Raw genomic sequence first — 141,900 nt, 5'->3', positions numbered from 1 at the left:
GAGATATAGTAAATACACCTTTTATTATTAGATGCTGAAACCCATCCGTGTGTATCAAGTCAGCACAAAGCTTTTATCCTACTCTCTGTAGTCCAGAGATTCCACTGCTGGAAAATAATAATTTTAAAAGGTAGATAGGTGATTATAACCTTAATATCTTTCCTTCAAAGGAGAAATCAGCTCTTCCCCCAAAAGAAGTCTTATCAACTCCAAAAAAAAAAACCAGCTAGTGAGGATTTCTTACACCTATCAGTCAGCATGTGAAAGAAAATGTGAATTATTCCTCTGAAAATGCACTTCTGTCTATATATAGTTTAGTCAATATTCATTTAGCTGTGTTTCTCTTCATTGCTCTTAATCTATTGCAGAGAAAAAGGGTTAGGAGAGAGAAAAGACTTTCAGAAAGACAGATACTCCCCACAACATACAGTAGGAGGAGGTCTGTGGGTGCTAGTTATTCTCTTGCCCCCACTCCTGAAAATGTCTGTCTTACCTTTCAAGCTCTTCAAAACATAAAATTTTCTTTCCTAGTGTGTTCTGAAAACACTTGACATCATTATATATACCATCATAAAAACCATCCATCATATACAGTTATTCCATGAATGTTGATTATTTCCTCTGACCAACCTGAAAAATTCTTCTAACTCCTTACACTTGTATCTGTCATCTTACATCTATTCATTTGTGTCTGACAAAGCTAAATGTGCTCTGCTCTTTTCATCTTTCCTTTAGCATCTTCTTGTAGTCTTTTATGTTCCTCCCTGCGCTCTCTTAGATGTGTCAACATTAGTGCTCACAGAAAAAGGGAAGACTTCAGGATGATCTAATAGATAGTTCTAAATCAGGAATTGGTTTGACAAAGTAACACAAGCTAGCCTGCACAGCCTGGCATACTGTGCCCAGTGAGGCAAATGGCAGAAATCATCTTAGGAGACAGCCAGGCAATTCTGTGTTGAGAGAAAATTGAAGGAGACAGTGACATATCAGAGAGTAAAGGGAAAGATAAGCTTAAGAGGGACAGACTCTTTGGAATAAGTTGGCTTTCCTTGTGTAAATAATTCTTAAACTTCTGCAAGACATCTAACTTCAGCAGCTGATGTTTTATGCTACACTGAGGCAAAAAAGTTTGCTAATAAAATCAAATATTATTTCATTTAAAAGGAGCACAGAGTTGTTTCAGGAGTTCAGGGCAGGTTAAATGTGACACATCTCAGATTGAGTATTTGAAAAACTAGCTTTTTTAGCCAGAGATTCTGCAGATTTAATGTGCTTGATAAATCACTGTCATTGCTACAATGGGACTGACATAACAGGTATAGCAATAGAAGCCCAAAGGAAACACAACATGGTGAAGATGAATGATATGAAACAATACCTTTAATGGAAAGCAACTTGGACAGAAATGCCTTGAGCTGCTATGTTTTTTATCACACTTTTTAAAATGCTGTATTGTTTCTGCAGTAATTTTGAAACTGGTATGTAGGTGTACATATATACTGTAAGAATTTAGAAATATAAGTGTATCTGATATATAGAGAATACATTATTGAAGGTGACTTTGTTTTGTTTGCCTGAAACAATGCAAAATATGTGAAAATAAAGTGCAAAAGGCTGGTTGAGTTTTAAGCCTTGTATAGATTTGGATATTTCTGCAACACCCATCAAACTTTAAGCACAATAATATAGAGCACAAGCAAAAGCTAGGAAGAATATTATGGTATGGATGAGTTTTTTCAAGCATTTTTGCATTTTAGCAAGTGACTGTATTTGTACTTGGACAAAGTTTGTTTACCAGAAAACCATCTGAGGCAGAATTTAGGGGAGGTATTTGCACCACTTTGAAAATTAAACTCCAAAACTAAAATCCTATAACCTTTTCCCAGACATTATTGTTTCTAGCAAAAAATAAGAAGCCACCTCGAATTTGCAAGTTATGAGTAATAATTTTCTCAGCACAGTTGGCATTGTACAGAACTTAGCATGTCAAACACAGAAAAACAATGATGCAGCCCCTGACAAAGAAGCAAAGGTATGTGATCACAAGGCCACCTTAGGAAGCATGGGGCAGGTGAGGGAAAGAACTGGCAGAGCAAAACTGAGAAAAACTCACTTGATAAGTGGGTTGAGATTAAAACAGTTCAATAAATGAAGGGAAGGCCAGAAAGAACCATAGTTATACAAGGGCAACCAGCTCCTCTCATAAGCAGACAAGTTCCCAGTCAGTCCCTGGACAGTATCCAGACTTGGAAAGTCTGCCCCACCACTTTTAACTATGAATATGATGTTACATGGCATGGAACAACCCTTTGGTCAGTTCAGGACAGCTGCTCTGTGTCCACACCCAGCCTCCTCCTTGTGGGGGGCAGAGTGAAAGACAGAGAAAGCCTTGACACTGTGCAAGTCCTGCTCAGCAGCAGTTCCAACATCCCTGTGTGAACACCAGCATTTTAGCCACAAATCAAAACCACAGGAGCACAGACACTGCTACAAAGAAAGCTAACTCCATCCCCACCAGACCAAGCCCAGTGAGTAAAAGCATTATGGAGTAAAACCTAATTTTAGTCTTTGTCCCTGCCTGTCAGGGAGTTGTTATGGGGTACGATCCTGCTGCCTTTTGAGTAAGAGCAAGTAGACCCTGGGTCACAGTAAAAGTAGAACTAGATATTTAATGTATTTTGGACAATCTAGGTACAATATTCAAGCCAAAGCTGATTAAATGCCCTTGAAGCTGAAAAAAGTATGAAAGTTAATTAAACTGAAAGGGTGGGATTTATGGAACATGGCTGGTGTGGTCTCCACGCTTCTCTAAAGTCTAGACTCAAGTCCAAGGATCTGAAATTTCTTTGTCAAGATAATGCTTCATTTTGGCAATTCTATTCAAAGCTGGAATGATTTTTTTATCTTCCATCACACTTAAACCTCTGCAATATTGATCAATATTGAAACAATAATAGATGAGATTGTCACATAGCCATTCACTAGACTATTTGTATAAATGAAAATATAAACTCTACCACTCCTAAAGTGGTAGTTCACACCAGCACTTACTCTACTCCCTTGGACTGAAAACAATTCAGGTGAAAACAAACAAATCAAATCCCTACCACTATTTAGTTTTACATGCATTTTCCTTTCACTAATGTTTCATCTATCATATATAACAAGACTCTAAAAAGTGGATGCTGTTTGCTTATACTTGAAATGTGCTAATATACTTGAAATATGCATGTAGACTTCATTCATGGTCAGCATTTATTGTCAGTTTCAGTTGTCCAAGCAGTAGTGCCTGAGTCATCCCCATCCAGTTTCTTATCTCCTTTCCTTCCAGCAATTCCTTTTTCTGAAGACTCTGAAGATCCTTGTCCTTATTCTCTTGTCAGGAGAGATAAATCAGACATTGTTTTAATTTTATTAAATATAAAATCTGTGGTTTTTGCCTTCTAACCTGTGTCAGCTGCACCACTTGAATTAAATTTACACCCTCAAATGGATAAAAGATTTTAAAAACCTCACTGCAGTTTTAAAAACTTTGTAAAGTTTGCACCACAGCAAGAAAATGAAAGTTGTAGTGTTTTCTTTTCTTTAAATGAATCAGAGAGGAGTGCAAATGGCAGGTAAACATTCTTATTGGTGTAATGTCACCAGAGTAATTTCTTTTGCAAGATGATGTCCTTCTGTGGCATTCTTCCCAACCACCTCCACCACCACTTTTTCAAGCGGTAATTAGATGCAATATATTCTTTCATAGCCCATACATCCCTTCCAAACTCAACACAAACCAGACTTAACAGTTAATACATATTCCATCCAAAACATCAAATATCATAAATGCTGGTGGCAGAACGAGCGTAAGTTTGGACCCAATACTTAGTGAGAAGTAGCAGCTTAAAAAACTGATAATATAATTTTGGTTTGTGGAGAAAAATTTCTCTGAATATGTTAGATTTGCTGAAAACATGTGCAGCCTAAACCCTGCAGAGGGTCTGTAACTTTGGTAAGCAGCACCAAACTGGGAAACAATTTTACCTAATGGAAATGTAAACAAAAAATAACTAATTGATCCAAGGGCATTCCCATGCCATTAAATATCAGGTCAAGTTTGTATGCAACAAACATCTACCCCAAACTCAAAATAAAACTAGATCTGCAGCAGAATTGCCTTCCTCAGTGCTAGGTACATATGTAGTCAGCCTGGGTTTTTTGTCACAACAGATGCATTGGATTAGTAATTTTCAATATTTATCACCAAAATAAATCAGAATTAACTGAAGAATATAGTTGGTTGCATTTACACTTAGTTATTGACATAATCACTGTCTCTCAAAATTCACAAGGCTGATGTACACAGGCAAATAGAAGTAACTATTTTTGCACAGTCATCTACTATATTTTTCTATGATTAAAATTCATAACAGAATTTGAACATCACACCCTATGCAGGATGCTTTTATATTTTATGTATGCAGCTATAATCATTGGCAATGTCAGTTGGCACTTGTCAGAAAAGCCATGCTCTTAGTAATAGCATTTCTGTCTTTTGGGAAGCTTTCTGATTTTTGTTTTCTTAGTTGAAGGGATATTTTTGGAACAGAAGATTAAAAGGAGCATAAAAATCCTGAACCATTAGTATAGTACAGCTTATACAATTCACAGGTACTATAATATTTTCCTTTTCCAGGAATTGCCAATTAGCAGAAACAGTTATCTCCTGTGAAACTTACTGATCATCTTCATTATGTTCTTCAAACAGGTAATGATCTTTTTTAAAAGATTAGGACCTGTATTTACTCATATAGGCTGTTACCCTAGGCAGAAACAGCCATGCTAAAGAAATGCTGATGGCATTCCTTATAGCAAGATAATGAAAGAAGTCAGACATTACTTGAAAAATATTAGGGCACAGTAGCTCTTTTAGTTTAAATGAGAACTGCAGAATGGCTGTCACTGTAAATACTGCTGTGACCTGGATAAACATTAAATAAATCACACAGTGCCATGCATGGCTCCAGATTTGCTCCAGCCTTTATCACAAAAAGTACTCTCATTTGTGCCTGCATGCTCTACTCATGACCAAGAACAGCTTTGCAAAATAGAATGTAAATAAAGGAAGGGCTAGAAATATGGGACTTACTAGAAAATTAAGTGGAAAAACCTGGTGATATATATGGGAGAATTATATTTCTGATGATATGCTCTTCTTTTCCTGTCCCTGTGTTCATTCTGGAGACAGGGATTTTTTTTGGTGTGCTGCCAGGAGCAGTACCAACCCAGCTCCAGTGGAGCAGACTGGCTCCAGAGCAGCACCACTCCCACTTGCAGAGTCCTGATGATCTGTGGTGTCTCATTCCCATCTTTGGCTCACTCCAAATCTGCATCCCTGTACTCACAAAGATGTGAATCCAAGGGAAGCAGAAAGACAGGAGCACTTATCTCTAGGTGTAGGATGTTACTTCTGTGGGGAAAGTATTTCTTAATGATTACTCCATGACAGAGTGGAAGTCACACAACACAGTGGAAGTCACAAACTTTTGCAAAGATACAGCCTTTATGAAAGGTGGTTTCTCCTTGTCTCCTGTCAACCCTTCAGCTCAGAAAGAACAAGGATGCCTCAGCTGTCAAGGTGGCAGGTTCTTTCTGCTATAAAGGAAGATGTTTTATGCCTTGGTCCTTCTGAACTAGGACTTAAAATATTTTGAAAGCTTGAATTGCGTCTCAGAAGATATTTCTTCTTTCAAGCAGATCACAAAAGGAAGCAGGAAAAAAGTACTTGGAAGCAATTTTTTTGGATGTCTGAAGAGATGAAAGAGCTGCATCCCAAGCAGACAACAGGATGCATTAGATGCTTTTCCCTTCTTGGGTCACATGCTGGCACAACAATCAGCACACATCATCTTGAGAAGTGATAAAATTTCGAATAAAACATCTCTCTCTGTACTTCTTGTTCTCTCCATACTCTCAGAAGGTAAATTACCCTTTAATTTTTTTCAATCTGGCCCACTGTTTGATTTCCCACCTCTCAGAGCTAGCTAGAGATTATCCAGGAACATTTCTAGCATGCCCACCACCTCCTGCTGACTCAATTGCATTGTTCCTTCCTAATGACATTTATCTATACAGAAACTGATACAGTATTGATTTAAAGGCATTTCCCCTGTTCTTTTTTCTAGCATGAAAAGCTCAACTTTTAAGGGAGCTTATTGACTAGACTATCCTTGAAGGTAGAAGGTCCTTCTTCCTGCACATTTCTACCTTTTTTACTTGCCTCTAGCTGTCTCTCTCCACCTTGACCCTGATATTAAACCAAAATGACTAAATGTGTGATGCAATTCATCAGATCACTGACATGATTTGTGTTTGCCGTACAAGCATGACATTCAGTCATGACAGTGGTCTTGGACTGGGATGATTTTAGAAAAGATGTTTGAAAATTTTGACCTATAGACGATAAAACTGCAGAACATTGGCACTGGTTTGGTTTGCTTTCCATTGTAAAACCCTTGTGGTATCTTAGATGCTGTTAAAATGATAGCACATCACCTCCCGGCTCTCCTCTTCTCTTAGGCCAGAGCATTTACTTTTCATATAAATAATAGAAATAAAAAATAAAATATAAATATAGATATAGATATATTTCATCATTACGTTAACTTTGGAATTTTTTATACTGCACAGCTTATAGAAAAGCATAAAATATTTCTATTATATTTGAAATCTTCTGTGTCTGCCCATATCCAGACACCAGCTATTCCTATTTAGTCTAAAAAAAAAAAAAAATCTAAAGAATTTTAAAAATATAAAAAATTCTTACCTCTCTTTCCCTTAAAAATGAATGTGAGCTGTATTTCAATGTGTGTGAGGGAACAAAGATTGACTGTCCCCTCAAGGCATTTGGTAAGATAAGAAATAACCTTAAGGCAATATTGCGACTTTTGCAACTATTGCTGTCTTGGAGATGTAGGGTAAGGAAGTCCATTCCTTCAGTTTTAACTGCCAGAGGCAATCTGCCCACAGAGGACAGAGCTTATGTTTCACATTTCTTGTCTTTCATGGATAATGCTAGAAGTAAGAATTTTTTGACACATTAAAGGAAATCTCATACAAATCTCAATAGATTCATAATTTGAAACTTTTTTTTAATACACAAGAATATTGAGACTTAAATACTGAGACATAAGGCTGTTTTCAAACAGAGGAGGATGTTACATAAAGGAGGATGCAGCGTGCTCAAATTCCACCACACCAACTGGGTTATGGGGAAAATGATGTGGACTCAGTAGTACCATGAGCTCTGCAGATGTAAAACTGCCATTAAGAAAAAGAGAAAGCCTTACCAAGTAGCTAACCTTTGGGAAATGTATAAAAAATTACTGTCTTACTAGGGAAGTATTTCAAGGTTAGATCCCACAGCACTCTCAAAGAAGGTCCTGCTGTAAGGCAATTATGAGCCTGGAACATGACCAAATCCTACACTGCACAGAGTCTACATGGAAATTAAAATAGCTGGAATAAAAAAATTGGGTTACTCTTATCATATTTATCTCAAAGATGAAGTGTCAAATACTTTGAAATATAAAAATACATTGGGACTGAAATAAAAATCTATAACTATAAAGTTCAAAAGTTCTTATTCTGCTAGCAAATGCATTCCAATACATCAGCATTTTCAGCTGAGCCCAAAATCATGAGGGAATTCACTGACAAGAATTATTCTCAGGGTTGAAAACACGAAGTAAGATTGCACCTAGAACACAACATTAACCATTACAGGCTCCCTGGGCATACTATGAATTTCTGAGACTGTGAGACACATTGAAAGTGAGGTGGCACTGAATTCCTTCTCTGCATCACTGTGACCCCTCTGCAGTGGGAAGCTGGCCCAGTGGTTTCAGAGAATGTGTAATAAAGGAGCATAACTCTCTCTACAGGGCCTATTAGTCACTTGCCACTAGTTTCCTGCTTGACAAACACAAGGCTGTGTAGTTTGGGTGTAGCCTGCTAATTACTTTTCTCCTTTACTCATTCTTCCAAGTCCTTAAACCCAAATGAGATTAAGTGGGTCAATAAATTCCCAAATATTCACTGAAGCAGGAAATGTAATCTCATGGAATCCTGATTGCTCTAGAGACTTCTAAAAAAGAGTGGATGCTGTGCATACCTGTTGGTACTCTAAGACACAAAGACAAGAGGGATTTGCTTGCATCTCACTCATCAGAATTTGTTCCTTGTTTTTTATTGCTGGTGTATAAATGTGACAACAGCATGAATTATTTCTGCAGACGCAGATAACCACTAGAATTTATATTCCAATAGATTCATATAATATTGCAGACAAGGCACAAAGTTCTAGTATTAGTTATGTCACAGCTTAATGAATTTGACATACAGCAAGCATCCTTTCAGGAGCACCAAAAAATTGTAAGTCTTAAAAATACTGGCTACCTGTTTTGTCATGATGAGAGGACCAATTATGCTGCAATTTAAACTACTTGAAGCACTTGATTAGGCAATGATGATTTCAAATACTGAGTTTAAGGATTTTCTGGATGAGAAAAGTGGTCCAAATTTGACTTAAGCTGTTGTCTGCTGGCTAAGTTTAGCTATGAAAAGAGGAAACTTAATAAGCTTATCTTACACTAAAATAGAATTTCAGCATAAAAACTGAGAGGGATATTGTTCAGTTAGTTTCTCATGAGAAGCATAATCAAGAAGTATGAGTCTCTGTACTCTTTCCAAAGGCACCTAAATTTGCATCATAGTTGTGTGCATATTTGTCCATATCTATACATGATTCAGGCATTTGTGTGACAGGTTGTCAGACTGGAATAAATTCACTCACATAATCCCAATAGAGTATTTTGCAACCCAGGACCACTAGGGATTAAAGAGTAGAAGTCTGTGCATGTGGAACTTCTGAATACCTGCAGCAATGAGGGACTGGCTACAGCAGTCTCCATTTCTGCAAGGAGTCTGTCTCCCTGACTAATTCATTCCCAGGATTTACACTGCACTTCCTGCTTCAGCAGCCCTCATCAAGTTACAAGAGCAAGTACACCCACTTCTGATTTTATTTTACTCTTTTTATCTCATCCATCTTTTAGTCATCTTTTTCAACTGGAATTATCTCTACAGCTATCTCGAGTCCCTTCCCTTCCCTTCCCTTCCCTTCCCTTCCCTTCCCTTCCCTTCCCTTCCCTTCCCTTCCCTTCCCTTCCCTTCCCTTCCCTTCCCTTCCCTTCCCTTCCCTTCCCTTCCCTTCCCTTCCCTTCCCTTCCCTTCCCTTCCCTTCCCTTCCCTTCCCTTCCCTTCCCTTCCCTTCCCTTCCCTTCCCTTCCCTTCCCTTCCCTTCCCTTCCCAAACCTTCCCAAACCTTCCCAAACCTTCCCAAACCTTCCCAAACCTTCCCAAACCTTCCCTTCCCTGATTTCCTCAATTTCACATAAATATAATTCAATGCATTTTGTTGACCTCAGGATACAACATAATAATATCTTAGTTTGTGCTAACAAAAAAGAAAGTCAAAACCATAATTGGATAAAAATTATCACACTGTCAGAATTTTGACATTTGGGGCACTATTTTCTGTCTGTTTGGTAATGCAAAGTGCTGCTTTCTCTTCACAGTGATAAATTTAAAATTATCTCATTTGCTACTGCCTGTTTGAACTTTTCATTTCTCACCTTTCATGTCAATCAGGGAATGTAGAAAGGGAAATAACTTCTTGGTGATTGGACACACATAGCTTTAATCATCTGTCAGCTGCTGTAAATCAGCAGAAAGAAGAGTCAAAGACTTAGTTCAAAAACTATAACCAAGGTGTTTAAAGCTAGCCAGATTTCTCTTATTGCTTGATATAATAAAAAAAAAAAAAAAAAAAAATGAAAGTAAAGTACACTGGATATCCAAAAATGAAATACGTAAGGGATCATTATAATGATCCTAGATGTAAAAGATTATCTCTAACCTAATGGTTAATTAGACTTTGGAGAACATCATATGTGCAGAAATCTGATTAAATGGAGAATATAAGAAATTATTTCCTGTACCTAGAGTGTTTGAAGGTAGATACCATCAGTCCCATAAGCTGGATTCTCACACTGGATACCCTCCCTGAGGCCACCTGAGACCACCCATTTCCATCTCCCTACCACCAGTCTAGCACAAGAATTAAGAAAAACAGCTTGAAAGAGATTAAACAGAAATAGTGTTTGAGATAGGTGAGGCTTTCTGGGTACTCACTGCTGTTAACTCCATAAATACATCTCTCTTCAAAACACAGTCAGGAAACCAGATGAAAGAGTGGTCACCTGCCATGCCTTGCTGCTGACATTTCCTGGCTGCTCTTGGATTTTGTCATCTTGCTTGCTCCATCCTGCCTGCCGAGCTCAGCCAGTGCTGGTGACAACAGGGTGAGTCAGGGGAGAAGTTTTTCTCTGTTGCCAACCTATTGACAGCAGTAGCTTATTTTATTTTGGCAGTTCCTTCCCTTCTCAAGGCCTTTTTTCTTGTCTTGTTTATGCAACATTTACTTCCTTTTCAGATTCTATAAATATTTGCTCATATAATTGTTTACATCAATTTTTGTGCCAAGTGTTTGCCAAGTTAGATTTGTTGCCTCTTTTTAATGTGTAAAATAACAGTGTCATTGTTAAAGGAATTCAAATCATTTTCCTAAGGGACCTATGATTTTTTAAAAGTTTTTCATTCATGCTAGGAAATGAATTTCAAGTCAAAAGGCAATTAAATGAATCCTGACAATGTAATTAATTTTTTTTCTTTGATGGGTAAATCCCAAGGAGTTTGATGAGAAGCACATGAAGAGAGTTCTGAATTGCAGCTCCATTCTCTTTACAGAATAAAAAGAATGCAAATTAAGAGCCAGATGCAGTCAGGAGCAAAACATCTCACAACATCATCAGAAGCGAAATTTATCTTCATTCTTCAGGTACATTCATAGCATTTCCCCCATTGCTTTACTGTTCCTCCATGGATCTGTGGAAATATTAGAACTGATTTCTCCTCTTGAGGCATTGACAGAAAGGAGATGCAATTCTGATAGCAGCAGTGATTGACAAAACACAAACACCATGGAATCATGGTAAAGATAGGGCCAAGTGCTCTTTTGTGTGCAAGTTCCCAAGGCCCCTTGCAAGTGATGCATGTAGACACTGTCTGTCAAGCAAGCACCCAGACTTTCAGAACCTAGCAGAGTTTAATAAGACAATGTAATGACTTCATGGGATGCAGACAAAGCAAAGCAGATGCAGTTTGGTCAGTCAGAATATTTACATGCTTAGAAAATAACAATCTACAAAGTTTTTATTTACTTTAAAAGGTTCAAAGGGTGAAATGACTGGCAGAATTTGGTTGAGGCTCATTGTATTTTTATTATTTCAGAGCAATCAGGAGGGCAAATTCCAGATCCCTGGAAGTTTATTGTAAACACCTAGTCACAAATATTTTCAAATACATCAAAATGTGCTCACACACCTCATGCTCTGATTTTTGTGGCACTCTGAGGAAAAAGGTAGAGCACTGCAGCTGTTTCCCCAGCAGCTGCATGCACTTACACACTGCATATCACCAATCCTGACTGAGTGCAACCACAATAGTAACAGGTAAAAAGAAATGTGAAACAAAACATTTTGTGTGGGGTGGGGTGGGGGGGATTGTAGTCAATGATGTTTCATTGCATTATTTGGGAAACAACACTTACCAAGGCAAAGTGGAGAAGTTGGTGCTGTGCAAACAGTGATCAGAAGGGAGAAAGGTCTAAAGGCAAAGACTCCTGGCAAAAGAGATCTACCACATCAATCTCTACCAAACAATGTGCAGATTATTACTTTACAAACATATTGTTAAGACAACAAACACACACATTATTCCATGTGCTAACAACATGTGAAGATATTTTTAGAATCAGATTTTATGAACCTTTAAACTCTTCAAGATTCTTTATGAAATGATCAGCAATTTTTCTCAAAGTTAACACAGAGAATGGAAGAAGGAAGATTATTCCCAATAATAATATACATTTTATAAATGTGTAGCTTAACTAAGCAAAAAAAGTTATCAACAAGCATTTAAGGAAACATTAAAAATATGTAAATAATCAAAATCTATTTACAATTTACACCTAATTTCCTTGAAATATGTACACAAATTGTAATTCTGTCTAGCAGTCAAATTTTGCAACTGTGATTTTTTTTCCATAAAATATTTTTGTGAAATTGCAAATGGTGGATAATTTTATCAATCTTTACAGCTTATTAGACACAGTTCAGTAACACTGGCACTGAATTCTGTAGACTTGATACAATTCTAAGATATTGATTAGACTCCAGCAGTTAATGACATTTAATATGGAGGGGGTTCCATTTTATTGGTTTATTCTATCTTGCTTATTTTATTTCACTTCATTTTACTTTATTGTCTTTTCAATTCTATTATTCTATTATATTCTTCTATTCTGTTTTATTCTATTGTATTTTCTGCTTTATTTTATTGATTTAGCTGATCAATAGTTCCAAGTAGGCTCACATTTTGGCATCTAAAACCTCCCATTTTCCTCGGCCATATTACATCTTACCAGTTAAATGGGCAAACCAAAACTGTGACTTGCACATTTCTCCAGGATAGGTGTTGCTACTTTTCATTCATATTCTGGATGTTCACAGAAAGAGCTAAAATCTTTCACTCCTTTAGACAACTTTAGGGCCTACCTTTCCTCAAGAATCAATGAAGTTTGTGGAATTCAATACAGGAAATGCAGCAAGGCTTTTTGTATGATTTGTTTATTTAAGATGAAATGTTTGGAGATCGGTAAACTGCTAAACAGAGAATTTACTATGCTTTCTGAGAGCAAGCCCCCCCATTCTGAGTAGACACACTTGGAGCTGTCTCCAGAGGCAGGAAGCACTGAAGGTAAGAAGGGCAGAGGTGGGGGAAGACATGGTCACTCCTCCAGAAGCCCTCCAGACAGAGGAGCTGTGACAGTGGTGTGCAAAAAAGGGTGTGCTCCAGGTACCCTCAGTGGTGATGTGCTCCCTCTTTCCCTTATCCCTCCGTGTGTCAGCTGGGCCTGGGGGGCTGCTCTTTGACCCCTGAGATGAGTCCAGATAATGGTGTCTATGCCTGGTGCAGGCCAGGAGGCACTGATGGGGAAAGGGAGTGGATGCCTAGTGGAGAGGCGATCCAGATTTGTGCTAAATCCCTGCAGGGACTCATCAAGGGCTTTGACAAGAGTTAGGGGATACCCACCTTGTGGTTCTGCCAAGAGCAATAGAACTGCAGGATGTCACTGACAGCTTCACACCTCTCAGAAAAATGAACTTGCATTATTTTTATTTATTTATAATTTTATTTTTATTCTCACAAGTTTTTCATTTCATTGTGATTAGAAAAAGGATGCAGGGGTTTAACATTTGGAGCTGCAAGGACAGTAATGTTCTTTAAAGTTGCTAGCATTTTCTCCTAATCACTTTCCCTGTTAGCATAAAGGGAAAGGAAGGAAATGGATTCAGCCACAGTGCTGCCCAATAGTGTAACTACATCTCTCATCCTGGCAGCTTGCACCAGTACAACATACTTCATGAACAGTTACTTTGATGGACTGTACCCCTGTGACATTGGACAAGAATAGTAATGGCAGGCAGTAAGTCCATCAAAAGGACTCACACTGAAAATGCTGCAGACCTTGTCAGAGGGTGACCTATTGTGACAGCATGACCATTAATTTTCCCTTTTGTAATTTTTTTCCTCTTCGTTAGCAGATTAGTCTTAATTAAACACTAGCTGTTAGATCAAAGACGGCTAGATCAAAGAAGGAAAAAGCCCAATATATTTATGCTAAAGTACTTGGCATGATATTTTCAGAAGAAGCATGTGAAAAGTGTTATCTGACCATACGCTCGTAGCCAGAGCCTGAGAAGTAGGGGCCTCATCTTTATAGCTAGAGTCCTGCAGATTATCTGTTTGGTTTTTTTTCAAGTCAAACACCCCTTCCAGGTTTTTTTTTCAATACAAACACCCCTTCCAGGACTGTCTCAGATAAAGGTATCCACTTATTGACAATCAACCTGGAAGTAGTGCCCAGCATCAACAATAAATACAAAACAATCTTGGCCACACTACAAATAAGCATTACTAGTTTAGGAAGCAAGTGAATTTGAAAATGATTAAGTGGAAATCTGCTCAAAGTTTTAAGAAGGATTTGACAAGAGAAGCAATTTTTCCTTTGAGCTTGTATTCAGCTTTGAATCTCACTAGAACAGAGTTTTCATTTCACAGGCAGTCACTCACTGCACACCCGAGCTTTAAAATTTAATGAATGCATCCTTTGCAGGAGATTCTGGCAATAGCTCAGATATATTAGTAAGTGCAATGATGTCAATCAAAAAAGGAAAAAAATAGTGCAAGCAGTATCTTTAATTATTATGTTCATATTGATAGTTTCAAAGCTTCTGTGTTCTGAATTCTGGAACTGTTCTCTACTTTGAACAAAATATAACCATAAAAAAAGGAAGCATATTAATTAATATAATATAATTAGTATAATTAGGAAGATAATATATCTATCTAATTATACAATAGTATATTAATGAATATACATATTTTAGGGAAAGTACTTTCTAATTAAAATAGCCAATGCTAATTTTAATTTAGCTACTCTAAAAGGTAGCCACTCTAAAAGTTCAGCTTCTGTTAGGGTTCCAATGAGCACTTATACTTGCACCACCAGGGCTTACAAGCATGCTGGGGGCAAGGCCAGGGGTAACCCATGAATAAAGTACAGCTAAAAGAGATGGGCTCGGCTGTTGGGAATAAAAGAGCAGGAGGAGGCGCCTAAAGCTTTGCAGAGAGCAAGGAAGCCTAAGAGAGGTGGGTGGTGTGGGTTCTATGAGCAAGTGTTGTGTGACAGAAGCTGTCCTCACTGTTGGAGAGGCTCTTCTGGAGGGCAGAGGTTGTCCCAGGCACAGCTGAGGCACTTCAGCCCAGTGGTGGGATGGTACTGGTACGTTGCCTTCTGAAAATTGTTGGTGTATGAACATGCATGTAAATGTTATAACTTTATCAAAGCCCTCCTTGCATATCCTGTTGACTCAGAGCTTTTTGTGTTATGCTGGGAGCCAACAAGCCAAAGGACAAGTCTCCTTCTCAGAATTGCTCTATAGGACATGCGAAGCCATTTCAAGTGCTGTGTCTATCTGAGATTCCTGAATTTCTTGACTAGAGATAGCTGAAATTGAGTAGTTTCTATTCTCCCCTTGAATAGGACAACAAAGGCCACACAGTATTTAAAGGCAGAGTTTTATGAAGGTACTCTATATAGAGCTGTGATGAAAATGGACCAACACATGAGCCATTTAACATAGAGTTATCTTTCCCACTGTATCCCTGCTCCAGATGATGATCCATTGATGATTTTCTTAGACCCCAGAACAATTATTTGTGCTCTCCTTGTACAGGATGAGCTCTAACATATCTGGGTGTTAGGTATGAAGCTTCTCTCTTCTGCTTCTTAAGAGTTCCTTGAATGTCAGTCTGTGCTGTAGATACCTGGCTCCCTTTGCCTCTCCTCAGCCTGCTGCCTGACACTGTGCCAGCAGAGGAGGTGCAGCACCCTTGGAGAGTGAGCCATGTCCTTCACTCCTGGCCTTGTGTCTGGCTGGGAGCAAAGCAACCTGCACCTTCCATCACAACACCTGTGAGATGCAACTACATGCAGCTGGAGGGGAAAATCAGTATACAGGTGCACTGGGGTTTTTCTGTTTTGGTTTTGATCAGCTGCATTTGTTTACATTCCAGTTACCTTTACCATCTTCTGGAGCTCACATCTGCTTGCAAATACTGGAAATTCATAACTTGTGATTACAATTGGAAATTTTCCATTTTTTAATATTTTATGTTACCTGATCTCTTTTCCTGTTATAGTCCTGTGTTGAAACTAATAACTGCTATGGAAAGTATTGGAGACATAACTTGTAAATACAAAGTTGCTTTATATTATGAGACTTGCAAGCTTGATTTAATTTCTTTATCAGAAGCACTATGTGCTCTTGTTCTTGCCATGACACTTTTTATCAGGACTTTGAAGATGATACTGATAATTAGCACAAATGTGTGCCTGCTGGTAGCCTGCATGAAGAACTCAGCCCAGCAGTCTCCTAAACTAAGCAAATTGGATACCAATCAATTATTCCTAAGTAGGAAGACAACTACTTTACATAAGAAAAGATTATTGTAAAATGAAATTGTTGCTTTTATAAGCCAGGATTATTCATTATTTTGTATCTCATAAAGCTGCAATCCTAATTACATAGAAGGCTGCATGTCAGATCCACAAGCCAAATTGCTCCTACGGTTGTTCTGATAAACTCAAATCACACACAGCATCCTCTCTGTAGAGAATTTGTGCTGATGAGCTCCTCCCAAATATTTCCTATCATCAGTACTATGTAAAAACTTAATTTTATGTTCTGCCTTGTAAAAATAGTGCAGTTGGGTTCTTTGGGCATGTTTTAGCACTGAGAACTGAATGCCAGCAGTTCCTTACATCTACATACATACAGAACAGCTTCCTTGTTTTACTTTGTAAATTAGGAGTAGACTTATCAGTTACTTACCTGAACACCTGATACTGTTGATTGCAACTAACCTGTAGAAGTTTAAATAAAGGATTTATTTAAACTGAATTCAGAATATCTGAATGCAAATAATATTTATGGGGAGAATAAAACCTAATTCCATTATTGCTTCATAATGAAAACATTGGTTTGGGAAGTAGGGCAAGTAGACTCCAGGAAAGCTTGCATAGATATACTTTTTATTTAATTGCAGCTAGCATGTGATAATTGAGAGCTGCTGTGTATTAAGAGTACATTTGGTACCTGTAATTTAAATAGTTAAAATAAATAATAAATAATTTAAATAAGTAATAAATCCACTGACATAACAATATTAAAAATCTAAATATTGAGCAGTACTCTTGCTTTTAAACTTCTGACATTCCTGGGAGTACTGCTGCTTGCCTTGCCCCACCTGAAAGCTGTGCTGCAAGCTAGTCTGTTTCAAGCCATTTCGTTATACATCTTCATTTATCTCTATTATCTTGCCTAGTTTTTTGTCTTTATTAATACATGACACACTAGAGCACCTTTCAATGCTGATTTATATTAGTGTCACAAAAATTGCAGCCTGCAAATAGGAAATTCCTTTCCTCAGGAGGATGATAAATATCTACTTAAGCCTGTAATGACATTAAATGTTAATGTTTTCCTGAAATGAATCAGACAGAAGAGGTGTTTAAAGGAAGTGTGACCCAGAAAGCACAACCAAGTGAAAACAAAGTCTCTTAATGCACTTCTTAAGGTATCTCCCAGTGTGAATGACACTTGAAAGTACCAAGCCACTTCAGAAAGAAAAGTGATGATACTTGTGCACTGCTGGCAGTAGAGAGTCTCTTGAAGGAACAGTAAATTTGGAGGGTTTTCTAATGTAACTAAGATTTAGCAAGAAAGGACAGCTGAAAGAAAGATCATTAGATTAGGGGATTTTAAGGATAGACAGGTTTAATATGGGATAGTGGACTCCTTGGCTTATTGTGCTATGTCTTGTAATACTAGGAACTTCTTTTAAAGACCTCTTAGTGATCAAAATGGGATTTTTCATTTTTTTGTGAAACTAAATTTTATAATAAACACTCTAGAGGCATTCAAAATGTCCCTGAATACATAGGAAAAAAGGTGTAGGTTACTTGTAGGTACATTATATTCACATTTCTTCTAGCAGGAGTCTCTGTGGGGACAGAGGTCTTAGGACCTTATGATATTTTGATATTTTAGCTATGTAGCCATTTAAGACTAATTTTCTTGGCCCTCTTAAAAATTGCCTCACCTGGCAACAGTTCAAAGCATGAAAAAACCCTGTTTCCAGATCTGTGGTGGCTAAATTTTTCAGTGTTACCTGTCTGCCTTAATTATACATTATAGTGGCTACGTTCACTGTCATAATGCACTGGCATGAATGCTTTCACTATTTTGATTCTGTGAACTAAAATGCAGTCTTCAGATTTGCTGTAATGTGTGTGCCTGTGATTTAGACACCGTTTTACCTTTTTTCTTTCCATTTTTTTCCTTTTTTTTGTTTTTTTTTTTTTTTTTTTGTGAAACCAGTCTGGGGAAGGAGCTACAGGCCCAGCAGCAAAATTTCCTTTGAGGAAATTTCAGTAAGATAGCTTGTGTAGGAGGGCTGGGCTAATGTTTTGACATATGAGATTACAGAAGGGATATAGGATGAAGTTGTACCATTACTATCAGTAATGTCTTAACTTGAGGTATTTAAAATGCTCATTAAAATTCCCAGAACTTATAAAAATTTCTAAATAACTGAGCGGTGAGGGTAGGGTTGAAATGAACCTCCAATGGCTTCAGGACAGAGGCAGCATTATAAAGCAATGAACTGTGACCTGCTCTCCCTGAATGAGAAGTGCTGGAGAAATGCTTACTCTGCTCTTTCTACATATTCTCTGTATTCAAGTTTTTGTTGCATTGTATGCTAATTGAACATCTTAGGTGCAAGTAATTGCATGTTTGCATGAAAAATACTGTTTGAAAACTTTTATTTTTGCCAAGTTGCATCTATTATTTTGTTGTGCTTTAAGCCTGTCCTCTAGAAACAAATAGACTGCTAACTGCAGGAAGGTCTCTGGACTGACGTGACTCTGTACAGCAGAGGCTGATTTTTAGCTTTGTTTTCTCTTGGAATTTTACAATATGCAAGCTGTGGTAAGGAAAGATCATTCTGCTTCAAAGTGCAGGGAGATTGGGCCAGCCCAGACCTCTTCTGAGAGCATCCCCTTAGAAGGAGAACTGCAGGGAAGCTGGTAAGGAAAAGAGGTTGCTTGGGTCAGGCAGTCATGGGATATGTGTGTAGGAGGAGAGGGAGCTTTGGCCTGGGGATGGCCACCTCCAAGTTAATGAAATTCTCTGAGAAGTCCCAGAACAATCCAGTTGAGCTCTGTGGCTCTCAAAAGAGGTGAGATAGAGATTCAAACGCCTGGAGAAAACAGGGCATCTGAACAGCAATTGCCTGATGAGGATTTTGAGTGCCATAATAGTGGGGTCATCCACCTGCTATGGCTCTATCCAGGATAGAGGTGGAGGAAAGAATTGGTTAAAAGCAGCTGAGGAAAGTGAGAAATTATAGAAAAGGAAAGGATAAATGTTGTTCAGCACAAGGTATGATTATTCCTAGCTTCAGATGCCTTGACTAGTGAAAGACTTTTTATTGGCACAGATAGATCCAAAGTCAGAATTGAGATTTATTAGATGTGCTGGTGGTAGATAGCCCTCTTGAGGGCAAAAACTGGCTACAACCTTCTTCGAATACTAACAATAACTTCCACTAGCTTTGACCAATGAAAATATTTTCAGATAAATAAAATTATTTATTTAGCTAAATAATTAGATAAATAAGTAAAAACTAAATATTTTCATTAGCAATGGAGTCATTTAGCAGAATGTTTACCTTCATGCTGCTAAATGACTCCATTTCTAATGAAAATACATACTATTACAAAACAAACTGAAACTGAACAGGACTCCATCAGCTTTTTAAACACATTGTAAAGCTTACTGTCCTTTATTCTTAAAACCAAAGAATGAAACTCCTGCACCAAGTGCTACTGGAGGGGAAACAAATACTTATGGTAGTGCGTGCTCTACAGCCTAGATAAACTCTTATTTTGCACTGTTTTTGCCTGAAGCACTGCTTGGTAATGACTTACCTTGAGGCTTTTTTTCTCTCTAGAGTAAGACTCCTGGAGCAAAAATGTAACTATTAGAAGATAAAACAAAGCTTTCCAACTTTGGAACTTCTAAGGCTTCTTCATTACTCTGTATACTTGTGATGCATGTTTAAAATGCAAGGCAGAAAGGTTAAATATAAACCAGGAAAATATTCCCTATTTCATTCAAGTACTTTTAGAGGGACCAGCACTGACTAATGTTATGAAAACTACTAATCTGAAAATATACAGACCTGTGTTAATGCAGAGTAAAAACATCCCTGGAAAATAGAGATTGATGCTTCTTTGGGCATCATACATTTACTGTGTTGCAAAAAGAAAGAAATTTGTGTTGTTTATTCATGTCATCTATCTGGTGTGTAGTGGTACAGCTAACTGGGGTAAATGGAGGACATAGAATATAAATTTTTTTGCATAGGTAACATAAAATTAAAAACAACTCCATAAAGCTCTCTTCCTCTGTCTCCATATGACAATGCCCAAGAAACTTTGACTTGAATTGCTTGACCTATCTTTACGGATGATGGGGATTCAGTTTGCCACATGACAGACAAGAAGCCCTGAACTTACATGCTACATACACTAAGAGCTATGCATCCATTGTTCAGAGAAAAACATAGTATTCCTATGGACTCAGCATAGGGGAATGTTTGCTCTTGGATTTGAGATGTTCTAATAGGAAGTCTTTTCACTAAGAACCCCTAATGAGGCATTCTTTTGTACATATGTGTGTGTGCATCTGGAAATGAAAGATATGGGAGTCAAAATCCTCTAGGACAGAAATATAGGGGAGTAAAAAACCTCAACAAGAGTATAAAATCTTCAGCTAACACTAAAGAATACATCTATATTACATTTTTCTCTTGTATATAGTTATTCAGTACTACCAAACATAGCAAAATCATACTCAATTGTTCATGTGTTACAAAGATTTGGAAAAATAACTCCCAGAGTTTCTAACTTGCTCAAAGGATATCTTAAATAATTTAACACTGAGGTCCTGAATTCGTGTGTGACTCTGCCTGAGGAGACTCCTGCAATCATGTAGAGGTCATTTCTAGGTCCTTAACAGGACACTGAACCTTGTTAATGTCACTTAACATCACTGTGGAGAGATTTATTTGGCTTTTTTGAAGAGTATCTGGAGTTAAATTTAATTCAAAAAAGAGTAGTGATTTATTTTTTTTTAATTTTCTTTGCAACTTCAATTGCAGGGTTCTGCTTTTATGAATCTCCTATACTTTGATCCTCAAGTAGAGATTTCTTTTATTAAAAGTTTTTAGGTGTCCACTGCTGCAAACATAACTAGTGACAATTGCCTTTAGGTTTTTTAGTCCCATACTCCTGCTCATATAGAATCTGTGTTCTTTTAAGAGACACTGCTTACTTATCTCCACCCATAACTTGACCTGCTCAGTCTTTGGGATGTATGGATCAGAACTACACACAGAACTCAACAGGAATCCACAGAGATTTTGTGCAGTTGTAATGTTGTCCCCTCTTGTTACCCAAACCCCTCTACTGAAGACACAAAACGTTTTCTCTTTGTCTGTCAGTGCACAGTAACAACTCTGCTAAAATTTGTTACGTTATGACTATGTCTTTTTCCTAAGTGTTAGCTGAACAAGGTATTATTTTTTTCTCTAGATGTATTCCCAAGTTTTTACCCACCAAAACATCCCAGTCTTACCCATCAAAGTTTTAGTGGACTTTTCTCCCTATCAGCACAGTACTGTGAGCTTATCTGTAACATAGGTTACACACTGCAAATGTATTTTCTACACATTACTGATCAAGATATATTCAAGTGGTCCCAGCACTAGTTTTCAGGAAGGTTGTATTTCTGACTTTACTGCCATAAAAAGTGACCATTAAGCCTTATCCTTCTCTTGGTATCTTAATTGGTTTTCAAGTCATAAGATGGACATCTCTTCCAATTCCATATTAGGTTCATTAATAAATCCTTACGAGGATTTTTATCCTTGTGCTTTTCAGACACTATTTTAGCCATCTACAAGCTTTGTGAACTTAAATTTCCCTTTATGCAAGTCCTACAGCTTTTTCAGATGACTATGTTTATCCTTGCTCTCAGTAACCTTACTCATTATTGCTAACTTGACTGTCCCATCAGGACTGGAAATTGTTCAGTGGTCTGTAGCTTACCTTTCCCTCTAGACTCTCCTTTCATAGGTGATAGCTGTGTTGGCCATCTGTCAGGCCTCTGACACAGAGGCAATCTGTAATGATAGGTGAAGGCACCTTGCTCAGCAGTTCTGCAATCTCACATGTGATTTCTTTCAGAGTTCTTTGATAAATACCATTTGGTCCCAAGATCTTACCAGCACCTAGCTTATCTATTTAAAACAATTATACAGAATGTGCCAGACCATGTTGACCTAAATCTTCTGGCCTAGCTGCTGCAGAGAATTTGGCTTCTCTGTCACAGTCCTTATCAATGGGTACCCCTTCTTACACCTTTGTCATCAACTCTCTGACTAGTTCCCTGCTTTAGGTGTATTTTAAGAAGCCTGTGCCACTATGATAAGCATCATTTTCAAATGATTTTTTTTGAACCTGTTGTTTTTACACTTGACCTGTGTGCTGGTGTGTTTTTTATTTCTTTTTGTATTGTGGCAAATACTTTATCTGTGCTTCTAATGAAGTATTAAACAGCCACCAGGCTGTTTGTAGGTGTCTCACTTTTTGCTTATTGTTTGTTGTTGTTTGAGGGGGGTAGGTTTGTTTGCATTATTAGCTGCCTTTATTTCTAATATACTAAAATTTATTTCAGATTTCACTTTGTCCTGCCTTGCAACAACATGTACCCTACTGCATTGTGGTTGTTACAGAGTAGCTATCCCATGAATACCTCTTACATAGTATGTTAAGCATCCCATGCACTACTGAAGCTGATGCTTTTGATTTGAGTACTATTTGAGATCTATTAGTTGTTCCAGCAGGCAGTCATGTGTCACTGGAATGCTTTACCTCATCATAAGCTGAAGTATTTAGTCTCATTAGCACAAAGTCTTAAGAGCTCTCACTCTTACCTCCTGTCTGAAACTTGCAGTTTTTCTTCTTTCACTTTCAAGTCACTTGTCATCTTGATCAGGTAGCACAATTCTAATTATTTTTTTATAATAGAACTTCCAACCATGGAGACTTACTGCTCTGCTTCTTGTTTTTCCTGTAAGATGTCCATGCTGTCGCACTCTATGTAATCTTCCCCATATAGCCCCACTTTGTCACCTGCAGATCCAGCTGTGCCATCCTTAAGTCATTAGCTTGATAACTGTCCTAGTGATTTATTTATTTTCCTACCAGGGCTTTGAAAGCTTGTTATACCAGGGCTGTTGTTCAATACCATACATCTTAATTTTTCCATCCCTTTCTCAAGCCTCTACCACTGACATTAAGATCTTGCAAATTCTGTCCTGGCTGCCTTGCACTGGCATGTGCCATCAACTGGAATCATGGGCCAAGCTTATCTGCCTTCCTGAATAACAGCTGAAGCATCTCTGAAAAGCCTGCAACCCCTTCACAGTCCACATCAGTCAGTGAACCAGGTGTTTTGAGTTTCAGATTTTACTCAGCTTCTAATTTAAATATTGCTCTACAACCTTCTAGTGTTTTCACTAGGGTAACGAGTAGGCCTTGCTCTGGTTTTGTGTAAGATATAAGCTGTCTTCCCTCTTTCTTTTTTTTTTTTTTTTCTTGTCCAAAAATGTTTCCCAGTTCTTAACATAACAGGATTTCTGGAGAAGATATAGGTAAAAACATAAGATGAAGTAAGTTTGTAAAGTCTAGTCAATCTTATCCTCATATTTAGAGGCATTTTTATATTATGAATGAAGCAATTCCTAATGCTACTGATAGTGAATTGGTACTTGAAAACGTTCCAGTTGCAAAACAGCCAGAAGGGAGGAAAAGAAGTAGGAGTGAGGTAGAGTATCTTGTGATGATGTTTCCTGAGCCACTGAGAATATGCTATGTAGGTGTATGCAAGAATTTATGAGTAATTCACATAATATGAGAGGTGAACTGCTAAGAAATGGCATTTTTAAATGGCATTAATAATTCCTATATAGGCTTTTCAGAGAGCTCAGTGGACACATAAAACTGGCAACTGCTGTAACCCCAGTTCCAATAGACTCACCTGTACTGTGTTACAAGCATCATTGAGGATAATACCTTCCTCCTGTTGCTACTTCAGAAAATAAGCATGTTTTAGCTTATAAAATATTGTTGCTCCCCACCCTCGCATTTTGTCACTGGAGACTCAGCTTAAAAGGATCAGAGTTCTGACTGCTGTAAGCCTTCTTGCCTTCAAGATTCCACAATGAATTCCATTATGAATTGCATCCTTTGGCATAAGAGAGAGTTGAACTTGTAATGTATGTATTCTACACACTGCTGAGTCAGGAAGAGAACTCCAAGATGAAAATGTGTAGAATAGAAATTTTATGTTAATGGCTCAGCATGTCAGAGGTGATCAGAGACTCTATACAAATACTGTTTTACAAAGCTAAGTGAGGGTAAGATGTAGTCATTAAATAATAGTTTCCAACAGCGTGTATCTCTTAATAGTAGCTAAAGCACTGATGTTATTTTGTTCAGTTCAAAAGCACATCTCAAAACAAACTTCAGGTAAAAAATCTCAGAAATACCCTTTGGATCCATGTAGTACAGTTAATAAGGAAGACTTGAACAGAAACTCATTATACTGGAATTTATTTAAATTCTTGAGCACACTATATTCATAACATTTTAGCACTTCCCAATGAGATATTTACTATATGTTTCTATAAATTATGCATTCATTGCATAAAACTGCATTCATTTCTCTATCACCATACTATATAAATTATCACAAAAACAGATGAACCAACAAAAGATTCTTGAATACATGTAACATTGGTAAGCTGAAAATAGCAGTTGTAGCTTATCTTCACGGTAAGCAGCTCTAAGTGAATCCCACTTGAATTCATTTAATTAAGAAGCTGAAAAGAAAGAAAACATGATTAAATGTTGAAAAATGCATATAAAACATAGCACCAAAATTATTTGAAAAGAATAATAAACAAGGACTTCAAAACATTAATTTGAAAAGTCATTTGACATTTGAGTAATAATCTCAAGTTTTTATATTCCATTTAGAAATTACTAAGCAAGCATGAAAGTTATCAAATAAAACATAAGTGATTGAAACTTAAATTTGCCTATTAAAAAAAAATTAAAAAGAAAAACGCTCTTCAAACATCTGTTCTCTTTAATCAAGTTCTGCATCTGCTCTTACTACTTGAAGTGAGAAATCTCTCCCAGGGGATGTTTCAGGTTTATTTAAAACCATCTTCTTTTACTGCTGAAGTGGCCCCAGAGATGGGAGAGTATAGAGCGATTAGCAAGGCTCTGTAGGGTTGCAGACTCTTAAAGCTTAGTATTTTAATAAATTAAGAAGTTGCCAATGATATTACTGTTTCTTTACACCTGGAAGGAAACTTTTAATTTCTAAAATGTAAATATATACATTGTGTGTCACACTTTTCTAAGTACTTTACCAAATCCCATAGAACTGGGAAGTGGGAACCTAGAGAGACAGAGACTTGTGCAAGGCTATGGACTAACTGTACGAACACTCAAGCAAGAAACTACTAAATGGAAGTACTGCCTCTAGCTTTGCCTGGTAGGTCTTTCAACTCCTAGATATGAAGTGTGCACTAGCATACATGTTGTAGTAATTTCACCAGTTTTTCCACTCATGGCATTAATCAATTAATCATTACAAAACATAAATACAAGTGCCACAAGCTTAAAGGACTGTATCAGTATAAAGATGTTCACTGCTGCAAAAAGCTGACAAGCTCGTTAGGCAAAACACACAAAGCAAGGCAAAACAGACGGCAGCTGTCTGGTGCTGGAGGGTGAAGGGATTAACGACAGGGAAAAGCTGGCAAGAACAACTTCATGGAGAGAAGAATTGCAGAGGGCAGAAGGGGGAAGTAAGGGAATGCTGAGCAGATGTAACTAAAAACACAACCCAGGTCTAGAACAGGTATGTAAGATACAGGAAAGGATGTGAGAGGAGAAGGGAGAGGACTAATAGTACTGAAAAAGTTTGGAGAGAAGAATGGGAAGGGCTGAAGATTTCTTAAGCCTAGCGTTGATAGGCTTAAGAGGTGTAAAAGACTCAACAATGTAACAGCAAAGAAATACAAATACAGCAGTTGGATCAACATGCTACTACCACAGCTATTGAACCTTACTTTCTGTCTATAAGGGAACTGCTCCTTTAGGAGCTAAGAGACATGATACAGAATAGAGATAAAAGAAACACTGAAAGTTCTAGAACAAGTTCAAGAAAGAAAAACCCTAGGGCTGAAACACATCAAGTTCCATCTGAGTATGAGGACAAACTTTCAAGGGTGAGAGAGCAGTGGAACAGGCTATCCAGAGAGTTTGTGAAGGCTCTTTCTGTCAAAAAAACCTGCCTGGAAGTGATCTTTTTATAGTGAGCTGCTATAAGTGAACCTACTTTAGAAGAGTGATTCTCATCTCCAGGAGTCACTTCAACCCCAGCCATTCTTTGACTCTATGGAAAACTACAAAAAGCCGAAACCCCATGAAAAAAACCAAAAGGTAGCCACAAACAAGGAGATGGGGGGTGGGAAGTTTCTAAAACATCAGGAGTAACAAACTGGACAACATCTGTTGGGATAGATCTGCAGACAGACAGAAGAAAACGTTGCAAAACAGGGTGAAGCAGAACAGGAAAGCCTGGATAAACTGTGCCCCCCCTAGACATAAACTAGATGAGAAGGGATAGAAATAGGTAAAAGTAAATGGCAAACTGTAAGACTCTTATAAGAAAGGCATACAAGCAGAAAGAGGTGTTTTTAATGGTGATAATCAAAAAAGGAAGGTCCCACTTGGAAGAGCATCCAAACTGTTTCAGGTGTTTATTTCATTTAAATTGAGATTAAAACAACTAATGATAAAATGTAGGCTTGAAAGAACAATTTAATGTGTTATGAGTAATGAAACTGTGCTAGAAGTTTCATTCAGAAAACAAAGCAGAAAAGACAATCTAGGGCACTTAAGTTGCAGCCAAAGCAAAAAAAAGAAAAAAAACAAGAATTTTTTTAATATCAGTAAAATGTGGATAAAACTTTTCTCTGTGTCCTCTTGAAGCAGTGTAACAAATATTTACATGCCTAAAATTCCCCAAAATACAATATTGTGCTTATGTACAGATATCTTCTGTTCTTAGCATCCTCTCATTCTTTTTCATATTCCGCATGCTTTTTGGGCTGACACTGCCTAAGGTGTGGTTTCCAGAGAGCCAAGCTCTTTCCTGACTTGCAAAGTCAATTTAGAGTTCATGGTTTTGGCATACAGTGACGAACAGTCTCTGTGTCACTCCCATGTGTATGAGTTGACAGATGAAATTCTGTATTGCTATAATTACATTTTATTGCTCAGTCACTGAGTATCTGATATTTAACATATCATTTATTCACTTTAAATAATAGGGTGAGAAGGCCTCCTAAAAACATTGTCTAAGATATATCAGCACACGTGTTTTATCCAGAAAGAATTACAAAGAGAAAATGCTCAAGAGTGTAACATAAAATTATTACATAATCTTTCAATAGTTAATGATATCAATTAAAGCAAAAGTTTTAGGCAAAATAAAAAATTTCATCTCATTCCCATAAAAAAGGTAGATTAATACAGCCATGAAAAATTCCTGCCATGGCAAAAATGGGTCTAGCAGAAAGATTTGCTGCATGTGAGCTCATCTATCATGATTGTGTTTGCTTAGTGAGTAACCTTCATGATGAACTCCACTTTGAATCACCTTTCCCATTTCAATGCTATACTGTGTCAGAGTATTTTACCAGCATATTAATTAAACAATTTTTGCCCAACACTAGCCTTCAAGAAGAAAATCCTGTGAAAAAAAGTATCAAATCAGAATTGGAAATGCCTGAAGTGGATTGAAAAGTCTGTCTAAACTACTATCCCTTCCTATATCCATGCCCTCTAAAGAGCACCTTATAGATATCCCATTAGAAAAGGAAATAATGGTCTTTTTGACTCTGGCTTTATGTTTATCCACCTCTGTTTTGATTTATCTTCGCTACATGGAGGTCACTGCAGAAAAGAGGATGCACAGCAGGTTGTGTTACTATTTCACTTCTTACCTATGCATGATGTCTCACAAAGGACTGACTTGGTTGTTCAATGCTAGGGAATGGAAACAATTTAGGACGTTTGAATTTTTTTCTTTTTTAAGTAGGATAGGGAAATTGATGCTTGAGGTCATGCATACAGCATTAAAGCATTTTCAGTTTTCTTTAACTGTTGCTTTAGGCAGGCCAACATAATGTCACTTTTTTCCTGACAGATCATTAGTATGCATTGTTGTTAGTATTGTTAAAGGCAAAGCTTTACTAGCCTGAGGACAATTCATCACATAAAGACCGATAGTTTCAAGGTGAAATCTACAACCAGTGAAAGGAAAAGGATAGACATATTTCACATCTTATGGTATATCTGCACTGGGATCAATTGATGAGGCATGGAAGTGGAACTTCTTGGAAGACCTTAAGGAATTCAGACAAAAAGATTAATGTATTTTAGCACATGTGACTGAAGTTAAAATGCAAGATGCTAAATTAAAAGGGGAAAGAGAAAGTAACAGAGTTTATATACTTGGTCCTCCTCAGTGTTTTGCATGTTCATTAAAATTCGTAAGAACTAGCCACAAGAAACAAAGAGGCTTCTCTAAAGCATGTTACAGGATTGTGAGGAAGATGATGCATTGCAACCACTGAAGTGTCAAAGAATCAACAGTGTTTATTTAAAATAACAGAAGATTGGGCCAGAACTACCCAAGAGACCAACAGAAACATGAAAGATTTAACACTGGAAGGACCTGATAAGTAAATTACACATTTACATTTTAAACGAATAAAAGAAATTTGATAAAAGCAGAGCAAAAGGATCAGCTCTAGTGATGGTTTCCAATACTACAGTGAGGATTTAAGATTGAATGATTAATTTATTACCATGAAAACTTGGAACCAGGACAGACCAACAAAGCCCAAAAGATCTTGCTTAATCATGAAGAAGCAGTAACAGTACTTTAAAAACCCCAAGAAAACTGCGTAACACTTATCCAGCTATTAATGTTTCCTATGAGTTTAAACATACACACTGTTTATTTCTTTATGAATTTATTTGATTTAGAAGTTGTGGTATTGAGTTTATTTAGCTCCTTAAGACAGAATTTGGTTTATGGATCTGGTAATTTCTCCACAGTAACAACATGATGTGGCACTACTTTTTTTATAGGGATTGTGATGAATTATCCTTTTTCATTGTTCGGGATTTATTTATTTTTAAACCAGCTATAGCATACTAACAGGTACACTGACTTTTGATATGTATCACCTATCAAATGAATAAGCTTTTAATAGAATTCTGGCCACTAGCCCCAAATCTTGCTCTCCTTTATTCTTAGCTTGGATAATAAAAGAGAAGTATGAAATCTACATAGGCCTCCAACTTCTGCTACACACTCCCATTAAAAGACATCTGGTATTTCAATAAATTCTAGATTAATTGTGGGGAGAATAAAATTTAAAACTCCACTCCACCTAGCACTTACAGCCAACAGATTATCAAGAAAAGAGGGAAAAGCCCTACATTATAAAAATTAAGATTCCCAAAGCTTATAGTACTTGCTACTACAAGATTACTCAGTGATTAAGTTTGCACTAACACCAATGGCATCGTGTTGGCATGCAAACTCACAGAGCACACTAATGCTCACAATGCTGCTCAGCACCAGACATCCCAGGTATCAGACAGCAGCCAAAAACCCCTACTGCAAACTTTCACAAAAGCAATGCAAGGTCTGACACAGATACATAGGCATGTTGTTAATAGGTGACATGAACATTCCTAACACGAACTAAAAATGAAACTAGTGCAACTGTCAGGTTCTCTTTAGTAACTGATAAACTGCAGTGGCAAGGAACACACCACTACTGATAATGGCAACTGATAATGGCAAGGAACACACCACCACCACCGCCTCCTCCACTTAATAAACTTGTTATGAGAAGTTGGAAGGGAGCTCAGACTATTGGTTGCCATTCTTTGGCAATGCTTCTCAAGTGAGCTTTGAGCTGCAGATTAAGCTCATAAATCCTGCTTCTTTAAAGTTTAAGACTTAAACAGTTAATGGAAGGTAAGAAAACCTCACACTTAGGAAAACTGGATTCTGCCCTTCTCCCTAAGTCAGTCAAGCTAAAAGTAATCTCCAGAGAGGATGGTGAGAAGCAGGACAGTCTATCCCAAATGGCTATTAATTTCATACTGATGAAATTTTGCAGTATGATGCTACTGAGTCCTTTACAGACCTCTTTCCTTAGCAGAAATTACTAAAAAGCAGGAGCATACCTTGTGACCATATTGCAGTAGGAAGAGTTTCCTTGTCTTCAGTATGGTGTTATTAAATAATAAAACTAATCTGAAGCAACCTAAATGTCAATTAAACTGCGTAAAGAGACCAAGCTCTGTAAAAATGAAAATAGTTCTGAAGTCTCTGAGCAATAACTAAGAGAAAAATTGTAAGGTTATAGCTGAAATGTTACATCTAAGTTGGCTTTGCAAGGCTCAATCCTTTTTAGTGGAACATAACAAAAGATACAAAACTGGCTGTTGTACTAATCACGTGGCCTAATCAGAGAAATCTACTTTTTCACTTGTCAGAAAAATTGCAACTGTTAAACTGGCATGTGTATGTGTAATTTAGAAAAACTATAATTCTTTCTCTCCTGCATGGTGTGGCTGACAAAAGAAAAGGGTACTTTTAGTGAAGTCAAATCTTAGCACCATATAGTGCTTGGTTTTTTGTGCCCTGTCTTATGTACATCTTAGTTATACAAAAGTAAATCTCTAATAATGCCTTACAAACTAAAGAATGCTTTCTTTTTGCATTTTTCAGGGGGGCACTGCATATGTCATGCATCTGTGCTCAAACCCTTTTAACTGGTCTGCTTTAACAGTTGCATTCCAGCCCTTTTTGGTTTGTTTAAATTGATTACCATTCTTCCTGCTTCCACCACCTGCCACTGACTTCAGTGGTAAAGATTAAAGATTGTTTAGCTGAAAGCAATTCTTAAACTTCTACAGAGCTATTACAGTAGGATGAGAATTTAAAGACAGATTACCTGTATGGGTAGCCATGGTATTTGGAGCGAAATATTGACAGCAGGAAGCTGAAGAAAAAGACCACAAGACCAAGTCCTACCAGACATATTACTGGAAAGAAAATAACTTTGTTTATTAGCACATAAAAGATTTAAAACTGCAATCTCTACAAACAATATTATTTATGTCAATCATTTATAGAGAATTTTGACACAGTTAAATACAAAATGTTACTGCCTTGACTACTGAAGCCCACTATCTTCTGACAGGATTTCAAACAGATATGGAAATAACATTTATGGTTATTAGGAAAAAATAACCTGTCAGGGCAAATGTATTTTCAAGAAAAAAGCAGAAATTTGAAAGTCAAATGTATATGGATGCAAACACCTTACTGCTGATAATGGATTTAATAGCCCATTAAATTATACATATCAAATAATGTCATTTCAGGTATTTGCTTGTTCTTTTAGGAAAAAAAACTCCATTTAGAAAAATGTCCCTTGACTAATGGAATCATGTTGTCTCTAGTCAACCATCTGTGGCTGAAATAGTAGTAAAGGCATCTTAGTAACTACTTTATCTAGTTACTAATGGCTAAAAATGTCACTGTTCTAAGTTCCAAGGCAGGCAGCCAAATCACTTTTTACTCTTAGCTCATTAGCAATATAAATCTTCAGGTTCTGAAGGTAAATAACGATGCAGATCTTCTGATACCATTCAGGTGAAAGTGCTTTGCATCTTTTCAGACAAAGAATGAACTAACAAAGTAAATGCTTAAATTAACAAACAAAATTTGGATCATCTGTTGGCATCCTGTGGACTAATAGCATAAAAGCTTCTTGATTGTGTTAGCCTAGTCTATTGCAAGTAAATAATTTTTTAAAAAGGGGGTCATGTTCCAAACTGAGATGCAGCTCATTTACATTAGATAACATTTTGATTATAGTAAGCTGCTTTGATTTTAAAAACTCCTTTTCTTATACTTTTCCTACTTTAGCAAACCCTTTGCTACTTAATTGCAATATTCATGCTTCAAAAGCGTGCTGCCTTTGAGCGAAGGATGAGAAAACATGAAGCTAAGGAAACTGACAATGATGCATTTTTTCATTAAAGCTGACCATGTGGAAAGTGACACATGTCAACTGGAATATAAAATTTCTACAGTTATTTTGAGAAAACTAGCCAGGTACAAATCTAATAAACATACTTCATTATAAAGAAATCACCACTCACAAATATGATTTACAAGCATGGATGAATAAACTGGAAGCATGAACAGTCCAAGGCAGATACACAAAAAGCATTCATATAATGGCCAGAAAGAGCCAAGAGGCTGAATTTTTACTGCAGTCCACTGATACTTCACTGCGCCTGTGTTCACAGGCCCAGATCTATTAACATATTCCAATTAAACTTATGTCACTGTATCCTTTTGCTACCTTGTGAAGGCTGTCCTAGAACAGAGACAAGACAGAGCTAAAGAATAAAATAGATATTTATTAAAAGGCCTCAATGGATCCACCTTGGGCAGCACAAGAGCCCAGCCAGGGCTGCACCCAAGATGAACCAAAATTGTCACAAAATGGGCAACCGGTCACAAGGTCTTACACGTTTGTAAGTCGTGATCCATTGGCATATTGGAGTTAATCATCTAATTATAGCTTTAAGTTATGAAGTCACATCCTTCTTGTTTTTCTCTCCTCATTCCACCATTGTTTATGCTCTTGGACCTGAAATTTGGATCGGTTGTTCTTGGTCCCAATCTAGAAAAGGAATTGTTCTGTCTACCTACTCTGTGAAGAGAGCTTACCATCCCTTTATATGAAGCTCAGATTACACACTAAAGCAGCACAGAATCTGAAAAATATAAAAGCTAAAACTAAGGCATCACTTTGACACCACTGTTAAAGCTAGTTACTTAAGAAGATATTCAGAATTAATGACACATCTACAGCTTGCTGAAGGAGACCTTCAAATCACTATAGATTAGAGATATTTCTAGCCATTCACCCAGTTATCATGAAGAGTTCTAGAATGCTTTTAAAGAAAATCGTTGGCCAGCTCTATCTGCAATACTGTGTATTACAGGGAAGCTAAAGAACTGACCTCAAAAGAAAGAGGAGGCAGTGTAGGAAAGCTGGTATCTTCCAAAGACCTTCAATGGCTTATATAAGAAAAATAAAGGGATATAAAAGGTGCAAAGGCAGATGGACATCTTTGTTTCAACCTATGTCATACTCAGTGAAACCTTGTTTGACGTAACAGTGAGGAAGTTTGATTCTGGATAAAAAACTTTCATATTGTGTGTTTATGTGATCCATTGAGGAAAAAAAATCTCACAAATATTCTGAGTAACAACAAAATTCAGAAAAACATTAAAAATTGCACTCCAAGCTAAATGTCTTTAGACATTTAAGATTAGGTATGTTCTGTATTACACCTATTGTTGAGCTTCCACCTTCTTCTGGAGACATGATACCGGCAAGAGTAAAAATAAAAGAATTTTCCCACCCTTTTGGATGTTGTAATCTTAAACAATTTTGAAACTCTTCTTCTTTAATATCACCGACTTCTGATGTAATTCAAGAGCCAAAAAGCATTTATGCAATATAGTAGAGATACTGTGTCAAGCTATACCTTGGCTGAAAATGCTTAAAGTATTTTTTTACTGTTACTATTTGATATTAATGCAGTTTTATCAACAGAATTTTTATGCTCTCCTCTTTTCCAAACAACTAAAGGTAAACATTGGTTTAAGGTAGAGATCATCCAAAAACTTAATCAGATATTCACTTGTGATTTCACAGTGTCTTCTAATTGTCCAAGCATTACTTTAGCTATAAAGAACAACTTACTTCTCCTTTTTCCAACATCCCCTTTGGAGGTAGCAGCTTCATTCAGGAGTACCATTCCCATGGTGATAGCAGCATCTGAATCGCCATTGTCAAGGAAATCATGTGGATACCTCAGAAAGCCACAAAGGTGCATCTATGAACTACAGCTCTCAAGTTCATAAAATGAAAGAAGGTATTTATATATAACAACTGCATATCACAATCTGTATTGTGCTGATACACTCACCTGCGGCAAAAATGTGCAGGAATTTCTTTGTGCATTCTGGATTTAAAAAAATCAAAGGTTCAAGAAGCTTTAAAGGACAAGTCGTCAAGTAGGACACAAATTTTGGACAGTTATGGAAATAGCCATTCCCCAATATTTTAAAATATTCTGTATATTGGTAGCAAAAGATTTTTAAGACAAAAACTGTAAGATCCAGAAATCGTTCACTGCAATTGCACACAATTCACCAGTTATTTGATGCAAACTGAAGCAGTTGGCTGGTTTATCTTCCTCTGCATTTAGATAAGACATTAACTCCCTCTTTAGTGTCATATTGCTTAACAGTTTAGCAAAGAAACATCTCAGAGGCAAAGTCCTCAGTCACTTTCAGTGTTTTGTTGTGTCATTATAACTGTTACAAATGTGAACAAGCACATAACGATAAAACAATTTCACTAATCCAGCAAGCTCTTAAGCCATTCTCCTAATTGCTTATTTGAAACCATATCAACAAAAAGAACAGTTACTACTGTGCATAACATCTGTTCTGAAGCAGAGGCAAGCCTGAATGCAGGTGTGAATCATGAGAACCATAGGTCACAATAGCAGCAAACACAAACTTGAACACACTTTTACAGATGGTCAAACAAGGTTGGAGTTTTCAACATTACTTAACCCAGGGCATGATGACTAAAGACTTCAAGAACAAGATGTTATTATTTATGCAAACCATTCAAGAAGATACTTCAAATGTGCTAGATCCATAAGTAATATCTGCATCTTGTAACATTACACTTGCACTAATCATAATATATTAATATTTTTCATTTTAGTAATGTTCAAAATTAGACCAAAATGGTCAAAGACATCTGAAATTTTCATTGTAAGATATTAATTAAGCTGAGCTTGAGCAAAAGGATTTAGAACTGTCAATACTAACATAGTCACACTTCCTAAGAGACCAGCAGCCTGATTCAGGTTTGACTTCCACACTTTTACACACACAAACTGAGAAAAACCAAATGAAGCATAATAAGATTTTTAAAAGTAAACATCGATGGTGAAAGATGGCAGAAGCAAATAGGCCACATAAAAAGAAAATATAGTTTTTAACATCACCTCTTTGATGCAGACATCTTCCTACAGTCCTAAATTAAGCCCCAATTAAAATCATGCTAGTAGCTCATATTAAATTCCTCACACATGTACAAGCTGCAAGACATAGGGCCAGTCTGTGAATAATTGGTTACGTTCAAGTCTTCCAAAAGCTTACAACTGCACTTGAAAAATTACTAAAAAAAAAAAAAAAAAAAAAAGGCAGTTTTGTGAAAAAAATTAATCTTGGAATCCATTATACAAAAATTGCTTTCTAAAAGTTTTACTTGTTAAGATTCAGATTCGCAAGCATATGAGATTAGGAATCTCCTGTTCTAAAGCTATGCTCTCAGTAGGAAAAAAGAATTGGGGAAAATGTAATGGGAATAATTAAATTCTTCATTTTTCAATGTTACAAAAATATAAAGATGAATTAATTGAGGCAGTTGTCACAAAAAAGACTGAGAAAAAAAAATCTTGCAAAGGTTTTGAAATGCCTTATAAATGTTGTTTTTTTGTGTTTTTTTTTTGTTTTTGTTTGTTTGTTTCTTTTTTTTTGTTTGTTGATTATCTCATTCAGTATCAGTACATAATGTGATTCTTTGCTATTTCTCTTACCTGGCTGCTTCTGAGAAACAAACCAACCAACCACACACTAAAATGCCATTTGGGAGACATCCCTTCTGTAACACAGTTCTTATTTTCTTAGCAGACCATGAGTTTAATTTACTTTTCTTACCATCAGGAAAAACAATCTCCCAAAAGTAAGTTGTTTGCTCTGCAACTGAGAATTCTAGGTCTGTAACCACATGAATTGGGCTGGGGTTTTCTTCCCCACTCTTTTGGAGCTTCACATCATTACCCCTAAAGCTTCCCTAACACTGTCACTATTTTTGCTTCAGTTGCTGCTTTCTAACTTTAATCAACATTGCTGAGCTTTCAGCCTCATCGGCTGCCTTTTACCTTCAATGATATCAGCTTCACAGCCACTGTAACACTGTGCATAGTACTTGCCTCAGCTCGCTGTTGCTAAAATAAAAATTCAACCTGAGTTGTCATTCTGATACAATAATTAGCTTTTTGTCATAGAATATATAGCTTGTTATTATTTTTCACTCATTTCTACCATTCTATGTTATGCCTTCACAATGCCTTGATATTATACAACATAAAGCAACAGTTCCAGCTCTGAAAAAATCTTTTACAGTATCGCAATTCTCTAATAGTGCAGAATGTAAAATTTTAGTAAGTGGTTACTTGAACAGCTTTTCATCTGCAAAAAATGATGCATCAAAAGATGTACTTATTTTCCAATTCCTCTTTATCTAACTCACCATGCATTATGAAACTATTTTGAAAAGATGAGGGGAATGTGGCACTCAGATAAGCCATGGAAAGCAAATGTTTTCTGCTGAATTTATTCCTCTCTTGAATTTTTTGGTGTAAATCCTGTTATATACCTTCTCAAATTATTGCACTTTTACATATGAAACTTCTGCTTTTCCTTTTCCCAGTAGATACATGTTTTCATAAAAATTGAAAACATATTATTTACATAGGGCTTTTGAAAAGGTTTTGAATTTTGATACAGGAAGTACAACAGTTTTAAAGCAGGATGAAGAAGATGGTAATAATCACAATTTATAAGCTTATACAGAAAATTATCAGTAGTAACGGAATAAAATACTGAGCCCTGAAAAAAATCAAGATGCATTATCAGAAATAGGGAAAAAAAACCAGACCACCAAATCCAAAACAAAACAGAGCAAAAAATATTGGATCAATAAAATCCAAAATTATAGATATTCTACAAAATGAAACTAATTGCTAGTAAATTTTGGATACTTATTATTAGCATACTTTATTAGAAAATTTAATCACAGAATGCCCAAAAGGAAGAAAACCTGAGCATTCCAAAGTTTATTAATGTAATACATAGTTTATATCTTTATGTCACAAATCTATTTGTAATAAGTGAGGAATGAATGAAAGAGAGAAAATAGCATGACTAGCATTTGGTTACTTTTGTGAAAAAAGTTTGGTGGTCTCATTCGTATTCAGTTGTTTTTCTGCCAAGGGTGCAAAATCTGGCATTATCATTACAAACACATAAAGAAGCAACTACCTTTTAAAATGCAGATCATGCAGTTGCTTAATAACATATGAGCAAGAAAAACTAGTGAACAAAATATTCATCCACTTGAGCCTGTGCTCAGTTTACTGTTATCTAAAATGGTGATAAATTATCATGTAATCTTTAAAAATTGCTGGTTTAATTTATCAGACATAGAACAAAAAAAAGCACATACTTTTTGTCAAGGAGTAATATGATCAATGGAAAGATCTATGGAGGTTTTGTCTTCTTTTTTTTTAATTTTCTTTTTTTTTCTTTTATTCTTTGGTTTTATTTTTTGTTTGGTTTGGTTATTTGCTGAGGGATGATGATTAGAACATGAGAAATTCTTTGCTGGCCCCATACAAGAGGGCATTTTATGCTGATAGAGATATTTACTTTAACCTATTCCTTCTGAAACTTAAACTTCTATGTTTAAGATGCCAGCTCCTGTATGTTTCTCACTGAAGAAGGATGATTTCTAAATCAGAAGTTGAAAAAGTAGAGAACAGTCTGAAAGTTATTTATTTGAATATGGATTTATTGATGAATACACAATCAAGCTGTATTTAGGTACTTTTTAATGGCCTGAAATCCAGTTGAAATGACACTAACAACAACCCTGAATATACTTTCTGTTTAAAACCTTCTGGCTTCAGCTTAACTGAATGGTTTTCAAAAATTTTATGAAGTATCACACAAGTCTTGGCACTCATGCAATTCTACTCAACTCCTTGAAATATGCATGTCACAACAGTGAAGTAGCTTAAAGTTCGCATTTCCACCATTGAAATGCCAACTATACTATACCAATTTCCTTTTTGATGCTTTTTCAACATTTTAACAGAGCAGAGAACAGATTTCACACTAATACAGAATTTCCTATAGTGAAAATGTTTATTAATTTGATTAGTTTCAGTTTCAATTTCTGAACTTGTCTCTAAGCCACAGACAATCTGAAGGAAGTATTGCTCTTGTCGTGCTCTTAGAGCTCTGAGAATGGAAGGGCCATAGAAAAACATCAGAACAAGAAAAAGACTCTGGAATCTGTTTTAATTCAGCTGCAAAATGGAGGCTAGAGATACCTGATTAGGTTTGTGTTAAATCACTAATCAAACATTCAGAGTTTTTCAGCCTGATTTACATACTAATTATTCACATTTAGGATCAGCTAAAACTAACACTGGGGAAATGATTTTTACATTTATTATTGATGACCCTTTTGGTTGTATAGATTACATCTAATGAAATTTCAGGTTTAGTCCTGTCCATCTTGCAAATTTCTATAGTATGGTTTGCCCCATAACATCTTTTTCTAGCTTTACAAATATTTTGTAATCAATTTCTCTAAATTTTCAAATATGTATTTCAAATAAATATTCAAATCACAAAAGTATAAACACCTCTTGAACAGGTAGATGTGTAATAGTTGCTTTACTTTCGTTAATGTTAAGCATACCAGAGAAACAAATCAATGAGGGAATTTCTTAACAGTTTAATTTAACTTTTAAACACAGACACATTTCCTAAAACAAACTTCATTTGAGCTATTTTTAACTATTTATGAGGCTATATAATTTTCTCTCAGTATTCTAACACTATTACAAAAATCTATCTTATTTTCAAGCACTTTATTTCAAACACTAGACCTACTATGTATCATCTGTTTTTAGCACATACTTGATACTTGCATGCAGGCACAATCTCTCTTGCTTTCCCTAAAAACCTATAAATATTTTTGAGAATATCACACATTCTTTTTCTATGCCGTAAGTCATCATCAATGTGAGTCTAAGCTGTTGTTTTACTCTCCAACATTACTAGGATCTAGGCAATATAATTTATTTCTTAGCTGAATGCACTTGAGGGCTACTCCATTTAGTAAAAGGTATCTGTGGATCCAAAAGGTAAAACATTTACCTTTGGACTAGATTTCTGCATCTTTTATCCATTCAAGCTAATATGTTTCTTAACCATTAAAATAATTAACTGAAGCCTAAACAAACCCTTAAAAAAATCTTCAGCCCATGGTCAGTGAATGCTTCTTGTTGTGTGGACTAGCAGCCTGCTATTTGTGAAAGACAAATAAAAATGGGCCAATTGCCAGAGCAGCTGACAGCTAAATTAGCTTTGCAGGGGTCTGCACTTTCATTGGAAAATTTTAACCAGAAACTGAAAATGGTTGAAAATCACTGAAATTTAGAGTTGGTAAATTCACGCAGAGGACACACACCATATGTGAATGTAGTTCACCAATTCCAGAGTACTGCAATTAGCTGATGAAAGGTTATGAATTATGTTTCATGTTGTGTTAACAAATGCCCAACTGTAAATTTAAGGTCTCTGCATATCTCGCTCACATTTAGGGAACCTTAATGTCTTTTCTAAAGGGTCATGCTATGAATTGCTTTAAGGTCAAGCAGTAGAAGACTTAGCTAGAAAAATCAAGACAGTTTTATGTTACCTATGATCTCTTTATGCTTCATTACATTTAGGAGGAATCAGACAGCTTCCAGTAGAATCAAAATAAGTTACAAGGTTAAGAGGCAGTACTGGCAGCTAATGCAAGTAAATAACAGAAAATGTACAGGATGTTCTGCTGCTTTGGATGTTGATTTCCAAAGTTAATTAGGAAGCATGCTTAAATATGCTATAATGTTGTGTTTTTAGTCCTTACTTTATCCACCGTGGTCTTCTTTCTTTCTTTCTTATCCTTAAGATCAAGAATACAATAATCCTGTATCACTGCTTTAGTTACCATCCTCATTCACTTTACCATATAATCTCTGGGGAACATACAACTAGTTATGCACATTGATGCACAAGTGACAGAATCTTACTACTGAGAGCAAAGTGAGTATTATTCTACTGACTTATGACTCAAAATTTCAGATTCTTATGCTCAGTGACTCTACATACAGAAAGTCATCTCTTTACATTCATCTTGTGGAAAAGTTTCCTCATACCACATAGGCACTTAATACACTTAATTTAAATTTCCTCTGTAGGACAGGAAATCTCCTTCTTAATAGGTGCCATTTTAATGCTACCAAAAAGCTTTGTCTTTTTCCCTTTCAATCACTATCTTCTATCCACCTAATTCAGGTGTCCCATTAAACTTTGCCTTGGGGATTCAAATTAGGAAACTGAAAAGAAATTTCCATTTTTACTCAGGTGCATGGGTTTAATCAGCACCAATGCTAAGTTTAACAGTAATAATGAGAAAACATACCAAGTTAATCATAACTGCTAATTCCTATAATAATGGTTTTTGGTTAATATATCTCCTGTATAGAAGGTATATTATATAATTTATTATATAAGTATATTAGTAAATAGTTTGTTTAATAACTGAAACTCGTTTCATAATAAAAATATTTACTTTAAAATTTACTCCTTAAAGTAAGGATCCACCGTTACCACAAAAAGGAAAAAACTATGACATATTACATTCAAACCAGTTTTATTTCTCTAGGGAATGACATAAAAACTTGATGAAAATTCATTAGAAATACTGAGTAGTGTCTACAAAAAGGAGGAATAAAAGAATTTAAGAAATCTTTTAACTTCAACATAGCTTATCCAACATTATTATTCCTTATCTTCCTTGCTGTATCTTGACACCCAGAGCAACATTTACAGCTGCACACTTCAATGCCTTTTTGGATATAACAGCCATATACACTATCTGTATTCAACTGTAATTAATTACAACAGTAATACTGATTGGGCAGTTTACTGCATGTCATTTCTCTTAGGCAATGACAGCTCTTCATTCCAAAGTTATCTCTCTTTTGCCTTTATGTGTTCTTAAAAACTCTAGCAACAGTACTTCAATGTCCTTGTCTTTAGTTTCTCTTTCTTGTCTCTCCAAGAATGTCAACCTACTCAGCATTTAAAAAAAAATTTATTAGTACCCGATCATTTCTGCTAACTCACTATTCTTATCTATGACCCAGTTTCTGTCAGAAGAGCTCTGCAAGAACAGACACCACAAGCCTGGAACATCTTCTGCATGGGGAAAGAGAATTTTTCAACTTGGAAAGAAGAAAAGACAAGTATCGTTGGTGAACTCTATAGAGCTCCAAAGAGAAGGGAAAAAAAGAGAGAGAATGGACTACTTCCCATGACTTATACACTAAAATTATACAGTACATTTATTGTGCAAATAATAGGTTAAAAAAAAAGTCCTAAAGGAATAAATTCTGCATATTACTTGAAGTTTACACTGAAAATTTATTGCTGTAGAATATTCTCCCATAATTAAATCAAATATGATTAAAAAGAACTAAGAATTTATTAACTGATTACTAGAATCTATAACATTCTTTATAGTTGATCTGGCTCAAAAATCCCTGAATCATTTATTCCACTTGGTTATTTTCTTTTGCATGATTTTTCTCTATGTTAATTCTTAAAAGTAATTGCTACACTAATACATGTGCATGCAAACTGATGATAACTTGAGAAGATGCTAAACTTTATTGCTAAATCAAAATGTTTTTAGATATGTGCTCTTTTTGCATGGTAGAATTGGATATCTAGAACACAATTAGACTGCCTTATCAGGATTGTGACTGTGAACTAAGTTACTGCTCTGTGTAAACTATGTAGTCCTAGGGTCCTTACAGATACTTGAATTCTTCAAGAGCAAAACCTTGAATTACAGACTGCACAAAGCCTAGCATGTGCACAGCTCCACACACGTTACTGCTTTTATATAATTAAAAAAAAAAACCCTTTAAAAAAATCTATTCCATGCTGTTATTTAAGTAAGTTTTCTTTGTGTCATATGCCACATTTATTCTACAGCAGTTATACTTCTATTTATGTAATGAATTTTTGATAAATTTTCTACTTCATCAGAAATTCTCCACACTGAAATAATTCTACAATCTCTTCCAATGTATTATGTGTGTAAATTGAACCCAGTTGCTTGAAGCACTGATTATCAAGATGATGTGGGGATATATATTACATAAAATTTCCTTCTCAGCTACATATGATAAGAAGGACTTGTTGTTTCTGGGGAGGATGAAAAATTGGCCAATTTCAAAGAAAACTGAAAGCAGATTGAAAAGACCAGCATATTTTTATGGATATAACCTCAAATTAAATTTAAACCTCACTCTGATTCCATATTACTTTACTTCTGGAAATACTGATAAAAATATTTTCTTTTTGAATTTTTTTTTAACCTGTCTATTTATGGGGATCAATGACGTATAATGTGGCATGAATAAAAGCAAACCTTGGCTTTTGTTTTATTCCTAGGCAATAAAAAGCTAAAACACAATGGATCACATACTTCTATTCCATAGAGTGTTCTCTTCATTTTTTAATGAAAGCTTCACTAAAGCTCTTCCACCAATTCTATAAGGCTGGCAAAAGAACTCCAAAGGGAAGCCAAATGTTATGTCAGACAAGACTGTAATTCATACCAGAAGTCACCATGAAGTGTAGGTGGGAAGGTTCAGACTGGATGAAAACCAGCTCCACATCTGAAACTGCCCACAGAAATTACGTGATCTCCATCCGTGAAGTTCTGAAAAAATTGCAGCCGACAACACCAAGAAAGACAAGCTCCAGTGTCAGTGATAATCCTTCATTAAAAGGCAGACTGCATATATAGTCTTCCGAGATCCCTTTCAACCAACAGTTTTATGATTTCCATAATTATGTCCTGAAGTTAACTCTCTAATACAAGAGAAAAGGAGAGAAAAGGGAGTCAAAGAACAAAACTTAGTAAGTCATCTTGTCAGCATAACACAGACTGCTCGAAGTAACAGCCTGGAAGTAACAGAAGTGTATCATATAAGCATCATGATATCTTCAAGGTCTTTTCCAACCTTAATGATTCTCAGATATCCAACCATGTCTTTTCACTGTTCTCTGCTACATGTTCGTGAAGACATGTAGTTCATTAAGTTCATTAAGAGCTTTCTCCCATAGGAGGAAATAAAGGAAGAGTGTGATGAGTCCCCATCCTGAGGAAGAAAGAGAGGCAGAGACAATTGAGATGAACTGGACACAACTTTGACTCTCCATCCCTTTCCACCACTGTGGGAGATGGGGTCGATAAATGAGGAGTAAAGTTAAGCCTAGGAGGAAGGGAGGGTGGGGGCAAAGTGTTTTAAGATTTGCTTTTTATTTCTCATTACCCTTCTCTGATTTGATTGGTAGTAACTTCAGTTAATCTCCCTGAATCTCTCCCTGTCCTTATCTTGAGCCACGAGCCTTTTGGTACATTTTCTTTCCCCTGACCAGCTGAAGAGTGACTGAGTGGCTTTGGCAGGCCCCTGTCCAGCCAGGGTCAGCCCAACCCTAGTGCCAATGAAATCCACCCCTATTACCAGTCCTTGGTGAGTACACAGTATGTGTATATCTACCTGGTAGGTAATCAGAAACTTTGTATAGATTTTACTGAATTTAATTTTGCCTTATAAAATGACTTAAACTGTATCTGACATCTTCACAAGTCCTTCTTACTCAAGTCCTAATTATGTAGCTACAGCAGGGAAAACCAGATCTTTATATAGAAATCATCTAAAAGATGGGGTAAGATCACTATCTAAAACAAAATACAGAAATGCAAAGGAAATTCATATTTTTTTCATCTGAGGTATTAAAAATTCACTTTATAGAGAAATAAAACATTGCATTTCAACATCTAGCAAGAAGTGACAAGCTTACTACTACGAAGTAAAAAGAAGCAACCAAATGAAACATGTACATTACCAGAATAGTAATGTCCTGGTTTAAAATTCAATGCATCTTTCAGAGGATAAAATTATTCTGGCATATTTTTTTCTATTTCCCACATTTTCTAACAACATTTTCTGAATAAAAAAAATAATGAAAAAGCAATTGAGCAGCTCATAATTACTAACAACATGGAAAAAATAAAGGAATATTAATTCTCATGAGTAACTGTTAAACTCTGTCAAGATTTTGTGTGAAAGATTTCATTGTGAAATGTGTGTGAGACCAAAAACTCATCTCAACAGTATTGAGCCATGAAATGAAACCTTAGAGAATTCTTTCTGCAAGTGGCAATGAACAACACCACTGAAAGGATTCTTTCAGACAGCAGCATAATGTATCCAGCCAACTTTCTGGTTTAAAGGCAGTATCTGCCAACAAAAAGATATCACTTTCATGCCTAAGTCAGAGAAAATATGTCATCAACAAAATTTTTATTTTTAATATTCTCTGGTTTGGGGGCCTACTTTTCTCAAGAAGTCAATGGGATTGTTTTAGATAACAGATTTGTTTAAATTGTGGCAGTTCACGAAAAGCAGAAAACTGTGACATCATAAATGGCAGCTCTACAAAGGAAAGCATAAAGATGATACCAGTAAGATGCATACTCTATCTAATAAACAAGAAAATTTTCATATGAAATGCAATAGCTGTCTCTGTGTACTTTTCAAAAAATATAGCACTAAAAGTAATTATCCCTGAGTTTTGACTTGGCAGTTTTCAGGTGGAAACTCTACACAGATGGAAACTCTGTAGCCCCTCTGGGTAACCTGCTTCCATGCTTGCACACCCTTACTGTGAGAAGCATCTTCTTGTCTTCAGGCTGATTTTCATGGTTTTCAGTTTTAGTCCACTGCCTCTTGTTCTTTCAAAGGGCACTACTGAAAAAGTCTGTCTCCTTCCTCTTCATGTCCTCCAGTCAGGTATCTTTGGACATTGAAGAGATCTCCCTGAGAGTCTTCAAGCTGAAACAGTTCCAAGCTCCCTCAGCCTTTTCTCACAGGATAATCCCCATCCTTGTGGCTCCTTGCTGGACTACCTCAATTTAAGTCTGCAACATTCCTGTACTGGGAGATCCAGAACTGGAAACAGCATTCCAGTCCAATTGCAAATATTATATTTGCTCTGAAAAACATGATCATAACTTTGAAACTAAATTAATAATTGCTATTTATTAAGCATATAAGGTTTCACAGGTAGCAAAATGGATGCCAGGCAAATGAATGTAATGAAGGTGTTATGAGGGCGTTGTCTTTGGATAGGAAATGCCAAAAATGAAGGTAGACAGGGAAGTTAGAGGAAGGGCAGGTTCCAAGGCAACATTACTTCAGAGAGAGAACAAAATAGTAGCCATGATCATAAACCTGGGATCCAACTATTACTGCAGATGGGGAAATATTATTTTCTTTTGCTTGTTCCCCTTAGAGAAAAATATTTATGTGGGAACTCCTGAACTTTAAAAATGGGTAATGGTGATTAGAGTTCTTATTCAATGAAGAAAGATAGTAAGAATCAGGGTTTTAAAACTCCAGAGAGAATAGAAGTTTTTCTTACAGTTTATTAAAACTTTCAAAAAAAAAATTACCCAACCCCAGCCCTCCCCCAAAAACCCCAACTTAACTTTCTCTGACTCATTAAGACTGAAAGTGTAAAAGTAGGTCTCAAAGTCTTTCTGTGAGGAGGTGATGTCAGAGCAAAAGTGACTGAGTTATTAGTTTCAAGAAGCAGTAGTAAATGGTTTATATTATGTGGGGGGGAAAAAAATCCAAGGACTATTGGAAGACAAATCATCTTCATGTACATTTGGTAAATTTCTGTATGCCTTTCTTGTAAGTAAAAAGAAATAAAACTATTTTTACATTGTATTTTTAACTGGAAGGGTAACACTGAAAAGAAAAAAAAAATAAGAATAGTAACCAGGCACAGGACTAACAAAGGAGATAACAAGGTGCACATAGGTGAAAAGCAATGCCAGTGTTACTTGGCAGGAAATAGAAATAAAAATGAATATTTATTTCAACACATGATAAGTAAGCCAAAATACAATACCTGCTTAAATGTTTAATGATATTCACTGCCAGAGCAATTTTATTTAACAGCACACTGTACCTCATATTGGTTTTTTACTATTTATCACCAGTTTGAAGGATACTCAGCAGAAGAATAATATGCGACTCTGCCACAAACTGAGCCTGGCTGCTTCCATGTATGTAACTCTGTAAAATAAAAATGAAAAACATTCCTCTTTAAGAAATCCATTGAAAATGGCACAATCAGATAAGGGAGAATAAAACCTGTTTTGCAGAAAAATGCAGGTAGCAACCGCCAGAAATTAATAGCACAGTTTATGTATATAGGTTTAGTAAAAAGAAATATTAAAAATTTAGGCAAAACACATATGTAGAATAAATGCAATGTTTCAAACAAGAAAGCATTCTGCTGGGCTCTTTTTCACAGTGCTGCTATGTGGAATAAAGATAATGCATTTATTTGCTCAAGTGATACAATTTTTCAGAAGGGAGAGGAAAAAATCAAGGGCATGCCACAGCATGGTTTTTACAAAAGTGAAAACTGAAGCCTGCCTTAAACAAATCATTCTGTTTTAGTCTTTCTCAGATTGAGTGAAGTTTCTTCATACAAAGTCTATTTTGTCGTTCTCCAGTAAAGTACAATTGTGCCCATCAAAGTTTCTAATGCATAAACCATCTTATTTATATGAAAATATTGTAAAATAAATGTTAATACTAAAACTAAGTCTAACACAGTGTACTGCCTTCTATCCCAAATAACTATTGTAAAAGGGCTCCCATTGAACATTTATTTTAAGAACCTGTAGAATATTAGTGAAAAGCTGTAAGTGTTTATTGTTAACTATCGATGACAGCAATGAAGGAAGCAAAAATCTGAAGGACTGTCAACAGGCACGAAATGAGGGAGAATCTCTGTCTTCCTGTCCTGTATCAATTACAAACACTGAGTGCAGTTTGTCATACTATGTGAAATTAAATATATCCATATTCTAAGAGTATTATTTATATATATTATTCTTAGGCATAGATAAAATTTTCACCCTAACCAAATGGAAAGTAAAATGCTCACTAGTAAGGTAAAGAAACAGAAAACTTTTTGCCCTCAATCTAAATGCAGGGGTTTGTTTGCTTATTTAACTTACACGTGGTGATTTAATTCAGTTTATTCTGAATAATTCTGGCTTAGTAGCATCCTTGTCAAGATTCAGAACAACTCAGATTTGAAATAATTGGATGTTTCAGCATCCAAAAGAATGCCTTCACCCACACTAGTTAAATGCTAGATGCAGTGTCAGATCATGTAATTTATATGTACTCAGTAGGTTGTTATCTATTGTTTTCAAAATTCAATCATATTATGCTCATTCAAATAACCAATCCAAACCTAAACCAGGTTTTAATTGGTTATTTGAATGAGCATAATATGACTTAATGCCTAAACCAGGCAAGATCTTCATGTACTTATATTTTCTATTTCGTTCTTTCTTTAACAAGATAAAAATCACTGATCCCATAAGAATATCTCATTGAAATCTGATATGCCAATGGGCCAAACTGTATTTCTTGATTTTTTTTTTGCATGACTTATAAATTTCACAAAGGCTACATGTACACCCACACACACACATCTATTCATGCTCACATGTACATAACAGAAATGAAGGAAATAAGAATATTTTACATTAATAAATAAAAGACAAAGTTAAAATGCTTGATAGATTGTATATTCTGATTCAGTTGTGACCATTGTCCTGTGAATAGTGACCTTCTTTCATTATTTTGACATTACATTTTTTACTTTTTCTCCTAATAGGAATGAAGAGAGTCACTTCCAGAAAGTGCTGCTGCTTCAGATGACAAAAACCTGTTCCATGCTAGGGAGGAATCACATTTTAAGTGCTGGTCTTCATTGCCCCTAATAGTAACTTTATTTTAAAATATCACTCCAGCTGGTGTGACTTCTGGTTTCACTTGGGAATAAAAAAAAACTACAAAGAATTTTATTGATGAAATAGGACAGTTCATAACCATGTAGCTGTCAAACCTGTACAGTAATGTTGGTTTTAAAAATGCCAGCAAATATGCTCTAAACTCTGAAAATTTCAAACATGGTTTTTCAGTTGCTATTCACATTTGAAAAATTGACTGAAAAATTATCTTAAGGATCTTAATTATCTAAAAAGTTATCATCTAAGGATGATCAGACTTTGCAGGAAACCCAGTCTGCAATACTGTCTATGTAGACCACTTATAATGCAAAGCTGAAACACCACAAAAAATACTAAATTCTTCAAAAATTAATTAGATGGTTGCTGCTTTTAAAATCACATTCTGGTTTTAAAAAGAAGAAATATTGGAAGAAATTCTGATTTAAAAAACTTTACAACAAGGTTTTGGATGTTACTGAAGTAGTACAGTGATTTAATGAAATGCACTAGCAGGCTTGGTATCACAATAATATAAGGATTCAGCTGTTGGAAAGACATTTTCAGAAATCTCTCATTAGAATAATAGAATCACAGAATGGTCTGTGTTGGAAGGGACCTTTAGAGGTCAACTGGTTCAATCCCTCTACAGTGAGTAGAATCATAAAGGAGATTAGGTTGCTCTTGTCCAACCTGACTTTGAATGTTTTCAGGCATGGGGCATCTATCACCCCTCTGGGAAACCTATGCCAGTGTCTCACCACCCTCATGATAAAAATGTCTTCCTTGTATCTTGTCTAAATCTACCCTCTTTTAGTTTAAAACTATTACCCTTTGTCCTATTGCAACAGGTCTAAAACATCTGTCCCCATCATTCTTACAAGATCCCTTTAAGTATTGAAAGTCTGCAATAAGGTCTCCCCAGAGCCTTCTCTTCTGATTCATTGTCAGTCACTGTGAAATCCTAATAACAATAAAAAATTTCGAGCAGAGTATCTTTCCCTGCCTGTTGGTTAAATTAACAGAGCAATTAGTTTTATTACCTGATGCAAAATATGCATATTTATATCAGAATTCGAACGGGCTTGCAAAAGATAAAAGACGACAGGAAACAAAATAATGAAAATAAAGATATATTCATTATCAATATTAATTAAGTGAAAGATAAGAGTCATAGCTGCCATCTGATACTCAGTATAAAGAAAAAAACCCCATGAACTAGATACTGCGTATTTCCAAATGTGATACTTGAACAAACCAAACAAAAATCTGAAACAAAAAACCTGACAAAAAAACCTAGAATATTAATGTCTGGCTAAATGTCTCATAGAGACCCATGTTATAACTCTATTTCCTTAAATGTGAAATGCTAAAGGCACAGCCTTGCTTACAAGGAAGTGGATGTTCTGGAAATCTCATGTGTATATCAAAAAGCTAGTAGGAGACAATTGTTACATTTCCAGAGAGGGGACAGAAATGAATAAAAGCAAAGGCAGTGGCTGCCTTGAACACAAAAGCCAAGTTTCATGTTTGAGAGGTCAAGAGACCTCAGGTCAACAGAGAGTTGAAGTAATTGAAGGAACTAACTGAAAGCCACTCTGTTCAAGTATTAAATAAGGCAAATGTTTACTGTACAGTATTGCCTTCAAAAAAAGAAAAAAAAAAGAGAAATAATAATTTTAACTACCAGCTTTTTTTTTCTATTACAAATGTTTTTAGGTAGATTATTCTTAAAAGTTACCTAGCAATAGATCTGTGTGTGATCAACAGGGTCCTCAAATTGCTTCCCCAAGACATTTTTTTGCCTGTATTCAAAACAGTAGCATGGCACATCTCCTCTGTAGCTATGGGTCAACTGGAGCAATGCTTGGGAAGTGCAGAAAATAACAGGGATGACGATTAACCAAAATAATTTGCATTTGACAACGTATTGTGAATCACTTGAGTTTATGACAGTGCCTCATCCCATTTCTTATGAGGAATGGATATTAACCATTTCCCAAAAGAATTGCAGGGTGTGTTTTTTCCTCAGTGAACCTTCAGACCTACTTTTTAAGACAAAAAAAAAATGTAGAAGTTTTTAAAAGACAGAAGAATAGTATTTAATGTAAAAAATTATGGCAAACAGCTTTTCTTGAAGAGCGAATGGGGAGAACTTTATGGCATTTGGCTTTGTGTCCATCGCTACAGGCATATAATGATACTTTGAGGCCACTTGAAGAATGGATTATATGTGTCTTGAAACGTATTTATGCAAATGTACCCCCACACACCAGTTCTGTACACTGCAATGGCCACTGACTCACCAAGCTTTGAAATTGATGTCTCTCTGTGACTCACATTTGCCTAAAATAGAAATGTACTTGCAGAAACATTTTTAAAGGACTATTGAAGGATTACCTATTTATCAATTCTTAAACTAAAATACGGAACTGATCACATGTGAGGTTTCTTTATTTTCATTCTACTTCTTTCCTTCTATAAGAAACCTGCTGAATGACATTCTCATGAAATTTTATTTGAAGCTACAAACGATTAAAACACTGAGAAGTACAATTTCTGGTTTTGCTAAGTTTTCTGCTTTTTGACACTGAATCCACTTAATATTTGGAAACTCTGTGAAGTCTATCTGGCTGCAAATGCTTTAGGCAAGTGCTTTAAATAAATTCATTAATAAACTCAGATTTTCTCTTTCATTTTAAAGGCAGCTTAGGGAGGACCAGGTAAGATGCAAAGATAAAATCTACCAGAAGAGAGGCAACCATAGCTTGAGCAGAAAACTGGACTACTACACAAGTAGCACTGCCACAGAACAGACAACAGCAAATGTCATGGTGCTAGGACTAATAGAGGAACTGAGTAACTCACACTTTAAACAACCAGTCCTTTTCGAACTCCAACATTCTCCCATATCAGGTCTTATTTCAAAAAAGCTATTTGAATTTGGAACTGGAATAATCATATCCTTAAATCAGGTTATTTGCTTTGACAGTGACAAACAATAGTTCAATGCATGCATATTTTTACAAAACTGTGTTAAATGTTTATCTACTATTCAAAAACTCATTAAATATTTAGTGTTACTGAACTGCAGATGGTACAAACACTCATATATACATAAATATATTTAAAATCCCACACCAGAATACTCAAGGATAACAGCAATGTAATATCCTTTTTAAATTTCCCTAAATGCAGCATATGTTTGTGATTTCCCTTCAAGAGTGACAGTTGTCATGGTTCAGTAATATACTTAAGTATAACCTGTGCTTTTTTCCCTTTCTGTCAAAGCAGTGTAAATAAACCAGAAACAAAGTAAGGAGCAATAAGGCCTCTACAAGTCATGTGCTAATTCCTAAGGCAAGAAGAATTTTGGACTACCCAAAATTAAAACATGATTTCAGGTGCTTTCTTAAAACAAACATCACAATGTTTATTTTCCATTAGTATGCAGAGGAAGGATACTAGGGTGAAGGGAGCTGATTAAACCGAGCTGGGTTTAGTAATAGCCTAAAATACAAGGCTACTTCACCAAGTATAATTTGGGATAACTGAGAAATAACTCATCCTGAGTTTACGAGATATGACACACATCTAATTAAAAAGTGTACTGAAAACTGATCAAAAGCAGACAATTTTGCTAATAACTATTCTTGAAAATGATGAACTGAATTTGGATTGTATGTTGAAGAAATCTCTAGATGGAGACTGTGCCCTGAAGGAGACAACAGGCCAAGTTCAAGCTAACATATGTAGAAAGCAATGAAGCAACAGAGGAGTTAACTGCCCCAAAGAGAGAGTTATGAATTCCACACCATTAGGATAGGCACTATTAATCTGTCTTCTTTCATTACATTAACATTCAGGGTGAAATTCATCAGAGAAAGGAACATTACAGAAAGCCATGGGTTACTTAATTATGATTGAGCCTTTGGAATGGCATATTTTAATTAAAGAACACCAATTTTGCCAAGAACATGCATTAGACATAAGCAGATGTTATTTTATCTTAACTTAGAGAGAAAAAGAACTATACAACATTCTCTATCTATTCAGGTTTTACATAATTTCCAAGTCCAGGAACAGCAGGACTTTCAGCAGTATTTAAATGTTTAAAAAGCAAAAGTTCTAAAACATTGTTCCACAATATCATTTCAAGACCTTTTCATTTTGATTGCAGAAAAAGCTTAAACATTTATGAAAGACAAATGATTCATTCAGTAAAGCAAACACTTTGAAACCAAACATCAAGGTACATAAATAAATGTTTTACAGTGTGATTTCATTATCATACCTGCATTTCTCCAGACAAGTTTTCTTCTAAGCAAACTATGTAACACTTCAAAAGCAGCTTAAACTACCCTGCAAGATTAAGAAAAAAATCTTATACAGCTCAAATGCTGAAGCTTTCTGACTCTGTTACTGCAGCTACCTATTTAAATATTATGGTTTCTAAAGCCAGCAGAGTTTCACATAGCTTCACTTGAAGCATGCACTCCAAATATGCTTCTTTCATTCCAACGTAGTAGTATTTCTTCAGTTCATACAGGCAAATCAGTTTTAGCTCATTTGTGAACCCAGTAGGGGACTTCCTCCGAAGTTATTATTTTCACCGGCCTAGTCTGGTCTGTGAAAATCTCAGAATAGAAGCCTAATCTAATTCCCTGCTTTCTTTCCATCACAGAAGATACTGTTATCTGCTGCGTATAGCACATGTTTGGTGACCTATTTCTCCTGTAGCAGCCAACCCTAAAAAACTCTTCTTGGGACAAATGACATGAAAAACCATGAGATTATACTGGTTTGGGCCTAAGTTACTCACATGTGTGAATGGCTACCAGCTGGGAACATCTGTTAGCACATGGATGCTATTTGCCAAATTAATAAACCTGTTTTTGGGACAGATGGATGTAATATGGGTATGAGTTTATTTTAAAGAACTTAACACTGAATCTCAGTAAAGAAATATATTGATCCCATCTCAATAACTAAAGAAAGACAAGAAATCCTGAAGCTAGTTAATTTACTAAAAGAAACCTCAGACTAGTCTAATCACATATTATTATTCAATAGTTAGGAAAATGCCCAAGTATTTATTAGGGCAATTGGTATTATTGTAGATAACGAGAAATAAAAGGGGCATCTTCAAATGATGCGTAATGGCTTCAAAAATAAGTGTGGTATTAAACACAAAATAAATCTAAACTCACTTACTGCTAACAGAAATCCTAAATAATGAATTTGCCTTTCTAGCAAAATGAAGACCACATATCACAGTAAGAAATTTGCAGTCAGCTAATTGAGATACCAGCTTTTCTAGGAATCTTCATTTTATTTAACAATAAACAGAAACAATATACTTTAATTTAACACTAACCCACCTGAAATGAACAATTTCTTTTGAACAGTTACTAGCTTTAGAAACATTTTTAACTCAAATATAAGCCACCAGTTCGCCAGCCTGGTGAAAATTTCATGTATTATAATCCTAGCAAGCAATCTCTCTACATGAAATGCCATCTAGCTCAGTTAGAGACGAGCAAGACCAAGACTAACAAAACAGCTGAAGCACATACAAAATAGTGAGGAATAGACAGAATTATTAGATGTTGTATTTATGTACTTTCAGCAATTTTATTCTATTTACTCAAGCACCTTACTCTAAAAATTAGTAGGCTATCTAGAAAATCAACTGCACCTCAAAAAAAAACTCCATGTGTTTATTATTTTTTCAGCATCCTTGGTGCAACAGTCAGTGCAAGTATTCAGGCTCACTTACAAAACACGACCATAAATCATAACAGCCACTTTTGAAGGGTGGGTTTAATAACTATGGATGAAACCAACACTTTTTAAAGAAATATTTAGTGTCGGTGTTTTTTTAAGAATCTTTGTAATACAGATACACACAACAATCTCATACAGACTCTTTAATTCCCTCATTTTTAAATTCAATGAATATGAGTTACATTTTCCAGACCTGAGCTCATTCCTGTGTTCACCATTGCTCAAACCAAAAACTGAGACGAGACAGCAACCAGTTTTCATAGGACTGGCTGGCTGAAACAGCCTGTGCTGGCTGCCTTCCATGAAGTCCATCTGGCACCAAGCACAGAACATGATCTGGGTTTCCAGCCCTAGAACAAAAGTGGAAAAATGCTGCCTTACTTTTGAAGACTAGCAGGCTGGAAAGAGTAGTTGTTATAATTTAAAATAGCATACAAACCCTGGTTTATGCTGCTGCTTTGGTTGTTCCTAGACAGCTTTTATACCTATATTGCATTATTTAGGGTTTCTAGGAATACTATCAAAGGAGTCCACTAGTAGAGATTATCTCACAAATCTAGAAATTGCAAATACTCTGCTCAGATATAGAGGCTTTGATATAACCTGCTGAATAAGAATTAATTCTGAGGGACTTCTTCCATATTTATTAATCACAAAATAATAAAAGAACAAAAGATGCAGCAAGCCTTCAAAGAATAATAGTTTGTGGATTTCAGAAAAAACCCAGAACTTAAACCTCTCATTAGAAACAAAACATTGCTACCCTTAAAGCCTTAATTCCCATGTTACAAAATGGATGGAACAAATGCAACAGACATCTTCCCTCTAAATGTGCAATATGACACAGAGTACCCAGGTCAGAGACTTCAACAGAGATGAAGATTTCCAGGATCTCTGAAACAGCAAGTTGGTAGGCCGGGGAAGTCTGACACAGCTTAACCTACTTGCCAGTGTGGAAGTGTGATGATCTTCACAAAATTGGTGTTCTGACAAAGAATGGTCATGGCAAAACAGGAAAGAGAGCTACAGTACAGTGGTTTCCTTACAAACTACATAGATGGAGAAGCTGAAAGTGCCATTCAGCTAAGCTCACGTCGTTGGTGTTATCTAAATTATGGTTTAGAACCTAAGACTAGTGAAAAAAAAAAAAAATTGTATCTTAAAGTTTCTGTTCTCCTGGATCTGTAGTAATATTTTCTTTTGACAAAGAAATTACAGCCATTTTGGATAAAGCTTTCAGCATAACCCCATATACCTTCTCAAAGTATTTATGACTCAAAAGATGTTTTAAATTTCCTAGTCAGGACCTGCAATATCTTCTCTTTTGAAATTTTGAAGCATTATTTCAATTGGATTTCATGCTGTGAGGCACAGAAGGTATTTTCAATTAAATACTGAAGTGTTGCAAGCAGAAATGAAGACAGACTACTACGACAATAGTTGTGAAATATGCTGAAATCAAAGGGCTGTGAAAAACAGAAACAAAAAGAAGTTTACTTTGTAGCAGAAGCGAGAGCAGGTGTCAATGCCAAATTACTTTAAAGCTACAATCCTATTAACAACAATGGAGAAGTTGGGAGACAGTGAATGAGTCTGTTGTTCTGATAAAGACCAAAACATCTACATCGACATCTGATGACAAGAAAGCAACATTATGACCATTAACTTCAACTGAAATCACAGATGATTGTCAGGGTCAGCAAAATGTTTCTAAAATAGTGATGTATACAGCTACAGAGATATCAAAGTTTGGCCATAAATTAGGTGGGACTGAAATCCAGCAAGTGGAATCCTATCAATTCCCAAAACCATCAAGCCATACATTCAGACTGTGTCTTGTCACCAATCAATAAAATTTCTAATAGATATGGGAGCACAACATTAATGCAGTGGGATGCTGAGAAGCTGGGTGTACAATACAGACAGCAAAGAGTTAAAATCACTGGAGTGAATGGAGCAAGAAGTGTTATCTGTCAAATTGCTGAGGTTAGTTTGTGGCTCCTGGGCAAGCAGTACAAGTCTTCTCATCTTAACCCTAAAAGCAATGCAGTGACTGAATGCACTCGTTCCGTGGCACCTGCACTCCCTAATTCAAGAACTGCTGGTGTATGACAGTGCCGTATTTTCTGCTGCAGCACAAAATGACTGTATGAAGTTATAGCTGCTTTAGTGCCACTAGCAGTTTCAATACCAAAGAGAAGAAACCTAACAGCCACAATACAGGCACCTGAGGTGGTTTCATATTCTCCTAATTCCAGTGCCAATGCTGCGGAACATGACAAGGTTTAATTGGCGCTTATCTGGAAGGGAGGACAATACACCTTTAATAGGTTCCTGCATAGTATAAACATTCACCCATGATTGCACAAGCTGTGCTTGCCGAACTTTTACAAGCTATCTCACTCCTTCCAGACATCAAATTAAACAAGGAAGATCCTCCTGAAAAGATAGGAGATGCACCAGCAGCAGTGCAGCAAGCATTTAATGAAATAAAAGTTATAACTCCACCTTGAGAGATATCAAGTTTAGGCAGTTAAACAACTTGAAACACTGAAGGGTAATCTATCGGGACAAACCCCTCTGAGACTTGTGTTGTTTTCCTATTCCAGGAATAAAGCCAGAACACCCTCACTAAAGATCAAAGGAACCAGTTTGGGGCAACTGCCATTCTCTCAATTTACATGAGAAAGCTCACAGAAAACAGCCAAGATGATGTGAAAACCACTTTTATTTCGGGCCTTTTAACTTTTTGGGTACTTTTGTGGTAGGCACAGGAACCTTATCATAATTGATAGATTGTTCCTGTTTTTAATAAAAGGTCTATAGTACATGAATTGTCATTTTTCTTTATATAGGAACCTCCTAAGAGATTAAATTGAGCTGTGATGAATGGATGAAACTTTCAGTTGCCACCATAACTGCCTGTATTTTCAGTTTATTAATGTGATTGTGATCTGTATTTTCATCACAAGCGCCTTGTTTGGAAAAAAATTAGCAGGACTGCACATTTTATCTGCACAAAAAATATTAGCAGGACTGCACATTTGATCTATTACTAGTTTGATTTTTGCTGACTTTGTCTTTTAACTGAAAAAAATAGTGCAAGGAAAAGCTTTTATGTTTATCTTATGGATGTATGATTTTGTCTCAAATTTAGCCTTGGAGTTGGGTACAAGAATTCATATTTGGAATCAAGGAAAATGTATTAGCCTTCCCAAGTGTTTCTCGGAAATTTTAGATTTATTATGAGGTATTAACAAGTGAAATAAATAATCTTGATAAAACAAAATAAAATATTACATACAAAATGGTTGAGTACCCCTTCCTAGACCAAAAGAGGGAAATTCAAAAGAAAGAAAAAGCGAGCTGGGATAATGCAGCTAAACTTAAAAAGGAAAATAATTTCCTTTATGACCCCATCAATAATAAAGCCACAGTTTCTGTTTTGTGTCAGGATCAAATTACATGGAGCTGTACTCTATGTCCTGAAGAATGGAGTAAATGTAAAGATGTGTTTCCATGAAAACCTTTTATATGGGAACTTTTTGTATTTTGTATAAAACTTTGTAAGCACAAACAGTCTTGTTGAAGGTACACTATTACCAGTAATGTATCGAATTACAGAATTCCTAACTAGGTAGGGCTCCTTGTCAATCTTCCCATTTTGGATTGCCTTAAAGGAGTTAACCCCAATTCCTGGCCTCTCTCTTGATCTGCTCTCTTTTCTATTTCTTTCTAATCTCTCTACCTCCCATTTTACTGGTTAATAAAATCCCTACTATTGACTTTGGCATATGATGTCTTTTGCACCCTAATTCTTGTAAAGCATCTCTCAGTAATTGGATGTTAACATATTGTTATCTTCACCCCAGCACAATCTCTCTCATTTGCTCTTTCTTTTTGCTAATTAATACTTAAGATCACAAAGAAGCACTCATTTGAAGAAAAGAACTAAGGAAAAATACAGGCCTAGCAAGATTGTAAAAAAAAATCAAAATAGCACTGAATACCTAAAAAAGGGTCAAAATCTAATTCCTACTAAGTTTTGCTGCACTTGATTTTAACATTTCTATTAGTATCCTAAAATAAGCCTATACTAATCTGAATTGTACAGCTGTGTTATTATAAAAAAAGTGTTCAGTGTTGCCCAGAGCAATTTTTTGTATGGTGTATTAAGTCTAGTTAGCAAATTGGAAGAAGCACTGCTGACTTGACATAGAAACTGTGTAAAATGAAGCCTTTAGTAGGACAAATTGAGAATACAAGAATCACTCCATGTTTAGAATATAAAGTTGCACACCTGACAAATAGGAGTTTATTTCACAGTAACAAACTCTTTGAATCCATGCTTTATGCAGGCAGGTATAAGAGTCACTTATTTAAAGGCATTGCTTAGTGCACTAGGAGATGCTTCCTAATTATCAGAATAAAGAGTGAGAAATTTTTTTCAAAGGAAGTTCGTGCCGTTAAGAATCTTGTACTTCAGGAACTATCACATTTGTGATGATGTCTTTTATAAAGTTTTGTTTATGATGTCAGGCAATCACTGAATATAACATAAACACCAGTAACTAAAAATTTTATGTTATGAGACAAAACCATGGACCTATTTGCTGTATTATCAAGTACTCCAGCTAAAATGAATACAAATTAAATACTGCTGTCAGCAAGACAAGCTGTATTTCAAGTTTCTTCCATCTGCTGTCACCAAGAAAAACACCCAAATAGTCAAGCACTGAAAAGTTCCAAGACTGCAAAAAGCAACACAAGTTTTATACACATTCAGAATTATCATTACATTCAAAGTTATACTGATGTTTCTTAAATGCTAGCTTTACTAAAGAAGCAACACTAATACAATAATACCTAAAAGAGGAGAAAAAAAAATTGAACAGTGAATGTGCATGCATTTGGGACAAGGAAAACTAGGAATTATTTGATGTGAAATAAAAAAATCTCTTTCGATATTTTAAGGGCTTGTTCATGTGAGACTTCGATACTTGGACTACAGTTTGCAAGGAAGTTAAGAGTATTACAAGTACTTTATTGTGAAATTGCAGTTTGCTTCCAGCTCAGAAAGGAGAGAACACGCTTAGCCATATTCTACAAATATCAGAGTCAGTTATTTAATGTTCAATTATTGTGCCTCAAATAATAAAATAAAAAGTTGTACTTTTCAAAAAAATAACTGTTTTGAAATAAATAGGTAATTCTGAACAAATAAGTTTATAGGCCAAAGACAAATATTATATAATGAATTTCATTAACAAAGACTGAAATGCAAAGCAGAATTTTGAAAGCAAAAGCAGAACCTCATGATAAACTATTCTCTTTCTCTGTAGTAAAAGAATAAGTTTCTTGGCTTTAGTAGATCATGGCTTGCAAGCAAGTACTATTAATTTGGGCAAAATTGTTGAAAAAAAACATTTAAGATGGTTCAGTTATAAGATCAGCATATTAATTAACTAGAAAAAGGCCAAATACAGATGTCAGAAATAAAAAAAGGTTTCAACACACACATCTTTACTTTATACAAGGTATGAAGCTCTAGGTAAAATAGCTCAAGGTGACTTTGACCTAAGCAGATTCCCAGCCCCACATATTTGTAGAAGAGCAAAGAAGTTTCTTTGTACCTGAAATAACTTGGATGAAATAAAGATTCAAAAGAAGTCAATAAGCACTTTGCTATTGATTTCAACGAGCCAATATTTCATTCTGATGGTTTATTGCTGATAGAATTTCAGAACATTAATATTTAGAAAGATATATAATATTGAGTAAGCCACTTAATTGCACAGAATAAACTATAAAGTAAAACCATTTACTCTATATTAAAGAATTTCAATATAACATTTATTTCTACATAACATTTAGCTGCAGAAGGCTAAACTGGCTGTCACAAGAAAAATCAAGATTTCAATATAGAAGAATAGGCTCTGCAAATAACCTTGGGCAAGAGATTCAGCAGGTAAACTGTCAGACATATTTTTGGTTGTTAGATATGCCTCTCTCCCAAGTTTCTTTTAAACTGACCTGGAGATTAATTTTTCAGTGAACCAAAATATGACTTACATTGAGTGACTGAACAAGAAAAACATGTAAGAAAAGTTTAATGACATCCTCCTAATGTTCCACATTCAATCTGGTATCACACATTTACCAGTTGAAGTTTCTCAGGTAAGGTTTTTTCTCTGCTTGTTATGAGAATACTTTTTTCTTTTTTTAACGTAAGTGAATATAACTTGCTTACTCCAAAACGCAACTAACAGATAGAGCTCCAACTTTTACAGCAGTGTCTACCTCAACAAGGAACAGTGCTGGCTAGAAGCTTCAGTATGTAATGTATGTGCTCACCCTTCTCTAAAATTATGATGGGAAGGTCTGATCACACATCAGGAGGAAAACAGTCACAGTCCTTTAAGTACTTCTACTACTCCTCTCAACTACTAGTACTACTACTGTCTCTCAACTCCTGTGAGTAGGAGGCAAATTTTTGCCAATTCCATCTATCTTTTACATGTCCTAAAACTCCTTCAAGTGATATGGAATGTGGCATTTGCTTTGATAAAGCACTCCAAAATATAAGCCATTTTCAGCACTAGAAAGTACATATTTATGTCTTTCCTTAAGAAGTTTGAGAGTCCCCTATTAGTGAACATCTTTTATAAGTATCTGTCTCCAGTGATCTATGGTCCCTCAGAAGTTAATTTGAACAGCTGGCATGCATTGCAACTGCATGTATTAACATGACTGTGTATTGCTCCCCACCAGTCCACATCTCTTCTTCCCCTCCTCTTTTCACCTTGCTAACTCCAAAGAACATGAATTAGTATATACACTGTGTAAATGATTTAGGATGACCTTTGAAACAGGTAAGCTGTCTAGCAAAAAGCTAAGAGCAGCTTCAGATATGGATAATTGCATAGCTATCTTAAAGACACAGTACCTTTGCTTTTAAAAGTTAGTCTGTGATATCATAAGTAAAACATTACCAGTAAGCCTGTGCTGCTGTCTGAGCATTTTGAACAAAAATTTCTTTAGTTCCCTATTTACCTGGAAATTTGAAGACAGTCTTTTGCATACACATTGGAAAAAAAACACAGAACAACTACCTTCTTTAGCAGAAAAGTGTAATTGAATCACTAGTATCTGAATTACTCTGGTAGATGACAGTCTTCAGAAGCTTCCTCAAAGAATACTGTTTATCATTATATGAACTAAATAATTGAAAGAAAATTTGGATAATAAATGAAGTATTTTTCATCTTGAGTCTGTATTTTCATTTCTTTAAATTGTCTTTACTTTCTTTTTTAAATTTTGGAACCTTCTAGAACTGTTGTGGTAGGAAGCTCTACTTCCCCCTGGCCTTCTCCCTGCCTTCTTCCTAATTGCTGTCTGTCAAGTTCCACATTCCAGCAAGGGCATCGTGTGATTGGCAGAAGTTCAAAAGATGCTTTTCAGACCTGGAGTCATTGGCCTGTCCAGTTGTCATTGTCCCCTGAGACCCTCCCCCTCCCACCTGGTTGGTGGCTTACCTATCCTCTCCCTCCCACCTCCCGGTGAGCTTAAAAGGCGTTGAAGCCATGCGGTGCTGTTCTGTTGGAGCAGTTACCGAGATTCAGAACTGTATGACCCTGGAATAAACTCTGGATTTAACCCTCTGGCAGAACCCTCTCTCTTTCTCTTCACCATCGCCTGAACTTTTTCCACTAGAGGTAAACTGAGTTTCTACTTTGCATGGGCTCATTCTGAGTGCCTAACTGCAACTGCCTACGAGCTAAAGGTGTCTCTGAGGAGAAATATCCCCAGCAGTCATCTCTAGACCAGTGCAATCAATATAGAACAACAAAATCTACTAAGATTCAACCTGTTAAGGTATGAAGAGAAATATGAAAATATATACTTGAAAATAATACTAGTTTAGGTATAAGATTTTAACTTTAAATATTTTTATCTTTTCTAGTGCACTTAATTACTCCATCAGAATACAGGAAAATTGAGAGAGAATGCACTTAACCACTGCTACAACCATTTTTGCTTTCCTGAAGGCAGCTAGATTGGCAAGGGAAGAGATAAGGTAAATAAGAACAGCAAAGCAAAATAACCCCAAATTTAACCTCATTCTGTAAAATGAATACTGGAGTCCAACCTTTCATGCACTACAAAATATGCATTATCAACCATGTACCCTGCTAAAATCAGTAATACTCAGAGAGAGGTTTACAACTTACAGAGCTATTAGCACAACATCCAAAGTTGAACTAAAGGCCATTGTACAAACTAATTTGAAATCCTCCTCTCAAAACTAACATGTTTGTTATCAGCCTCTTGAGTGATGATAACAGGGAAAACAGGCAACTTTGTAAGATTTGGGATACTGTTGACACACCAAAAGAACTGCCTTCACTAATAAAAGTCCCAATCATTACAAAATATGGTCAGTTTTATGTGATACTAACAAGGTCTAGCTTTCAGCAGAGCCACAATTCTGCCTACACAGAATTCTCCAACCACTTAACATATTATTTTTTGATTTTCTAAGAATGACTTATTGGATTTAAGAGTTATTTTAATATACTTGAAATATTTGTGATTGCTGATGAAATCTTACGTTCTGTGAATCTTTCTTTGCTAACCTATATATTAGAAGATCAGAATTTCATTTAAGTAAACTATAAATATTACTTCAGAATACCTAAATGCAGTAATTATTCATAAGACCACCTATATCTTTTAGTTGAGATAATTTCTACAAGAATTATGTGTTATCTCAAATAATAAGAGAAATATTGCTAACAATGACCAGTAAGTCAATGCAAATGAAAAGATAGACTTCAAAGCTCTCTACACTCCATCAGTAGTGGTTAAGCCCTTGACTTATTTCAGTGTAAATACTAACAATATTGAACTGGGCCATATGAAAGTTTAGCATAATTTTATTACCATGCAAAATTTGCACGACAATTTTGAATGCACTGCTATTTTGTGCATTAGGTAGACCATAGAAAAAAAATTACAATATTTAGGAAACTAACAAGCTGTTCATGAAGAGCTGCTCAAACAAATTCTCAAAGACAGGGCTTGAATATATAATAAAAAAAACCCCTAAAATTCTTTCGATGGTGATCACAAATAGCATGTAATGGTATCTGTACATTACACAGTGTGCTAGTTTATATTCTGTATTTCACATTCCAGACCTAAACTTTGACGTTCCAACTCTTTGGTAATTCAACACACCCCAGAAAAAAAACATATTTAATGTCAATTTGCTAAAGAGGAGGTTAGAAATGTGCTTCAAAATTACTTTTTTTTTGCCCCAAAAAATGCACATAAAAATCTCTGAAAGACACCAGAGTTTTATTTCATACTGTATCAGGACTGACAGAAACATTCAAAATTTATTCTAACAGTCTGACATATTTATCATTACATTAATATCAAAACTGTATTAAAAAGTGAATTTCAGTACATGCAATGAGAAATTGGCTACACTACAAAAGCACTGATAATAGTGTTATCTCTTCTGTTCCAGCAAATATAACCTCAAAGAGGAAGCTTCCCTCTACTGACAATTCAAAGTATTCACATTATGACTCTGACACTTGCATGACTGATAAGAGACAAAGTCAGAAAAAGTTTGAAGGTCATTCTTTTGTCTCCCTTGAAACTGGTATTTTTAATACCATCTAGGAAGCCTTTTCTGGGAAACTCTTTCTTTGGAAATGCACTCTATTTGAGTAGATATTAAAATGCAACTACTGCATGACAGAAAGTATTCTAGGCAGGTTTTTTTTTAACTCGACATATTAAAAAAAAAACAACTTCAGGAATAATAGAACTGACTTTTAAAATTACAAGAAGCAGCACTGTGATTAGGAAATACATCTATACATACAAAAAGTTTTCTAGTTATGTTAAAAGATTAAGCTTTTAAAACTGATTATGTCTAGGATCTAAGTAGCAACTTGAACACGTATTTTCACTCAAACTTCCAAAGAGTTATAGAGAATTATAAAAATATTAAAGGACTGAAAATTGGGTTGGAAAGTCAGGGGAAACAGGAGAAAAAATATTTCTACGCTGTGATCTGTTAAATACAGAAAAATTGTATTGATAGCATGTTAAAGAAAAAAACATTATCCTCATATTACACTAAAAATGAATAAATGACAAAGGGGCCAGGATTCAACCACTGTAATACTTCCAAAAATTACAGATAATCCACACTGAAAAGTTTTTACATACAAAGGATGCAACATATTTTTAAACTATTATAACTCATAATCAGCTTTTAAATTGTTTTATAGTTTCTCAGTTGAGAAATTAAATTTGATAATTAAACGAAAATTACATCAAACTTGTCTCTAAAAGAGCTAAGTAAGTCAAGATGTTAAATTGAAATATTAATTAAAATTATTGAGAATTTGAGTTAGCTATTAATTATCCGCAGACACCCTCCCAATTCCCCACCACATCTCTTAACACCAAAATTACTTTACAAATTTGGAATAAGGAAGTTTAGCCTTTGGTATACTCATTTTCTAAACATACATTAAAAGAGGCATTTTTACTGTCAATAAAAAAATTACAAGATTGAAGAGAAAGGATCTTCAGCTTAAGTAACAACAATATATTTTTATATCCAATGTACAGCCTAACTAAACCCTTAACTTAGGAAAGCAAAGCATTAAAGTCAAGATTCTGAGGAGCCTACAGACATATGGACTTTTCAAGAAATAAGAGAAAAGAGCAGTACAGTGCTACTAACATAAAAGCAGAGAGGACTCAAAGCTGTATCTTAGCTTTTGTTTATATATATATATATATCTATCTATCTCAATATCAGCAAGAAATTGACATATATTTATCATATACAATATCATATTCTTTTAATGATCTTTTACCAGAATACTCCTGGTAATTCATAAGACACACCTTCTCTTAGAACAGGCATATTGGATACCAATCTGTGATTGAAATGATCTTAATGGAACTAGAGCTTGCACAAAATCACTCATCATACCAGAACAAATTTCAAAATTTGACTGGAAGAACACCACAATTACTGATATAAAGATGCTTATGTTGAGCTGCTGTGGATCCAAAGACTATGTTTAGATTAGCAAGCAGTGCATTTTAATTCCTCAAACCAAATATACACGCTGCACACATCTCAAATAGTTGTATTTCACACTAGTTCCTCTTTGGTCCAATAGATTGAACAAACCAGTACCATCTGGGAGTGTACAGGCAAATTTCTGAAGTTCAACTTCCAGCATTATTTAATGCAAAAGGATCATAGGTCATGTTCCCTTTTTATTGTAAACCAAAGTAAAGAAGGTGAGCATAAAGGTGGCATGGGCATCTAAAGAGCAAACCTTGCCTGAAGAAGCTTGTGTGGAGGGATTTCAATTGTTTGTTCTTCACTAAATGAAGCTTTCCAATATTTTAGCAGAGTTGGGAAATTTGCAAACTAAACAAACAGAAGAAGCCAGAAGAAATACAAATTAAAGTCTTTCTACTGTTGGGGTTTTTTTTGCAGTTTTTTCAAAATATTTGTAGACCTGAATTTGCTCCAGTGGGTTTTAATACAATAGGGCAATATAGTAGACCACAGGTCAGCATGAGCAACACCTGAAGTGGCATATTCATTCTCATCACAGCCTTGTTGTTCTATATTTTCCAGAGCTAATAAATATTAATGTAAGTGAATATTTATTGGGATTTTAAATGACTAATAGCATAATTAATTCAATTTTGATCTCAAATCAATTCTTAAAATCTGTTACTAAACTGCAGCTGATCCAATGCTTGCATTATCTCCATTTACTGTAACAGACTTCTAGCTAAATGCTCATCCAGTTCTTTACAGTGCCATACAAAAGTGCTGTGGGTACTATCATGTTGTACTGGTTTTAACACCAGCAGGCAAATTACACTCCAAATAAGCCACTTCCCTCCCTGCCCTCTTTCTGGAAATTTCCTTATTTCCCGCATTAAGAATATCATAAATGACAGTCCTGGACAAGACCAGATAATATTTATTAAGTCATTATGACTCTGATTGAAGTGTTCTCTGTCTGTAAACAAATAAAACATCAATATAGGACCTATTCTGAAATTTTTTTTTCAATGACTCTGGTATTTAGCCACACAGAAAACCAGGGAAAAATTCCTACTTTTATACATCTGACAGGGATTACTCTGGTTAATATGAACTATGGAATATTTTTTTTCTTTGAAATGTTTTTTAGAACACTGAAAATAAAAAAAAAAAAAAAAAAACAAAAAACAAAAAACCAAATTCTTCTTTCATTTCATTGACCCATAACAGAAGTGTGAGAGACTGGTAAATGCAGACAACTTACTTCTTTTAAATGGTAGTATTATTTTTATTTCATGTAGAGCATTTTGCTATGCTAAATAACCCCAGGACCTGTAAACACGGAGATTATTTCATGCTTTTGTTTACTGCTCAAAAGCTAGACTTTCAAGACTGTCAGTAAAGAACTCTTTTTAATTTGCTCTGTACCTGAAGTTGAAGAGCTGCAGCCTTTAACAGCTGTGGTTTAAATATTAATGATAGACTTCTGTGGGGAACAGTGAAAAATGCCTCTTTTTTTGCAGTACAAACATATACAGAAGAACTACAGTCTATTTCAAATAAACATGAAAGTTTGATTCTGTGAGTACTGAATACTAAGAGCAGGCGATGCACACAAAATCTGCTCCTCAACCCACTTCTGTACATAATATTAGCTTGACACAAGATGCCTTTAAAGTCTTTAAAGAGCAGATCAATTATATCTGTTACACACTAGCAAACCCTCCTAAGACAGGCTATAATTCTGCAATGTCTTTTAAAGTGACAGACAGAGGTGTTTGTGCCTACAGGCTAGTGTGAAACAAAAATAATTCCTCGTTGTAAAGCTTGTGTAAAGCCTAGTCCTTTTGTGAACTTGCTTCTCAACAATGTGGACACAAAAAAAGTTTGAATGCTGACCAGAAATCAGGGTAGAAGTTAAATTATGTCCTCCCCATACTCCAAGAATAAGGACAAAGCAGTTTGAAAACAATAATTCCCTTACAAAAGTTTTGGTGAATTTTTTGAGAAATACTGCTTGCTGCTTACATAGCAAGACAATTGACTGAGCAATGTCAGCTTCTAAATATAAGCATTTATAATGTAACAGCCATGTAAGCGATTCTTGAGCAAGATCTAATTGGAACTAATAAAAATCAAACTTTTCACCAAATAGTTTAGCTTGAATGTGTCCTTGGGACATAATGGAAGAGCAGAAAGCTTTAATATTAATAACAATGTTGTATGGTATTTCTGGTAACACAAGCTTTATAGAATTTGAAAAATAGTTTTCAGATTTCCAGGATATTTTACAGTGACTACTGAGAAGACAAAAGTATATATGTATACTTCATTTTATAAATTCAAATTATTTTGTAATTACAATAATTAGAATAAACAGAAGCACAACACCAACATTAGATAGAGATTAGATTAGAATATTAGATAAAGAAATTGTTAATCTGAGAAATACTAAAGAGTCAGGAAACAAGGTCCTTAATTTATTGAAAGAGTCTCACTGTTGCTTCTAAAGGTAGAAAAAAATTTCTTTCTGCTATAGAAGCATTATTATGTCAAAACAAAAATGAATACAAACCTGTTCCTCCTTCAAGTTGATTTTCACAGTTGCTTTGAATAGTTCTATTGTTATATAAGTCACAAACACCACCAACTCCTCCTCTGCTCCAACCAACTACAAAAACAGCTGAACTCAACAGTCAACTCCTGCCTATACCAGAGCACCTACTTTCACATTCTGTTCATATGTATAACGCTGCCAAGTACCAGCTTATTCTATTTTAATTTTAGTATAGGAATAGGTTTTGCCTATCTGAGCACACCAGATGAAGTCAAAACTGATTCCTTAGCTACCAGGGTTCAGACTCTGTTTAATCTTAATACAGTTTTGCTGCTAAGAAGTGGGGAAACTACCAAGAGCAGGATTCTTTTAAATCTCAAACCCAATGGAACAAATAATAGTAGTTGCAGCATCATTAACCTTGAGAATATTTATAATGCTACAAAAGAATATGTAAAGAAAACAAGGAAATATGTAAGGAAAACAGGTTTGTGAGTCTGACTATGACATATCTATCTAATTTTTGTGGCAACATCTATAAACAAAAAAATTAAAAGTCTTACGAATGATTCAAAGAAATGAAAAATGGAAAAAAAATGTATAATCTGCTAATTGATAACTGAACCTCAGAAATATTTGATATCTAATAGGTGAGTTATATAGCACCACCCTACTTGCCTTTGAAGGCAGAAGAGACTGCATGTACAATAAAACCTTTTAGTTTACCTTTTAATTTAGTCCTTATGTCTTCTTCTACTCTATCTTCCTTCAGTAACAGTCAGTTAACATGAAAGGTTAGCCAAAGAAGGGAATTAATGCTGGCACCAGAGCTAGACAAAAAAAAGTCAGAATATTTTTTTCCCACAAAAAAATAAAAAAAGCATTTTATATTTAATAAAATATCATATAGCAAATAATTTTTGCCTTGCAGGAAAAAAGAAAAAAACAAAATCAAAAATATAAATCCAACCAAAAGTTCCTTACGTTCAATAAAAAACCACCATAAAAAATGAGTAACAACAATAAAAAGGCATCTTTCTGAGCCAGAGATTCTGGGTGAATTAGTCCATGGAGGACTATCTGAAGGATGCTGCTTCATCTACATTAACACACTCAAATGCACCTTCCTTCTCTTGACACAGTCCACAGGCATAAGAGAAGTGAATCTGTTACACAGAAATGACATCATTAGAGCTAACTAGCAAAACTATATGGAAAGGCAAGAGCTTACCAATTCAAGAAGGCTCTGCAGGATAGAAAATATTTTGAGACTTCCTTAGTAGTTCACAAGACAATTCCCAACTGCTGAAGTTTTACTTCAGGAAAAGAATCTTGCACCCATTATATAGGCTATGTTTCTACAGGGAATAGATAAGATTCACAAAATAATCGATCAAAAAGAGTGAAAGATGGTGTTGCACAACATGGAAAATATGCTCCTTTCCTCTCCTCTGCCTTCCCCAGTCTCCAAGTTGTAGGATTTTAGAAGAAAACATTCGTTTAACAGGTGCAAGAAGAACATCTGCATGGCTCTATTGAAATAGCAGAATCTATACAGAGAAACATCTCTGATTACTTCAGGCATCATATTTTCTTGCTTTCAGTGTGGATTTTGTAGTAATATCATAGTGTCACTTAAGCAAAAGAATGCTGATAGCTCTGAAAATCTGTACCACTCACCAAAGTCCAAATTTTATTAAAGTCAACAGTAAATTCTTCCTAAGAACTCAGCTAATTCAGCTTTACTGAAGAGGAAGATAAATTTTTACCATGACTGTTTCTGAGGGAAATTAAAAACAAAAGTTAAATAAATTGAAAGGCAAAACTAAAAAAATTCTGTGGATGGTTAAACACTGAGATAGGTTGGGAAATCTCTAACCATGGAGATATTAAAAATTCTCTTAAACAAAGCCCTGTGTCTAAGAGCAACCTTTGAGCAAGCAGCTGGACTACACAATCTTCAAAGTTACCTATTAATTGTTTTAATAGATAAGGCTCTTACCAAATACATCTCCACAACCAGTAAAGTCCAGGAAGACAGAAAAATTAAGATTGGCATTTAAGCTGGCTTTACAGATACAGCTCTTGTTCTGCTAGCAACAGAAGAACATGAACCACTTACTCCCCATGTGCCATTCTGGTTTTCTGCCTTAAAGTATATTTTATGGCATTGCATTATCGTTCCATCTTCAGATACCTCAAAAATTCACGTATCTGAGGCCTCCCTGATTTCTGACATAAGAGCTGTTCTGCAGAAAATAGTTCTTCCAAATGAAAGGAAATGGCTTCTAGTAAATTCTTCCCACAATAAAAAAAAGAGTAACAAATACTGTGTAAGCTTTCCCTTTTCTAATGTCAAGGTAGAAACATAGGTTATACATAATGCCAGGTACAATCACCCTTGCAATCTTAAAAACGTTGCACTGCCAATTAATAACTTTTTTGACTAAATTGTGACAGAAATTTAATTTTAAAACTTTAGAAACCCTTTACTTCTTGTAGCTTTTGAATAGACTCACTGCTTTAATAACAACAGGGAAGCTATTTCATCAAAAAACACTCATAAGCAATGCACTCCTCATTTCAATCCAGCAGGCCACTATAAATAATTGGCTATTCCAATAAAATATTAAGATATATTTTCAACAGTACTATGGCTGCGATTAGTGGCAACAGATGCACCAAAATATTGCTGAAGTAAAAGTCATGCCAATTAGGATACCTTATCTTAGGTACTGATAATAACCTGTATGAACTCTTTTTTATCTGAAAGCAAGACAAACAAAATAATTTATCACACAGTAAAGTGACTTTTGTCTGTATTGCACTGCTACTATCAATATGGCTACTTTTAGAAAAGTCAGGCATTACAATGATAATCTTGGCAAACTTTACTTCAAACATGCTTCCAGATACACTGAAGGCCAAAGGACAATGAATTTAATGTGGCTGACTGAGCTTGAAAGGGTGAGTTGTTATTTAAAAATGTTTCAAGAAACCATTCCATAGATTTTAATTAGATTCGTATCAGAAACCACAGAAGAATTAACCTTGGCAAGTGACATTTTATCCTGCTTAGCAGCAGAGGATGGTGCAAATTAAGAATCCCAATATTCTTAGCATAAATCTTTCAAAATACATTTGTTTTGTATTAAAAAATGAAAAAATGTACCAGCAGTCAAATATATTTTTCATTTGACTTCAGAAACATACAGATTACTGCATAACTGTATCAGCAAGAGAAGTAAGTAAAGATCAGTGGTTAAAAAACTACAAAAGGTAAGTAGGGGAAAAAAACAGGATGAATAAGCTCTACATTTAAACAAATATTTATATTTAATGTGGTATTATAAGGTGTTTTATAAAAACCTTATAATATCACATTAAATATAAAGATCTTTTAATATACAAACTGCATCCTAAGGACACAACTTGTATTATACTTAAGGAATTTCAACAACCTTTTAAATATAAGACCAAAGAAATTTCCAATTAATATAGTGGTAAATAATACTATTGTCCATTTCACAAGGCATCAATTTACACAGAAAAACCACCTAATATCTGATATTAAAATACCATATTTTCCTCTTCACACAAAAAGTTTCCTAACTTCTAATACTTTCTTTTAAGAGAAGGCAAGGAAATTACGAGCTTTGGAAACCATATTAATTCAGCATTTTAGATCAAGTTTGTGCCTTTCCCTGTTTGCATTTAAAGCAAACTTCCAGCCATTTTAAAGATGCAATCTTGAGCATACTGCACAGTAAAAATTGTAGAATTTGTATGCATAATAATAATAATAATAATAAGGTAGCTAACTCATGGACAGATATACATAAATGCTCTCTCAGCCATTGCTGCTATTTGTTTAAAAGCTGATGAAAATCTAGTGAGAATTCTTTGCTATTAGGTCGATTAAATAGCAGCAGAGCTACCTCTGCAGAAGGCTCAAACCCATGTAATTGCTTTCTCCATTTCTACTTCTCTCACCACCAGCTCTATACAGGTCAAGCTCTGAATAAAAATCAGAAGTCTCACAAGGCTTTACACACAGACACCAACAGAAGGTTTAATTGCCACTCTCAGTCCCAGTAAAACAGGTTCAGATTTTAGCAAAACACAGTCAATAAGAGCCCAATCCTAACAAGATTATTTGGCAAAAGATGGAGAACTCTGGAAATAAAACAGAAATAAAGAAATACGTGTCAAGATCAAAGACTAGAACAGTTAATTAAACCTAAACCAGAACTGAAATAGCAAACAATGTTACTGTCTGATTCAGCTTGCTACATGAAAATGGATGTCCTTCCATGTGGACCCAAAACCTGAACTTCGCTGATAGCAGTAGGGAATGAAGGAACTGCAGACAACAACTGCAGTAAGAGACACCATCAGCTTTATAGAACAGACCACACAGAAATATATAAAAATATTTCAAAGCTTTAAAGAATACAGTCATGCAGGTAAAGAAGCTTAGGTAATCATTAACACAATGCAAAAGCCAAGTTTTAAGAACTGGTGATGTTATGTGCACAAGATACTGGCAAGAGTAAGTAGTATTGTCTAAGCAAAGGAAACAGATGTCCTTTCATCTTTTGAAAAACCCTCAGGAATTTAAGAACAAATTAAGTGTCATCTAAAATTACAGCAAGAACAAAGTACATAATAGGAGATATTTGAGGCAAAGAACAGTTTGTGAAGACAGAGTATTACTATTTTCAAAGTCTGTTGGCATATCAGGCTAGTATAGAACTGAACCACTACCTTATATGAAATCAGAAAAATTAGGAATTCATAATTTTGAACCTAATAATAAAAATATTAAGCTTGGTGAGCTATTCCATGCGTCCTCTTAAAACCAGAAATTTCTGTGGTAAGGCTGTCAACAAAGTTTCACAGTATTACATGCAAGTAATCCTTGCAAAAAATTGGCATGCAAATTTCAAATTGTTACTAAATGCTAGACATTGGAAAGAAAGTGATGAGCTAAATTTCATCCAGATGTAAAGACAGCAGCTAGTGACAATTCACAAAGTGTTACAGTGAATTATCATGGTTGAATAAATCTTACAGAAGGCTAGATAAGCAGATTTATTGCTTTAAATTCAGAGAAACACAGATAAGTGTTAGAAAAATGTAACAGGAAAATGTTCAAGTGTTATTTGAAAGAAAAAAAAAACAAACCACAATTTAAAATAGGTAAGGATTTATAGCCTACTTATTAAGCTTCTAACACTTCTCAAGTTAGAGCTTTAAATGACAACTATACTGGTCAGTGATAGCTTAATTAAAGCAGGGTCTTGGTAATCCTGCATTTATTCTTCTAATTCTAAGAATTCCACTGGTTTTACTTACTGTCACGTACCAAGTGGTCAGAGCACTGACACATACGAACAAGGAGAGACAGGTGAATCAGAAGCACAAATAACTTACCTGAAGGCATAAAACACATCAAAGCCAGAAAATAATGTATTTTGACTCGTACAAAATATTAGTATCTAGAATTCAAAACCATTTTTGCCATTATTTCCATTACTTAGTTTTGTGTTCTAACATTCCCAAAGTAGTAGCACTTCAGACCTGCAGGATATGAGTTCACACTCTGAAAATGCAGACAAGCCAGCACAAATTCAGGAATATTTTAAAATTATTAAATGCAGAGTATACTTCCAAAACAGGGGTTTAGGACAGGCAATATGTGTAAAATTGGATATGGTAAAAACTAATTTGTCACAAACAGTGCTTTTTTAATTCAATATTTCTTCTTTCTGTCACTCCACTGAAATTTGTCATAAATTTCATCCTGCAAGGCAGTAATGAAAAACTCCAAATTTTCATAAACAGCATTTTATTGAGATTATTTATGTATCATCAAATCTATATCTGAATAACAAAGTCCACAGATGAAATCCTGTTCTATTAAGACATCAATATTCTGCTTCATTCCTGACAAAACACAGATCAGTAATTAATTTCAAACCATCATTTTTTGCCATTTCAATTAAGATATGACACAAAGAGAGCTCAAAATAAGTCTTTTCTTTAAGATGTAATACAGTTTCCTTTAACCAGTGATGCACATAACAGAAAATAGCTCAATGGACTGTGAATTATTTAAAAAAAAAAATCTTCCTGGTTATTTCAAGTTTTGTAGATTCCATCTCAAGAAATTGCTTTAAAAGTGGTAAATAACAAGGAGTGATTAGGAACTAGCCAAGATCATTTTTTACTTTCCTAATAGGCAGAGAGAGTTTATTCTTCTGAGATCTGATGAACATTTGTTAACTTGTGAGCAGGAAGAAGCAAATAAGGTAATCCTTTACAGGCAGCAGTAGCAGGATATAAAAGTAATTCTGTCAAGAGTCAATGGTAAACTACTTAGTAAAGCTGATAAAGAGATTAAATTGAAGGAGCACAAAGATACAGGAAAAAGAATTCTGTAAAAGCTGGTGGATGAGTTATAGACATGATGGAAAATGGTACAAAGCACATGAGCGTCTCCTTTTCTAACTAAAATGATTGGGAGAGGAAGGTAAGAGGTTACAAACCTCAAAGGTTTGTGTAAAAAAAGTTTGTGTAGCCTAAATGTGGGAAACAAAACATTTGTTTTCCACTGTGTGAGGAAGCACATCCCTACAAAAAGACACAACGCCTGCATTTGCCTTTGGGCAGTGGGAATTGTGTGGTATGGAACAATTTTTAACACATTCACTACAGCTAGGAGCTGCAGAGAGAGACGTTTGAACAGCACAACCACTCATTTCATTGCTCAAATCAGAGATGGTGGCACCTTCTAAAGATCTGAAATTCCAAAACAGACTCTGCTTGCAACTAGATTTAAGACTCTGACAGACTTTCAGACAGACCTATGGACCTGCAATTACTCGCAACTGTAGGCTCACTGTAGCAAGTGACTGTTTACACATCCTTTCCCCTCAAAATAAAATTAAAATAACCAACTCACCACTTGTCCATTCTGAGGATTTTTATGTGCATATGGTGGTCCACGGATGTGATTCCACATCTGACCAGATGTCATAGCAAATACAACGCACTAGAAAAAAAAAAAGAAAAATTAATTTACCGTGAAGGACTGAACAGAAAACCATTCTGCTGGTTACTCTTCCTTTAGATATGTAATATTTTTTCACTAACCAGACACAGCATCTACCCCTCTTTGAATTTTAGGACAGTATCTTCAGATGCATTATTTTCACAAAATTTTTAATGACTTCTACCATTCTGAAAATGAGTTAGCTCAAGCCAGATTTTCCAAATCTCACTTGAAATAATCCTAAATTTATATGCCACATTTACATATCTACATGACAACAAGTACTTGCAGCAGTAGAAGGCAGCAATAGAAGGCACTCATTGCAAATGTTCTGGAAGCTAGTACTCGATTTATACAACCTTCCATGAAAATATTTCTGCTTCTAAATCTTAAAAAAATATTTACTTTGCCTTTTTGTTTTCACATGTCTGAAATTATAAATTAAGTACTAGAAAAAAGCCAGTTATTTAAAAAAAACCAACCAACTGTCCTATTTTACGGAATTCTCATTATGTGTCCTATATGGTTATGATTCATTTTAGCTATGACAAATAGCAATGGTTGACTTGCTGGAAAGGTTGAAAATTCCCAACAGAAAAAAGTGTGAATTTAGGTTAGGGATGTGTGACAACTGTAAAAACAGACCTTAATGCTTGCAGAAGATCATACTGTAGAATGTCTATGACAAACACCAGCCGTACCCAGAGTCATTAAGACTATTTTAAAGAAGAAAGTATAGTATTTTGGATTATCAAATGAGAGAAATAGGAAACATGTATCATCTAAATATGCTTTTTGTTTTATCAGTGCAGATAATCTTTAGAAAAGCTCTATTTTAAGTTCAGTACATGCTCATTTTTACTGTACACCAATATTCCAAAAAGCATCATAAAGTCATAAAGATATGGCAGATGGATCATGAATGCAAAAATTTGTACCACAGTGACTGACTAAACCAGGGTTTACTAAAACCCTTTGGAGCGTTTTCTTTAAAAACAATTTTGTAACATGTTTCTGAAGTAAATATAAGCTAGTGTAGCTCTGTATCTTTGCAAATGCAGCATTGCTACTTCTAGAAATAAGAACAAGGCCTTACTATGCAATCTTGTCAAACTTTAATCAAATCTGTCTTGGCTTTCCTGGCTTTGGATTTTGTTTCCATTTGGGGTTTAGGTGGGTTTTTTTGTTTGATTGGTTTTTTGGATTTTTTTGCTGTCGCTGTTTGGTAGTTGTTGGGGGAGGGAAGGGTTTACCTATTTAGTTAAAACAGCAATTTTTCCAAATACCAGGTGACCATACCTAGTTTACATTACACTGGCATATTATTTTCCCCCCCCTATTCTGTTTAGGATGAAATAGATAGGACCAACATATTGATGTATTACAGTAGTGATGAGATGACAGCAGAGACAGCCAAAGTGTAAACATAGGCTACAATGTGTCAGTATGGAATGACAAGAAATGATGCACAGGATTATACTGGAGATCCCAAGCCTATAAATATTACAATGAAGAAACACAGACATGGGAGCATGTAGAAAACAGTTTTACTGCTAACTAAGAAAACAAAGGAGAAGCATCCAACATCTTTAAGACCACCTCAATTTACCCTGTAAATTCTGATGTAAAATTTTGTTGCAAATCAGTAAAGAAGCACAGAGAGTGAAATAGCCCTAAATGGACCCTAAGCCAAGGAGGAAGAAAGCAGCAGCATCATACCCCTCCCAGCAAAGACCATGGAATGCTGACAACTCATCATAATACCACATTACCCCAAAGCAAAAGAATGATCTGCAGATCCAGAGAGAAGCAGTGGAAGAGTAACAATCACATAAGAGAAATGCAAAGATAGCAAGAAATGCATGCAGAATTATTTAATTGTGGTGGTATTAATGAGATTTTTCTTGTAATAGAAATAAAAGATACATTTTCAAATACATTTTAATTACTACTTTGCTGTAGTGTTATAATTTAAATTACAATAAGAAAAGGTTCCTAATTTTAATATAAAATGAGTTTCATTTTGCTATTAAAAGGATTAAGAATGTAACAGCATAAAAACTAACATGGCAGATAAAGACATACTGATAGTGATTGCTAGCAAATAGATTGTGTTTTTAATAATAACATGCAACAAAATTAAAGAGTATACAGTGACATTACTGAGAGAAGAGTAACATTTATTTCTATACCTTGCAGATTATTTTAGCAGAGAAATTTATACTGCTGATTTGGTGATGACTCACATAATAGCTGATGTGAAAGAACAAAAGTGTAGAAACAGAAAGTATCAAAAGTGAGGTGAAAGATATTTAGAAAGGCAAAAAATTAGCTGAACAGTCAAACATTGAAAGATAACAGATGCATAGAGTAAACAAACTGTGCCTCTCGAAAATTTGAGTTCCATGAGAAGTAATTTTTCTCATTTTTAAATTACTGTTTGTAAGGTATATTCTCTAGGGCCAAATCTGCTTCCATATGGAAAGATCAAAAAGACTCTATACCATTTTATAAATAGTCATATATTTCATAAATTATAAATCTTCCAAATTACTGAAGATCTTTCATGCTTTAAATACCACATTGTGAGACAGTACAGTGTCTAGCAAAAGAAGTAACTAGGAGACACAATAGTGATGAGAGGAAAATGTCAAGTATAAACATAACTGAAAAGCAAGGACTCAACAATATGGTTATTTAACCTGAAGGCATCTTTCACATTCTTTCAGTTCAGACTGTTAGTGACTAAAAAAACTAATTTTGTCTACCACACACTGGATCTGCAATGATTTCCTTCCATCATGTTCCTTTTATGGTGTTTTTCCAAATTACTTTTTCATCAGCCAAAATACATTTTCCAGGTTCTTACTTGTCCTTTTCCAATCTTCATATAATTTTAAGTATCCTAAGAACTGAGCATTTTCATCATATTCCTTAAGCAAGAATTTAGGATGCTACATATAGTGCTTGACATTAAAGCTCATTTTGCTGTGCTCTATATTCTCCAATTACAATTATCTGTGTAAAAAAAAAAACAACATTGGAAACTACAGACTTTACTGTTTATAAAATACAAACCATTATTTGTAGAACAGATGTGTGCATCTGTAACTCACACTAGTATACAATGTTTACCATCACAAATGGCATAGTTTCCATAGGATCCTATACTTTGGTATCCAAATATTTCCAAACTAACCATTACTGTGGGTTGACTTTTCCCAGTTAGAAATTTTGCCAAATTAACTCCCACAAATTATCAACTTGTCCATATTTACTCTCATATGCAGAGAAATTGTGCTTTTCTGCCATTTTCTTGGATCTTGTCAAAGTTAAAATGATGAAAACTAGAGTAAAGTTGAAGATTCAAGTTGAGCACTTATCTCTGACCACAATGCCACTTTTCCACAGAGTAGAGTCTGTATTTCAGCAGTTCCACGGAGAGGAAGACTATAGACACACCTTTCCTTCATCTGCTCTTTCTCCTTGTCAGACCCCAAGAATACCACTAACTGCTGCATGTCACCTGATTTATCACTGGAGTTCAGGGTATTTTTCATGGTTTGAGCTATTTTAAGAGCTTCCAGATATAGGTAGCTTATTTTGCATCTAAATGATAAAAGCAAGCAGAGCAATTGGCTCTGCAGCCAAACACTGGTGTTCTAGGCAAGTACACTCCATGTGTAGATGGATCTGCTGCAGGACCTTGTTAACAAATTACAAGTAATACTTCCTTGATGGCTTCCATCCTTAGTTTTATTAACACTGTCTGCTAGTTCATCAAACAAAACTGCTGGAGACTTAAAAAGTCATTTAGTATGACTTTTGAAGAGAAGCTTCCTATTAGCAGATAGTATACAAAACCAATAATATTTCTTTGCAAGTTTAGACCCAAGAACAAGGGAAACTTTGTAATGCAAGAAAAATAATTAAATTTTACATTCATTTATGAATATAGTTAAATTCAAGCATAGGTTCAATAAAAAGTGGACACATGACAGCTAGTTCTACACTTTATTTAAATATTGTTCTGTATATGTAAATTCTAACAATTTCAGAATTACTGTTTTAAAGAAATGTAATCCTTTCTTGTCCAGTTTAGCCTTGCTTTTGCACTCAATGAGGGCTTTCATGCTATGAGATCTGTACTCCATTTCCAAATCCATCACTTATCAGGTTCTCCAATAAAAGATATACAATTAAAAAACAGAGTACAAAACAGAAGCAAAGAGAATTGTATCTTTAAATTTTACATCTCTAAAACCTCTAACTATATGAAGAAAAAAATTAATAATCAGAATTTATTGATCTTCTTTTGGATGCCTACCTAGTCACACAGAGAAACCTTTGTTTTTCTGTTTATCTTTGAATAAAGCACAATAATTTTTTATCCTCATTTCCAGAAAGGGGTGAAAAAGTCACTAGTAGCCATAAGACCCTCCAAGCTCCTTTGGACCAATAACTGCTGATCAATGTACTGTGTGGTGCAAGTACTGGGGAGTATATCCACACAGCACACATTTCTCATACCCATTAACTGTTATGAGAACAATAAACACACACTTTGTCTCCTCATTCAATTGACCTGTCATATTTTGCCCAAGAGAATTAAATCCTTCTAATCTCAGTACAGATTTTGTCTTCCCGGATTCCACAGGTATATAGGCAAATCTGAAATATAGGCATAAAGTAAAACTGAAAATTACATGCAGGAAACAACAACCTGGTAAACAACATCAAAAGACAGTCCAGCCAACAGAACAGAAACTCTCGGCACACATACTGTTGTCTAAAATGAAACAATTCCTTATCTAAACTGTTAGAACCTTGCTTAGTTTATACCATCTGACCTTTTCTTCTCTCGGTTTAAGAAATAAAGAGTCTGAATTGCTTCTTGTTACCAGCATAAAAGGACAGGAGTCTGCAAATATCTAAGGACTGAAGTCCTTTGTCATCTTTGTGTTGGCATGTCAGAGGGAAAAATATCCATAGATGAATAGCGGAATTTGAATTAAAGCACAAAATAAACTAGGGGATAAATTTTACATGTGATTTCAAAAGACATCTTTTGGGATATTATGTACTGGGACTCAAGTCATCCTGGTTTGCCATCCTAAAACTCTTCTGGGTAATGTTGCAAGTGAAAATGCCTAAGGCATACAAGATACTACCAGAGCCTGCAGTGCTTCAATGAGGGGATGAAACCACAAATATTGCTGTGGTGCAATCTAATACCGAGGGCAAAACCAATTTGATGGTCTTATGTGAGCTGGCACTGGAATCAATGCGTGAGATGGAACCCGTGGTCTTGCTTCTACAAGTCTATCAAAACTATTAGATGTATCATTAAAAACTGCATTCCTAAATATTCTTCTAAAACGCTTCTGGAAATACTGTCTATGAGACACAACATTTTTATATCAATTAAGTTATCAAATTAATATTTCTGGGATCCTCTGTCAAAACAGCACATACCCTTTATGCTGAGAATTTTCTTCGAATTTTTAGCAACAGATCATTCAATCAGGCAGAGTGACACCATCCATTTACCTTACACAATAATAATATAATATTTATATGTATTACATTAGTGACTGCCCATTTTCTTCTATGAATCACAACAAATTTTAGTCATTAACTAAGGTCCTCTGTCCAAAAGTCTGCAATCTGGAGTCCCTGCTGATTCCAGCAAAAAGAAGTTACAAAATTAACTTGTATGTCTCCACAGGTCTGAATAAAACCAAAAGGACTTCTGCTAAATGTATGTTCTTTGCTTATCCATCACTTTACAGGGTATGGGGCTTTTACTACATTGTGAAGTCAGAACAATAACAATTAAAATAGTAAAGCATTGGCTCAATGCCATAATTACAACATACTTTGAGATATAAGACCACTTCCTAAAACATCCTTTAAGCGCTATTAATTTTTCAAGTAAACAGAAATTTACAGGGAAAAGTATTAGCAACAATACAGGACATTTTAGTTAAGCCATTTTAGTTAATTGCTTGTCTATACAATCAGCAGGATGACAATTACTGAATGACATTAATACATTTCTTAAAATATTTGATTACATTTGGATCTGTCCTCAGGAGTTCAGCTGAGCGTCATTATTGATTTTCTACACAGCAATTAAGAGTGTTCAGATGGAAACTCTTGAGCTTCTGCTAAAGAGAATAGCAAACATTCTGAGAAAAAATTGATGTGTTCAGTTTCTCAATTTAATTACATCTTCAACTATTTATTGCAGCTTGTAGTAGAATGATTCTTCTATCTTAAGAACTAATTTTTAACCTCTGCAAGACAAAAAAAACCAAATTCCACAAAACATTGAAACAAACTTTTCATCTGAAAAGTTTGAGGTATGAAATTGAGATGAAATTGCTGTCTCCAGAGCTAGGCTGCATGGCTAACCAAAAGAAATACCATTGATTACATATCTTTATTTGATTTTTTTACACAAGTATCTATTTTCTTGTGATAATTATTGCTTTAGTCAGGTTTTTGCTAAAGATTAGGAATTAAAAAAAAAAGTTAGACTGATACATATCAAATGTGAAATTAACTGGTGGTAAAGCATCTTTAGAAAGTATTATCATTGAAAAATAATGGTAACCTAGAAAAATATATGGAAATAAATATGAAAGACTTTGGGAGAGACATGTCAAAATTCTGCGCTAGATCTGGGTATATTCCACACGACATCCTGGAACAGAGACGACATTCTGATCCTAGCTTTCTAGATCAAAAGGAAAGTCCATTCTACTTGAAATCTAGTCTTAGTGGTGGTTTATTTGAAAACTTGTTCTGTATTCCTGCCTCAATGTATGGTGTAGATTAACAAACTGCTTAAATAAAGATGTTTTCCTACACTAGTAGGAAAATCTATGACAGCACATGAGAAAAAACAGCATTATCAGTAGCCATTATTCAAGATTAATGCCAAATCTTAAAGAATTCAGAGCAAAGAGCTTTCCTTAAAATCTTATTAATAATCTAGGCATAAAAATTAGAACTTACCAGATATTAGGTAATTAATATCTGACCTTTATGAGATAAAGCCTGCCAAAGGCCCATCAGGTGACAGTACCACAAAAAGAAGACATCTTCTCACATTTTTGAATCAGAGCAGAATAACAAACCAGTAATATGATATTGAAAAGGAAAAACCAGTTTTAGGATAAGCTAAGTCTAGCAGAACTAACACACAAAGAACTATAAAATAGCCCAGGTTGAAAGACCTCAAAGACCAGCTGGTGCAAGCTTTCTTGGGAAAGGGAGCCTAGATAAGAAAATAAAACATAAATGCTGATGTAGAAACAAAACTCATGTTTCATATAAAATCCTAGCCAAGTCTTTTCAAGAAAGGTTAATTCACATTGATAAAAGTTGAGGAAAAGTCTTTCAAATGATCATGGGAATAAATAATCATCTAAATGGTAAAAGAATAAAAGCTTTTTTTATATTGCAAAAAACATGTGGATGAATTTCTAAAAAGTAGTGTTCTCCACTGACATAACTAGTAGTACAGTAAAATACTGGATTGGACTCAATAATTACAGACACTATTCTAGTGTTGAAACCCATGCTTCTGATGCCATGTCCCTGAAAATTAAGCCTTTGATGCTTCTCCTAAGATTTTTCCTCTTTTGTCAGTCACAACAATGTCAGAGAAATGAGTGCTTGGCACTATAACAAGATTTACCATCCCTGAATACAATTTCCTGTTAAAAACTGAGACAGCTGACTAAGTTGCACATCCCACATTTTTCATCAGTCTACTCAGTTATGAAAACCACCATGTAAATAAACTCAGTGCAATACACTATTAAGCAAATTCAAGCTTCATTCATTAGTTATGGTTTTGAGAATTTAGTTGACTAAAATTTCCAACACACTTGGATTTGGCTAGATCTAGACTTTTCTCAGAGCTAACACTAAGATCGTCCTATACTCATTTAGGTTAACAGTAGAATGTTAAGGTCAGTACTATTGAAACCAGTTTTGGAAACAATTCCCTCTTTTTCTTTGTTTCTCAGATCTTTTATCACTGTCTTAGAAACATATAAGCCTTTGGGTTTTTTTCCTCAAACTTTCATTACTCTAAAGTGATATAGTCTGACATGAATATCTATGCTAAATCAATTGATTAACATTTTGGATTTTATCAAAAAATGGCAAGTTGAACCATAGCCATAAACATCAGTAACCATTATTGGAAATATCTTCATACTAAAGTTCAAATTAAAAACTGCAGCTCTCAGAGAATTTGCTAATTTTCAGTGAGTCACTCATAGTAACTGATACTCACTTCTTATGAGAATTAGACCCAAAATCTGGATTATCAATCTTTTTCTGACAGTATCATTCTGAACAATGTACTTATGCAATGGTTTTTAATTTATCCTGTAAATAATGAAAAAATTTATGCTAAGATAAGAAATTAATAAAAAGCATATTAATAAGGAAAATCTGCATACCAGAGCTGCCATGGCCCAGCCAGTTTTGTTATAGATGAACTCAAGATTATTTCTTCGCAGATATAACAAGCCACCAACAAGAGATACCAGAAGAGCCAGTGCAATTGTACCAGAATAGTTAGGAGGCCTGAACACTCTAATCTGGAAGGAAAAATGCAAATACAGATTGTAATAAATGCTTACATACAGATCATCTTCCATGTGGAACACCAAACATAATGGAGCACCTGAAATCTGGTTTCAGAGTCAGCAAGACTAGTCCCTAAATATACTTTAAAAAGGAAAAAAAGTACTTTCTTTTATGAGCACATACTATGAAACACCTTCATGTTTAATTTGGAACTGTGAAACATTATTTATTTGCCACTCTGAAACATTATTTCTTCAAAAGATTTGCAGGTTGTGTCTGAACTAAAAGCAGCTACCTTCGAATCGAAGTGTTTTGTATATAGTTTTGTAAAGCACATTTTATTTATTATCAACTAATTATGACCACTTGTTTTTATCCAGAATTAGATTATAACAAAGCAAGAATGGAATATAATCTGCAGAAGTTCTCACAAGTACATAAAATGTTATTTTTTTAATGTGCTGTAGAACCCTCACTTGACAAAGAAAGTTATTAAGGAAAGATGGAATTTATTGTCAACCTGTCTCAAACCACAAAGATACATTTAACTTCCACTTTTAAAATTGCTGAAAGACTTACATGAACATCTGTTCTGTCAGCTATCCATTTAGCTAGCTGTTCAGCTGCAAATCCGATTCTCTGCAGGTCAAATGTGTCAGCTCTCTTGGGTTTACCCTTCGGAGGAAAATGCATGAAAGTCGGAGCAGAGTTCATATTCAGCTACAAAACCAGGAAAAACAGAAGGAAAAAAAATAAGTAACCTTGTCCTCAAAATATAACACCACAATAGCCTCAAAACCACAAATCTAATTAGAATAAAAATATCACTTACCTCCATACATTACATTTTTTTATATATTCTCATATACAGTCCTCCAAAAAGAGTGCTCACAATATTCATTCCAGTAGATTCTTCAGGATGTTTAATTATTTAGAATGTTTCACCCACAAGCTGTTCTGTATGAGTATCTTATGCTTTAAAGTTCTCATACACTGCAAGACCTTTCCTGTAATTGGTAAAACAGAGACTGCGCACCCAACCAACCTATTAAAGTATATTAACTTATCATTCTAAGAGAGCAAAGTAGCTTGGCATTGTTTGGCTACAAGAGACTAACCTCTAGAGACTAGGCTTTTTTGGAATCCAAAAACAACTGGATAACTAGCTTAAACTACATAACTTGCCCTAGAGTTACTGTTAATTCATGTGCTGATGCCACTGGAACTATTCACAGTATATTAAAAAATATTCAAAATTGATAAGAAAATTTGCTATCTGAAGTTTTAACTTCAGCTTTGCAAGGTATGATAGGAAAATATAATTTCACTATATAAAATTCCTCTGCATTCAGACCATCTCAGAAATCATACAATAGAGCACTTGAAAAAATGGAAATTAACATAAACAAAATCAGGAGTAATACTTAAAGGAGATGCAATATAGAGCTTTCTAAGTAAAGAAGTAAGTTTTTTTTAATTCCTTAAAAATGAAGTTCACACCACATTAGCAAAACTTTATATTGAATCAAGTACAAAGCTTAATTGATCAATAGAAATAACCAACTACTAAAATATTTTCCATCTAAGCAAAAAAAAAATAGCCCTCTTCTTTACTGAAATAATTTGGAAATAAAAATATTCCAAGAAAGGCTAAGACACATGGTGGGAAATAGATAAATAAAATATTTTATAAGATACAGAAACATTCAGACATTGTATAGGGTTTGGAGGTAGCTGATGTGGAACTGCATTATCATTTCTCTATAAACATGGCAAAAGCAGCGAAAATCAAAATCACATTACTTTCTGGGTTTTTTTTTGCTTTGGTATCAGTATTACATGACTTTGCACACATAAATGTAACGTCAGAACTGCATTTCCCTTAGATCCACCTTGAAATAGTCATTAGTATAACTTAGTCTTAACACTCTGTCTCTTAAAAAAAACCCTTACATATGTATGCATAATTTTGTCTAAATGTAAACATGATTTTAAATGCATACCATTTGAAATAAACTGAATTTTTGCCCTGTTACACAAGGAATAAGTTAAACTGGACTCGTCTAACATGTGTTGATTGGCTTAAGGCAAGATCAAACAAAATATTTTGTATTATTAGAACCATGCAGGTTACAACATATATAAAGTTCTCCAGTCTATATATTCTATAGGTTATAAAGCCTTTAATGTTTATAGCAAAAAAATCTTTAATTTTTAATGCAAAATCTTAAGCCACTAATAACCATTTTTTAAACAATGTATTCTAAGATTTCAACTAAAAGTAAAAATATTTATTAAACACACTATATAAACTTTTAAAAGTAAGTATTTATAAAAGACATATTAATCTTTCTCCCTGAACATTTTAAGGCACACACTTCACCAAAAGGTTTCTAAAATACACAGATAACTTCAAAGTTTTACTCCTTCTAATCTGCCCTTTTAGCTTCAATCAATGGACAAGTAGATAAGCATGTCAGTATTTAGTATTCATTTTCAAGAGATGCCTTTTTCCTTGACTTCTCAATTTCAGAGCAGACCTTAAACTATTCTCCAACTTTTACTCTTCATAGCCAACAAATGAAATGTAAAACAGTCTTTTCTCTTTTCCCTGAAGAATTTCCAGACTAAATATTACTGAAGCTGAAGAATACTGTATTACAGAAAGCAATTAAAAGGCTCTTTTCCTAAAGAGGTTTTTTTCCCTAAAGAGAAAATAAAGGAAATCTTTAAATGAAAATGTTACTTACAATGTGTTTAATTCTAAAGAAATGACCAAAACAATTGCTCAGAAAAAAATTTGCATATATATCTATATATATATATATTGCAATCTATAAACATAGACTATAAACTACACTTGGAAAATTCTAGAAGGGGTTATTAGAAGACACTATTTTCACTGATGTCAGAGAAACTGCTGTGTTTTTAAACAGGAGGAAATTGTATACATAACAGGAGTACACACCTGCAAACAGAAACTAATTTATCTTGTTTTACTTAACAAATTGACATGTAGCTCTAAAAATTAGCAATGCTTTAACAGTATTCAACATTTACCTGCTGAAAAACATCTGCCCCTTCGTCATAATCCACTATTGTGAAAAACAGTTTGTTTGAAAAAGCAGACGAATAGCGCCATGAATTAGCCAGCACTTGATATTCCTCATTAGCTTGCCTGTTAAGGAAAAGAAACAAATGTATATCCATACGCCATTCACTTGCAAAAAATATCCTATAATATCAGCTGCAATGGTTAGATTGATACTGCAAACGTAATTCTTCTCAACATACATACAATCAACTAAAAAGTTTTAGCTCCTTATGCAACTTTCTGTTTCAAACTTGTCACCTCCAAAATTAGAAATGCGTAAAATTAAACTATAGAAGAGAAATCCCAAAATGATATTAAGAAAAAGTAATGTTTTGCATATTTAAAGTCTCAGTAAATAGGACTGGTCTGAATTGCAAGTATCAAATAGATCTGCTAGCAGGTCCATGCAAGGATATGCTTATGTGGCCCTTGAGTGTGCTATCAGGATATACTTGCTAGAAACAGCTATACATAAGGAATTCTGAAACCAGGGGACAAATAACAAGCAACAGTGAAAGCAGAATGTTCCTAAAATAGCAGAGCCATAGGAGAGCCAGAGAAACTGCTAAGCACTGGGGAAATGATCCTAACAAAATAAGAAGTAGACTTGTAAGCAGCATAAAAAACCCCAGACTATTTCTCTAAAAGTTGTATAAAATTATCACATTTAAAACAACATACAATCTTTTCTATCAGCACTAGACAGTGGTTTGCTACTAAATATCCTTCTAAATAAAATAACCAAACAACAAACAACCAACCAACAAATCCTCCAAAAACACCAAAGAGAACACAAACCAAAACAAACAACTTTGCTCTGAATTTACTAAGAGGAAGGGAAAGACAAAGGGAATTCCAGGACAATACTAGCAATGACATCCTCTAAACACAGTGCCATAAAACCACAGGTTATTCTACAGGGCAAATCTATACCAACAAAAATTGAGAGAAAAAAAAAAAAAACAAAATTAAGGAATGCTCGCAGTACTCTCTCATTTAGACAGACTCCTTTGCTAATTTCCATTTTACTGTTTGATCATATCCACCGTAGAGTCCAAACCAGTGTTTTACCACTTGAAAACTCAGCTTTGCATACGATAAGATTCTGAAATAGTACAAATGTGTTCTGCAGCTTTTCTCAAAACAGTGTTTCTAGAAAAACATTTCTATATGTTTCATGGTGCAGAACACTATTTAAAAGCTGTAAATGCAAAAATCTGTTTGCTGCAAGAGAAACTCTGCACTAAACATATATAAGAGAGAGCAAAGAAGGGGAAGACATTTACAGGATCATAGATAGCATAAGACCTTCCCCATTTCTCCATAACTGAGATAAACCTTAGACATGAAATATATTACATACAAACTCCAGCACAGTTGTCTAGTATTAACAAATCTGCTGTACATGAAAAACAAAATCATAAAATGCCAAGACTTAAAATTGAAATTGATGATCTCTTATTCCCACAAAGAATTAAATAACATGAAGCACAATAAAACTCAATTTTCACCCTTATTACCTGACTTGGTAAAATTTACTACTTAACACCCTTACTCAATGGGCAATTAAAAAAAGAAAAGAAGCAATTTAGGCATTACATTGGTTACTTCTAGAAACAGATATTATCACTAAGCAGACAATTCATTGTCATCCTGAAGAGGGCAGTCAGACAACATCAAAGGAATGCTGTAAAATCTTAAGCAATATCTGTAGTGTACTTTTCTGTTCAACCTGCTATATTTAAGCTGAACCATTTTTATTATAAGAACAAGACGAAAATCAGTTCATCTTGATGCCACCATTCTTCTTTATCTACCTTTGACTTGTGATGAAACAGTATTTGTGGGCAATTGAGACACTCCACTTATGGCCCCACTATTTGAGAGGTCTCTTGTTCCCATTGATCTCCATATATTTTGCATCTTGAAACTATTTTGAATTAATGGGTAACATTTAAAGTATTAGTCTGCAAAAGGCTGCATTTTTTGTAAGAGACTCCAAGCACAATTTCATACTCTCACTGAAAATAGCAAACTATTCTATGATGCACCCTCATAGAAGCTCTTGAAGGGCGTGGAAATGAGTGAAACAAGGAGCAGCAGGAATACAAAGTTAAAGGATTACCTCACACACTTAACTGAAGATCATCCTACACATAACTATATCATTGCCAATTGAGAAATTTCTGATAGAATAACATTAGTAACTTCTTGTAGCACTGGTACATTCCTTTTCAGACACAATAACAGTAAAAAGAATAAGCACTTGACTGAGAAAACTCGGTCTTCAATTATCATTTATCAATTTGACAATATCAACTGTCAAGTTTTTATCTACCTATCTCTACAATTACTTCATACCCATTCTATCAGCTTGTTTCTAGGAAGTAATGTTAATTATACAAAATTACCAGAATAATTATGTGAAAATCTATAAAGGCATAAAAGCAAAGAACTGCACTTGGTCTGAACTCAACTGAATATAATGTTAGCACTGCTAGTTTGCTTGACAGGATTTTTTAATAGATGGAGAAGATTTGAATGTTATTGCTGCTTTAGTCACCCCTGTAGAATTTCATCATAATAGCAACAACAACAGTAATATTGACCAGCTGGCAGAAAATAGAGGCCAGATCAAAAGGGAATGGCTACTATTAGATTTAATCAGAAAATTCAATATACTGGAAAGTAAGCTGCTAAGCAAATGCTCTACAGAAATTCTTCCATTATTCAAGAGCTGCTCATGAAGTATTAAAAGTTTTATGTAAAAAGATTAATTATGTGTGCATCTATAGCAGTTAATCAGATTTGTATAACTTGAGCTATATTTAATGAGATTAATTTTATTCTATTGGTCTGACATTATAGTAAGGAAAACACAAACTGAATATTAGGAAAAGAATAAAAGAGTATGGAATTATTTGAGAAAGAAAGTAGTAAAGCATTATTTTCTGGCACACTATGTACAAAACTTTGAAATGTGTAGTTGGCACAGAATGTACTACCCGGTTACTTACACATTCTTATCCATCTGTTTAAAGTAAACTGTGATCAGTGCTGCAATTTACTTCCAATACAACTCCTGGCTTTTATTTGCAATGGTGCTCCCAAAAACTGAAGGAACAAAGGGCTAAATGCATATTTTGACATCTTCTTGGTGTCAAGAAGACAAATTCAGAATGGTTATTTGATTTTGTTTAGGATGACTCATGTCTTGGTGAAAAGCACTGAAAAATCTACAAATGTGTCCAGAAAATTCACTAAACACAACAGAGTATATACACTCGTTGAAAACCATGTAGGTTTTGCAATCTAGGTAACCATAAAAGGAGAAAGCAAGCTAAAATCTATGCTATTCTATTTACAGCATCCCATGAAATTTTCAATATTCTGCAGAGGAAAAGAAGATATGAGGACCTCTTCCATAGAAGTTGCAAAGTAAAAGAATAAAAGATTGTGATCTCAGGAAGAATAAGGACTCTGTTGTGATCCAAGTATAAAATTACTGCCTTGTTAAGCAGGACTCATCAATACTTCTATCAAGGTCCTGAAGTGCACAGGAAAAGCAATTGCAGAACTTTTAACAGCTTGTTCCAAATTTCCTTTTCCTTCATTGAACAAAAGGTCTCACTACATTTAAGGGACCTGTAAATGATTTTCTCACTATCTGCTCTTTATCAGCTAGCAAAAAACTAAAAGACATTGGATCGTGTTTCTTCTTTCTGATGACTGCCACAATTCTTGCTGTTGATCTACTCTTGCATCAGCTACTTGATGTCTTCTGAGACTTTTTTTAAGCTGGGAAACCAATAAAATTATTTTTATTCTTTTTTTTTCAGAATAAAAAAAAAAAAAAAACTCCTCTTGGAGGTCTCATTGATATGGTAGATGCTAATAAAACTACTTGGAATCTCTTTTCAAGTATTTTTCCACTTCCTCATCTTTTCAAGGAACACTAAGAAAAAAAAAACAACACAAAATAGACATCTTTTTGTTGATGGGCTTCAGCTGTTGGGGAAAAGCTCAAGTGAACAGTCTCATTCCTCTGACCCAAACATCCCTGTCTAAATGAAATGTGAACTGTTGGATAACAAACAAAACACATCTTGTATGCACCTGCATTCAAAGCAGAGATGGTTGCTTCTCCCAGTCAGATAAGAGAAGCAGACCTTAGAAAGCAAACTAAAGACTTCATACAATGTGTTTATGGAGTGGTCAGATAGCACAGAAACAAAAAAAAAAGGAGCTAATTATAACAATGAAAGATGCAGAGGAGCAGTCAGCATTAGCAGGCTTGAGCTAAAGCCCTTTTGTAGGTGAAAATCAAAACACTAATCAAGTGAGGCAAGGGGGGGGGTCACTGAATTCTGGCTGGTAAAAGGTGCTGATCACTTTGAAAAATGTAGTGATAATAAAATGAGGGAGCAGATTGCAAGATGCAAGAAGATGAAAAGCACAGAAGCCAGCAGCAAATTTTCCCCAAAAAATGCATTCAAGTTAGTCCAGTAGTTACCATTTGCCTGTATGCAATACAAAGGCTGAGGAACAGTTCCCCCATCTCTGTGAAGATATTCCTGTCAGAGTGAATGTGATTTTTTTCTCTTTCTTACACACATAAGTAATTTTTTTCAGTAGTGTGACTGATGTGGGTAACAGAGATAAACTGTCTAGTTGAGTGAAGACCTAAGGACAAAGGGAAAAAGGAAGCTAGTCTTACATCCTGAGTCAGTATTTAGAGTGAGATTATTTCTGACTGCTCATCCAAACTGATTCATCATCACAGTGCATCAAAGGGCCTTTCAGTATCTACTTCCAATGTACTGCTGAAGAATATGTAAACCAAGAACAGCAGTAACAGGTAAAACAATTAAAACTAACTAAGTTTAATTTCCTGTAACCAGAACAGTTTAATCAAACACATTTCCAAACATGCATGGAAAAAAATCCATCCTAAGCCATTAGAAACACATTCCAGCTCAGTTTGAGAGCACATTGAATATCTAATCAGCTATTCCTACTTCATTTCCTAACACCAGCTATGTCATATTGAACTTAAATAACTGGTACAACAGAAAAACTGACATTCATGCCACCACTAACACAGTTGTAAAGGCATCAGATGTCTTTCAATATTCTTTTGGATCAGAAAACTGTAACTTGTTTGTTTCTCCGCAAAGTTAGATGATAGAGTTCTGCTTTAGAATAAAGACAAAATTTCCTTGAAAAAGACTCCAGAAGTGTGACTAGAAGCTCTACTAATACATATACATAGCTGCTGGTTTTCACAAGTCTTCATGTGTTAGGACTAGATTGATTCAGACAGGATTGACTGAAAGGATATATTTTACATACAAAAGCTTTATCTAAATATCTAATGACCCAAAGACGACTTTGTATGCAGCATTTTAACACTAAATTGATATGTTTTCCATACACTTTCACAAATCATATGATTTGTGTGACTGATGTTGTAACATCCTCCTTGCTTCACAGAAATGTCTCCAATTGTCTGAGACAAATTTGGTCAGCTTTCCACATTTATCATAGAAAGATAAAATACAGAAGTGTCAAATCTACACGCCAAAAGGAAAAGAAAACTTTTTTTTTTTTTTGGAAAATTTTGTGGTGCATAAACCAACCACACCCAATTTTTAGAAGGGAAAAAAGTTCTCTCTCTTGTGACAAAGTTACTCCAAGTCTAAGATTTCAGACTAGGTATTTCTTCATATTTGAAATATGACATTGATTTTTTTTCTTTCTATGCCATTATTCCAAAAACATTTTGACTACTAGCAGTTAACTTAAATCTTGAACATGAGCATCTTCACAGAACATTACAGATTAAGTTAAAAAATCAATTTAGCCTTTAGGCAAAGTGGCTAGTGAACAGCTAACAATTGAGTAATGCATGCGTTTCAGTTCTATATATCCTTACAGTGCTCCTGTCCATTAATTAACCATTGATTTGAAAATGTCGATTTTCCTGATCATGGTTTTATGTCTGCTATGATCAACCTCATTAAATTCCTTTTATTTCACATGAACAAGTGGATCGCATCTCCACATTTATTTAAACAAACCCAGCTGAAAGTTCTATGCTGATTTTTCCTTCATTTTATGCCTAAAGATTTTCAGTTGCTACTGCACAAGATATCAAGTCTGGTCTTTCCTAAGATGAAGTTTATAAGCTCTTTTTCAGTACAGTAAACAATATACAGTTGCAAGTAAAATAAATTTCCTTAATAACAGCAATATTTATGTTGCTTAACATGCCCTACAAAAGACCTATATGTACAACACAGAAAGAATTTGCCATGGCCATTATAATGACAAATACAATGACCCTTATAAAGCTGAACTTGGTGCCTCTCTTGTAGCTTTACCCACTGGTAAATAAGGAATAATATAAAACAATATAGTAAACTTTCCACTCCTGTATCATCTCCTGAAGTTGAACTCTAGCAATATAAAGAAGAAACAGCAAAGAAACTACTGAACTAAAAATTACCTTCACCTAAGAATGTTGGACAATTTCTGTACCTAATCCTTCAGCTTCACAGTTCATATAGGGAGGGTGAAGTGGAAAGACAACTTATATACTCTCCCACAAAACTGACCAACTGACTTCAATGACAGAAAATTAATATATAAAAAACCAAAAACCTAATAAAAACCATAGACCATTACAGATACCCAAGTTAAAGTATCAGTTGTAAATGCCACATTCCAACACATCAGCAGTCTAACACACTGTTACATTTACCAATTTCACATACAGTTTAAATAAATGTACTTAAAACCAAGAAATAGTGTTACCTCATATACAGCCTATGTTTTTCATAGTCTTACAAAATATTCTACTGCCTATTTAAATAGTGTTTAGAGCTCCCTGCTCAATAATCCCATTTATTGCTAAACACAGTCATTTCTAATGCATATTTTGGCTGAAGAAGGTTTTATTAGCACAGTTTCTGATTTAGTGACATAATTAAGTGCATGACTACCTTTCAGTGCCTTGGCCCTATTTCCCTATCATTAGTCATTTTTGGATTAACTTATTGCACTAGGAACTTGCAGAGAGAGATCTTGAACTTACAAGTCTACTAGAGGCACTCTAATACATATTCAGAATGGAGCTACCAGAACACATCAAATTACTGTGACAGACAGTATTCCACAATACCTATTACCTCATGGAAAAATGTGCTAGCACATAAGAACTGTCCAAAGCTGTGAAATCAGAGGGTAAGACATCTGCATGAGCACTTTGGGCATCTCTTAACTGTAGAAATCACTGAAGTGCCGTATTGTTAAATGGTAATTAATCATTTTTGTCACAAAATGTCTTTGGAAAGATCATGGTTAATTGATAATAAAATAAAGCTGATTTCTTAAAGAGAAAGTCTTCCTCAGCTGTGTACATTTTATTCAACTGCAATTTAAAAATCAAAACCTGGACGAATTCTAAAATGTGACCCATGGATGAAATGCGGTTGAAAAGATACTGTAACAAGCACACGAGTCTGTTGATTATTGAGCATCTACCCCACGCAAAGAACAACCCTACTTGGCATACTGCACATTGATTCCAACATTCACTGGAAAACCGAGGTAAGGAAGATGAGAAAGGTCACCAAAGTATAAATTACCTGCACACAGAGCACTGCCGCTGTGGCTGGAGCGCAGTGAACATCACTACCACAGAGTAGTTACGAGGTGGAGCCTTCACAAATCTTCGGAATTTATCACCATTCATGCGGATGACTGAACGCCTTGAGCTCCACTCCATCAGCTGTTCCACTTTCTCAGCCAAAAGATTCTGTAATTGAGGACAAGCAAGAGGAACGTTTAAGCTTAAATTTTAAAGTGCTTTGTATCTATATTCTGCCTTTGCACCCTCCAAACTTCTCTGGACTCAAGATGGAAGTTATACATAGCTGCATGTAGCAGAGTTTAGCTAATAGCATAATTTAGTCTTTCATGTAGTCAATGAGACTAAGTATTTAAAAGAATAACTCAATATGGTCTTAAACAGAAAGAATACATAAAATAAAATCAAACAGGTTGCTACCAAAGACAAGGGAGTAGAGTAAGGATCACTGCCTAACTACAACTTACCAGTACAGCAATCATTTAACTTCCATTTAAAAAAACTGAAGTTTTAGAAAACACAGCCTTATGTTGTATTTACTCTGTTTAGTAAAAATCACAGCAGGATATTGTCAGTCACTTGAGTATAAAGATGAAAGAAAAATGTACTTACAAAGAGAGAGAAATAGTTACGTTTAGAATTTCCTACAAATGTGGAAATTCTAGTGAATTTAAATTTAGGCAATTTTATGTCTTGCCAGAGACAAGACTGCACTGTCATATAAACTCATCTAGGTACATTCCATTATGACATCAATGTTTTAAGCTGATCTCAAGACTGAAAAGCACAAAATATTTTGATTGAACTACCATTGTATAAGAAAAAATCTGCTTGTGTAGTCTTTTGCTTGAAAGCATTCCATCCCTTAAAAGAAAGTATGAGACAGACTACAAGACAGCCCTCTTTATCTATCTATTCCTGTGAGAATCTATTCAGGGGTTTGGTTTTTTTTTTTTAATCAAGTAAACCTGATTCCATACATGCCCAGCAGAAAGTGTTTATTTTCCTAAGTCACCTAGGTTCAGCAAGGTTGTACTGACCATGCTATAGGTGGATATCAGGATTAATGCATCTATCTTGGTATAAGTCATCAGCTCCATGCTCACTGGCCCTGTGGAAGCTGCCTTTATCAAATAAAAACTAAAAATAAGAGTGGAGGACACTGGAATATTACAACTCAGAAACTAAGTGCTGAGAGAAAGTGAGAAGGACAGAGAAGGGGGCAGACAGACAGGAACAGAAAGTGAGGAAGGCACACCAACCAAAGAGGAAACTAATCTCAGAAAACTTGAAGATGAAAGAACTCTGCTAAAATACACATAAATTAGTGAAAGGGTTTACAAATCGGTCAGGCTCCACTGGGGAGGGGTAGAACAAACTAGCTTAAAAAACCTTTTGAAATAGGGACACTCTCAGAAAAGAGAGCCTGATGACAGGTAAAAGGCAAACACTGTAAGAACAACTGAGCAAGAAGACAAAGTGGATATTCTGAGATTTTTTTAAAACATTGAATAGAGTAGAAAAACTAGGTCATCTAGTAACATTTTGAAAAATCAGTAATGCTATGAATGAGTAGAGATAGATATATGAGCGTAGGAAGGAATGAACTACAAGGATAAAGAAAAATTATATTTTGCCTGTCAGAACTTCCACCTTCAAAATTATCAGAGCCCCTGAGGGGCTATGTCCCCCTAGGCACAGGTCACCAGAAGACCTGAGTCCAAAAGAAGCTTTGATGAGTATGGATCATGAATAGTTCTGAAATACCTGCATTTACTTGACCCTATTAAAAAAATCCTTTAGGTTTTTGTTCCTGTTCTCAGAATTTAGCTGGCATTTGTAATCACGAATATGAAGGAGAGATTACAATTCTGTTTATCATGAGAATATCAATGATTCAATTGAAACTATATTTTTTCTTCTTTTAAAAGACATGTTTCTGGTGGTTTTGCTTCAAGAAGATATTATGTAAGTTCTTTTTTTTAAAAAGTATCATAAAGCAAATTACACAAAACTGAAGCTTATACATTTGTAAAATTTCCTTCAATTAGCAGTGTCAGGATTAAATCCTTGTTCATTTCAACAGATTCAGTCGTTCTGCATCAGTCACACCAGCCAGTAATGCACAATAAAATACGAGCAGCTAAAAAGGATGGGAACCAGTATATCCAAAAGCTTTAATTATTCAAGCAAAAAGATAAACCAAAGAGAACTAATAAGAAGATGTAACTTTTATATTAACAGAGAAACTATGCATAATATCCTACCTGTTACAGAAAAACAAATACTTTTCAGATTAGGCCTTATTCAAAGAAAAGAAACCCATGAAATAGCATTAAGGGTATGAAAGCAAAAGCAGGATCTTGAAAGAAAAAAAAAAAACAGAAGAGGGAAAAAATCCAGCTCTGTTAGTGCTACATCATTTGCTCCTATAAAATACAGTTATATAGAAGAATGTTACTCAGAGAAGTCCCAATTCTAGCTTTACTTGGAAGCTAGTTGCCAATAAAAATTAGTCTTAATTCCTTTAGATTCAGCCATGCATAAAATCACCTTTACATAGCTTTTGTGCACTATTCACTGTAATGTTCTCAACCACTTTTATCACTTGTTGTTGTTTGGTTTTTCCTATATGCACTAGTAAAAAGCTAGTAACTGCACTAACTTTATATGTGTACTACACTAGATAAAATCAAGCTAATATTTCAGGTGTGTAGTCATTACGTACAATGTATATATTTGCTTCACTGCATTCTGAAGAAATCTATTTTTTTCAAATAAAAAGTTATGAAATAGACTGCAGATAGTGGTTTGCCTCACAAAACATTCTGCTATAGGCTACACTTCTCTTAGGTAACTGACTGCACTTCAATATCCTACCAATATTTTGTACACTTTATTTCAGAAGATGTCTTCTGCAGAGTAATTAATAGAAGAGACCTTGGGACTGACATCTCTAGAATTCACAGTGCAGTCTTTCTGAATTGTAAGTCTTTAGAAAAATATGAAGGTCTGATATTGGTTTTGTCAATTACAAAATATTTTCACAATATATGCTCCTCAGTAAGTTAGCAATCTTTTCCTTGTTTTTTTTTTAATAATGAAATCAAACAAATAAATCTGAGAAATCAAAGTTTCCATTTTAGCCATGCATTTGACTTTAAAGTTGAGTCTTAAGGGAATATGGCACATTTTAAAATTTTAACTGTCTAATTAATCTTTAGATCAAAAAGGCACTCATCCAACAGACACTACACTCAGACAATTGGTGCCCTGTTAACAGGCACAGGGCAGGGTAATGCATGTTTTATGTATACTGAAGCCAGCAGACCAGTCTTAAGGATTTCATAATTCAGAATCTAATTTGGATATTTTTGTTATATTTGATATTATTTTTTTAAGACAGAAGTGTAGAAAACAGAAAAACATACTGTTGAATAAAAGCATGACCTCTACATCAGTCAAAAATTTTCTCCCATGCAAAAGAAGAATGTTGAAAAGTGAAGAAAAACTGCCAAAAAAACATGTAGAACAGAAAGGCAAAATTTTTCATACTACCCTTAGAAAAATAATCTACTAAAATCCGAGAAAGCACTGTTAGAAAAGACAATGGTCGATCCCAAATTGCTCTTGCTATGAAGGTACTGAAACCAAACACACTTTCTTTCACCCTTTACTGTCCAACTATACAATTCATACATACAATTGTCATCAAAGTGAATTCCCATTGGTATTCTCGACACTTACAAATTTTATTAACTTGCCTCTTTTCACCCCCTGGGAAAAGTCTTCTGCCAGAAAAAATCTGGAGGTAGGAGAGAATGGCTAAATCTAACAAAACACATGCAGTGATGACAGACACAACAACTGTTATTTAAATCCAGAAAACAAGGGACACAACCTCATTTTCACTCCAGATTTCTAATTCTCTGCTCCTTTCCATAGTCTCTCCAAGTAAAGACTCTACATATATTTAAACCTAGTCATTTACAGAATTCCTCTAAGCACTTACCAGATTTATGTGGAGAACTGAAAGGGTTTTTGTTGAAACACTAAAGGAAAAAAACAACAAAACAAAACCAAAAAGAAACAAACAAACAAAACCACCCAAAAACTTCCCCCCCAAAAAAAACCCCAAAAACCCAAACTCTTAAGTATGACAAAGGAAATTCTTCCTGTAAAAAGAAAACTCTGGGTGTGATATTGTAAATAGCTACAAAAAGATCAACAGATAACAGTCTGTAAAAGCACTGAGAACATTATATCCATTAATGAAGAAGCAGCCATGCATCATTTACTTATTTTCATTAGCTGATGCCACAAGAAGAACATAAGAACATGTATGACCTATGTGTGCAAAAAAAATGAATGCTAATTTCTGTAAACAAACAGAAGTACAACATTACTTGCTGCTCCTGCACTATTTTTTCACAAGTATATGGCACATCAACATTTTAAAAAAACTAAAGAACCCTGAAAAATCTGAGAAAATCCAAAATCCAGGAATTCTCTTACACAACAAGTAAAGCTGTTATTTATTTAGAAAATGGGATTATTTCATAAAGTGATCACTTACAAAAATTGTCTGTGCTCTTCAAATAGTGACAGTCATTGGTATCTCTTCCTCAATCCTGTTAAGCAGATGAGCACTCCCCACTGAAAAAAAGCTGCTTGGGAAAACAATTCTAAAAAAATTCCTCTTTTATCCCTAAGGCTAGTAAATTATTTTTCTATTTGCAATTTTCCCTATTATTGAGTCATGAAGAAAGAAAGAAAAAAAAAGGCAAATTACATCTATTATAGATCTTAGTTTCCAATGATGTGATGAAACAACCAAGCTACCTGTCAAAAAGCTAAGTGTGACAAGTTATGAAACTAAAGATGCTAGCAGGCCAAGCTTCTGGCATCTGCACCTGAAGCAATTTCCTATTAGGGACTGCTTCTGAGTGATCCCCCATATCTCCTCTCTGCTTCTGAACCCAATAGAGTTTGACATCTACAAGCCTTCCCTTTCATACTCTGTGATGTAGCAGAGTTTTCTGTAGCAGATTAGCTACTGAAAACACAGCTTTACTTATTCATTCTTCCAAGACACAGTGCCTACAAGACAAAGCATAAACAACAAGAATCACCTTGTATACACACGTGGTGCCTCACTTGACTTAATCTTTCTTGGCCAGATTTTCTAAATTTCTTTTGGTCCGAATAAGACTGCTGTGGGCAGGGGGTACCAAACAACAAAAAATAAAATACCACACATATTTTCCTAAGTGCTGCTTGCTCTGTCTGTCCAGTAGATGTCCCTGATATTTTCAAGATTTCTTCTTTAACCTTCCTTTCATTTACTTTGCCTTCCATTAGAATAACATGACACAGGTAACCTAAGGCATAAGGAGCTATTGCAAAAAAGCAAACAACTAAGTCCTAGTGATATTACTCAGTGATTCAGTGTTCAAATCAGACTCCTTCCTTTTGAAAAACACCAGATCTAACTCTTTACATCTTTCAGGTTTCAGAAGAGGTTTTAGGTTTTTCTGATGTAATAGGGTCCTGAATACTGCTCAATACATGAACATGGAAGACTAAGACCTCAGCTCTAGAAAGACCCGGTCAAAAGCAGTAACATGAGATACCTATACTAGGAGAAGTATAAACTTGCCAGGGAATCAATCTACTAATAAGGCTGAAGCATTGTTTATAACTGAGCCATTCTCCTTTCCTGATAAAAAATTCCAATTCACTCCAGCACTTGAAATTTCAGTTTCTGTAGTGAAAGAAATAAAGAAAGGAGTTTCTAATTAATGATTTGATACTACATTTGCTATTGGAGATGAGCTAACTACAGATTTTGTTAAGTATTTCTGAAATTATGCTGCAAATAAAAAAAAAAAAAAAAAAAAAAAAAGATGGCTTGACTTCCATGTTTCTTTTATGTGTATTTTACCAACATTAGCTAAGGCAAACTGAAAAACCACCCTTGATGAAAAATCTGCTTTATTCACTCAGGTGCATCAAATCCCCAAGAAATGCTAGCTCTGTACACAATTATTTCAGGACAACACTCATTGGGAAAAAAACAACCAAACGAAATACAAACCACAAAACAAGGCTGCACTGATACTGCATGTAAAGTATCTCATAAATCTATCTAATGCATGTAGCCTAAATTCCAATTTACTTTAACTCCATTTTAGTCTTTAATTATACTAAGAATAATAGTACAGAGAAACTAATTGCACTAATAAACACATTTCACCAGTATGTTGTAAGAACAGTTAACTTCTCTGAAAATGTGTCTGATACATTCACAGATATGCAATTACTGATCCCATTAAATTGGTGGCAGAAAGATGATAGATTCAAGATTCAAAGTGTTCTTACAGGCACTCATTCCTCTGCCGTCCCTTGGTCACCTGATGTCTGCATCAAAATGTAATTTATGCTACCAAATGCTACTGATACATATCAGTATCCTTGAACATATAAAAATATTTTATTTTATTATCATTTGTAAAACTCAACACGCAATAATGCCATATATTTAGATAACTTCATATAATATTTCCTACACACTAAAAGATAGAAGGCTACTTTTCTGCATAAGACTTCTAAACAAGATCTCAAATAGTTCATGGACTTGAAAGGTAATTTCTTTGACCTGTCTACATCTTCAATCTTCTCTCTAATTTTTTCTAAGCTACTCTAAAACCCAGGGAATAAGATTTAAATATATTTTAGTTTTATCAAAATTTATTCCTCTTCAAATTAACGCAATCAGCACCAGTAGCTTTATCAAAAACACTTAGTCTCTATTTTGAATTTGTCTTTAAACAGCAATAGAAACCATGGGTAATGTCAAAGTCACAAACTGTGATTTCTTGATTCACAACCCTAGGCCTAATGGAGAACTCCCAGATTAAGTATCTGAATATTCCAGTGAGCAACAAATTATTCTGCAGCCATATGCTCATGAACTAATTCTTCTATTGAAAATGACTATCAGTACAGCAAATATTTTCTTCTCTAATTTCTCCTCTGCAAGAAAAGAGAAGCATGAATTAATGCAAATATTACTAACCACTAAGATATACAGAAATCTGTTTGGATACTTTTTTTCCTTTTCAGATTGTTTATTTATTTACAAAAAGCCATTGCCTGAACATAATTGAGAAGCCATGTAAGCTGGCAGAGTATGACTGACTTAATATTATGCTCCATTGACTCAAAGCCATTTAGCTGTGACTGAGGATTTGCTTTTTGGAATGAGACACTGATTTTCATCTTTATGTAAAATGTCTACATTGTGGCATAATACCTAAAAAATGTCCTTTTAAGGCTGAGTAGATAAATGAACAGAGAATCAAAACTACTGTTGTTCTTTTTTTTATTACTATTATTTTAACCCATAAGTTATTCTATTAGTAGTTTCAGAAAAATTTGGTTCATTTCCTATTACATGAAGCCATCATTTTCTGAACATTATAAAAGTATTAACATTAATATTTTTTTGCTGTGTAAGATGCAGCACTGAAAATATCCTGCATAATGGTTTACATGGATGTATTTTGTCCAGTTGATTTTACAAAGATCGTCAATTTCCACTGAGAACAATCAAAAATTGACAATTGACTTCAAAATACAAGAAATTCACCCTGTTTTCTATTTAATACTTTTCAAAATTTTCACAATTTGTCAAGTTTTCACAAACTTAATAGTAACTTATATTCATTTAAAGATAAAGTTCATCTGATTTAAATAAAGCCTATAAGATCAACAGTATGAATTACAGAGTAGGACTCCAGTACTGTGAACAAGAGCACAGCTTATTTCAGGAATGATAATACCTACTTCATCGCATTAAATAAACAAAAGTTAAACTCTAAGTTTCACAGAAATAAGCTTAGGTAAGATGACTTATATGACTATAGGCTTTTCACCTATAATTTTATTTTACTTTTTTTTCCTTTAAAAGCATGCAAGTAATTCATTACATAATGAGAAATATCAAAAGGATGAATTATGAATTAGTGAAAAGATTCTACAACAAAAGCACCAGCTAAACCTCAAAGTACATTTTGCTTAGGTCACCTTTAGACTGGAAGGATATTAGTCTCAGGAGAGCATAATATAGGACATCCAGGATGATTCCAAGTGCTTCTTATACACAAAAGCTAAAAAAGCTTCATTTACTCTCAGTGGAAAACAATTCAGGGTCACCTAGCAAAAATACTGGAGAAGTTCCTAAAGATGGGAAGAAATCTTAAGCTAAATAATGAAATTATTCACAAAAAAAAAAAAAAAAACAACTAATTCTGCACATATATTTCAATTCATTAAGATCAAACTCCTAAGTCTAAATTACTACAATTTTTTCTTCAATATTCAGAACCTTCAGATTCCTGGGAATTGGATTCAGCCATACCTTTCAGAGTGCTAAGTTTATGATTTTTATGCAGCTACTTCAAGTTAACCCTATGTACAATTATTATTTCACAAACCAAAACTCTTTCTAAATCCACAAACACATCTCAAAGATGCAGATTATCAAGATGTTTAATATCAACTTATTTGGCTTGCTATTTTCAAATATTTCTGATTTTTAGGTAAAATTAAACTTAACTAAGCCAGACTTTTAAACTACTTACTATTTAGATTGTCACTCTGAGTTTCTGGACCCCAAGGAGATGTTTTTGTTAAGTTCAGCTTTCTGCAATAGTCATCTCAGAGCATTCAATTTACAGAGTAGAATTATGAGTTAACTACTGAAAGCCATTCAGGAACTAATATATACTTTGTGTACCTCTCCCTTGTTACAAAGAATATTACCTTCTCAACACAGTATTAACATTGTATTTATGCTTAAAAATAAGTAACTCTTCACTTCTTCAGTGTTTGCTGAAAGCAGCAGGCATTTGAAGAAATTGTATTTCTCTACTAAAAGCAAAGGTTTGACACTAAAGATATTTCTCCTCTAGTTTTAGAATGAAGAAAACAGAGTCCAGTGTCTTCGAAAATGAGTTCTTTCTTTTAGTCTGTGAAAATGAGTTCTTTCTTTTAGTCTCAAGCACTGTATGTGAAGTGTAATGTTCTACATACAGTGCTATATAACCAACTGTTCCCTCTCAACTTTATCATGAAATATTTTTGCCAGCTGAATCTCTTACACTATTAAAAAAGAAAGTGTTGCAGAGTAAGCCAAAAGAACTCAGTAATCCAGGATCAGGTTGCTCATATACTAGTTTTGTACACATCAGAGCACATAGTTCTAGTACCCCATATACCCCAAATTACTGCCCTGGGAAATATGCATCCATGGGAAAAATTCAAATAATTTATGTAGTATGTTCCTTAAGGAAAACAAACAAATCCAAAACCAAATTTAAAAAATGGAATAAAGTCCAAGCAAAACCCCAAAACAAGAAACAATAAAATCCAAACAAAACAAGCAGCTGCCCCTAACCTCTGCACAACTCTTGACAATGCTCAGTCATCTTCACAGTACAGAAGTGCTCACTGATGTTTGGCTAGAACCTCTAGTGTTTCATTTTGTGCCCACAGCCTCCAGTTCTGTCACTTCATCAACGATTCTGGCTCTCATCTGTACCCTTCAGCTATTTATTTGCATCAATATAACTCCTCCTGAACCTTCACTTTTCTAGGATAAACATTCCAAACTCTCTCAGTCTTCCTCAGAATATTTTCAACTTCAGAACATTAGGTGGAAAGCATGATATTTAAAGGATGTGTATGAAAAGACATCACTTTACTGAAGAGTGGTTCCATCCTAGTTTTTCATTTTTCATTAATGCAAAGCAATTTCTGCTTTACAGAGCAGAGCATCTAGAGAAAAGGTGAATTGGACAAACACCAACAAATATGCTTTGAACATTGTTCCTCTGTTCAAAGCGTATTTGTTCCTTGTTTCACAATAAAGCAACTCACAAACTGAATTGCTGTTGAAATACAGCCAATCATCTTTCCCTTTCTATCCCTTACTACCTATTTCCCTGCAAATTTGTGGAATGACAAGATTTTATGTTGAAAGCTGATAAAGTAATTATGATAGTAACTTCACAAACAGGTAATTCACCTCAGAAATTTGAGGTTGCTATGACTTCAGTGGAATGCTACCAATAAATCACAGTTTGAAAGGGGTCAAAAAGCCAGAAGAGCAACAAAAGTTCAGGGCATTACTGGATTTTCTCCCCAAGAAATTAAAAAATTAAATAGAATCTGGATCGTTTTTGCTCTCTGTAAACAGGCATGCTAGAGAGACATTTTACAAAGCTGTTGATAACTCAGCTTTCTTCTCTGTGGAACCACATAGAGACTAATCCCTCAAAGCCCTTAAGCACTGTGGTACTCTGAAGAATTACCCAGACAGCCAAACCATGGCTAATGCTAAGAAAAAAAAGCTTTCTTCCTCTTCTTCACTCTTCTCTGTTTTTCAAAACACCAGGTTAAAATACAGATGCTGTATTTCCAATGCCTGGAAGCATTGAATAGAAACTGCTACAACTACGAAACTGCTACAATGAAAAGAAGTTTTATTTTAAAAATCTTATGAAAGGCTAGCTAGGGAAAGCATCAAGAATTTAAAGTGAATTAGATTACAAAGGAAGACTGGGAAGGGGCAGTAGCAGATACTGTTAAAAGAAAGAAGTTAAGGACAAATCAATCCAACATTTGAAATGTAAAATGCAGAGTGAATACAGAATAAATCAGAGAAGATTTGGTTCTATGAGTGAAAATATACCAGAATGAAGGGGCAGAAATTAAATTGTCTCAAGGCACAGAAGCACTGTTGGGTAATCAGAAATATACTTACTTCAACAGAAAAACAATGAGACCTCAATCAAGCACACTGAAATAATTCTGACAGAATTTCCATAAGAATAACACTTACTTTTTAAAAAAAAAAAAATGCTCCAACAAGGAATACAAGAGTATTTCAATTTTCTTTATTATTATACAACAGACATTTAAAATGAGGGTCTATAATATAAAATAATTTTAGAGGAAGCTAAGTGACCTCTAACAAAATCAACAAATCAGCAGAGTTCTCCATACAAGCAAACAACTAGTTTGTTGTTGTTGTCTCTCATACAGAGAATAAATGAAGCATCTACTTGAAAAATATTCTGGGTATGAGTACTCTGGCTTCTTCATCTTCCAAAACATTAAAAAAAAAAAAACACCATCAAAACCAAAAACACCAATGAAAAAACCAAACCAAAACAAACACAAAACCCAGCAGCAACAAAAATGCCTTAACCCCCAAATCAACACATAGGCAGAGGACATGATTTTGTCTTTTTAGTATTACTGAGAAAATTGTCAAATACCTATTGCTTATTGGCACCTTAATACAAAAGGTTATCTTGCTGATTAGTACACTGGGAAGCTAAAAAAAAAAAACAGAATTAAATTTCTCACTTGCATCTACACAGCAACAGAATTTAAGAGAGTAATGTCAGAGGAAAGATGTGGTGATGATAAGTAATTACCACTTTCTGTTTTGTGACAAGGCAATTAAGTATTTTCTGAAAAAAGATAGCTAACTATGTACAAACTAGTCTGTGTAAAATTAAAGAATTTTAAAAATTATAATCAAAAATTGCAGACAAAATAATTCATCTTCAGAGTAGAAAAAGTTGTTACTGCCAAAGGCACTGGGACATCTTGTAACCACCTACCACAGATACAAGTTTTAATTCCTCCTTAAAATTCCATGTTCTTTATGTTTTAGCCATTAACCCAAAGGATTAAATCTCCCATGGCAGAAAATAAATAAATATTATGCAAAATATTATTAGTATTCTCACTAAAAAAAGAGATACCTCCAGACTTGGCTAATGTAAGACCTATCAGGGTTAAAAACAATTACAGGTTTAAAACAAACAACAAAAACCCACCACCCAAACAAAAAAAGAAAAAAAACCTCTTAGATTTTTCAAGACCTAAACCAGTCAAGAAATAATAAGCTCCAATTCCGTAAAAGATCAAGTAGAGATCTATGATTATTCTGCATCTAAAGTTTAGGTAAACAAAAAGAATACTAGCACTTTTAAAGAGTTGGGTGCTTAAGGACAGAGAAAAAATAGAGAGTAAAAATTATTTGGCAGTTTGTTTTTTGTAGTTGATTTTAAGGAGTCTGTTGATATAGAATAATGAAAAATACAAAGGAGAAAAGAAGCATGATTATAAAATTTAATATTCCACAGAACCATCCTGGAGCTTTGCTTTGAAAACAATTAGAATAATAAATCTGAGAAGCACTTTCCCTATTTTCTTTCCAGTTTTTTCCTTATTTTCCCAAAAATCACATTTCCTGATTACCTTAATGCACACAGATATATTCTGAAGTCCTCTTTACATCCCAAGTCCATCATTATAGGAGGCAACATTATATAACAAAGGCAGTAACAGCTCAGGCCACAAGTCAGCCTATTCCATGTGCAGTAGTGGATTCCCACAGAACTCAGATACTATTGCAGGTTCTAACCATATTAGATACACTAGTATATATCTTCCCAGCCTTCATCATTTGCATCTCAAGGACATGCTGAGGTAGAAAACACCATTTTTTATTTAAAATAACTCCACAAAGAATTAACACTGAAGAATTACTCAAGTCAAAGGCTACATAATCTTTAAAAGGCCAACAATTTTTTTGTGAATAAAATTTGCACACATTCTTGTCCTGTCTTGGTTTGAAGCTAGCTAAAAAGATTCAACATAGCTAATTCAACATATTATCCTATATTTAATTATTCTAGTTTTGATAACTGCATTCTTTAAGGTCAATATTAGACACTAGCTAAGCACGCCACCTTCCAGGTCCCCCCCTCTCAACTCCCATTCAACCTAGATTTTGAAGTCAGTTTGGCAAATAAAAAATGCATCTCAGAAATATCTACTTACAGCCTGGGGAATAAACAGAAATAGTTTCTCTACAAAAAGTTTTCCTTATTGAGTGTGTCCATACTCCACTCACTCCCATGGTACTCTAAGAAAGCCACTTGCCTAGTTCCCTTACAAATGCTGCAACAGCAGCCATAACAAAGAGCTAAAAAAGTTTTCCAGTTAGAAGACAGGACACATTACCACTACTATTTTTTACAGTAGCAAAATGGTCTAAGCTAAAGCAGGTGCTATTGGAAGGAAAACTCAGGAAAACTGAAACAGTAACTGACCCAAAAGCACAGAATGGTTCTAATCTGGTCACATCTCAATTTAACAAGACAAAATCATTTATAAAGTTAACCTAAGAGGCATGTTAACTAGTGAAAGATCAAGTGAGAAAAAATCTTTGATAAGCTTATATCCCTCCTGCTCCCTGAAACAGAGTAAGAGGAAGGATCTTCTGATAGATAAAGAATAACTGCTATAGAGAGGAAGATTAGATAGCCCTGAAACCAATTGTAAGTGATAAGTAAGTGCAAAGAACATCAATATGCTTAGCAACAGAATTGGTGAATATTCATGGAACATGCAAGAACAAACAGTAAATCACCTCATTACAAGGAAAAATGCCAATCAGGAATATAGACACTGGTTGCACCACTTTAAAGATAATCAGTCTGGGAGATTATCATCACAGAAACTTCTTGCAGTCTTAAAAACATGACAGAGAAAAAGCAAATAGTACTTATCAATTCATTCCAGTTTTTCATCTGGCACAATTTACACTCCACATTGTTCAAGGAAGTCAGGCATTCACAGTTCAAGAACTGGACATTAAAAAAAAATACATTTTCTCTAGAACTGTACTATTCACTCTATCAAAATTTCCTTTTCCCTGCACTATATATGTGCATGTCCCAAACTATGTACACAATTAGTTGGCCCCCTCTATATTTAGGAGAAAACAGTTGTGAAAAACTCTCATTCTGACAAGCCTAAAGATGAGTAAAGTAATAGAAATTATATTCAGGTTCAAGAAATCCACTGCAGACATTTCAACTCCTCCCTGAACATTCAGCAAAATAATACATCAGTGACCACAGGGAGGAGAAAACATCACCAGAAATTAGATGCAATTACTGCCCTAATCCCTACAGACACAAAGACTGAGGATACACTTTATCTCCATTTGACAGAAACCTATCCTTTTACAAGAACACAATATGATTTGCTCTAAAGTTTTAGGTCTGAATCACATTTAAAAATAAGTATGAGGCATTACTTTCCAATTTACTTTGCTGGTACACAAGTCCTTATCTCCCACTCCAAGAATGTAGCTAAACTGAATTTACTCTGCAAAACAATTTATATAGGATGCAATAAATACAAAAAATATTAAAAATAACACAGTTAAATATTCTGCATTATGTATACACGTGGACTTACATATGCAGGACTGAAACTGGATTACTATTTACCAAGAACACAAATGGGTTGCTTTATACACACACTCCAACTTGACTGAAATAATCTGACTGCCTAAGTAACATACTATTAGTTTGGCTCACTGGCTTTGGCCAAATAGCCAATAATTTATTTCTGAGGCACATGAGTAGAAGAGACCATATTTTTCTGAAAAAGTACTGCTTTGTCAAAAACTATGTAAATGAGTGGTTCAAAAGACAACTAAGAGTGCAGAAAGGCAAGTATTTAAAGATTTCATAATATAGAACAGACATGGCTTGTGAGCCAGATGGCTTTTTACCAGCTGCTTGTTAAAGGGGCTGGGAGAAATAATCTGTAGCATGACTAAGTCAATTTGTAGATACACAGTTCTGTCTTCAAGATAAGTTACCAGATTTTGTAACACTAAAGTAAAGCTTCATAGTTATACAAAATCAAATAGTCTGTTTGAGACATATTAACAGTTCCCATTTAGAACAGAGTTAACCAATGAGAAAAATTTACTTTCCTGGTACTTCTAAAAGGCATTTAAACAGACCATCAGGGAGAAGTTGCAATAAGCAAATAAAGCAGTTTTCAGACAATTGAAACTCAAAATTTCAATGAATCCAAGAAGTTTCAGGAAAGTGTATATTTTAAAAACATTAATGATAAAAGGCAATGCTTTCAGAGAGGCTGCAGATTTTAAAGGAAAATTATCCTAGAGAGAATTCAGTTTGTCAACAAACTGTAGAAACCCCTCAGAGCAAGCTCCACTATCTGCTGATCTTGCCTCACAGTACACACTACAGCTCCTTTTTCATCACCCATTGTCAGGAAAATATCCACTTTTCCCATGGATATTAATGTGAAGAAAGAGAGGTAAGTACAATTGACTTACTGATGGCAGACTGGGCCACTAGAACTGTTGGAGCAGAATACAGAACGGAAAAGAAATTGAATTTCTTCTTGTAGGAGGACTTCCAGGAGATATTTTAAAACGAGCACAGGATCAACAACGATATGGGGAGCAAAGCAGACCTGGAAAATGGTCAAGGGCTGTAAGGACAAAGGATGCAAGCTTCTGCCATGGCTGAACAGTATACTTTAGTAGGTGTTATAAAGCTGAAAGAAGCAGGAAGTTACATTCAAAGTGTTAAACAAAAGCCTACAACAGAATCCATGACAACTGTACTGAATGCACAATTGAGTGAGTTTAGTGCAACCTTTGAACTGCAGAAAAATATATTTCCATGATATTACTGACATAGAATTTATAGGCCAAAATACATTGTTCAGCATTCAAGTATAATATTATAGTTCCACTTACATTGAACCAGTTGTGCAAAGGAATTGTTCTTTTTGTATTGTTGTTATTTATGTAATCAGAGCACTAAAAAATCCTAATCAAGGAGCAAAATTTAATTGTGTGTAACTGGAGTACATTAGAGACAGTTGTGGTCCCTAAGAGTTTGGAAGCTACAAGTCAAAGAATTAAAAATACATGTCATTTGCTTATTTATATATTTCTACACACAGAATACAAGAGACCAACGAAGACCATGGATTAACATGGTCCACAGTTGCTTTGCCATATTTTTTGTCTAACCACAGACAAGATCTTAGAAACTTGACAGCAACATGGTCTCAAAAAGCAATTTTAAAAAAACAGTTTTTGCAGTGCTTTGTGATGTGCTGTTTCAATATTAAAATATTAATAAAATGAATCCAGAGACACTTGTTTTTAAGATTTAAATGAATGGACAACAAAGGAGATGGAGGATAATGAAGAGCAAGAAGTTGATACAAAAGATTGCTTACACACAAGGGTAAAGTAAAATACCTTCAGTAACTTTTGTTTACTATTCATAGTTGCAGAAGTAAATTATATGTAATCTGTCACATATATTGATGGACTAAGGCTAGAAAACAAACAGAAGACAGATGTGGTAAGTAAAACACTGTCATTTTTGCAAGTTTTCAAAGCAGCCATTGCCTTAATATTCATTAACTGTAGAGAATCTTTATTTTATCCCCGAAGCTCTAATTATTGTGAACCCACACTGTCATCTACATTTTTTTGCAAGACTGCATCCTCTCCCTTTTCAGAAAACTTAATTAAATCTTTAATAAGCCAGTATAAATGTAAAGGATGTGGAAAACATAATATCACCTTATGCATATTTATTAAACTTCTGCAAACCCTAAAGCATTTCTCCCCAAATTAATGGTATGGAAAAAATTGATTTCAGCTTACCTACCAATTTCTTTTCTTGCAATAACTCCATCTGTTAGTTCTGTTAGGACCTTGGTACTAAAGAGCATCTGAATATAGTCTGCAGAAGTTGTTATCAACCCCACAGCTGATGACTTCCTCAGGTAATTGATTAAAATAACGCTGTTTTAATAATTGTGTGAAATTAAGCATGAAATCTACCCACCCTCAGTGAGTGGACAGCCTTATTTTCATATGCTTTCACAAACTGTAGCATATAATGCAGCTTAAGTTCATCAAGGAAGTTACCAATGACATTTTAGTGGTGTTACCACCACATAAACATGAATTGTGGTGTTGAAACTGGTGATAGTATAAGTTTAATTTCTAAAAAATACTTAATCCAATACAGTTACATCAGGTAACTCATTAGACCTCTTTGGCAAGCAAAGATCCTAAGATAGATAAGACAGATCACTGAACTGAATACTAATGGCTGCATGCATGCAAATAATCTCCTCCTAAGAACAAACACTACTGTCAAATAATATTAGCATATTTAAGCCATCCAGGGGACAGAGGAGGACAAAACAAAGTTCAAATGTTCCAAAGAACTGAAAACCTGCACTAGTTTTGGAGAAATTACAGGAGCTCTAAAAAAAAAAAAAAAATTAATCTTAATTCCAACTTTGAGCCTTGTGATGAAAACCCTAAAAATTAATTGATTGATTAGACACCTGCATACTGTTGATTTCCTCTAGTTGTGGAAAATTTAACAGCTATGAAAGTATGACATGCATTATTCATTTGGTCTAACTTTGAGATCTACAAATGGCATTTATAATGTTGTTGTCATCTTATTGCAAAAGTTCCATACTTTCTTGGTGACTTCTCAAGGGCAGCTCTTCACAGCACTGCCTCTTCTTCACAGCTTGGCCAACAAACTCCAACTCTTCTCCCAGCACAACTAACAAACTCCAACTCTCTCTTTAACCAGCTAACCCACTCTTTTGTAGCACGCTTCTTATTGGACACAGCTGTGGCCCATTAAGGGCAGGCCTGTTCCTAATCTTTGGTGATTAGTACAGCTGCAACTCCTCAGGTGTGAGACTACCTTCTGCACTATCCTTATTTTCTTACATTCTATCTCTCCACATAATGCCAGCACCAAATTTCAGTGCTGAGCACTCTGATAAAACATTTAGCTAATATTCTAAAAAACTGTATCCAACCACCTTTCAACTACCCAATGCCCAATGATTAACAAGCTAGTGGATCTAGTCTAACACTCTGCAGGCCATATTTTGTTCATCAGCAGTGATACAAGAAATGGTTATCATTACCTATCAATGGCCTATCCCATGCCAGTATGACAAGCATATGCAATAATATAATTGGCTAATTACTTCCTCACTTCTTCATTCAAAAATTGCCCTCTCCTCATCAGCTTAGAATTGGTATTCATTTTCAAATGGCTGCCATTCTCCCCTCATCCCCCCTTATCCCAGTATTCCAGGATGGTCTTGTAGAAGTGACCTTCACACTTTGTTCCCAAGCACACAGAGCAATCAGGTGGGTGAGTACAACAAAGAGAAATACTGCACCATTAGTTTTTAATCACAGGAAATAACCCATGTCATGCATAAACCTACTTGTCTCCCTCCAAATGACTGATAGAAGATGACCAATATATTGGACTGAAAAAATTCAGTCTAGAATCATCTCATTTAAAACATTCATATGAATATTTTAAATGAATGTTTCATATGAATGTTCATTCATCTCTTATCAGTTACTTCAAGATCTAATGAGTATTCAGTGGAGCACCATTCCTTTTATCAAGATGTAATATAGTTTCAATTAAAATTGGTTTAAAAATCATACATTCTTGATATTTAAAATTGTTTTTACAATTTTAAATGTTGTGGAGGTCATCCTATTCAACATTCACCTCAAATCATAGTTAAATTCAGGAGCTTCCATGGGCTGCTGAGGGCATTGTGAAGTAGAGTTTAAAAAGTCTACAAAGATGGAGATTCTGCAACTTCTACAGACATCCTCTTCACTATTAATCATTTTTTTCCCTTTAATTTCCACTGAAAATTTCCTTCTTCCTGCACCTTCTGGCTGTCTCTGTCATTTCACTATGCAAATTACTAGATTATGAATAACACATCCATTCCTTGTGTTTCTGGAAAAAAACTGAAGAAAAAAAATGAAGCTCTGATCTTTCAGCAATTCAGAAACTGCATGATTTTCAGATTGATAGTTATGCACAGAAGAGAAAGCATGTACAATATAAAACTTTAAAAATCTGAAAAACTGATTAAGTTCAATATGCCATATCAGCTATTTGTGTGCTTAGGAAGAACCAAATGTGTTTATCATAATAGTAACATACAAGTCCAGTTCTGCAAATTTAAATCTCTTCTAAGTCAAACAGGTAGTGTCCAATTCAAAGGCCAAACAATCAGAGATTTACTCCTAGGTCGATGTTATTTAATTACTCTCAGTCCCAGAAAGCTGAAACTGCATTCACTGTCTAAGACCATCATCAATAAATGATCCAGATATCAACCCAATTACCATTAAAAAAGTATGTGCTTCAGTAAGAGAATGGGCTCTTAAGCATCTGCAGTAGAGAGGCCAATATTTGGTAGACTCTTAGTGCAGTATACAGTGGGAAAAGGAGAATGCTACTCTTAAAAATGATGACCCACTGTGAAGAACATGTTTCCATACTACACTGATTAAGATATAAACAAACCCCCTCCACAGAGATAGTAAAAACATTATTGCAATCCAATTTGTGCATGGCAAAATATAGGTCTGATTACATAATAAGTTTGAATATAAATGATTTGGCAGCTTCACTTCATTCAATATTCATGGTTAAGAGATATAAAAAAAAATCTACTTCAGGCCAGAAGCGATTCTTGCAAAAAAACAAATTAACTATGAAGCAAGGTAGCTGTAAAGTCATTTGAACAGTAACTCTATTCAGTAAATTCAGAAGTATGTCAAATGGACAACACTACTCTAGATGGTAGGAGAGATGAAAAGCACTCTCTTTCCTTGACAGCAAAATACTTGGCAAAGATGAAGATTAATAAAATGACATGGCATAAGCCACAAGACCTCTCAATCCTCTCTCGATGCAGTTGTAACTACCAATGTAGAATCCTTAACAGCATCATTGTGTAAAGCATGGAAAGAGACATGCAAGACCTAGGATTGATGAACTACTCATGACTGAGCATTCCTCAGAGAGGATAGATCCATTAGTGGAAAACATTAGACTCAAGAAATCCAGAACTGAAAACAGTGGAAGGGTGGAAGATTACAGGTTGGTGAGGAGATAATGCTTCGCCTCTCTTGGGTACCCATTTGCAGATGTCGTTAGGGGGAAAAAAGGAATACTGGATGAGGTGAACTCAACTGAATGAGTGAAGCCATTCTTACCCATCTTATATTGAGATCCTAGATGATTTGATGTTATAAAATATTCAAAGCACAAAGTAGTTTTAAACCACTGCTCAAAAAGGAATTAAAAAAGAAAATATATCTTCTGATTATCACAATATGGCACACGGTCTCCTGTTCTGGGAAGAGATATCATCTGAACCATTTCCATGCAACAGAACACAGCAACAGGACAAAAATCACTTCCATAAGGGCTCCTGTCAATAGATAGATAATAGGGGCAATGATTAGAGCTTAATGAATGAGAATCATCCCTTTTATACATTAGAGCAGAGAGTGATCATGATGAGATCAGAGTCCATTACTAGCTTTATGTATTTCAGGGAACTTCAATAAAGACTGAAGCAGGAAAAATAAAAGCATTTAAAAGAGGTCATATTTGTTTTGATAGCATTTCACACCATATCATCCCATTTTTCTTCTCCAAGTGTAGCAAAGTACAAAGAATTTATAGAGCTAATTCATGCAGCCTAGTTTGAATTTTCAGGGAAGAAATGCAAACTTAAAACCTACAAGTCACAATGAAGACCTCCAAGCCAAAAGCAAGGAACTTATTAAATCTCAAAGATAAAAGAAGGTCACAGACAAAAAGAATCATGATGTCTCTGAGAACTTCTACTTTATGCCATGATTAGAAAAGTCAGGTCCTACAGAATAACAATCTGTGTTGAATATCTGTAAAACTGAATGTCCTTTAGTATTTTATGGTTAGAAATAGTAATTGGGATATCTGAAGGATTCATCATGGTTGTCACTTTGCAGTGTTTGGAAACACAAGGAGAGCACATGACACTTAAGTATATGCTAACAATCAGAACAGTATCAGCAGGAATTTCCACAGAGAAAACCTGAAATAGCAACCGAGTATTTTCTTCTGCAGTGTGAACTGCAAGATAGCTTTCTAAAAACAATGACTTATCCACCTGGAAACAAATGAATGATTGATTCAAAAGGAAGTTTAAAAAGATAAAAGCTGAAAAATAAATAATAAAAAAAGGGATTCTTAAATTTCTGTCTTTACTTGCAAAGGGTATAAACCTGGAAGGAAAGCTGACACAAGGCAAATAACTGAATTAAGAATGAATACAGCATTCAGTCAACTGAGCAATAGGGAGAAACTCAAATTGTGACTGAAATAAGCTGGTGGCAACTAGGAGGAAGAAGAAAATAGTATGACCTAGTCTTTCTTGAGTGCTGTCAACTGAGCCCATTTGGGTCCTGACAGGATATCTTGTATAAGTACCAGCACTAAATGTGAACATGGTCTCTGATTTTAGAATAAATCACAAAGACCACAAGGTAAGAGAAAAGCTAAGTACAAATAATGAAATCAAACCCTTAATTCCTTTCCACATCTGTCTCCAGATATTATAATTACAGGTGTGCTTTCTTCCCCTACGCCAAAGAAATCCAGAGGGTTTTACGGGAAAGAACAACAGAAAAATTTCTAAACAATACAGATCTCTTCAGAGACATCGAAATTTTACTCAACCTACTTTTGCATTTCATTCATCTCTCTCCTTAGAGGAGAGCAAAATTTGACAATCTATCTTAGAAAAACAGATATAAAACAGATTGTGGGAGTACTTTTAAAATCCATCTGTACGTACCAAGAAGAGTAGAATATCGAAAAGAAGGGAAAATTTTAAAATACAAAAATTCTTGAGAAGAATGTTGTAAATATTGGAAAAAAGATGAAACAAAAGGCTATAAGGAAAAACTTCTAGATAATCACAGAAGTGTGACACTAATTCAGAAGTATGATGACAAAAAATGTACAAAGGAAAACCATCATATAAGGAAAAAGTAGAATCACTGGGAGGTGCAACATGAATAAATAGACTGGAAGAAAATAATGCAGTATTACACTGAAGGTAAGAAACATAATACAGGGAGTGAATGCAGGCAGTCTGAAATTTGCCTTTGAACAGACTAGAGAACAATTTTTGGCAGAAAAAACATGCATAACTTTCCCCAGGGCAGCCACAAATGTTCCAGGATGAAGTCTGCTCTTTGAGTTGAGCAGGCTTTAAGTTTGCATCAATATATGTGACTATTCTATTTCTAGAGAAAACAGAAGAAGCTAAGATAATAACAAAAACTAAAAAAATAGGAATTAAATTAAAAGAATCAATCCACACACAAACAAAAAAACCCCACCATCTGGGACATAAGAAGGAAATAAGGAGACTTTTAGGTTAAACAGACTATGAATGTAGTCACAGGAAGAATAAAAGTAACTTTTCCTGTACCAAGTGGAGTTTGTAGCTGGTCAATCTGCATTTTATAAAAACACAGAGAGTTTGGAAAACAAGTTATACCTTGAAATATAAAAGAAAAAAAAAAAACAGGTGAAAAAAGCAATGAAAAACTGTATTAGAAGATGACTACAAATGTCAAAAATTTGCAGAATCCCTATCAGAAGAAGGATATGAGATTATAAGAGACAGATCTACTATCATGCTTTTTCTTTATGAGGATTGTGACTAGAACTGCATAAAATTAGAAAAATAGGCACCCTTGCATCCACACTTTTTCAAGACCATATCATGCTGGCATTGTCAAAGTTTTAAAAGACACCAGGGAAACTGGGTTTTTTTGACCATGTGCAACCATAAATATTTGATGGACTTCTATTATACATTCAGTTTGTTCTGCTTTCAGAAAACATCAAAACATACAGAACCCAATTTCACAAATCCTTTTATGTCTAACAGACTTTTGCAGATTGACAAAACCTATCATGAGCACTTAAAGAACTTTTTTTCCAAAACTACATTTACTAAATTTGACACATTATTTGCTACTAAGAAAGGCACAGAGCACATAAAGACCACTACTTTTTCCAAGAAGAACTGAAAATAATTTGTGTTGCCATACCTCAGAAATAACAACAACAAAAAAAAAAAAAGAGAGAAAAAAAAGAAAAAGCAATGTATACTCCTTTCTTTGCTATGAAATGGAAAAAGCAAGAAAAAAGGGAAGTACCAGCCTTTACAGTTTATAAAATGGACAAGCAACTAAAGAAGTTACACAGGAAACCAGTTAACGATTCAATCCAACAATTGAATTCAAATACCTAAAGTCTGCAGATGACTTCAGCATTAGGGGCAGTCCTATCAATGTCTCTCTCTCAAGCTGAAAAGGTAAAACAAAAGATTTCTTTCTTCTACAAGAACTTCAGGAAGTAGTACTGTGTTTCACTGTTTCACATGAAATTAATGAAAGCCCACTTTGGTTTCAAAGTCAACTCTTCTAAATTCTTTTTCCTCCAAATATCAGTCAATCTGCTTTAGGACACTAACAGCAATTATCAATCAAAAATATATACAGCACTTGACATGGTTTACAATAGCAACATAATCCAGTCAATTTAATGGACAACCTACTATCAGACCAGAAAGAGAAGGGTCCAAAGTAAAGCATTAAAACCAATAAAAATCCTACCTCATATTAAGGAAAATTCACATTTTCTCTTCTTGCCAGAAATGACAAACTGTAACACAAAAATGTTCATATGATACAACTATTTAATCACTAAAATTTGGATTCAAGGTTCAAACTGTTGATTTTTCAAGATATGCAAAAACATCCTTTTCCTTGTTTTTCCTTATGATAAAACATTTCAATAAAGAGATTCTACAAGCAATTTTAAAAAGCTAGAAAAATAGGCAGTAGAGAAAGTTTTGAAGGTATCACAATTAATTGAGTGTAAGCTTCACTTTTAAAAATTAGAAATTGTGTACATTACAGCCATTTCATCTATTTTAATGTATGTTTCAGAGTACTATGTCTCCTAATACTTTCTTCAAACTTTTCATCATGACTCATGGTCACTGTGAGAGAAATCTTAAGGTACCCTCACATTATTTCACTGTCAATTGCTTGCTAATGATTATTCATAAATTCTTTGCCACCTCTGACATTCACCCTCCATAGTTTTATTTTATTATGCCATGCATTCATTGATCACTTTATTGTCACAGTTTCCTAGCAAATTCTGTTTCTCAGGAGGCAAAAACACACACATAGACACAACAGAATCACTTAGTTCAGCATTCTTGCTCGTGCCTAGTACCTCAGCATTTTCAAACATCAAAACCGTTAACCTCTCTCAGCCACTCACATGAGGTTCTGGCACACTTGCCATTTACCCATACCTTAAGAAGCAGAAGTATCACAGTTTCCTGGGCAGGAATTCCTTTGGTCAGAATACTACCTTCCCAGTAAGTCGTTCATTAGAACAGAAAGGACATAGCATGGTGCTAAGTTAATTAATGGATTCAGTGGTACAACAGGAGGTAGACAATCTCTAGTGGCAGATAAAGCACTTAATCCTTTTAATATAAAATAATTACTTTACACTTTTAGATCTATTTCTGAGTAGTTTAAGGAAAACCTATTCATAGACACCAGCACATAATTTTTATCTAAATAAAAAAAAATGCAATTAGTAGGACTAAAGCAGAAGTTCATTGTGGAATATTAAATCATGATTGTGCAAGCAGTCAGAAAGATTTAATGCAAAACCTAATGGTTTTAATATGTTAATATGTTATTGCTGTTTAAACACCAATACTCAGCGTTATTTTCTATGTTGAATATTAAAAATTCAGGTACCTTATAGTGAATAACTCAATAAATCACACTGAGGAAACTGGAGGTGAAATTAATGTCTACATTAGAAAAATAAAAGTATTATATGCTTACCAAAATTACTTTTCATTCTCATAAAAACATTCCCATACTATCACAATGTCTGTACTTTTACCTTTTGAAATTAGCTCCTAAAATCCACATAAAATACAATTTATAATTCTATACATTTTTCATTTTTAGAAAAAGTTGCTAGAGTTCTAATGATGGAAACCAGCTAAAAGTGTCTCTCTAAGCCTCTTTTAAAGCACACTTTTTAAATTTTTTGTAGAGTCAAGATTCAGTGTAAAGACCTTAGTAAAGATGTGTTTCCTCCAGAACACTTTTACTATCAAAACAGTTCATTAGATTCAGGAAAAGTTCCATTTTCACTTGGGAGAAGTACAGACATCAAATTACTTTTGAAAACAAAGCTGCTGTATCAGCTAATGAACTTGTAATTTTCTCCCTCACAGCCAAGCAAGCATGAGTTCTGCATGACAGCACAATGCATCCATTGCTCAAAAAAAACTGACGTTGCTATAACTGAACAGCTTCAGCTAGATTTTTGAATCACTTAAGACACATGCCAATAGACCAATACACTAACACAACCATCACTAGATCACTTTAATATGGTGGGACAAAAAAATGAAATGAAAGATTAAAGTTCTATTTCCTATGATTCTACGTGTCATCTGAATGTGCAATATATACTTGAATTTACAGCCTATCTAACATTACTCACTTGAGGTTCTTGTAAAATCAACACAATATCTGTCCTAACTTTATGAAGGGGATAAGGAGGGAAATATTCAGTTCTTACACAAGTGGGACCATCTTCATCAGTACTGTGCCCTACATGTGGCTGAAGCTCCAATACTAACATAACGGAATTCTAGAGTGGGGTGACTTAAGGCTTCATAGCTTCCTAGTGTAGCTCACTTGCTAATATGTTTTCTACAGTAGAAAAATTTTTGCAAAAAAATTTATCAGCTTTAGTGCCTTTCCTCTCATTTATCATTTCATTAAAGCAAATTCAAATAATGTGGTATTTTACCACCTATAAATCTATAAATCATTATAATCTTGTGCTATACACTCTTTCGCTTGGAATCCTTATAAGTAATGAGATACTTTGATTAATCCACACAGAGCAGTTAATTGAGTAATTTGTATCTACAGCAAACAGAAATGGAAACCAGAGTAGGCAATTCTAAAGCTGAACAAGCTTCTCCTGTCTGCCACCAGGTACTTACAAAACATACTTAAATTTTGTGTAATCTCCCCTTGCTTGAATATTATTTTACTTTCTTGTAATATCCAAATGGCCTGGAATACTGAAAAATCAAAAAAAGATTTGAGAACCTTTATGTTCCTACCAAAACCACTATTACCTTTAAATATTCCAGGGCTGGCTCTTTGAGCACGGCACTAAGTATAGTGCACTCTATACTTAGTTCCTTCAGCCACCTCCACTGTCACATAAAGTTGCAACAGAGAAGGTGATAGCCGCTTAAACAGAGAAAGCAAGTGTACAGAGGTTATCCTTAGAAGCCTTCACTACTTTAAAGTAACCTTGATTTCTTTCACTGCCCTCCCAACTGGTTTGGCAGGCAGTACTCAGGTCCAGATGGTGGACAAGTAAACCTACTTGAACAGATTGTATTACAATGTTTTACACTGAACAGTTATTGGATTAAATGTATAAATAGCTGTGGGAACCCAGGACTTTCCTCTTTCAAATGATCATCATTCAGCTATAAAATTATCTTCCTCTTGTCACTCCTTTGTGCCCAGTGAATTCTGCAACATTGCCCAAACCTCTGTGTCAGTGTTTAGAGGACAGTTCAGAGTGCAAACTATGCTCTAGAGGGGGAAAACAACTGATACACTCCAGAGCAGGAACTTTTTGAAATAACACAATAATGAAGATCATAAGAGGATCCAAGCACCCAAGGGAACAGACAGACAAGTGTTCAGGGTACTTTATGTGAAGCAGTATAAAATTTCCCAGAAATCAAATTAATATCAACTGCTCCCACTGTATCAGTTTCCCAGACATGCTTTAACCATAATTCTACTGTGGAAGAGGCTGAGATGTCACATTTAATTGAAAATTTAACTCCTATTGTGAATGTTACAAGTTCATAGCACACAATGACTTAAAAAAAGCTTAGTTTCTGTGCACAGAATGGGCTAAAATACAAGATGTCAAATTAGATGAAGACTGTCGTTCTTTATGCACTAAAGTAGAACTTCAGGTAACTATTACTTTAAAAGAAATTGCATTATGTTAGCAGCCTCACAAACCAATATGCAGTTACATGAGAGCATTTTAGTTTAAAGTTTTACTCTGAAAGCTACATTCTCCATGAAGTCTGGTTAAAGCACTTTGATCATTTATAGAACTTAAGAGTTACAGGACAAAAACCCATAGATGTCAACACCAAGGCAAATGCTATTTCACCTAGACCAATATCATGATGCTATTCATCTAGTGTAAATATGTGTGTGCATATACAGGCACACAGCCCCACATCTCCACTGACTGATTTATTCAGCTTAGAGGAAACAAAAAAATGAAAAAGTTTACAGTGCATTTGAAGGGGAAAATGATTAGCAACACCCGTGACAGACTACAGGGAGAAATGTTCAGATCCCTTGAAGTTGCAAAGTAGAGCTTAAGGAGAAACTAGGAAATTAGGTGAAAGAATGTAGTAGACAGTAGATTGTAAATGTAGCTGGAACCAGTGGATAAACAGATAATGAGGAACCTAGGTGGTTTTGTGGCAGTCATGTAACAAAAAAAAGAGTGGATGCCCTAAGATAAGTTCAAGACAAAGTCTCTTAAAATTTTGGGGGCTCTCAGTGAATACAACCACCTCTAGATGATCCTCTAAGACCATAAAAAAACTTCCAGTAAGGGGCAAAGACATGTAAATTCAATCTAGGAGAAGTGATGTTTGTGTATTAGCTTGGAAGTATGTTGTAGTGACTATGTACAGTCATGATAGAATAAATACCCCATTGTAAAATTTCATGATACACATTCAATAAGAGAAAAAATACCGTGAATGTGTGCAGCATTAATAATAATAAAGAATGCCTCATTTCTAATACTTCAAATTGTGACAGAAATATTATTCTCTGGCTGATTACAGTATCACCCCAAACCAAAAAAAGCATAAAGGAAATAAAGAACAATTATAATATCTAGAGTCTGTCCAGCAGATATCAAAATCTTTATCTTTTCTTCTAAACAAATTGCCCACTAAAGAAGTTAGTGCACTGCTATCAACTAGATTTGAAAAAAAAATTTGGATGAGAGCTTCTATTATTAACCAGCTTAGAAGAAACAGTATGTCACAAAAGAAGAAAAATATTTATGCAATAACTTCAGCACTAATGCACCATTCATGTCCGGTTCATAACAATTCCTATCTCATCTACTCAATGTGCTGTCACATTGTCACTAGCTGAATCTACCAGGTGTGGACAAGCAAGAGGCAGAACAATCGTACATCTTCGATTTTGGACTGAGCTTCCTGGGACTGGCATTCTTGAAATTCCTATGAAATTCCTGCCATTCGTTTTCCATTTCAGTTGAAGTTTTAGTAGAAATCAGGCATAGAACAGAAAAATGGAAAAAGTTTCCACTGAAATGTTTTAGAACTGAGCCATCAGCTATCAAGAGTACAAACCACGGCTAAAATATTTAGAAGTGTGATGCAAAAAATAATATAGAATTCAGATAACTTTACACTACTAGTTTCTACGCTCTAACAGATTTCAGAAGGATTTAAAGGCACTTCTTTACTTCTGAGTACATCTGGTCATTGATCATTGGCTTCATAGTTTTTATTTTCCCATACACATTTTTTCTATTCTTCAGCCCAATGATTAAAAAATACCCCCTACTTTATCAAAGAAATTAACTTCAGCAAGTTTCCTTTATTTTCCAAAACACAGGAAAACCAGGAAACAATGTTCAGGAAACATGTGATGGTATTTCCATTTAAGTCACAAGAATGTGTAATGTTACACCAGACAGAAGATTTGCACATGAGGCTAACGTGTTTTTCACTGACTAGATCTGAAGTTAGAAGTGAACCAAGTTCATCAACCACAGTTCTACTTCACATCCGACTTTTAAGTTGCACAGACATTTCAGTAATGGAGGAGAAAATTCTGAACGATCTCTAGGCCTCTGAACATGCCCTACGCTCTAACATGCCAGACTTGGCCATAAGATAAGTTACAGCCCCATTTAAGAGTCAGACAAAGAAGGTGGCAGGTGCATTGGTTTCCCCAGGCATCATCTGAAAATACCCAATAACTGAAGACATCCTGGTAAAAGGTATCACAATGTACTCACTTTAAAACAAAAACCACTTATTGCTGCGTGAGTTTGTGCACTTTTTTAAATTTCAGTGTTTGACTCAAGTAGGGGGAAGTGTACTAAATATCACTTTCACCCATGTGGAAGTATTCAGGTCCCACATCTCAAAATCCCTGAAACCCATCCTATAAACCATAATCAATTAGCACGCCTATACCATCTCACATGACCTGAACAGAAACAGAAACCAGAATATATACCACCTTAACTACATCACCATGTGATGAAAGAAAAAGAAAACATTAATCAAGTTATTATATTACTATTTTGATTTTTTTAGTTGTTATTTTTAAGGACCATGTACATAATCCTCACTGAAGAATCAGTATACGTTGTCATCACTACCTTCTCCTGCAGCTGAAGAGTACACAATATTTTATCAGCACATATTCTGAAAAGCACAGCTTTTACAGTTTTGACTTCAGCATCCAAATTCTGGAGAATTATAAAATTTCAGAAACATCCTTTTGCATTTTGTATTCCTAGCTCAAGATCACTGACTACAAAGAGTGCTGGTACTCTGACCTATGATGAGGTGCTCTACTGTTAATTAAATTGCTCTACAATTCCCTCACCTAATTGTAGCTAGAATTCCTCTCCTTGGAAAGACACCTAAACATTTGTAGATACAGCTAATAATTTATTCCTTCACTCTATGTAGCCCTAGCCCTGTAACTCCTAGGGTATCTAGAAGAGCATTATATAGGACAGTCAAAACAGAGGTATGAGGTATTCTATTCGTATTCAAATACCTTCTTTATCTTGCTAGGTAACCTTAAAAAAACCAAAGTAGATAAAGGAATTATGTCTCAAAAAAATCTGTCTGCTCAGCTTTCTCATTCCCTACATTAATCTCCTGTGAAGAATCTGAATCTACAGCTACGTCTTTTATAGAAAAACAAAGATTCACACTAAAATACTTTAATAGGATTTAAAAAAAAAAAATTTAAGTTTCATATTTTTAGTGTATCAGTACACCAGTGAATCTAGTAATTATGGATTAAATGGAATTTGTATTTCACTGCAGTTTACTACCAAAAATACAAGAGGGTCATATGTACATAAGTAAGAGAAGTAAAAAGAACAAAATATTTTAAGTAACAATTTGAACCACCAAAGCAAACAAAGACAAAGCAGCTACAATTACCAAGGAAAGTTTAAGCAGTACCAACCAAAAAATACCTCTCCTGCTTTATTGTTAAAATAACCATATTCCTCAGCATAGTGCAGAAAACCACTGCAATATAACAAATAATTACACTAAACAGACTCTTGCAGGAAAGCAGTCTTGAGTTAAAGGCCTAACTCTAGATTCAGAATTCAACCGGACACTGACAAGATCTGAGAAACAAAATGTGTGAAAAAGCGTGAATGTATGTATGTATGACCTGAAAATAGGAAAATATAAACAGGAATTAGCTAATTAATTAACTGAATAACTGTCAATTATTTTTCATTAAAAACAGGCTAAGTATCAAAAGACTTCAAAAAACAATCAAGTTGACAAAAATGCCTAGTATAAATTATTAAAAAAGCCCCAGAAATGAACCCTAAACTATAAATGGGAACTTTACAGTATTAGCTAAACTTTTGCGTGACAAGCTCAAAAATCTACATTGGGGAAATATTTACATGGCTCAGACATGAATATATACACAGTGAAATCTCAAAAAGCTAAACAGAAATGTCAATATCCAAGATTCAGTAGACTGTCATAATTGGCCTTTTTAATGCAATTGGTTAACAAAAGAAGCTGAACATGCTATTTTTTTAATAGTAGAGAAGACAGTAATAGTGATTGGAAACTATTAAAAAGCCAAAGTAAAAGCAGAGTAGAAAATGGTTTCTATCCTTCAAGCAGCAGATGCTACAGCTTATAACCTTGAGCAGCTCTGTGAGCTCAAAATGTCATTCCAGAGGGACTGCATAACTGTAATTACCACTTCTGTTATGAACTTGATATACAAAATGTTCTATGCAACACAGCCAAACTCTGCTAAGCTTAATGACCAGTTCATCTCAAATTCAAAAATTAGTTGCTTTAGATTCAGCAGCAAAGGATAAGAAAAATTAATGGAATGGCATAGTTAGGCTAAGTACTGCAGTTCCTTAAAAAAAGATTATGAACTTGGGGTATTCCAGAATGGTATTATCAGATACAATCATCAAAATAAAGTAAAATCCTAATAGCAAATCCTATTAGGTGGGAGAACAGTCTGTCCAGAGAAATGCTGGTCCTGCCACTACTTTAGCACTCAGGAAGAAGAGTGTTTTCATGAAGAAGCCTGCAATAGCAAGGGTACAAATCTTTTCCATGTCACGGGACTATTTTCTGTAACCAAATTAATGCCAGGCCTTTTTCTGAATTTTGTCAGAAGCAATCCACTCAATGCACATATAAATTTGTTTATCCACCTTAGAATATGAAGGACTTGTGAAAATCACAAATAAAAATATGAGTTTCCCTGTCTGAAATGCAGCTTTCATGTTCACTATAAAATATCTTTCCATTTGGTTAATGGCAATTCCTCATTATTGAAAGCTGCAAAAAAATGAAAATAAAGAATAGCTGTTACATTTTATATATACAAACAATAAAGAAGATACTTTTATATATTTTTATAAAACCTCATAGCATTAGATAAAAAGAAAATATTGGTTTTTTGTAATTTTTGCTACTCTATTTAGTAGATTTATTAGAGCAAGAGAATGAGGCCTAAACGAGGTAAAGGTCCTTCTTTAGTTCTGATCATTATCTTAGACAATAAAATGTGACCTTGAAAACACTTCTAAAAATTAAGAGAATAAATATGATGACCCAAACCAATATCAAAAAAACCCAGTGCCCCAGTGCTTTCCCATTCTAATTTTACTGACTGATTTTTCCAGAGCATGTAGAATTCAAGCAGATACAATCTGTATTTTCCATGTGGTTGCACAGGATGTGCTGTATAAATGGTTATAGAACAGAACAGGGGAAAAGATCAATTATGTCACTGATCTGTCTTATGACAGCAAGGATGCCAAAAAGAGACATCTGGGACAAAAGGTTTCAGTAACCCAATCACGAAATGCTATCAGGCCACTATAAGCATCCTTTATTTCACTTATTGTATGCAGTCACTGAAGTTTTCTACACAGACTGGTCAAAGTCAGAACTGCTAGTCAATTCTGCCAAATCTCTGCAAAATTTTAGTTAATTAGAAATAAAGGAGAGAGGGATATAGATGTTCTATGGGGTTGTAAAAAAACAGCAGAAAAAATGAATTCTTGCAAATATTTTTTTTTCCTCTACACTGTCCCCATTCTTTTTAGACAAGAGTAGAGAAAAACATTTAGAATTGCATTTAATGAATTCTATATTTTCAGGCATGGGTTAGAACTGCTATTTCACTTCAAACTGAGAACACTTATTTTAAAGCTTTAAGCATTGTTTTAAAAAAGCCTCTCTCTACTGTAACAATAGTTAAAATGTCCACTTATATAAATGCATACAAAAATCACCACTTAAAATACATCTTTAAAATGGATTGAAGGCAAATCTACAGTGAAGGCTGAGTTTCCCTCCACAGATGAAAGCTTTTCCATATCTCAATTTTTAGTAAATTTTTAGTTTTTAAAGAGAAGTCTGTAATTGGTGTAACTGCCAAGTGCCTTCATGCATCCTGTGTCAAAAGCAATAACATGCAGTGCTTCAAAGTCTGGAGACCAAACCCAAAATTTTCACAATTACAAGATGAAGAAGGCTTTATATTCACATTTAATTTTAAACAGAATTTCAGTAGACCAAGAGGAGAAACTTAGGTTTTAATTATAACTGTTATTTAAATAGTATCAGAGATCTTGAAAAATGGAGAATTTATTTTTTAAACTATATGTGAAATTGAATATATGCTAAACACTTCCCATTCATCACAAACCTTTTTCTTCTTCCTTGCCTTTTCTCTGCTTGCTCTACCATGTTTTCTAATATTCCTTTCAATTAAATACACATGCAGAACACTGAACAGAAGAAAAGAATGTTACGGATCATTGAAAACAGCATCAAGAGATAAAGTAAAAAACTACGGAGTATTCTTTCAATTTTGGAGCAAGATCTAGGACAGCAGGTTTTGCTGCCTCTAGGTCTGAATGGGTGAGAATTGCTACCTTTATGGTGAACCACTACCAGAAATTAGATGGGAAAAACATTTTAAAGTGGAAGATGCTATTCTGGCTGCAACATGGTAATAATCAATAACTGCAAATAAACACAATAGGCTCACTAGGAAAAGGAAAAGAAAAACTCATGGTGCAGAAACAAGGGGATAGTGCCAATGTATCCCAGTTAATTTGATATAAAACAGGTAAGTATGATCAGGACTGAAGACTCTCTCATAAAAATTATCACATTTAATACTTTAAGCCTTAAAAAAATATACAGCTGTTTCTTTTTAATTTTAAAAATAAAAACCAAACAAACAATAACCTGTTCTTTACGGTCATGATGAGTACAAGAACTAACAGGGTCAAAAACGTAGGCCATGAACACCCAGAAATTTAGGTTAGATCTTTAGGGGAAAAGAAAAAGCTAGAAGTTGTAGAGTCACCACTAAAGACTTTGGTGGCACATCACATACATATTTGTCAAGAATAATAAAAGTATGGCTGAGCTTTGGGATAAACTATCAATTAGATTGTCCTTCCAACTCTATCTCTCACAATTTCTCACAACTGTCATAACTTCTACACTCAGCTGGGGAAAACAGACTGGGAGAAAAAGGTAAAGACCTTATAAATATGGTTTAAGGTCTTTACCTTAAAAAAGGTAAAGAACATTATAAATATATGAATCTTGAAATCCTTCAAAAATAATCAGGGCAAACTAAGATATCACAGAACCTTGCCTTACAGAAGAGTAAAATTACTACAATATTTTTATAAGTCTTCAGCATCTTTTTTAGTAGACTCAAGTTCAACAAAATACTTCCACCTGAAGAAAGCTTGTATCTAAACAGATACCGTCCCTGTGTCAGATTTAACAGTTATGACAAACTACCTGCAGAAAAAGTTACTCCAATTGCCCAGCAGTGATTTAACTAAGCTTCTGAGCCACCCACCTGAAAGCTCAAAAATAAACAACATCCTCCATGAGAAATGCTTTTAATACTGCAAATTCAGTGTTCTCTTTCTATGTGCTTCAATCACAGGAAAATCTATAATAGAAAGCCAAGCAGTGTGTTTCAAAATTAATGACTCTGATTCCTTTAATTTTTCTAATAGTTTAACCCACCTCAAATTTTTATAAGATATATAAAAAGCATTGCAAGAACTGGGAACAAAAAATGCATGTACATTAATAGAATTATATAATCTCAAATGTGTGGAAAGAGTTAATTATTATTTCTCTCATTATGCATACAGTTTCCAAGAGAATAGTCCTTCTTCAGTGTCTTGTTGATACTTCACAATCAAGAACTTTTATTTACTTCACTTTAAATAAAGGTACTCTTCAGTACCCAAATTAAAATCATAAAAGCAGGCTTTTCAAATCTAGTTAGCTTCTAAGTGTGAGCTATGTGGAGAAGCTATGGTGTTGTTCTTCATCTTATTTCAAATTAGACATTGCAATTTTTTTCCATTTATCTCCTCACTTGTAAAGACTGTCATGAATGTCCATAATATGGAAGAGGTACAGCAAGATTAAAGCAAAACAACAGGAACGGTTGTGTGTTTATAAATTCATTAAGTCATTCTAAAAATGGCTTCCACAAAACCAGATGACTAATAATCTAATTCAAATCTATTTCCAAGTAACTTTTTAAATTCTTGCAGATTTAATCAAATTTAAAACCAACCTAAGCACTTTTCAGTAATTTGCCAGAGAAGACAGTTTCTTTAGTTATCATTAGGAACATTTTACTGTATAGGACTATGTGTTTCAGCAATTCAAGGACTTGCACATGTTCTAAATACAGCTTTAATGCAGTATTTCATAATCAACACAGAAATTTGTGACAATGTTTTCCAGTATCCCTTGTTATTTTCTCTGCTAGCATCAAGTCCTTCAGAAACATCTAATATCTTAACTCGGTCCTCTCCTTCCTGCAAAGGCATCTCCATCTCTTCCATGCTCATACAACTGGTCAAGACACCTCCAATCATTCAGACTTCATGCATACTTTTCTGTGTAGTCAACACTTAAAAACATAAACTAATAAAAAAATAAATTCATTGTCTTCACTAAGAATACTATCTTTCCTTATGATTTAATTCCAACATCTCAAGTTCTTGTAATTTTGAAGTACTTTACAAGTAATCAAGTTTTTTTTTAAAAAAAAAATATTGATTGGGAAAGCAGTTTCTTCTCTCTAGTCCTTTACCTCACTTTCTGGACAACCATGTCAACAAACACACACACAAAGCACAGAGAAAGCAGGAAACTGAGATGTGAAATGATTTTATCTCATGAGATATACATTTCAACATTAGCTTTTCTCCTACAGTGTTCACTTTGAAACAATTCAGAGTGTGTTCAGCCACTATTCAATCTTACCAGCGTCTATACAATCTTACCAGTCTTTGTATAGAACATCTTCAGTTCACTTAACACATTTAACTTCCATCACTTTTACCTGTTACCACTGTGCTTCTGGACAGTGATGTGAACAGCAGTGACCCACAGCACAATAGCCTGCACTCTTTCAATTCACACAATTTTCCCCAGAACAGTTTTAAAATGTTACTTCCAAACTACTTACTGTAAGTACAAGTTTCATTTTTCATATACAGATGTTTTCCTCATTATATACATTGGGTAAACTACTACAGCTTTTAACATGAAGGTTATGGGGCAAGAAGAGTCAGACTTTAGCTCAGAACCATACAACACAGAACCATACAGTGTATAAAACCCTGAAAAAAACCAAGTTACACTTTATTTTAAGCTTGCATTTAAAGGGAAGCAAGAATTTACAATATTGTAAGAGTTTCTATAAAGATGCAGTCATAGATACTATGTCTACATAAAGTAAAGGGTTTGTCTGTATGAGCAGTCCATTGCCTTAAAAGCAAAACATTAAACAGGAATGAAAAATGGCAGCAAAAAGATCCAGATGACTGGGATGTGTTAGTTTAAATCAGTTAAAAGGAAAACAGAGTAACATGCTTTACAGAGGAGAAATACCTGCTTGAACTGTAATACCAAATAGGTGCACAAACAAGCATTTCCATCCTTTTATGTACGACCTCCACAGCAGGACTGGGAAACTTTCTAAAAAATAGTTGCACATGTCCATTTTAATTTGCCATTATTTACTTGTTAGGAAAAGGATCTCACTTAAAAAAAAGATTATTTCAGCTATCTTGGTAGCACAGCTGGCACTCCACATGAAAGTGTCAACAAAAGTTGCAGTGCCAGCACATCGCAGCAAGAGAGAATCAAGTGTCAAACATTAAACACATTTTATTAGGAAAACCTAATAAGTAAAAGTTTTGAAAGGAAGTTAGTTATAGCAGCAGAAGGGCAACACATTTACTGCTTACTCATTCCAGAAAGAGTGGAAAAGACAATGAATGCCTAGATTGAAGGTGTTAATTTTTCACAATGACACCCAAGGGATTTATTTCAATGATCAGATTACTTATTTTGGTAAGACTAGAGTAACACCATTATTTAGATACTTAAATAAGAATTTTATATGCTAACTTTGGCTTTGTAAAATCATAGAATATTGTGAGTTGGAAGGAACATTGAGTCCAACTCCCAGCTTCACACAGAGCAATCTAAAAGTCAAACCATACACAGAAAAATGCTGCCCCATATGTCCCCTGAACACCTACAGGTTTGAGGCAAGACCACTTCCCTCGATACCTTGTTGTCTGCCCAACCACTCTCTCAGTTAGGATCTCTTTCCTAATATCACATCTGAACTCCCCCTGAAGCAGATTTAAGCCATTCCTTCCACTCTTGTCACTGGACACCAGTTGTTTTACATCTTTTGCCTACAAGCCTTAATTACCTACATAGCTCTTTAAAGAAAAAACAAAACAAGCAAAACCCAAAAATTTGGACCATCCTTCACTTTGTCTGAGCTGCTAGTTCAGAGAAAGAATCAGCTACAAAAACTCTACAAAGTTTGGTTAAAAGCTAACTCCTCCCATAAATGAAGTTATAGCCACCCTGTAGAGACACTACTGGGTGGCCTAGCACTTGGTATTCAAAAGCCTGGCCTGAAATCTAGGGCAATCTAGGAAGAGAAGCATACGCAGCTCTAGCAGCATTGAAATCTGGAAAAGGCAAGTATGTACACTACACATTTTTGCACACTTCCCTATTTAAATAAAAAAGTTGGTGAGGATAAGCTGTTAATGTGAATCTGAATTAAAACTGCTCTTTCCTCCACGTCCCTCTTACACAGAGGACAGCTCGAAGAGAGCACCATCACCTACACCTGCACTCACACACACACACACACCTGCTGCCATCGATTTGATGCTAGTTATTAACTCCGGGAATTTCGTTCCCTTGGCACCACAAACACGGGGTTTAACTTCCATCTCCCGCGGGCTCCTCGCCCCGCCTGGCTGCCAGGCCCCCCTGGGCCAGCGTGCCGGCAGCCCAGCCCAGCCCAGCCCAGCCCGGCGCTGCCCGGCCCGTGCCCTTTTTGCTTAGAACCGGCCATTCCAAGGCCCACGACAGCGCAGGGCACGGGCCTGGGCACGGACAGCAGACTGGGCACCGCGATGCCGGCGCTGCTCCCTGCGCTGTCGCTGCCCTGGAAACGCCGCCGCCGCCGGCCATCACCTCCCGAGCAGAGCGGGGCAGGGGCACCGCCTGCCCGGCGTCCCCCGCCTCACCGGCGCCCGCTCGGGGCTGGGGAGGGAGCGGGGCCGACGGAGCGCGGGGGGCGCAGGGCGGACAGGGACACGGGGACTCCGGAGAGGGAGGCAGCGCGACAGGGCACCCCCGGCCGGGCGCGATGGCGAAAGAAGCGAACGTCTCTACCTCCTTCTTTTTCTGTCCTCCCCCGAGCTGTCCGCAGAGGAGGAGCAGGAGCAGCAGCAGCAGGGGGAGGCAGCCCCCGGCCGGCAGGTGCGGCAGCGGCCGCCCTGCCCCGGCACCCAGCGCCATGTTCCGCCCCCGCCGGCGGCACCTGCCGCACCGCCACGCCGAGCCGGCCCGCGCCCGGCCAATCGCAGCGCCCCGCGGCGCGGCGCCGCCTGGGAAATGTAGTTCTGCGGGGACTGCAGGGCTGGGTCGCGCTCGGCTCTGCGCGGGTGCCGCGGGCAGCGCTGCGGCTCTGCCCGCACGGATGGTTCTGCTCGCTCAGGGGGGCTCTGCCTGGCCGGGCTCAGCTTCACTGCTGCTCCGGCTGCCCGCAGCACACAGTGCAATCCTGGATGGAGACTGTAAAAGTGGACAAGAAAAAGCACCAAAAAACCTCACCAAAACCTGACCCAAACTATAAAGACTTCTTTCTCGTATGTTTATGCACATACATTTTTCAGATTTCATTAGGCACGCACAAAGCCAGCTTTGCAGAAAATAATATTAATGCAATATGCTGATACAATTAATTCGAATTTAATTCCGAGAGCATTAACTGTGCAGGTCTAAATTGATATTCTGATTCACGATACAGTCCTCAAATCAGTGATTGTGTATTTCTTGAAAGTGCACACTGCAGTGCACAGGATAGGTAATGTTAAATTAATGAGCACATACTTCTCTTTTTTCCCCTAGAATTCCAAGTACACTCTGTGCTACATTAGTTACTTACACACAGCTGTGCTGAAGACTCAGAAAGCAGAAGTATTAATTTCTATGGAGATCTTGCTGTATCACTAGAAAGTTTTGTGCATTTTATAATAGAACAACACAATGAAATAGAAAGCTGAGGCCCCAAGAGCACATTTTAAAGTATCTCCTTTTTATGGACAGAGAATTTTTAGGTGGTATTATCATAGTATCAGGTGCCAGTCTGATGACACAGCTGGCATCTGAGCACTGATCAGTTAAGACATTAAATAGGCCATTTTTCTCTCTTCAGTGAGATTTGCAATATGTCTTTCAGAAGTTACATCTATCCCTAGGATTAGTAGAATGTATTCAAATATTCTACCAAACACTTAATAAGTTCAAGATAGTTCAGAGCATTTGCTGTCCACATCCATCAGATTCTGACCACTGTTGGGCAATAATATAAACCATAAAATGGTATTCAACCATGACATTGGATTACAGAGATTTCCAAGACCTCTGCTCTAAAAAGACAGGATATATGTTGATCAGATCTGTGTGTTTTTAAAAAACATCTTTTCTCCTTGTCTTTGTTTAGGTAGGATATAAAAATGTAGTGGGAATTGAACTGGAGCAAGAGAGGCATATGTTAGTTACTGTGCTAAAAAATAAAATTTCATTAGAAGATCTCAGGCCACTCTTGCTAAATCCAGAAGCTGATTTCACTGGAACCTTGTTTGAAAAATTCTTGGTATCCTCCTGAGCCTGATAAACTGTAGACCCTTCACATTGTTGCTGTATGAAGAGCATAAAACTACTGAGAACATGAAAACAACTGGGAGCTCTTTATTCCCTGAAAAGACTACAGCACCCATTTGACACAACTCAACTCTAACTGTCAAATTTCTTACACCTATTTTTAATCAATAACCTCAATTCTCAATCACCTGAAGTCCATACCTTAGCAGGAAACAGCAACATGGACACTTTTGGTTTGTTTCTTTTCTGTTCAGAGGTTCATATAAAGAGGAAGGAGTACAAGCCTGGAAAGCACTGCAGGGCTTGAGAAGGTGAATGTGCTTAATGTGAAAGATTACATGAAATCTGACTGGTTTACATTTGCTGTGTTATTGTTCTTGAGAGTTAGCTCTGTTAATAGACTAATGAGGGGAACGGGCATTCTTACCATAGAAAACAGAACATTTGTGGGTGCTGAAATGCAAATGACCTTGGGACAGCAAGGGAAGCCCAGTTTGGGTAAAAGTCTTCTAAAGGCTTAATAAGAAAAAATGTTACCTATGCATGTCTTGTGAACTTGAATTTTCCTGTGAGATGTGTTAAATAAAAGTGTTGACAAGCCTCCTGTGAGGTGGAAGACTGCCTTTCTTAGTGTCACAGGAGCCCTCCTAAGATGTAGTAGAATAACCAGAGAAGAGCTGTGGGAATTGCCTAGAGGGGTTATCAGAGCAAACACAAAAGCAGTGTAAGGCTCAGATAGCAGAGACGGGATGAGTTCAGGAGCAGACAATGGAGAGAAGGTACCTAAAACAGCAGCACATGAAAGGAAGGGGCAGCAGTAAGCAGGTGCCCAATAAGTGGCTCTGGAGACAAGCAGTGTTGTGAAGCTTGGCTAGGGAGGATGAAGTGAAAAGCAGCTAACATGAACAGGACAAGCCAACAGATCACTAACTCAGAACAGACCTTGCAATCCAGAAACATTTAAAAAACTGTAAAAACTGAAGAGAGCTGCATGAAGAGCATTAGCCTAACACTTCCCTAGGAGAAAAAAAATAAAATCATTAACTGATTAAAAGCATTTTAATAATGCTTTGAAAACTAGTTATTCCTATCTTGCATGCATACGTTTTTGTTTTTAATAAGAATATTTAGTTATTGATTCATGAGTGAAGAGAATCACCTCACACAGAACCAAAAAGTTTAATATAAAGATCCAAAGATTTATGGGTGGAACTCAAGCCAGTATTTATTTTCTTTTCAAGCAGTCTCCTTAAATTTAAATCTGACTTTTGTTATAGCCCATCAAGTGCTGACAGAAGACTTAAACGAATTAAGGTTGGCCATATACAGACATATAAAAAAGTTACTGCTCTGATTGTCAGGTATTGTCATTTTCCAGATTTAATTGGAGAAATTCCTACAACCCTACAAATGTTTCCTGCAGCAGTACAGCATTACAAGCTCCAAAACAACAAACTTATTCAGGCATTTTGATTTTTATGCAGCCCATCTATGGAATATTTACATACAGTAGCAGCCTGGCCCATTGAGAGAAATGTCATGTGAAGCTTATATGCTTCAGCTTCATGGAAAGAGGAATTGCATTTGTCAAGTACAAGTTAACATTTGACTGACATGAAATGATACAGTTTGGTAATTTTACTGAACTATGATGAACCATATTAGCTCTGGGAATGCTTATGTGCTTCCTTCAAACTAATGATGCTAAAATATTTTTATGCTTGTCATTAAAACTGCAAGGATATTAAAAAAAATAAATTAATTTTATCGTGACCTGGGATCAAAATAAATAATGTTTCAGAACTCTGCAAGAAATTCAGACTTCTGTTCTAATTCCTGCATCTGAAATTTGTAGAGATAATGAGCTTGCAGACTGATTCAAGTTAGCATAATCCTGCTTCTAAGGAGATAGGTGTGGTGTGTTGGTGATGATACAGGCAAAGTGTCAAATGTGGTAGTAAGGGCTTCCTCAAGAGAATATATTACAAACTTCTGGACAAACACAGTTTCTTAAGGAAAATCTTTCACTACTGTTATATATGGTCATTTAACAGTCACAAGTCAGAAGTCGCAAACTTTAATGTTGAAAAATGGATTTTCTCTTACAATAAAATTTAAAGATATCCTCTTTTGGCTTTCAGCCGTCAACCTTCAGAGAGCCCTTTTTCATTCAAGCCCCATTGATCTCTCCCTACCCAATGAGCCACATCACATCCAATCCAGGTCTGAAGGGTGGTGAACTGAGTTATATATTCTCTTTCTGCTGGTGAAGATGAAGTGTGCAAAACAAAACTTAAGAGTTGCTGAGTGAAGGTGCCTCCCAGAGAGGCAAGGTGCCGTTAATCAATGGCTGTCGTTAACAGGACTATTACTTCTCACAGATGTGCTTTTCAGGATGCTGAGGCTCTCGGGTTTTGGCATTGCACAGCTCTTGATGCATGCCATTGGGAAAAAAACCTGCTCATGCAAATGGGTGGGGGTAGTGTAGCAATTGCTGATTTCTGTTCTGAGCTTTGTTTACTCTCCATAAATAAGATAAAACTGCCTAGCTACCTGTCAGCCATCCCAGCTTATCAGTTTATGAAGTGACCTATTTCACCCCATCCTTTTTTGGGGGGATGAGGGGGAAGAGAAGAAAAGGAAAAAGGGAAAGAAAAAATAAAAGTAAAAAGAGAAAAAAAGTGAAAAAGGAAAAAATAATCTTAATAAGTTTAAAAAAGAAATAAAAAAGGCAACAGTCACCCAGGCTGGTAATGCTGAAAAATACCATCCTAAATTGAAACCAGACTAACAATTTTAGTCATCATGTTTTGTTCCTGAACAAGACACACCAGTCTCTTCCTTAGGAATACAGCTATAGTAGTTGCAACAAAGCACACTGTGTTTGCTTTTGCAAATAAATTTAATAGCATGCTTTATGCCCCTCATATAAAAGATAAGTACTATGAAGCCAGATTGACTAGAAAAGCTCATACCAACTTCACTATGTTTTTTTTATTTCATTTAGTATTAGTAAACTTCTTATTTGTGTATACAGTTTCTGTTGTAAATATTTCTATTGTCCTATTTCACTGACTTTAACAAAGAATCCAAGAAATATTGGGCAAAAAATTATTAGTTGGACTTGAATATTCAACATGAAATAATTTACATCTACACCAACACTCCATACAGCTGAAACTATTTTTTGTTTGTAAACTTTCCTTTTGCTTTGTTCATAAATTGCTTTCATAATATTATGATGAATGCATTGCATGTTATCTTGGATAAACAAACACATACAGAATAGAATAATCCATATAGTCAAGGAAACTAAAGCAGCAATCTTAGCATAAAAAGAATTTTCTTAGGATATATGTTATATTTAATAGTTTAAACTTTTACGTAGATGCATACTTAAGGTATCTATCATGTCATGTTTGTTTTACTGTTATCACAGCAAATGAAAAAAATATGGCACTCTTTATTAAGTGCTTTAATGGGAATCTTAAATTGAATCATCTCTCCCAGTTAGGGGGTATTCAAAAATAAGAAATGCCAGTGTTCTTTAGCTCTCTATTAATATAATGGTTTAATCACAATTTAGGGTTTATAAGCATGAAAAGAATAAAGTATCTTGAAAAATTAATCCCAGCAGTCTAATTAATCTAATCATCACAAATTATATTCTCCATCAGTACCATATTTTCTAGTACACAAAGATATATAAGAAGTGCAATTTATAGCTAGTCCAATAAACAATCTGCTTTCTATGTTACTGAACTGTTACTACCTCAAGTATCATGAGGTGTGTCGGGGTCTGTTGACCTTTTTGGACAATGTTTTTTGAAAAGACACTTATGAGAGCCAAATCAGCATTGTAGTGTGAGAACATATCCAGGTTGAAAATGTAAAATATTTTAAACTTTTTTTGGGTTGACCTTGGCTGGATGCCACTGTCATTGCCCTCCACAGCTATAGCAAATGGCTCATGGGTCAAAAGAAGGGCAGGAAGAGATCATTCACCAGTTCCTGCCACAGGCAAAACAGACTTAGAGAAATTACTCCCATTTATTACCAACTCACTCAAGAGTATGGTAACAAGAAATGAAACCAACCCTTAAAAATACTTCCCTACCATCTCTCCCTTCTTCCTGGGCTCAACTTCACTCCTGAATTCTCTGCCTCTTCCCTCCAGTGTCACAGGGGCACAGGGAATGAGAGCTGCAGTCAGATCATCCCATGTCTCTGCTGCTCCTTCATCCCCAGGAGGAGGATCTCTCACACTATTCCCCTGCTTCAGGACCCTCCCATAGGAGATCATCTTCCACCAACTTCTCCAATCTAAATCCTTTTCAAAGGCTGCAGTTATTCACAAACTGCTCCAGTGTGGGTCCCTCCCATGTGCTCACAAGTTCCTGCCAGCAAGCATGTTCCACTGCAGGCTCCTCTCTCCATTGGCCCACAGGTCCTGCCAGGATCTTGGTCCTTTGGGCATCCACCTGCTCTGGCAAAGTGTCCTCCAGGGGCTGCAAGTGGATCTTTGCTCCACTGTGAATTTCCATGGACTGAAGGGGTACAGCTGCCTCACCATGGTTAGTCTGTTCCCAGATGAAAAGATAAATCAGAAAAAAAAAAAAGTCATACTTGGTTTGAAAGCCGTTTAAACATCATCTTACACAAAATGTCTTTGGTCTGTGTTAGGTTCTATGGTGACAATCTTTCAGCTAATTATTTAATACATATCCATATAAATGTAAGTACCCAGAGAAAAGAGATTCAGCTCTGGATTAGGAAATGCAAATCAGCTTCAGGAATACCAGCAGCAAAGCTAACAAGAGATTAGCATAGAAGCTGCAAAGCTAACAGGGGATTACCTTTCAGAAGAGCTTACTAGTTTATCGTCATGAACAAAAAATATAACAAAAAAGACATTAGAGAACAAGAATAACTATGAAGAAAAACATTCAGGGAAAAATTATTAAACTGTTCCTGCAGTGAATACATGGCACTATATTTCTGACCACAGGCCTGAACATACACTTCACACTAGACCTTCTACCTCCAACAAGGTGCAAGTGAACGGTGCTTTTTAAAGCAAGGTACTTGAAATTAAATAAATTCCAAAGCCTCACACAGATTATTCAGAAGCTGAGTTTCAAGCATGTTTCTGTCCAGAGATAGCAGGACTCCCATTGTAACCAGATAAAATGGGTTTGCCTTAGAAAATATAAGGACAGTAGGGCAGGGACCTTGACTGCTTGGCTGATACTGCTTCTGTTTCCAGCACACGCACACATACACAACGTATATATGTACAAGCCTAAATAACACATCAGTAAAAACAAGGGTGTACTGTTGAGAGGCACTAGGTACAAGAAGTTGGAAGGTTTGTAGAAATAACAGACCATATAAATAAAAGTTAAAGCAGTGATGTCCTAGGGAATACTGGAAATTGTATTAGTGCAACTAAAAGTTGTCCTGAAATGTGAAAAATTGCACCCAAAGTTTATTTTGCCCACAGAATAGTAGAACTTTGGTTATTTCACACTATTCAGTTCTATTTTAATATGTTCACACTATAATTATGTCTCACTTAAAAACCCCAAGCTCAGTATGCTGAACTGTACTATCTGTCTGCATGGCAAGTTTAAAAAGACTGAGAAAGCTGAATGCAGTTCCGATGAGGTCTCATCTGAAATCATTATCAAGGTTTTTCTTGTAAGTTGAATGCTTCAACACTGTCTCTGTTTCAATGGGAGCAAGCATTTGCTTTTCATTACCTCTGTTGCATAGACTGGGCAACAGACACCTTCCTGCAAAGAAGCTTAGAATTCATCGGTTTTGAGAATATCAGACATACCCAACCTAACTCTCCTACTCTTACCTGCTCTGGTTCTCTATTAAATGATTGGTTTGATCTGCTTTTTAAAATTTTAACTGTCAATAATTGCATGATTTCTGTTCTGGAAGTAACAGGAAAGTTATAACACATAAGAGACCTGAAAAATAATTGTAGTGAACTTCAAGTCCTTTCCTAACCAACAAAAAAACTGCAGTCCCTTAGAAAGTTAAAGATTGCTAAAAATACCTCCATACACTAGCAAATTAAGTAGGAAGCCTTCTCTATGTGAAACTGGGAGTATAGCTAAAGCATAATAAAAAAATTATTAATATATTAATTTGTTACAGTCTGTCCCTACCAGAGTGGATACATATGAAACATTGTGCATATTCATTTCTGTCTAAACCAACTATTTTGTCCTTAACTGTATGAGGACTTAACTTACTTCATATGTGTAATGAAAAGCACATAAACTTTTAAACACGTTAAGTATTTACATTTCGAGGTCTTGATCCCATTCTTTCTCAGACTGCAGACAAAGCAAGTAGAGCACCATGCTGTATCCCTTTCAGTAAAATTCATGTATACATCTCTGATAGTCTGGACTAAATCCACACTGAAGCATTTCTTCTTCACAAATATTTCAATGAATCACATCTGTTACAGATGAATTAGCACCAGCATGAAAGGATATTGAAGTAAATCTGTGAGCATAGATCTCCAAAGAACTTTAACCCAATGCAAGAGGCAAATTGTTTACCATCCCTGTTTAGTAGGCTGTTCCCTACTTAGTAGGCTGTTGTTACATTGAAATCGGACAGGTGTAAATTAACCTTATCCACACAAATTTACTTGAGATGCTAGATTAATTAAATTTTCCAATTTAATTATGCTGACATTTTATTAGTGGCAAGCATATTGCACATTATTTCACTGTTGGGTAAGTCAATCTCATACCATTCATTCTTGAAACTATACCATTATTATGCCTGCCTTGAACTGAAGAGTATATTTGTGATGGTGTCATACCTGAATGATGCAGGTTAAGGAGGAGATGGATTTGTTTGCCAACATATCTTCCCTCTGCTGCTATAGATAACTAACCTTCAAGACAAGTGTGACAAGTGTTTATTACTACTAAAACACAAAATAATACCTGCAACTTTTGAACTGCAGCACTACCTTTAACATATAAAAGCATAATCTTTAAGAAAAAAAAAAATTACATTGAATTTCCTCTGGAACACATAAAATTGCTGCACCTGTCCTTATAGCAGTTCTGTGAGATGTGAGCATCTTAATATTGAAGGCTTTAGTGAGAGTCTCCTAAGATTCTGGGAAAACAATTTCAGGCTGATGGCAATTAAGCCTCTAATACCAAAATCACCTGTTTCTGTTTAACTAAAATGTATCTGCTACAGTTACAACCCTCTACCATAATAGTCACAGAATATGGTATGAGCAATACCAGAAAACAGCAATTATTTAAGAGAAAGCTGAAGATTTAGCATTTTAATTCCCTTAATATATGGTTAGTGAAGATTTCAGAGTTTATTTTCAGAGTTTGATTTCTCCTATATCCTACTAAATAGTCTTGACTTAAATAAAGCTGTGAGTACTTTGCATGTTATGCTCTGAGTGTTTAAATTCATCTTCCTCCTACCTTTTTGCCCTCCCCCATGACACTCCAGAAAGATAGAGTCAATAATACCACTGATTGTATGTTCTGGAAAATTCTTCCACCTACACAGTATTAGTAACAGACTCAAAATTTTTCTTTCATTATTAAAAATACAATAGGCACTTGTGTTGGAAAGACTATAATTTCTGCCTGAACCTTCAGGTTCAACTGGGTAGTTTAGACTCCTTCTTGGGAAAGAACAGGGGCACTAATGATCTTACCACTTTGACAACTAACTTTGACATGCTACTTACTAAGTCTCAGTAACTTACTGCAATACAAGCAGTTGGATGGCCAGATTCAGAAATAACCTTTAAAAATGTCATTCTCATGCTTGCTGGTTTGTGGAGCAAGATAAAATACTGATCTAAAGACTTTACCAGATCTGAATGCTGTATTTTTATCTTTTTCTTTTTCTTTTTCTGTAGACAGAGTAATAGTCTCTTAAGTTACTCAAATTACTTTGAAGTAGAAAAGCTGACCTTTAACAAGTCCAAATCTATATGCAGGAAAAAAGGAACATGTACGAGTGCTCCTCTCTAGTAGCAACTTGGACAATGCTTACTAGTGTCTTCAAGAAAGGCAGTGCTTTTAGATATTAACAATGCTGGATACACCCCCCCCCCCCGCCCCTCCACCCCCATAAACATGATCTTAGCTGACTGGCTACACATAATGGACTTAGGAAGTGTTTTTACTATGCTTCTTTTTTTTTTTTTTTTTCTTGCAGGTGATTAAATTCAAGTGAGTTTTTGTTGTTTATTGGTTTTTTTGTTTGTTGGGTTTGGTTTTCAGTTTGCTTGTTTTACCATACATGATAGTGGATTTTAAATAATTTGTGTTAGATTGAAATCTATACATGATACTCACCAAGTTACTCACAACAAATATAGCACTATTTCCTTTTTGGTCAATTGACCACTGAGATCAGACTCTAAGATAGTGTA

The 141,900-nt window shown here is 35.2% G+C and overlaps 1 protein-coding gene across 1 annotated transcript; it reads right to left on the bottom strand.

The window, feature by feature from the left end:
* Positions 1-24,522: 24,522 nt before the first annotated feature.
* On the bottom strand, positions 24,523-132,105 carry TUSC3 (tumor suppressor candidate 3). Its single transcript, XM_059844763.1, has 10 exons — positions 131,955-132,105; positions 93,883-94,052; positions 86,200-86,317; positions 83,719-83,859; positions 83,010-83,150; positions 74,437-74,526; positions 46,216-46,279; positions 33,889-33,963; positions 31,051-31,141; positions 24,523-24,807 (listed from the first exon to the last, which is right to left on the bottom strand). Exons 1-10 carry the CDS (start codon positions 132,078-132,080, stop codon positions 24,792-24,794), a joined length of 1,032 nt encoding a protein of 343 aa, XP_059700746.1. The 5' UTR covers positions 132,081-132,105; the 3' UTR covers positions 24,523-24,791.
* Between the last annotated feature and the right edge of the window lie 9,795 nt (positions 132,106-141,900).

Source organism: Haemorhous mexicanus, chromosome 4, assembly GCF_027477595.1.
Source record: "Haemorhous mexicanus isolate bHaeMex1 chromosome 4, bHaeMex1.pri, whole genome shotgun sequence".
NCBI lineage: Eukaryota > Metazoa > Chordata > Aves > Passeriformes > Fringillidae > Haemorhous > Haemorhous mexicanus.
This window is presented reverse-complemented; position numbering and strand designations above follow the sequence as displayed.

Coding starts and splice junctions, on each gene's coding strand:
- TUSC3 (XM_059844763.1), bottom strand. CDS start 132,080: ATGGCGCTGGGTGCCGGGGCAGGGCGGCCGCTGCCGCACCTGCCGGCC. Junction 83,151..83,718: donor CTGACAGAACAGATGTTCAT/GTAAGTCTTTCA, acceptor TTTTCCTTCCAG/ATTAGAGTGTTCAGGCCTCC. Junction 74,527..83,009: donor GCTGGGCCATGGCAGCTCTG/GTATGCAGATTT, acceptor TTTTTTTTCTAG/TGCGTTGTATTTGCTATGAC.